Source organism: Sturnira hondurensis, unplaced genomic scaffold (assembly GCF_014824575.4).
Source record: "Sturnira hondurensis isolate 20B ecotype Veracruz unplaced genomic scaffold, ASM1482457v3 Scaffold0007865, whole genome shotgun sequence".
Lineage (NCBI taxonomy): Eukaryota > Metazoa > Chordata > Mammalia > Chiroptera > Phyllostomidae > Sturnira > Sturnira hondurensis.
Genome location: NW_028080496.1, coordinates 4123778 through 4264352, shown reverse-complemented (window position 1 = coordinate 4264352; position 140575 = coordinate 4123778). Strand labels below are relative to the sequence as shown.

Sequence of the window (140575 nt, the reverse complement as noted above, 5' to 3'; positions counted from 1 at the left end):
ACTGATTCCAGTCCGGTCTCCTGGCCTCAGCGCCATTGGCCACAGGAAGTTCCAGGGCAATCCGAGGGCCCTCCCATCCTGAAGCTGTTTCCTGTGCATTTTCCAGATGTTCCTGCAACCCGAGCCCGGGGCCCGTTCTTCAGGGAGCCGGTCCCCGGGAGCTGCCTGCGGCTGCCTGCAGACTGCTCAGCCTGCAGCCTCTGGCTTCCCTGGAGTTCTGAAATGGGACTCATGGCCTCGTTCCTGCTGGCTGCCGGTCTCGGTCCTCTGTGCAATTCCCAGGCCCCCAGGGGGAAAACCAGACGCTTTTAATTGACTTCCCCAATCTGATGGTAGAGTATTGGGTATCAATAGACCGCAGGCGAGCTATTTTCATCCATGATTTCAGACGCCGCCACGTTCCTGCCACGGCGGCTCGGCGCATGAGCTCACCGCTGTCTGCCTGCACAGCAGTATTTGCCGAGGCCAGGCGGTCGGATTCAAGACCTCCCAGGGAAAGTGCTAGGAAACGGGGGCGTGAGCCGTCCCAGCACAGTGCCCAAACCAGAGCCTGCCAGAGACCGGCCCGCAGTCGGCCGATCTTATCCTGGCCCGGGAACTCCGGGCAGATGACTTGACCAATCCATGCCTTGGTGTCCTCGCCCGTCGAGGGGAGGGTGAAGTAGATGGAGACACTGGTCCTGGAATTCTGCAGTGAGGCCTGGGTGCCTTGCTCAGCCTTTCTTAAGTGAGAGTCTCGAGCCTGGCTCATGTTGTGTGTGGTCACCAAGGTAAGAATCACCAACTCAACTGGTCCAGCATCCCCACCTCAGTGTCCTTCCTGACCTTGGCCAACCCTCCTGGGTGCACAGGATTGGAGAGCTCATCCCCAAAGTCTTTTTTTAAAAAAATAATTTATTTACTTATTTTTAGAGGGGAAGGGAGGGAAAGAGGAAGAGAAAAATCAATGTATGGTTGCCTCGCAGGCGCCCCCTACTGGGGACCTGGCTGGCAACCCAGGCATGTGCCCCGACTGGGAATTGAACCCTCAACCCTTTGGTTCTCAGGCCTGCACTCAATCCATTGAACCACACAAGCCAGGGCTCATTCCCACAGTCTTCAGGGCACCTCGCAGGCACATGTCTGCATTGTGGGTCCAGTGTGAGCAAGCAGCAGTTGAGGAGGTAGGTGCAGATGTGTCTAGGAGGCTGTGGACCCCCTGACAGATCGCTGCCCTACGCCTTTCCCTTAGTTCCGTCCTGTCTGACCTACGTGCTGCCCCTCCCCCATCAGTCTGTGCGCTCACAGGCAGGGAAGGGACCCTGTCCCCTTGGTGCCTACAGGACCTCATTTGAACTCAAGAAATGGTTTGAACGGAACAAATGAATGAATAAGTGAATGAACAGATGGATGGGTGAGTGGATGAATGGAAGGGAGGGTGAATGAAAGAAAGGAAACCCACAGGAGGCAAGCTTGCTTGATTCCCAGTGTGTACGTGTGTGGCGTTGCTAGGTGGGGGAGAGGACAAGATGAGTCACGGCCAACTAGGAGGGGGCTTGAGGGCTCTGCCTGGAAACCTCCCCCCCGCGAGAACGGGGAGAAGCTTCCCTCCGCGGGAAAAACCACCGAATCGTGCTGGCTGCAAGGGAAAAAACCCACAGTTCACTTAGTCCGCCCCCTCCGATGGGGAAGCGAAGGCCCAGACAGGTTCAGGTCCTGCCTCTGCACTGAGATCATCCCAGAAACTGCTGGTTTTCGTGAAAAAGGAGCCTTCGGGGGAGGGGAGAGCGACACGAGGCAGAGTTGGTATTAAACAGAGAAACGTTAATCACAGAGAAAGGCTTTGCCTGCCCAGGGGCTTGCCAACCTCAAGGGTGCCAGCTCGGCGGGGCCGGGCTGGGCCGGGCCGGGCCGTCAGGCGTCATTACATAACGAAGCTGGAGGCTCCAAGAAACACCTAAGCTGGCCCAGGGTTCATCCTGGAACGTGGTTTCCAGCTATTTCCTATAGAGGGAGGTTTTGCTGAGCACACGGTTTTCTGCATTTTTCCATCCATTTGCTACGAAAGTCGAGCAGGAGACAAAATAGAAAACCCTTCCCTGAGGTTGCCAGACAGAAATCTCCCAATGTCCAAGCAGGAGGATGTTAAGCCTCACTCCACGGTCTCCAAGGGTCTGGTGCTGCTGAGGCATCAGGAGCCGCTCCGGAGGAGAAATCTGCTCCGTCAGGGGGCTCCTCCTGGGCCTGGCAGGGCGAGGGTGCTGAGTCCTGGGGCTGCAGCTACTGCGCTCAGGCACCTGGCTCTAGGCCGGGGGAGGGGGGAGCACAGGGGACCAGCCAGGAGCCTCCGGAGCTCTGCAGGACAAAGCACTCCTCAGATAATTTAAGTTGGCTTTGGGGAGGTTGATGCAAGGTCCCACTAAAATTTTAGTGGCACCCAAGAAAATCATCACTAAAATTACCATCTATGGCTTAAGGGCATGTCTCCAGAAAGCGTCACACTGGGAAGGTCAGGTGTATTTGATGCACCTCCATGGGGTGAGCACCAGCTTGGAGACTCCCTCCCTGGGGTGAAGGATGGGTCAAGAAAAGTCTGTCCTCGCCCTGGCTGGTGCGGCGCGATTGTTTGGACCATTATCCTGTACACGGAAGGTTGGAGGGTTTGATTCCCAGTCCAGGGCACGTGCCTAGGTTGCAGGATCCAATCCCCCAATTCAGACATGTGTGGGAGGCAGCCGATGGACATTACTCTCTCATCTTCCTCTCTCTCTCTCTCAAAGCAATAAAAAAAAAAAATGTTCTCAGGTGAGGATAAGAACAAAAGAGCATTTTGAGACCTGGCTCACCGTCTGAGCAAATGAGTACTTCAACAAATTACCGAATGTACCCCTACAAGCCCTTTGCCTCTTCATCTAGTGATTCATTCATTCACTCATCATTCATTCATTCTGTATTTATTGAGTGCCTACTGTGTGCAGACACTATGCTAGGTGCCTGGGACACGGTAGTGCACAAAGCAAAGCCCTTGGTGGTGCTTGCACTCATTAAGGACGGAGGAGGGACAAAGGAGAAAGACAGGCTGCCCAGGGCAGGGGCGAGGGGCAAGTTGCAGTACTAAATGTTCTGCATTTAAAACATCTGGCATGAGAGTTAAGCACATGGATTCCTGAGCCAGATCTGCATTCAAATCTTAGCATGTACTAGCTGGGTGACTTTGGGCAAGTTAATTAGCCTCTCTGGGTCTCAATTTCCTCACCTGTAAAATAGGGATGCTCATCACAGTAGCCACCTCACGTGGGGATCATTGCAAGTACTAGAGTGAGTTCATACATGTAAAGTGCTTGGAACAGGGCTGGGACACAGTAGAAGCAGTATTTGTTAAAAGACGTTATTTATTTATATTTTTAGAGAGCGAGGAAGGGAGGGAGAGAGAGAGGGAGAGAAACATCTATTAGGGGGAGAAACATTGATCAGTTGCCTCTCTCATGTGCCGAGAGGGGTCCTGGCCCACAACCGAGGCATGTGCCCTGACCGGGAATCGAACTGGTGACCTTTTGGTTTGCAGGATGACGCCCAACCCACTGAGCCACACCAGTCTGGGAGAAATGTGACTAAGAACTGAAAAGAAGCAGTGGGAAGCGCCGACTAAATGTCAGTGTTGTAGTAAGCCCAGAATCCCGCAATTCATTATTTTTCCGGGCCCCTCGGGGTGCGGGTGCGGGGCAAAGCAGGCAAGGTGCCCCTCAGCCCCTTCAGCTCAAGATCCAGCTGGATTCCCCTGTCATGTCTCCGCAGCCCAGAGTGGGGACAAGCCCACCAGCTCTGGACCAGGCTGATCTGGGTCGGAATCCTGTTTCCACCATCCACTCACTAGCTGTGTGACCTTGGGCAAGTCACACGACTCCTGCAAGAGTGTGTCACTTCCTCGCCTCCAGTGTGGGGATGACAGTGATCCACTGACCCAGGCACTGTTCTTTCTCACCACTTTGCCAGCACCACCTTATTTCACCCTTGTCACAACCCTGAGTTAGCTCATCCATCATCTCCTTGCACAAATGAGGAAATGGAGGCTCAGACAGAGGAGAAGCCTGCCCCGTGCAGCCACAGTTCCAGCCCCTCTCTGCCTGATCCCGGGGCTCAGCCTGCCCCTGGACAGGCGCATAACACGCACAGGCAAGATCCAGAGTCTGACGCGGGGCACCCGCCTTGGCTGGGTGGAAGGGGGTCGTTCAGGCCCGGGGCTTGTTCTGCTCTTGTTTGTACTCTCAGAAATTCTGTCTGCCCAGACGGCGGCAGGTTTCGGGGGCTCCAAGGGTGCAGGTGGCCTCTGCGTCACATCCCACACCTCCTCCACCCACCCCCACAACACAGTCTCTTTGCTACTTTGTGACATCAAAACAATTCAACATCCACAGCTGACCTAAGCCCAGCCCTCTAAAAGGGCCCTGGCTACACCAGAAAGAAAAATAAAATAAAATAAAACACTTAATAAACTCGGTTGTTTGTTTGTTTTAAGGAAAACACCCAGAGAGACGAAAACAGATGGGGGTGGGTGGGGGAGGTTATTTGGGGTCAACAGGGGAGTCACTCTCCAGAGAGAGTAACCTATCTGTGCTTATTCCCGCGTGCGGGTCTTTAAATAGAGCCCCGGGTGCGTGGCTGTGACCGTAGGACCAGGTGTCCCCTCTGCAGGCTGTTTCTGGGACGCGGCAGTTCCGGCCTTCAATGGGCTGCTTTGTTGCGCGTCTGCCTGCGCAGCCCCAGCCGGACGAGGAGCCGCTCAAGGCTCGTGCTGCCTCGGCCACCTTCCTTAAACAAACCCCAGAAGCCACAGCAGCCTGGGAGTCAGGCTTGTGCAAGAGCGGATGGGGCCCAGGCGGTGGCACGGGGGACCTCCCAGGGCTCCCCATGAGAAACGCCCTCCTGGGCCCGCTGGGAAGAATTCCACACCCAGCGATAAAGCTTCTGCCCCTTGGTCTCTCCGTTCCCTGCCCTCGAGGGGCTAGCCTTGCTCCCTGACCCCTCCTGCAGCGCAGAGTACAGGGGCCCTATGCAGAAAGTGGTGATGGCAGGCACTACTCTTTGTTCCGTCTGTCTGTCTGTCTGTCAGTCACCTACTCAGCTCCCGCTCTCTGGGTGTCAGGCCCTGGTCCCAGAGTCATGACCACAATGGCTAAATTGACAGGGCGTCCCCTGCATCCTTGGTCCCATACTAAGCACCCCCCGCACGCCTTCCTTCGTTAGCGCTCACAGCCGCTCCGAATGCCCTTAGTCCCACTTCCTTCTGCCCACCTCACAGGGAAGAGACTCCCGAGACCCAGACTCCCGGGAGGCCAAGTTCCCGCCGTCAGGCAGGAGCAGCCAGGGACTCTCACCCAGGGGAGTTTGAAGATCTGGAAACATGTGGTCTTTCCCCGAATCCTCCCACCTCCGTGAGGCATCCAGCACCTCCCCTGCCCTCCAGGTGCTCAGCCCAGAGGGGAAGAGAAGCGAGAAAACAGGCCCTCGGAGCAGAGCTGTCGGGGAAGGGGCCCCTCGTGGAGCCCAAATAGAGCAAGTGGGTCGCAGAGCGCTTAGCGGAGATGGTCTTTGAGTTCAGCCTTTTTTAGAAGTCCAAGTCAGCTCTGGCCGGGTAGCTCGGTTGGTTGGAGCAGCATCCCAAATACGCTTAGGTTGGGGGTTTGATCCCAGGTCAGGGCACATACGAGAATCAACCAATGAATGCATACATAAGCAGGACAACAAATCTCTCTAAAAATAATCAATAAAGAAAAAGTAAAAATATATAAAAAGCAAAAGCCAGAAGGAGTCAGATCTGCTCCCCGACTAAACGTTGGCATGAGAGGAGGTATGTGAGCGTGTGTATGTGAGTGAGTGAGTGTGTGTGTGTGTGTGTGTGTAGAGTCTGACTGTTGACCCAGGGAACCCTGAGACAGAACCTCACACTGGACACTGTGGGCCTTCAGCAGATACTGGGGCCTGGCCATTGGAATCTTCGGCCACTGGCCCTGATAATGTAACAGTCACACTTACTAAGAATCTATGTTAGTGCCACGTGATACCTGGACGTCAGTACAGCCCTGAGGGGCCTCGCCAGGATGCGACCTAGACAGGGTCAGTTTTTCAAATGGGGAAACTGAGGCCCGGGAACAGACGCAAGACGCCTGCCGACGGGCCCGTGCCTGACACAGCTGCAGGGCGGAAAGACGCTCGGGGTAGGGCCAGCCCTTGAAGCGATCTACGGCAGCCATGCAGCCAGGCCGAACCCCGCCCCCACCACCCCCCGCACACCAGACGTCCCTCCACAGGAGTTGCCAGGCCCTTTGTAATGGAAGACAACTCATGATCTGCTGAAACACGCCTGCCCTCCGAGAGCTTCACAGTGACTAACACGGTCTTCCTTAGTTCGAGAGCAACTGTCTCCAGGTTCTTGGATCCACAGCTCTCGTTCCCTCATTCTCTTCTGGAGGCTGGCCCTCCAGAAATTCGGAAAACACAGTGGGGTCTTGGCCAGGAGGCCTCAGACACTGCTACCCCACTGTCCCACCACACTCCCGACCTGCCCCCGGCATGTCCCTGGCACCAGACCAGTGCGTGTCTGACTCCATCACTGGGGGGGTGGGGGGGCAGCTCCCATGGCCCCAGAGCCTCTGCCTGGTGACCTAGCCCCAGGGGCATTTGCTCATTTGGGTATGTAGACTTGCCCCTGCCCAGTGTGGTCCTCCCCCGCCCCCCGCCCGCCAACTTTGTGGTGACGTCTGCTCCCCCTCTTGCGCTGTGCTGGCGAGAGAGAGGGTTAGGCGTGAGGCAGGAGCAAAATGCCCTACTGTTCACGCCGGCCGCCCGCCCAGGACTCTCTCCCAGGACCTGCGGCCCCTGACTCACCGGGCCCGCCCTGGGTAAACGTCCCGTGCAGGGTGACGAGGAGCTGTCCCCCCGGAGCGTACATTTCCATGAGGCCCAGGTTCAGTTCCCAGAACCGCCACGGGGGAGGCCCCACCGTGTTCCCTGTCGCCCCTTGCTCAGGCCGTTGTTGACATCGGAGTGAGCAAAGCAGGGGCCTGGGACAAGCGAGGCTGGGAAACAGAGCAGAAGGGCAGTGTCCCCTCGCGGGTTGTCGCCTGGGAAAGAGCCCAGCATTGTCCACGTACTGCTCCCCAGCTGACCACGTGGGACCTCAGGTTTCCCCCTAAGCTTGAGTTGTTGAATTAAATCCTCCCCCTCTCTCCCCGAACACCACACTGGCCTGGCCCCCAGGAATCGTCTCTTGCTGGGCTCAGGAGGCAGCAGGTAGATAACACCCGGCCCCCGGCCCTGGCACCTTCTCTCCCTCCCCGCCAGCCCCGTGGTCAGACCGCAATGGTGAAGGGAGGCCTCTGCCTCTGGAATCTTCCAGCCCTCCTGTCCCCTTGGCTGGGTGTATTTGTCTTGGCTGCCTTCACCTGGGCTTTTAAAAACCGAGTTTCTCCCCAGCAGCTGGCCTCCTGCTTGGCCCACAGAGCGAGGCTTGTTTTCGGGGAGCCGCAGAGCCCCGGGCAGCCCACCCGGGCCCGAGCCCAGGCCCCTCGGGGGCCACAGAGAGCCAGGAGGGGGCCCTGGGTGGCCGAGGCGGGCAGGGCCAGGGAGGGGCGGGCCAGGGCCCCGCTGCCACCTAGCACCTTTACGATGAGACTCACTGAGGGAAAACAGGGATCCCACACCAGGTGGGGAGAGGGAGAAGGAGGACGCAGGTCGGTCTGCCGGGTGACCCAGGAAGGGCTGTCCTGTGCCCCATACCTCATCTGCACTGTGGGTGTCATAATGTTTTGCTTGCTCCAAGGTAAGGAACTGGACTTCTGGAGGTACTTTCCAGTTCTGAAAAGTTATGACTTCATGGTTTTTTTTTAAATGCCAATAAAAGGTTATTTGTGTGCAAATAGAACATTGTGACACAGAGTGCCTGGGGTCGGGGTAGGGAGCTATTTTCTGCCTGGCGACTTGCAGATCAATGGTAAGGATGAAAGGGTTCTGAATTCCAGCCAGCGTCCTTTGGGGGGCTGGTTTCTGAATGGAGGGGCCTTCATGGTTCCGCTTCCGCTGCCCCTTCTGAGAACACAGGGCAGACAGTCCCTGTGAAGACTCCACTGGGGTCTGGCATTCTGCCCCTCTCCCTGCTCTGCTAAGGCCCCCTGCCCCGAGCTGCCCAAGGCCGGTGAGCCGTGGGGCCGGCCTGGCGCCCAGCGCAGCCCTCCCCTGCTCCGAGGGGAATCTAGAACACCCACTGGAGACCTGCGCCTTCACAAGTGCCTAAGCCTGACGTTCAGGAAGCCTGGTACCGGCTGAAAGGTCCTGGCCACTCCGTCTCCCATGCCACGGAGAGAGGGAGGGTAGCCCCTCACCTTCACCTTGGGGTGCTCTCCTGCTCAGACTCCCATCTGGGCCTGCCGGTGCCCCTGCTCCGCCTGAGGTCCCAGCTGAGTCACCATTTCGCACCTCCCACTGCACCTGTGCGGGTCCCTGGTCCTTGCTGTGGCCTCTGGCTAAAAGTGCTGACACCCAAGGTGTCACAGTCTCAAGGGCTGCGGGCCCTGACTTGGCCCCGAGAACCCTGGCTCCTCGTCACTCCTGGCTCCACACCCTACAGCCTCTTCGTTCCATAAGGTGCTCCTCCTCTCGGTCAATTCTAACAGACCTCTGTTCCTCGCCACCCGATCCACGGTCAGTTCTCATTATTCACGTTATAGTTACACTCTATAACGTCGTTGCCAAGGCTGAGTTAGCGGATGCTGAACCACTGCTGCTAGGGGAGACGCAGGGTCAGGTTCCTGCTAGCCTCTGGCCACCGCAGTTTCATCAACCAATCAGTGCACGACCTGCTTTACGTACACGTGCTTCTGTTTAAAGGGGTTTGATGGCTATTGCTGATTCATTCATGCTGCTCAGGGAAGCTTATCTAAGGCAGCGTGGGGGCTGGCCACACAGAGAAAGCACAAATATGTAAAAGAAAATGGCACTTAAAAAGCCCACAAAATGACACTATTTACATAGTACCAGGGCCGAAACAAGGAGGCAGAGTGTCACCTTGTTCCACCTCAGTGGGGACACATGCGTTTGACGATCCAAAGTTGTCACTGCCACGCACGCGCCTATGAGGGACCTCGCCACAGCGCGGACTTTAGATGATAAACGTTTTGAGCAAGGAGGCAAATTCACAATAATGTGACTCACAGATAAGGAGGATGGACTGCAGACCCCTCCCCCTCCCTCCCTTCTTTTCTTCACCAAGTCCTTCTCGGCCACGTCCCACCTCCAGTCCATCCACACCTCGCAGGGCCCTTCCTCACCTGTGCGCCCAGCGTACTGAGCAACAAGTCCCTACCGGGCACTATGCTGAGGGCTGACGGGCTCCAACAAGTGGACGGGATCCTGTCCTCAAGGAGCTTATTGCCCGGGTCACGGTCTCTGTCACCATGACCTGGCTCTGCTGCTGTGGCGTGAAAGCTGCCACAGACCATCAGTAGGTGGAGGAACCGTCACTTACGGGGTAAGTGGTGGACAGTCTGTCTCCTGTGTCCCGACCTCGGCTCTTCCCTCCCTAACTGCCATCCACTTGTGCCCGGCTCTGCTGAAAATCCTCCCCCCCTGGGAGCAGGGGTCCTGACTGCGCTACCATCGGCCGGTTCAGGGGTCTAGCCCAGCAGGGGGTCCATCCATCGGCCAAATAGACAAGTAACTTCACAAACCAAAGTTCCACACATATGACTGCACAGAACCCAACTTTTGACCCCAACACACTTTTAAAAATATTTCAAGCCAACGCCACGACTATATTTAAAAACTGACACCTCGGGGAGCCTGTTGAGAAGCAGTCCCTAAACTCACAAGCACTGACGCAAGGGTGAGGTTTCTGCTGGTTCCCTGCCCCCACATGTCCCTCAGGGAAGAGTCCCGAAGGGCACTGTGGGCACATAGTGGAGACCATGAAAGGGGCTCTTCTTCCTTATTACTTTCTCCTTCGCAATCCTCCTCAGTCCTCCCTTTACTCTCCCTCTTTTTCTTCCCCTCCTCCTCCCCAGGGAGAGCCAGGGAGCCAGGAGGCAGCTGCCGGGTGCTGCGGGTCGAGGGTTTCTGGGAACCAAAAGGCAGAAGAGCCTGAGGCGAGGTTGTCCAGCCCAGCTCCGCCTCACCCGTGGCGCACGTCCCTGAGGGCATCGCCTTCCCATGCACCTCGCCGAGAACCTCCTGGGGTCCTCTCTCCTGGGGTCTCAGCGCAGCGGTAGGCGGCTGGATCCAGATCCGGGCAAGGGCAAGGACTCCCAACCCTTAGCGACAGGAAGCTATCACTCCCCTGGAATCGGCCCCGATCCTGGAGTCCCGTGGCTCTGACCCCAGGAGTGTACGTGTGCACTCACACACGCATGTAAGATCAGAGCTGCATTGTGAGGCGGAAAAAGAATCTCACGCTGTTTGAGGGTTTCTTCTCAGCAGGTCGCCTTTATCCGTAAGGTCTCCACCCAGCAGGGAAAGAGTGAGAAAATTTGGGACGTGAATTCTGGGGCTGGGAGGGGGCCAGGGAGAGGACCTATGGGTTAGCGTGAAGGCGAGTCACCTCTCACACACGCTCATGAACCTTCAACAGGTCCATACAACTTGCAGCCTCACACCACCCTACAAGGCTGGGCTCTGTGACGGGAACCCAAAGGGAATAGGTCCAACACCAAAGAGGGGACAGAACCCCTGAACAGTAGAGAAGATGGGAGGGGGACACAATGGGAGGAGCTCTGGGTGAGGGCCCTCCGCATCTGCACCTCTGGAGGAAGCTCCCGTGGGAAGGCAGCCTCAGCGGCCGGAGCAGTTGGGGTGGCCCCATGAGCATGCTGAGGGCTCCAGACCCTGCTGAGCCAGATGGCCAGGAGTGCTGGGTACAGACACGGCTGGGTGTGACCTGGACTTGTCCAGGCTCCAAACTCTTCACTGTTCCGTGGGCTCACGCTGGCACCCCCCACCCAACCCGGCTAGCCGGGAGGATTAATTAGCCGAAGCTTCACACAGTGCGGCACGTAGGAAGACTGCGAAACCTCAGCATCCCCAATGACAGTGATGATGAGGGTGATGGTGCAGTTCTTTGGGCCCTTGGGAATAACGGTGTGCATTACTAAGCTTTCACTTCTTCAGACCTTTCCTGGTCAGTTCTTCGTCTCATCTACAAAATGGGATGGTTCCGCCAAACGAACCCCAAGGTTGCCACTAGAGCTCAGATTTAGGACGGACTCCAGGAGTTTCCGAATTCTGGGATTCTACAGACTGCCTTGCCTGATCCGGTCTGGCAAGGTTCGGAGGCCCTGAGGCTGCGCGGTGGAGGAAGGGGAACGTCTCGGCTAAGAGGGAACCAGGTAACCTTACTCTGGACTTTTTAACAGCCTCTTACTTGGTGTCTCATCTCCTCTCTCGACCTTCACAGTCGAGCATAAAAACAGTGCCCACCAACCAGCCTGCCCAGTCGGCGCCCTCCAGGAGGTGGGCGACCCACTGGTCTGACTCTCACCAGTACGCGCCAGCTCTGCCTCGTACAAATGGAACCAAACGGTACGTATCCCATTGCCTCTATCGATCGTCCCACAAAATGATTTTGAGATGCATTCGTTCTTCTCATTGCTGAGTAGCCGTCCATTGTCTAGACGTACCACAACCTGTTCATCCATCCACGGATATTTGGGTGGTTTTCACTGGGGGTGATCGCGCATATAGTTGCTATGATTTACAACAAAAGCCCAACCGATCACCAATGGGAGGCAATGGTCTTGCAGTCAGTGCTACTAACACAATCATCCCACAATTGTGGGATCTGGAAAAAAAAATAGCCTTTACCCCTAATTTACACTTCACACAAATATTGATGCCAGGCGGCTCATAGGCCTGAGGTAGGAAGGTGAAATAATCCACAAGAACACATAGGAGACTATTTTCACCACCTTGAGAAGGGCAAGAATATCTCCAACAGGTCACAAAGGGCATTAGCCATGAAAGAAGAAAAGTGGACTTCCCTAAATTAACAATGTGTTCATCAAAAGACATCATTAAGACAATGAATAGAGAAGCCAAAGATGGGGGGGGGAGATGTTTGCAATATTTACTTCTGACAGAGTAGTCTTCTTCAGAATGCTTATTTTTAAAACTCTACAAGTCAATTACAAGAAGAGAAAAGCTCAGTTCAAAAACAGGCAAAATATTTGAATGTTTGAAGGGAGACAGAGAAACATCGATGTGAGAGAGAAACCAACCAGTTGCCTCCCGCAGATGCCCAGACTGGGGATCACGCCCAGACTGGGGTCATGCCTGGAGCAGCCAATGAATCTGTAACCAAGGTATGTGCTCTGACCAGGAATCGAACCTGCAACCCCCCTGGCTATGGGTTGGCGCTCCAACCGACTGAGCCACGGGGGCCAGGGCTCCAAGGAGACTCTTGAACACTGGGATCGAGTTTCACTGGTCCCAACCCACCCACCCTGGAGCTGGTTTTCATCCCGGAGAGCTGGCCCTCCAGCCCCGCGGCTGCCCACCCGTCCTGCCCAGCACGACCCCTCCCACGGACACAGCCAGGGCCGGACGGGGCCAGGTGGGCAGCTCCAGAGTTTCCCGGACCGGAAGCACCGCGTCCACCCACGTCGGTTGTGCACGCCCACAGGACACCTTTTCCGGACGCAGAATCAGCCTCATTTGAACACAGAACGGAAGAGGCGTTTGACGAGGAGACACGCATGCGCACCTGGGGCAGGTACGCCAGCTTTAGAGCCCACAGGGAAAGGCCACACTCGGCTCCTGGCCCTCAGGGGGGACCTGGATCTCGTGCAGGACACTGGGCTAAACCTCCCGTCTTAGCACACACGCTTGAGTAAACTCTACCTTCTGGCGATAGGGGGAGAAACGAATAAATCGGTCGTTTTGAGTAAGAGGAGCTATTGAAAAATAGCGAGGAAAAAAAATAGAAATAAATAGAATTTTTTTCCTGTTTTAAAAGTAAATAGTGCACAGGAAGCCACAAGTCTATTTAAAAAGCCCTTATGGAAAGTCCCGGAAAGATGTGAGCGAGGACTCCAAAGAGGTGGCTGCTAAAAATCGAACCCGTGTGGCCGGGCTGGTGGAAGTGCAGGTCGTGGTAGCTGGAAAAGGTGTCTTTTCAAAAAACGGGAACTGGGTCTGAGCAAAGCGCAGGAACCCGGAAGGCCCCGCCGCCAAGACGGGGGCTGGTGCTCCCCAGCCCGCCCAGGCCCACCTGCACCACCCACTCCCCGATCAGCCCGAGCTCCCTGCCTTTCCTTCTCTGTGCGCTCTGAAACGTGAGTGCCTCTGTTCTGTTGGAAGCACTGAATTCTCGCATCCACCAGCCTCTCTTCAGTGGGCTGGCTTGATGAGGTTTCTACGGCGCAACATGATTCAAGGAACTTAGATGAGCTCTTTCAAGTCGGAGATGAAGTCCTGGAGATCTCAGTTTTGGGCAGGGGATGATCCAGCCAGATGGGCAAACCTGGATGGACAGTTACAGGGGAGGGGGGTTAAACACGCCGACTGAGCAAGCATAGGGGGCTTTGGGAGCCTGAGGAGGGAGGGGGCATCAGGGAGGGCTTCTAGAGACCCAGTGCCTGAGCTGGGTTTTGAACCAGAAGAAGAGGAGAAGGGCATTTTAGGAGGGGAAGCCCTGAAGGCAAAGGCAGAGAGGTAAGTTCAGCAGAAGGTAAGTTCAGAGGTAAGTTCAGCAGACCGCGGGAGGCCTGGGGCACACAGGAAGGTGTCAGAGGAGACGGGGAACCCTGTCCACCTCCCCTTCCGTTCCCCAGGGATAGAGGTGTCACTACACCAGGGCACGGAGGGACTTACACTGAAACCAGGTTTAAATGTGTGTCTTGTTTATTCTCAAGAGAACTGGGAAGCGGAGAGAAGGTGGAGAAGGTTCAGCCCTGCAGAAGCAGGGAAGCAGGGAGAACGCCCAACACGCTCAGAAAGGGATGCCTGGGGAGAAATAACGGACAGCGGTTCTCTACCCAGGGAACATCTGGAACTAATCCGCCCTAGAGATGGTGGGCAAGGAAACACAAGCCCGTTCCAGGAGGGTTTTGACCATTTCAGGGATAGGGGAGTCGTGGAGCTTCTTAAGGGAAGCTGGGGATGTCTGGGACTTCTGCCTGACCACTTGAGGTTGGAGGGCTGGGGCGCCAGCATGCTTTCCCAGCAGGCCTTGCAGACACAGCAGACCAAGGGTCGGGCCGGACTGACCACGCATCCCACCCGCCTGGCGCTGCTCCTGCTCCCTGTGTCCCTGGCCTCCAGCCCGGGTGACCCTGGTTCTGACGATGATGCAGACACAGGACTCGTAGCAGGCGCTGGGGAGCCTGTGGCCCCACCCACGACGGGCCGTGAATGCCCCCTGTCCGAGGGCTTGGAGCCACACCTGAGGTGGCTTTCTTCAGACAGGTCTCCTGATCTCAACAGGAAGAGCATCATTTTGACAGGGATACCACAGAGGAGCGTGGGCCAGAAGTGAAGTCTCTCTGTGTGGTGTCAGGGACAGGGATATCGATAGTGTTGAGAAAAATCTGATGATACTAAGGAGGAGGAGCTGACGAGAGAGGACACAGAGATGAAAGTGATATCGGTACAGGAGCTGACAGCTGAGATTAAGCCACGGAGGCAATGGTGACGGGGGTGGAGGTGGCGGCCGCGGTAGTGAAGGGCATGGAGTGGTAGGGGGGGAGGCAATGAAGGAGATAAAGGCAGTGGAGGTGAAATCGCAGGTGACGGCACCTGTGCTGGAGGAAGCAAGAGCAAAAGGCAGGGAGCACCCCCGTCTTGGCGGCAGCGCCCTCTGGGTTCCTGCGCTTTGCTCAGACCCAGTTCCCGTTTTTGAAAAGACACTTTTTCCAGCTACCACGACCTGCACTTCCACCAGCCCAGCCACACGGGTTCGATTTTTAGCAGCCACCTCTTTGGAGTCCTCGCTCACATCTTTCCGGGACTTTCCATAAGGTGGGGGAGGGGATGCTGGACGAGACCGTGGAAGGCGTGGACTAGATACGGCAGAGGTCATGTAGGAAGGTGAAACCGGCGAAGGTAAAGGTGAAGATGATGGAGCGGGTGGTGTTGGTAAAGACAAAGGAAGAGTTGATGGTGGAGGGGATAAAGGAGATGAAGGCACTGCAGGGGGGGATGGGGGCGAATGGTTGCCCATTAATAAAGAAGGAAGTTCATTGCCAGCTAGCCCAGGCAGAGAGCGATGCCGGAATGTGGAGGGCTTGCACCAGAGTTGACAGACTGGTAGAAAGTAGACAGAGGGGATACAGCGGGACATTCCAAGCCGCAGAAATGTTCGTGAGAATTTCAGGGGTAGAAGAAGTAGGTTGTATCTGACATCGAATTGGTGATTTGCAAGGAATCATGGGAGTACTTCTACCATGAAGACTGGCAAATGTTACAAGTTGGCTCTTCCATTCCTGAAACCCAGCTGTTAAACATTTGACTACATACCACCGATTGCTACCCAGGACCGCCCCCCACCCCACCATGAGAAGCAGCGATGATACTCCCCAGGCTAGGTCTGGGGCACGAAGCACGTCCCTGCATTATAGCGTCATAGATGGTATCTTTTGGTCATTTTGACCACCCGATGGGGCACATTTGTTGCAAGGAAGTCTCTTCAATCTGGCCCTCGTGTTCTCTCGCCATGACTTCCACTCATTGAGCACCCCCTTGCTTTTGGACGCAAAAGATGCTCTTTGTACTTTGCCCACCCCAGCGCTGGCCTTAGTGATTAGCGACCAAGGTCTGGGCACCGGGTGTGTGCATCGCCTCTGGGGTGTCACTGCTTGGAATGCTTGTCAGAGGACAGACAGGAAACAAGTTTTTTAAGCCATGCATCTGTATTACAACTTTTAATGCAAATTTAATACTGCAAGTTTTATTCCTTTTTTTAAAATCCTCACCTGAGGATATGCTTGTTGTTTTTTTTTTCCTGAGGATATGTTTTTACTGATTTTAGAGAAAGAGGAAGGAGTTGGGGGAGGGAGGGAGAGAGAGAGAGGGAGAGAGGAGAGAGAAACATCAACTGGTTGCCTCCTGCATGTGCCCAGACTGGGGAGCAAAACTGCAACCCAGGTACGTGCCCTGACCAGGAATCGAACTCACAACCCTTCAGGTACAGGGTCACCTCCAACCCACGGAGCCACGCTGGCCAGGGCACTTTTTTTGTTGTTGTTTTAAATAAACTCTCTGCTCATGTCTTTTACCCATTTTCCTATTAGGGTTTTTGCTGTTTTTCTTCTTGGTTTCAAAGAGCTCTTTATATGTCAACCCTTCTTCACCTGTGAGACTGACCACAAAAATGTCCCCCCAGTGTGTCATCTGCCCTCCGACTTTGTTTACGCGGGTGTTCTGATTGGCTTTATTCTTTGGGGAAGGGAAAGCGGCCAGAGGCAAAAAGCCGTCAGCACTTCCTCATCCGTGTCCTCAAGATCTCAGGCCACTTCTGTCCCTCCCCAGGCCAAGAAAACAGCCCGAATTCGATGTGTAAACGTCCAGGAGCTCATGAGAGTCATGGGGTCAGGTCCCCCAAAGGCCGGGTCTGTACGGAGGCTATGACATGCCTCCTGAGCTCAGCAGGACGTGGCATTTGGGCTCCAGGCCGGCCAGCAGAGCCGTTCCAGGCCCCACCCAGAATGAGGCACTAGGGAGGCCGGTCCCGAGAGGGGAGGGGCAGGACCTGAGTCAGTCTTCCTGAGTGGACCCTTGCTGACTCACCCGGGCTGCAGGGCACCCCTGAACCTGAGAGAACAGAAAAACACCAGAGAACCCAGTTCTAGGACTCGGGCGCAGGCAGCTCTCCCAGCCGCCTCTCTTCGTGTGCGAAATACGAAAACTCACGCTGTAACTGATGACCGGGTTCATGTGTACTGGCACTTACACAGTTCACCGGTTGAACTCTATGAAATTTCCATTTTTGTGGACCAAAAAGGGCTGAGTATTGGCGACTTCATATGGTTCGATCCCAACTGGGCCGGAAATGTTCAAAGGGCTTTTCTGTGTCATCTCGTTCGATTCTCACAACTTTACAATACTCATCTGAGGAAACAGGCTCAGAGAGGGAAGACTCACTGTCAGCACCTACCTCCTGTCTTCCAATCTGAGGCATGTCCAGTGGGCCAGAGCTACTCACTGTCAGAAATTAATGAGAGCCAGGGAATGCACACCCGCCAGGAGCAACCTTCACCCAACAGGGGCCTGGTGTTGGGGGATTCGTCGTCCAGCCTGCTGTCCTGGGTAGTAGAGACACTGGTGAGCTGAGGCATGTCCCCTATGGTTTCTCAGAGGGGCCCCAGCAGGATGGAGCCTCAGTTGCCCAACCTGTAACCTGCCCAGTGATGTACCCATTGTGGACTTTCCTCTCTTCCCCACGGCCTTGCTAGGATGACCTATCAAATAAACTATCTGCATGCAAGGACTTTTCTCGTCTTTTGCTGCTTTGAGGGCCACTGAGAAGACACTTGGTTTCTAGTTCTGCCCCTACTTGTTAATTGCATGGCGCTCCCTCTGGGCCTCAGTTTCCCTGCTGGATAAGGGGGCTTCCCCCTGTGCACAGCACACAGAGAAGAGCTGTGAGACAATGGCTTCACCGAAGCCAAGCCTGTGAGCACGTCCCGCGCAGCCCAGGAGTCAGCATCAGGAGGCGGGGCGGTTGCTCCCAGTTACGCTGGCGCGGAGCCAGCAAAGTGATGCTGTGAGACCCGGAGAGCAAACATGGGCCAGTGTAAGAGCAGAAATTAAAACGACAGGCATTTCCCCTTCTCCTTCAGCCCCTCCTGCAGGACGGCATGTGGCAGTCCTTCTGGGTCTTGTGCCAGCCTCGGGGAGGGCCTGCGTGTCTTCTCCATTCTGTCACGGGACGGCGATGCTCTTGGTCCCCCCGGCCCCGGCTTGTGCGTGGTGTTCTCCCGAGGGGTCCCTGAACCAGAGAAAGGAGGACCGATATTGAGGCGCTCCTCCGCGAAATGCTTTATGAAGTGGTCCTTCTTAGCGCTCGGAAAAACACCGCCACACCGGGATCCATAGCTCTGCTTTAGAGGTGAGGACACCGGTGCCAAGTGACTAGTGTCTAAAGTCACTCAGCACGAAGCAGGACAGCCGGGTTGCAAACCTGAGTCCGCCTGCCACGCCCCCCGCCCCACCCAACGCATGTATTCCCCCAACATGTCATAGGCTCACTCTCAGGAAGTCCCCCTCTGTGTCCAAGGACACTGCCAGGGCTCCCGAATCCTCTCTAGGGACGGTCCCCAGAGCCAAGCAAACCGGACTCACTAAAATTTGGTTGAAATTTATCAGGTAGCTGTTTGCCTTCTTCCTGGAGGCAGCGCGGTGCAGAGGTTCGACAGGCAGGCCCGAGAACCACACCAACGAGATCTGTCGCTGCTTCTCTGCTGTGTGGTCTTGGAGAAGTCGCTCCACCTCTCTGGGCCTCAGCCTCCTCATAGGGAGACCGTGGGCAAGGGGGCCCTATTGTATCTCCCTGGAAACGCTGTGACAATAAGGCAGGAGCATGACTCCGTGTGAAGTGGGCAGCCCTGAGTCTAGTACCGAAGGAGCACTCCGTCCGCACCGACCATGGCCATCCTTTCCAGGAAGGCCCTGGCTGAGTCCCATCCCTTCCGTGTGTGGTTGGGGCCCCTGGCCCTCTGCTCCCTCAGCTTCCCCAGGCTGCCTATCATGTCACTTAACCCCTGGGGAGTGTCACCGCCTGCCACCTTACACCAGGCACCAGCTGTGCTCTCTGGCGGCTGGATCGTTCCCAGACCAGGTGGGCCGGCGGGGTGGGGGTTTCTTAGAAGGACGACCCGCTGGTCACCACCTGGCCAACCTGCTGATCACCCCTAGCAAGCTGTAAACACTTTTGGTGTATCCTCCTCTCCAAACTACAAGAACAGTCAGTGCCTGGCTCGTCGTCAGTGGTAGATGAATGAGCTCCAAATGACTATTAGTTATTTATAACTTTAAAACATCCACCATCCCCACTGGGAATATTCAAGATAGCTTGGAGAAGGAGCTGGTCATGGTTCCTCAAACAGTGGCAGCCTCATGGGCTCTGCGAGTGTCCAGTCCCCCCCAGGGAGCAAACTCATTTGCATGGATAAATTCTGATGTGTGGTTTTTCAAGTCAGTGCTTCCTTGTGTCCCTCACAGTGCCGTGCACACAGTAGGAGCTCAATACATAGGTGTTTATTTACTCAAGTGCTCCAGAGCCCCTGAGTTCGCAAACAGAAACCAGAGTCGGGGCCTCCTCCCTCGCAGGCCAGGCCTTGGTCCATCTGGGCAGACAGATGACCATTCACTGGCCTGCTTCCTCTGGGAATACTGTCCCGGCCCCAAGGAAGGCTGCTGAAAGGGACCATTCTCTCATCTCAGGAGGGCCTCAGACACTTCATAGTGAGGATTTTTTTTCTCAACTGCCTCACTTGACCTTTGGGCCTAACGGGTAGTGGGCAAAGCCCAGGAAAGGCCTGCAACCAGAGGCCTTACACCAGCCCAAGACTCACTCCGCTCTTCTGGACGTCCCATGCGGCGCTCTCCGGGGCCTTGGGAGAGCCCGGAAGGACCGCGTTTCCTTCCTTCCCGCTGGACTGGGTGCTTGTCTCCACCAAAAGCTGAGAGGGCCTTTCCTGTGGCCACAGCCCCTGGGCCACAGCCCCTGGGCCACCGCCCTTTCCCCGTCTCCCTCCACCATGGCAGGGGCTCAAGGCATTTGGTTTTCTTAAATTGTTACAAAAGGGCTGACTGGCCAGTGTGAGGGTTCCAGAGAGCCCGGGCAGTCACGGCTCATCTCCCGCCCACAGCACTGTGGCTCCGTCTCTGAAGACTGGTGTGCTCGGGGAGAGAAGGTGCCGCTGGTCCCTGCCCCAGACTCTGGAGGTCAGCTGGGAGAAGGCAGGATGTAGTGGAGCCAGGCGGGAGCGTCTGGTGTAGGAGCATGTGTTTGGGGGGAAAGAAAAAGATCTAACAGGACTCACTTGGGGGTTCCCTGAGAGATCGAGTCAGCCAGTCTCATCTTGTGCTTTCAGTATCTCACCCCAAACTTCTAGCATCTTCATAAGGTCCTTTACTAAAGACCACTCAGGCAGGACACAGCACCATGGTCCCGCCAAATGTCACAGACAAGACTTTAGGTTCTGAGGGTTGAGAGGCCTGTGTTCAAATTCCCATTTCCCAGGTGGCCTGGGGCAAGTCAGGTGCCGTTCTGAGTCAGTTCCCTCATCTGCTAAGAGGCAGGTACTCACACGTCCTATGCTGCAGCGCAGATGAGGACAGCTCGGGACTTTGCACAAACTGAGCGCTTAGCGAGTGTCGGCTACCATGACTGCCAAGTGCAAAGACCAGGACACGCAGGCCGAGACAAGTTGTCCCATTTGGCTGGAGCTAGGGGGCAGCTGTGAAAGAACACGGGAGACGGGACTGAAGACAGATGGGAAGTCGTGCTACCGCTGCGATGTGGGGGAAGTTTATACTTGGTTCAGGGTCCTGGGGAGCCATCGGAATTGCGCGCAGGGGAGAGAAGTAAACAGAGCTCCTAGCGGGGGACAAGGTGGGAACGGAGAGTTTATAGACAGAGGAGGGTTCAGCCTGTGGTCGTGCCAGCCAATGCCCTCGTGTTCAGACCATGCCAGCCCCACACCCCCTAAACCCCCACCCCGGCCTCCTCTGAGAGCAGGGTCGGCCTTGCCAACGAGGAGCACGCTTTCTACTTACTGCATGTGGATGTGAACTCTCGCCTGAATTTGCTGAGTGAAAATAACAGGACTCTGAGAAACAGCAGGTCTCCACTTAATTCATCCTCAGCGAATAACGGCACGGGTCTGGCACTCTCTCCGGCACCGGTTATGTTGCAGGTGTAGGTAGGGAACGCTCAGTCCCACAGGGAGTCACCTGCCGAACCTGGCGGCACTGACGGAGGAGACACTGGAGTAGGGCCGTGGGCACCCCGAGGGCAGAGCCTGGATCTGAGTTGTTCTCTGATGAACTCCCAGCCCTTGGAACGGTGCCCGCCACACAGCAGGTGCTCAATAAATGGATGCTAAGCTCGGAAAATGGGCCGTTCTTTGGGGCGTATGGTGGTCGGTGGGTAATGAGTGTGCATTTATTCGAGGGCAAGGCAGGTGGCAGGGGTGTGTTGGCAGATCCACCCCGGAGGTGAGTATGGCCGAAGCATGCTCACAGCGGGACTGGTACCCACGGCCACCTTTGCCCCCGCCCACCCCATCACCCTCATCTGTGCCCACTGAGGAGGTAATGAGTGACAAGGGCACTTTCATGCCTCCATCTGCCTCCATAGGTGGCAGGTGCCCATGGCCCACAACTTGAGAAACCCGGGGACTAGGAGCCAAACAATCAGCGCCTGGGCCTGGCCTTCCATGGCAGCGCAGGGCGAACATCCCCCACCCTGCTCAGACTAGGAGTCCGAGACGGCCTGCACGTCCATTCCCAGCGTGGTCCCAGGACTCCGCTCCTCGGACCCCGGGAGGTCCGGGCCCAGGGCACGCATCCTGAGGCCCCCAAACAAGGGCGGGCTTTGTGCAGCAACCTAGAGGCAGCGCGCCGAGCCCCGGCGCCCCTCCCGGCAGGTCCCTGCCTCGGCCCACGGATTCCTGCGGCCGCAGGGTCCTGGCAGTGCGGACGGACTTGCAGCCTCAGCCTCTGCCCCTCGACCTGCCCTCCCTCTCCCAGAGAAAAGCTCGGGAGGAGAGAGAAGCGCCCAGACCTCTGCGGGACGCTAATCATCCATCGAGTCAACAGATCCCAGCGATTTGAGCGCAAGTTTGCTTTCTAGGGCAGCGCGCAAAGGCAAGCGGAGCCCCTGGGCTCCTCCGCAGGGAAGGGGCCGAACGCACTTCCACTACGGGCGGCGGGGGGGGGGGGGNGGGGGGGGGGGGGGGGGGGGCGCTGGGGCTTCCTCCCTCCGGGCACCTGTGCCCGGCCTCTCCAACGCCCCCCGGAGTCAGGGGGTGTGCACGCCTGAGAGCTCAAACAGAAACCAGCGCTCCAAATACACACCCGTGCTTTCCCTCCAAATACACACAGCACAATGTTTTCTTGGTGGCCAAATGAAATCCTAAGAGCCAGCATGCCCTAAATGCTTACGCTGTGGAGGGAAATTTCGAAAAGCTAGATGGAGACAACGGAAAAAGCAGAACGGGGTGGGGGACGGGGTTTAAAACGCACAGGAAAAGCCAGATAAATAGCAAGCACACAGTAAAACGGTAAAAAATAATACCTTCATTAGTAATCGCTACAAATGGTACACGTGGAAACTCGACATTTAAGGTTGCCAGATTTGGTTTAAAAAATATGGGCACAAATCAAAAAGTGGTAGAGTTACAAGGAGAAATTTATAAATCCACTGACACGTGCATAATATTTACAAGAGAAACAGTCGACACATGAAAGATGGGTTGAAAATAAGACTGAAAAAGACGTCCAAAGAATTACTCCCCTCCCTGCCCTCCAAAAGCTGGGATGGCTCTAGTAAAGAGAAAGGCATTATTGAGAATATCAATAATTACATAATTATTATAAAAGGAGTCATTCACCAGGAAGCTATAGCAATTACAATACCATAGGTTTAGTATCCGAATTTAGAAAACAAAACGTGATACAGTTACAAGGAGAAATGTGTAAATCCTTGGTCGCCATGGAAGATTTTTATTACACTTCTCTCAATAACTGCTAGAGTGAGCAGACAAAAAAACTAGGAGGGGCAGAATGTTTGAATAACACAGCTAAGTTTAATTGACGGACATACGTAGAACCAAGTACCCAGCAGTCAGAAATACTTTTCAAGAACACATAGCACATTTGCAAAAATGTATTATTTACTAAGCACAAAGAAAATCATAATGTGAAAGAGAACCCATATTACACAACACCATATGCTCTGAATGCAGTGCAGCTAAGATCAAAATCTTAAATATAATCCTGTAAATTTAAAACAAACTTCTAGATAACTCCCAGGGTACAGAAAAAATCAAAATTGGACATTAGAATTTACTTAGAACTGAATGACATCAAAATCTATGGGGTATCTTTCTCCCTCCCTCCTGACCCATCCGAACTATCTATCCATTGGGTGGACAGAGCCAGGTAACGGATGGGTGCCCGTTGAGAGGGGTCACCTGGAGCAGGAGTTGCAGCCCAAGAGGAGTGAGGGGCATGTCCATGAAGGGGGTCGGCTTGGTGTGGGGGGTCAGAGCTGGAGCCGGGAGGGAAGGGCATGTGTGCAAGGAGGCCCCCAGGGATGGGGTGTTGATGCCCACGCCTGGTGAGGACGGCCTGCACCAGGCTGGGGGGTGGACGTCTGATGAGAGGCGTCAGAGTCCAGCTGAGAGAGAAGGGCACCCACACAGACCTCACGTGAATGCCCCCAATTCCAAGCCGACACCAAGTGTTCACTCTGGTTATCGCCCTCGCCACAGGGGTAACCCCCTTCTCCAACAGACAGCAATCTGGCTCCGGCCTCCTTCATGGAGCAACCCACTCAACCCACCCCCTGGAAACCCAACCCCCACCACTACTGCTGCCTCTCCCCCACAGCAGGCAGACGCCCTTCCCACCCGCGTTGGCCTCTGACACTTTTCTGTACTTCGCTTAAAACTTTTTTTGGTACTTTATTTGAAAAAAAAACACCACAATTTTTTGGTACTTCACGTGAAACTTTTCTATAAATTGCAGATCATGTAAAAAATTTCATTAAAAAACCTTACATAACTCTAGCACGTGCCCCGTATGTGGTGTGTCATCCTGTACACCAAAAGGTTGTGGGTTCAATTCCCCGTCAGGGCCCATAACTAGGTTTTGGGTTCAATTCCCGGCCAGGGAGCCTATAAGAGGCAACCAGTCAATCAGTTTCTCACATCGATGTTTCTCTCTCTCCCTCCCTCTCTCTAAAATCAATAACAAATATATCCTCCAGTGAGGATTAACAGAATAACAATAAAAAACAAAAACCTTACAGAATGCAGCCACAGAGCAATGAAGGGCCATTTTACAGCTTTAAATGTTTATATTAGAAAAGAAGACGGCAAATGAATCAGTGAAGTACCCAAGGCATTTGAGAAAGACCAACAGAGGAAACCTGAGAAGGAAGGAAATAATAAAGATAAGTGATGGCAAAGTCACAAGGTCATGCCTGCGCTGCTGCGGTTGTGCAGAGAGTGTGACCAGATGCAGCCAGTTTGGAAAACGACTTTCCTAACCCCTCGAAGTCGAAGATGTGTACAGCATGACTCAACAATTCAGTCCCCAGAGCTGCTTCAAATGCCCCCGAGACACAGCGGCCCAAGAATGCTCTTTGCAGCGCTGTTCATAGGAGACAAAAAACGGAAAACAAATGAAACGTCCATTTATAGAACGGACAAATGAACCATGACCTAGTCACACAATGCAATGCTGTGGGGCAGTAAAAATGAATGGACCACAGCCGCACTCATCACCGCCGGTGAATTTCAAAACCAGAGTGATAAGCGACAATACCTAGCGACAGAATTCACACGCTGTAACTATGTCAACAGTAAAACACAGGGATAACATATCTATGCCCTTGGGGCTGGGAAGAATGTCTTAAATATGACGACACGCAAACCATAGTGGGAATGATGGGTAAAACTGATATTGAAATTAAAACTTCCTGCATGACAAGACCCCATAAACAAGAGAAAGACAAGCTACGAGCTGGGGGGAAGATATTTGCAACAGATTTAACTGACTATGGACTGGTCCCTAGAACCTATAAGAGAACCATCCAATGTCAGCAAGCGTCAAGCTCAAGAGTAAAAAGTAGGCAAAGCTTACGAAGATCCAATTTGAAGAAAAGGAAGGTGGAATGACCAACAACCTGGAGCAGATGCTCCAGGGCTCTGGAGAGAGCAGGGCACTGATTAAAACTCCGGAGTGGACCTCTTAGCTCCTGCCTCAGGTGCTGGACACCATGCTGGCCCTCCTGAGGCTGCCCCTGCCCCGTGGGCTGCTGACCACACCCCAGCACCCTCTACGGCCCCTCCAGGGTGCCAGAGCTCACCGGTCCCCGCCCAACGATGCGCTCCATTAGTGCTGGAGTTAGGTCCCCAGGACTTGGGCACAGCCCCTGCTTCCCCAAGCCACATAGACACTTCCAGGGGCGCTGGGCTCAGACAGGTTCAAGTCACAGCTAACTACGGTGACCGAGAAACTTCGAGTCCCCTTCAACACACAACCTGTCACTGAGTCAGTCTCACCTGGACGGCTCATCCCTTCTCTGTGGTGGAGTCTCTTCCAGGTTCTCAAATATTCATCTGCCTCCCAGCGAAGTGTCTGCCGGCTTCTCCACTCCATTCCTGCGTGTCTGAGCCCCCAAGCGCAGATGCGGTTTGGGATCATTCCCAACGCTTACCCAGACGCTGTCACTATCGACAGATGCCGAACCTAATTCATGGCTCAATTGTGTTTTTCTGAGGCAGGTAAATTTTTTTTCAAGGTAGAGAGTGAAAAGGAAGGGCTTTGGAATGACCGAGGTGTGACGGCATCTCTGGCATGTCACCCCACGGAGGGGACTAACTCTTTACTGCGGTGCACCTGGTGCGTGCCTGACATGCCTGCACCCCCAAGGTCTAATCTCACAGCCCCACCCTCTAAAGAGACAATCAAAATGCAACGTGCAGATCAGCGTAATGGAGAAGCAGGTACAGGCTGCAGCTTAGCGGGGGTCTCTCCGGAGTGCCCCAGCGGTGGGCCTGCCGGTGAGACGCACAGAAACAAGGAGCCTCTAGTGAGAGATTCGGGCATAGAACCCCAAGAAAAACACGCTTCCATCTCCACTGTCTATAAACAACGCCAGGCCACGGGACTGGTGGCTGTCAGCTTCCGAGACACAGGTACACGACCGCTTCGCACCCTTGGCGAGAAGGTCCCCTGCAAGGTCCCTGACCTGGTGACAGAGAACACTGCCTAATCTCTCCAGAGGACAGAAAGGTCAAGCCTGACAACCCCAGGCGGGGTACCCCAGCACCCAGCAGGAGACTGGCCAGCCGCTGCTCTGTCAGTACCTGCTGAACCAAGACGCGGGTTCTTCATTTACTGAAATATTTATTAAAAGCTTCATTGGAATGTGGTGTCTGACTTACTCGCTTTATTTTCTGACTTGGAATGACATTTCTGTATTTTTACACGAGGGTTACATTTAGAATCTCACCACCCTCAGAAAATAGCTTTTTGTGAATCTAAAAATGCTCCAGCTTGTTGTTTCAATGAGACTGGAAGCAACATTTCTCTAAATGGTTTCTTTAAAAGCAGCCATAAATCAGCCCTACTTCACATTGGCTACAGAAATACCGACGCCACGCACAAATGAAAAGTTATTTGCAGATCGGAGCGTGCTAAATTTGTCCTCAAAATCTACTCATGTCACCAAATATGGGTTTTTCTATAAGCACCGAAAAATAAAGTTATTTTTAAATGTAATGCAACCCAAATGTCAACGATCCCCTCGTCCTTCCTTCATTCTTTCCTTTTCTATCTCCTCATCTGCGGTGGCTGAGAGTAAAATTTCTTCACATGGTTACATGAACATGGCATAAAAATCAGAAAAGACAAGGAAAAATTACTCAACACATGTAAGGATTTTTGTGGTGTCTTTCTTTTCTCTCTTTCCCTTCCTTCATTCCATTCCGTTCTTCCTTCTCTCTCTGTCTCTTCCCATTTCACTGTTATTCGTTCCCAAATATACATGCTTATTTCTTACATGAGTGTTGACATACATCTTTGTGCCCCGTTTTTATCTTCTGGAAAGTGCCCCACTCCCTGTCTCTCAATGTCAAGTGCATTTCTTTCCCTCTGGCCTCTGTAGCACACCCCTGTCTCTCTGTAACACTCCTGAGAGCACAGGGCTCAGGAGCAAAGAACATTATAAGTCTATGGATCTAGGCATTATTGTGAGGAAGTTACTGTTATTTTTTCCACTTGATACAAGTGAGAAAATTCAAATTCAGAGAGCTTGAACAACCTGCCCCGGGCCACCCAGCTGACCAGCAGCCCAGGTAGGACTTAAGTGAGGTTGCAAATGATTTTTGCGTTTTTACTTTGTCCTTGGCTATATTTTCCAAGACTTCCGTAATGAGTACGCCTTGATTTTACAATCAGGGAAGAAAGCACTCTAAAGCTGTTGTGGGGTTTCTTGGTTTTGTTTTTTTGTTTGTTTGGTTGTTTTTTCAGGCATTCCAGGCCCTATAGCTACAATGAAGGTGAAGGTTCATGCCCTTTTTAGGAACTCGTTGGGACACAGAGATTAGCCCTAAAGAAATGCTTGGACCCACTCCCAGGGTCTAATTTCAAAGCCCCATACTCTAAACAGGCAATCAAAATCCAATTCGCAGATGAGTCTGACAGAGAGACGCAGCGTAGGGGGCGTCTCTCCCAAGCGCCGCAGCGGTGGGCCTGCAGCCGAGGCGCAGAGAAGCAAGGAGCCAGTGGCCGGCTTCCTACAGGACTGAATCGGAGCCTCATCGGGTGGTCTCGGGTGAACAGACAGGACACCCCGGCATGCGAGGTGGAGGGCAGCTGGGCAGAGGCCCCAGGACCTGGTCTTTGCCATCAACTGCTCCTCCTACAGGGGCAGGAATTCAGGTGTCCCAGGTACACGTGCTCAAGGCTTTGATAGCGTCAACACCTCCACAGGAGGGGTCAGCCTGGCCTCCTTCTTATTTCTGTCCACTTAAACCCTAAGCGCATCGGCGTACATGATCACATCCCGGTCCGCACTACACTCGCAGTCAGCAGGTCAGCCTGCATCACGCACTTTCAGAGGGAAAACACTGAATGCTTACAAAAGTGAAGCGAGTTGCCCCAGGGCCCACCGTCCCTGCTTCAGGCTAAGACTGGTCCTGGGTTCTGCTGCAGGGTATGTGGACCTGGGGGTTTCTCCACAGTCAGTCTGTCAGCGGAGCACGTGCCGAGGGATTCCGGGGAAACAGCCTCCTTCCCCGGAGGGGCATCCTGGAGAACCAGGTGCCTGCAGGAAGTCGAGCGTGCCTGGGAAGCGGCTCACCGGGTTCTGGAGCCAGCGCCGCCTGCCCCAGTGCCGTCCTGGGCAATCCCTCCCCCGGCCCACCTCAGGCCCTGTCATCTCTAACACAGGAAGGACGGGCTGGCTGACCTCCAACACGCAGGCTGGCTCTAGGACATTGATTCTCCATTCATCTTCATTCGATTTAGTATTCTGTGGCTTATGCTTTTGAGAAGCAAATCAATTTGGTTTCTTATTGTGAATACTTCATCTTCCTTCATATAAACACTGGTGAATATAAAGCTGTATGTCCCTGGAGGGACTTTATGTTCCATGCCAAACCGCAGCGCTTATTACATGACTAAAAAAAGTGGTCACTTTCATCTCCCGAGGATGGCTATTAGAGATAAATGCAGAGGGCAGGGGGGGCGGGGGCGAGGCACTAAGCCAGGCAGTATCAGGACATCACCCCGAACCACCAGGCTTCCAAGTCTCCAACTGAGCCCAAGAACCTGATACCCCATAATAATCATGTTTATTGAGCACTTACTATGTGCCTGTGGCTGTTCTCCCAGCTTTCCATACATTTGTTTATTTAACTCCTTATAACAACTCTATCAAGTTGTTATCGTCTGCATTTCCCACGTGAGGACAGTGAGCACAGAAAGGGTAGGGAACTTGTGTCAGGTCACACAGCACGTAAGAGGCGGAGCCAGGATTCAGGTGCAAGCATCCCGCCTGCAGACGAATCTACCACAACACATATTGGCGTGACTTATAACCAGTAGGATCAGGAAATATTACTGCGGGATGAGCCTATTGCCACTGTGCTTAGGTGATATTTGAAGTGTTAACTGTGGTCTTTTTTTAAAAAAAATCTTGTACTTTCTTTGTACCCATGACCCTTTCTCTGTCCCCGTACACAGAGTGCGTGGCACCTTTTGCTTCAGAGAGGGGTAATAAGGCCGACTGACAGAGAAATGAGAAAACAAGTCTTTTCCTGGCACCGCGGGTCAGAGAATGAGGCTGCAGCTTCGAAAACTGGATAGGCTATAATGACAATAAAAAAAAATTCCACAGGGATGTTTTTTCTCAAAACACTAGACTTTGCTCACCGTCAGTCTCAAAGCCCATGTGAGCTCTTCTCCGGTGCTGACCGGGCCCAGCTCAGGAGGGACGGCGTGTTTTACAACTGTTTACAGGAAGAGGGGGACACTCAAAGCAGCCAAAGAAAGACCTACTGTTGGGAGACCAGATGGACAGAGGGGCCCGACGGGGGCAGGTCAGCCTGTCTGGTCAGCTGTGGGCCAGGGCAGCAAGGTCACAGAGGGGAGCTTGTTCTTCGTGCAAACAATATCGGGCATTTGCAGCGGAAGAAGGACTTTTGTAACGGAGACTACTCAGATGCCAACCCTGCAATCAGGAGGTAGCTGGAACAGGGGACCCGGGGTGCAGCCCCGACACGTCCTTTGGAGTGGACTTTCCGATCACAACAGGTTTCGGACCAAGGCTTAAACTCTCCCCCAACGCGGCTCTTCACACAGTCACAGATGCCAGCTGCCAGGACGCACAGGAGAAAATGACCGTTGCTGGGCCTCGCTGCCCCAGGACGAAAGCACGGAGCCCTGTGAAGGGACGTGGTTTTATGATCCCATCATTCTTGCCACATAGCACAATTCTACCATGTGGCATTTTTAGAAAAAGCCTTAATTTATGTCAATATTTTAAATAGGCCAGGACTCCAAGAAGCAAAGACACCCCAGGAGCAATGAGCACACCCCGGTGCTTGTTTTTTGGTCTTTTCACTAAAACAAACCAAGGGGCCTTAACGCAGACACAGGTTCCAGGCCTGGGGCAAGGGTGGTGTAAGATGAGCCTGGAATATCTTGTTATGCCAGAAGGTAAGTGGGTCCAAAAGTGACAGACAGATGTCATATGGATAGGGGACCAGCTTGAGGGGACAGCCTCTGACGACACTTAACACAATTTGAGCACCAAAATAATTAAGCACAGTCACAATGTATAACCCCTTAGGAAAAAGAGGAAGTCATAAGTCCATGCTGGTGGTAAACCAGTGTGGGGGCAACTTTGCCCACAAAGTCCCCCGTCTGCCACGGATGAAAGTGAAACTACCAAAACATGATCTGCTTAGGGAGGAGAGGTGGCCGATCCCCCAAAGGGCAGGGCCAAGAGCCCCTTCCTCAAGAGGCTTTGATTGGGTCTGTTTGCACAAGAATACAGGTAAGGATCCAACAATAGATAGCATTCAAAGAACCATGAGGGCCTATTCTCAGTCAGGGTCAGATAGCCTAAGAGCCATAAAACTCTGAGGAACAAACTTCTTGCTTGGACCCTTATCATTTAAATGAGAGCATTCTAAACAAAGCAGGTTTCACAGGAGTTTACATATTCTTTCTTAGGCCTGATCACCCCATCACCCCAGAGAATCTGCCCTTTCCAGCACAGGGCTGCACCGCCTTCCCCATCGTAGGTTTTCAGGCTTAAGTGGATTAGAGCCAGGAAGCGCTTCTCCCAGAGGACATGGGGACTCAGGCTATGCCGGAATAGCTGGGGGGTGAGGGTCCATCACGCCCTCTTTGTTGCAGCCCCCCAAGTCCTTCCACGATGGCTTCCCAAGTAATCGTGTCTGGCTTAGGTTGCCCCCCCCAACCCCCGCCGAGAGGTCGTACCATCGTAGACTAACTGACCAAACTTTGGGGGCAGGGGATGACACAGAGACAAGTTTTGTCTCCTTAGTGGCTCGCATTCCGGAGGTCCACTCAGCCCTATCCATGAGGGGCAGTTACAATTCCTGAAACCAGGCAGAGTGGTTCCCAACAAACCAAGTACATAACCAGGGGACGGGAAGGACCCTGGGTTAAAATAGAACACTAAGCCCTGGCTGGTATAGTTCAGTGGACTGAGTACAGGCCTGCAAATCAAAGGGTCGCTGGTTCGATTCCCAGTCAGGTCACATGCCTGGGTTGTGGGCCAGGTCCCCAGTAGGGGGCACACAAGAGGCAACCACACATTAATGTTTCTCTCCCATCCTTTCTCCTTCCCTTCCCCTCTCTCTAAAAATAAACAAATGAAATCTTTTTTAAAAAAAATCTTCTGATTTATGCCCTGGCTGGTATAGCTCAGTGGATTGAGCACGGGCCTGCGAACCACACAATCGCGGTTCGATTCCCAGTCAGGGCACATGCCTGGGTTGCGGGCCAGTTCCCAGCTGGGGACTCACGAGAGGCAACCACACATTAATGTTTCTCTCCCATCCTTTCTCCTTCCCTTCCCCTCTCTCTAAAAATAAACAAATGAAATCTTTTTTTAAAAAAATCTTCTGATTTATGCCCTGGCTGGTATAGCTCAGTGGATTGAGCACGGGCCTGCGAACCACACAATCGCGGTTCGATTCCCCGTCAGGGCACATGCCTGGGTTGCGGGCCAGTTCCCAGCTGGGGACTCACGAGAGGCAACCATACATTGATGTTTCTCTCCTTCTCTCCTTCCTTTCCTCTCTAAAGATAAATAAATAAAATCTTTTTTAAAATCTTCTGATTTAAAAAAACAAAATAAGAATCGACTATTAAATGTGTTGGGAGGGCCAGAGCTGGCAAATCCTTTTTCTGCAGGTATCATGGTAACGACTGGATCAGGCAAGAAGCACTGGTGGATGCTAAATCTAGGGAGGGAACTCTGATAAGCAACAACACAGTTGCTTGTTCTTAAAACGTCCCCCCATAGATGATCAGTTACCAGGGAGAAAATAGTAATTGCACAATGAAAAAATCAGAGAGTGCCTAGACTAGGGGATTAAAATGAACATCACCAGTGAGAGACAGGTGAGCACCACGTGCCTCCAGATGTGACACGGTGACAAGGACACCGTGTCACTGGTGCATTGCTCCGGCCAAGAACACCGGCCACCGTGCAATCACCAGGAAACGTCGGGCAAACACAAAATAAGGTGCATTCTGTTAAGGGGGAGGGGAGGGCAAGCTGTGTCCTGCATAAAAAATGTCAGTGCGAGATGAGGAGAGCTGTGGAATGTTCCAGATTAAAGAAGGCTAAGGAGACACGGCATTTAAACCTTGACCCAAAGCTGGATCCTCTACAGGAAGATGGGAAAATGCCATGGAGGGCATTATTGGGTCAACTCACCACGTGGAATACAAATAGAAGACTTTATCAAAGTTTTGTATGGATGTTAAATTTACTGAAGTTTATTCTGGCCCCTTTCGTGAATGCACACTGGCCTGTGACTCAGAGGCCACACGGACACGTGGACAGGTATCTCCCTGGCTGGCACACGGGCGGTGGACAGCGGTAAGGACGCTGTCAGCAAGAAGACCGGGTGCAGCCCGGGGGAGGCGCCTGCGGCGGGCCTGTTCCCGCTCACTTGTGAAACGCGTCCCAGCCAGAGGGGTCTTTGCAAAGTGAAAATCATCATCAAGTCCCACCCCTCCCTAAAACCCTCCTTCTGGGTTACAATGAAACCCAAAAGCTTCAACCAAGAGATCTATTCAAGCGAAAGTCTTCAACCAAGAAGACCTCGAATGGCTTATTCTGAGAGCTTCATCTCACTGTCTCTCCATCACAGCTCTCCACACCCCACCCTCAGACCGGGTTCAAATGCCTGGAGTTTGCCTTGCTCCTTTGCTACCTCAGCATCTCTTCAGCGATGGTTCCTTGCATCTGAAAGGTTCTCCTCCTCACCCCACCCCCGCTCCACCTAGCTAACCTCCATTCACCCTTCATCTCAAAGCTGACTTCCTGTGCGCTCCAAGGCCCATGGACAGGCCACAGGGAGGTCTCTGGTCCAGCTCACAGCCCGGGCCCGTGCGTGAAGACGGCTTCCAGCCTCAGAGTGCCCCCCTAGCCTCCGAGCGTTTTCAGAGGAGGCCTCAAACAGCTTGTAGTGGAGACAACCATCCCCTGTGTCCGGTTCGAATTTCTGACCCACAGGATCTGTGAGTGTACTCATTTTATGCCACTAAGTTTTGGGATCGTTTATTATGCAGCAACAGCAACTGGAACACACAAAAGGTTAATAGGCTTTATGCAAAAAGGGGAGTTATTCCTGTAATTAAATGTTTTGGAAAGCACTCCGTCGCATGAATTCCAAGTCAAACAGGGTTTTATTTTACCACAGTCTTTTCATATACAATGTGCACTGTGAATCTCCAAGAGGGAGATGCAATATTTAGTGCTCCTGGAACTTTTTTTCTTTCCCGTGGGCGGTCATTCTGCAGGGGCTGATGTTAGAGCCTGGGGCTCGTGGAGAAGCCCGCTGAGGCCCAGAAAGGCTCAGAGACCCGTCCAGAGGCACCCAGAGTCAGGACCAGAGCCCAGGTCACCCGATGCCTGGCTCAGGGCTGCTCGCACAGGCCGCCTCAGGGCAGTGGCTCCCTCCCTCCGCACCCCTGCCCCATCCCTTCAGCCTCCCCTGTAGCCTGCACCCCTCACCCTTGCCTCTTTCTTCACCCGTGACCTGCTCCCCCCAACTCTTCTTCCTCTTTTCCTCCACCGATGGGGAAGGAGAGGCAGGCGTGGGTAACAGCCCCCACCTCGCCCCCCACTCCCCTCCCCCAGTGCATACACCGCACCCCCCCCCCACAGGGCCCACCTCCACAGCCAACCTCAGCCCCTCACAGCTGGGCCTGCCTCCGTGAAAGCTGCTTCTCTACCCTGAACACTGCCTGTTGTCCCATCCAGGGAGCGGCTCGGCTCCTCCTCCTTCTTCCAGCCCCGGCTGGAAGAGGAACACAGCCCTCCCTTGTCCCTCCTCTCGATATTTCCAGTAAAAGCACCTCGAACACAATCTCGCTGCCACAGCCCTAATTATGTGTGAAATCATTTTTTTTTTAGCTCAAAACCAAAGCAAACAAGCGCACACAGAGAAGCCCATTCTCCCCGGCCCGGGAGGTTGGGTTACCTCAGGCCCGCACAGAGACCCCGCTGTGTTTCGCGAGCTGCCCGCCTGGCCAAGGTGCCTCCCGGGCCTGACCAGGGAAGCGGCCCACCCCCTCGGGGAGAGAGTGGGTTTCAGTCTGTTCTGCGCGCTCCACGCAGGCTCACAGGGGCCTCACGTAGGCTGCGAGTGTTGGGAGGCCACAGGAAAACGCCTCTCTGAAAAAACGTGGGGTACTCAGCAGTCNATCTCGCTGCCACAGCCCTAATTATGTGTGAAATCATTTTTTTTTTAGCTCAAAACCAAAGCAAACAAGCGCACACAGAGAAGCCCATTCTCCCCGGCCCGGGAGGTTGGGTTACCTCAGGCCCGCACAGAGACCCCGCTGTGTTTCGCGAGCTGCCCGCCTGGCCAAGGTGCCTCCCGGGCCTGACCAGGGAAGTGGCCCACCCCCTCGGGAAGAGAGTGGGTTTCAGTCTGTTCTGCGCGCTCTGCTCCACGCAGGCTCACAGGGGCCTCACGTAGGCTGCGAGTGTTGGGAGGCCACAGGAAAACGCCTCTCTGAAAAAACGTGGGGTACTCGGCAGTCTTTTCTCCTGGGGGAAACTGTCATCATTTTATTTTATTCTATTTTTGGATTTCAGGTACCCAAGAGGAGAGGCGATCATCCGTATCACTATCCACACACAGCTACTTTTTCCTCCTTTTCTTCCTCTCCTTCTCCGACTCCCATTCCCTCCCCTGGCGACCACCCTCAAGCTTGCTTAACACACGTCCTTCTATAAATCCGTGCCTTAGAAAAGACACTGCTGTGGGGAGTATATGTGATGCTCATCTATTTAAGTGGCACTGTTAAAGATTCAACCCACTTCTAACTTTTTCATCTGGGTCCTGGGTTTGGGAAATGTGTCCGTGTCGCCAGATGGCCCTGCACAGTAGTCCCACACACGTCCCCACGACATGGGTCCCTTCGCCCGGTGATGGGCACCTGGTCGGCCCCTCCTCCTTGCCTCCCACAAATCATGCAATGATGGACACCCACATACATGTCCCTTTGTGGGTCTTTGCAGGGAATGCTTGGGCGCCTGTGTCCGAGGTTTGGACTGCTGGTTTACAAGACACTCACTTGCTTTCACTGCGCGCTGCCCGTTGGTGTCTAGAATGCCCGGAACCGATTTACACTTTCGCCAATAGGACACGGGGTCCCGTTTCCTCACCATCTCACCAGCACTTGGCATTACCTGACTTTCTAAGGATCGCCAGTATTTGAGGATGAAAGGGTCCTGCTTTTTAAGATTACTTTTCTTACGTCCGCGGAGGTAACATACCGCTCCAAAAAGCCCCCAGCCATTCGTGTTTTCTACCTACTGTAAGCTGCCCACCGAACAGACTTGTATGTTGCCATTTCTCTAAGGTGCACACACACACACACACACACACCTCTGCAGGCATTGCGACTGCAATCGCACGGGACGTAGATTAATTCAAGGGCAGTTTACGTCACCGCAATGTTAAATCCCAAATCACGGCCAGCCGGTGTGTAACAGAAATATGATGGGTCTCAGAGGAGCAATTTTAAATTTTGACAAGCAACATTTAAAAAAAGGGTGAGATTACATCTAGTAGTACATTTTACTTAACCCAACATATCCAAAGTATCATCGTTTCCACGTGTGATCAATATAAGAAACATGAACGAAACCCTTTACACTCTTCCAGTATATGTGGTTGGACTTCCAAACCCCGGGTGTGTTTTACACCCAAACCGCCACACTTCCATCTGCGGCAGCAGTAGCTGTGACCGGCAGTGACCATGCACTGAAGAGTCTCCTTCTCCATTTGCTCATATATGTACAGAAGTTAACGGTCTCATGTGTCTTCCTCAGCGTAAATGTTTCTGCAGTGTGACGGTGCCCAGGGAGAGGACTCGGGGGGCAGGGGCGGGAAGTGAGGCGCTCAGGGGCAAACTTAGGTCTGCGTCCACTTTCCGGGCGGCAGAGTGAGTGCCTCCTTAAATCCCGGGCCCCACACACCACTCTCACCCTTGCCCAGCCGCGATGCAGCCACGAAAGTTGTGGTGCCGTTTTTAAGACCAGCGTTTAAAGGAAGAGGAAGCAACTGTTTTACATGTCGGCATTGGGGGGGCTCTTAAAAAGCCAGAAACTGTTTGTTACAGCTTTTCAAACCAGAAGCGGAAAAGCCACAGAAGCATCCGGCAAAGTCGTCATCAAGTTGCATTCATTGAAAGACTAATAATGCCTGGTACAGTTGACACTGCTCCATGGACGCTCAGGAAAAGAAATGACAGCACCGCCACTTCCCATGACACAGCCACTTGTCAAAATAAAGACTTAGCTGTGGCCCTGGCCGAACAGCTCAGTTGGTTAGAGCATCATTCGATACACCAAGGTGGCAGGTTCGATCCCCGGTCAGGCACATACAAGAATCAACCAACTAATGCATAGATAAGTGGAACAACAAGTCTGTCTGTCTCTCTCTCTCTCTCTCCCCACTCCCATCACCTGCCTATTTCTCTAAAAAAAATCAATTAAAAAATTTAAGAGACTTAGCTACAACCATGAAACCCGAGTTGATCTCTCATTGGCAGCCTACAAATGGAGCGATGCACAGACGTGGCTGGATCGCTGTGTTGCTTGGATTTGTCCAGAATCACACTAATTAATCACTGAAGAAGATGTTTGATATGGACTCCGCCTGACAACCGACACCCGTGGCGTTGACACATTATCAGTGTTGGAGAACTTTCCTGAATCCCTAGTTTGGGGGCTGTCCGCAGTCAATGGTTTGTGAGAAAAGAGTAAGCCCCCAAAGGAGACCAAGGACAAGTGGGCAGAGGGGTGGAAGCAAACCAGGGGAGAGCCAAGGGCAGCTCCGCCTCATGCTACCGGGAGGTCAGGGGGAGTGAAACACTCATCAGATTTGGTACCACGGGAGTCACAGCGAACATCCACCAGAGCTGCCTCAACAGAATGATGGAGGCCAAAGCCAGTGGTTGAACACACTTCAGAGAGAGAAGGGATCACCAGGGTGAGGTCGGGAGAAGAAGTGAGGGGAAGGCATGGGTGCCCCAGGTGAGAAGATGGGAAGGGAGGCACTTCCATGACAACGGGAAGGTCCAGAAGAGAACGAGCAATGAGGCCGATGGCTTTGGAAGTTGCACGGTTTCAATCTACGTCTCCAGGGTTCTCTACGAAATGCAGGAGGCCCTGCAGGAGTTTGGTGGGCTGGCAAAAGCGTTCCCAGAAGGTCAGGCTGCGAAAGGAAGGGCACAGAGGGCTGAATGCTGGGAACAGGCGGAGACAGGCTAAGACAGGCAGGAGGAGAGGACGCTGGGCCCAGAAAGCAGGGTGTGCCTGACTCGGGGACTGGTGGGGATGGCAAGGTGAGAATGAGGACGTGAGCGGGTGAGGTGGGCACAGGAGAAGCTATAGTGCGGTGCCACCAGGTGAACCAGCCCTCCTGAGTCTCAGTCCCCCTCACCACCCTGCCCCGCCCAACCGATCCTCTGCCCTCTGCGCCCTGTTCCCAGCCACAAGAAGCATATTTTGCTCCCGCAAGGTGATCTTTGAAGCCATCGGACACCGGGAGAGTATTAGTCAAGCCTGGAGTGGAAATTTCAACAAAGAGGGGTGATGCCCCCATCGCTTTAACCAAAAACTCAACAGAGAGGCGAGTGCTGCCCAGGGGTTGGTTTCAGACCCTCGCGCTCGGCCTCACCTCCCCTCCCTGGCGTGGGTCCCTCTAGAGCAGCCGTTTTCACACACGGTGGCATGTTCGGATCCCCTGGGGAACTGGGAAAAGTGCTGCTGCCCAGGTCCTACCTCCAGGGTTGTTGGCTGAACTGGTGTGGATACAGGCTGGGCGTCAGGTGCTTTCCGAGTTCTCCAGGTGATACCAGGGGGCGGCCAGGGATGAGAACCACTGCTCTTTCTTTTTTTAGGTCTTTCTTTCTTTCTTTCCTTCTTTCTTAGAGAGAGGGGAAGAGAGAGAGAAAGAGAGGAAGAGGAACATCAATGTGTGCTTGCCTCCAACGTGGCTCCCACTGGGGACCTGGCCCACTTTGTGCCAGGCATGTGCCCTAACTGGGAATCGAACCGGCGACCCTTTGGTTCGCAGCCCACGCTCAGTCCACAGAGCTATCCTAGCCAGACCGAGAACCACTCTTTACAGCAGTATTGGAGCTACGGCAGCTGCCTTTCATTCAGACCACATCCAGTTCCAGGGGCAGCAGTCCTGTGCCCTTCTAGAGAATGACAAACAGAGTCCCTTCTCCTAACAGATCTGCAAGGCTCTAGCCCAGGCCAGAAGGAAAACCCGCACAAAGCCGAGCTGGGTTAACGTCTTTGGGGCCTGGGGGCCCTGCCTCGTTAGCCGGGTCTGTACAGTTTGAACGATCTTCCCAGAGGCACGGATCGGGTGGAGGAGGGCAGGGAAGCAAGGCCAACGGCTTCAGGTGTGGTGTGAAACTGGGCGTGAGGGACAGTCGATCCTACAGCAAACAAACAGGGCAGGGCAGGTGGAGACCGACTTAGGCGGACGGCTCAGCAGGCACAGAGCTCCAACAGCAACCAGCACTGTGGCCTCCCTCCCTCCCAGAGACCAAAACTTTCCACTAGGGACAGAGTATTTGGAGACAGCATGACGTGGCCGTCCCAAGACAAAGCCAGAAAGTCCACGTCGGTAGGGAACGTGACATGAAGTCATAAGCTCAAGAAAGAGCCTCACACCCAGACTGTGATGACCAACACGGGGTCACTGTCGGACAGAGAGGCCCGCTGGGTCACCAACCTGCAGCACCCACAGTGGCACCCAGGACCCCCAGACTCACCCGCTTTTCCCACAAGGTTCTGCTGACCCCCATTAGCACCTCACACTGGGGACTGCGCTGGCCTGTTTGGGGATCTCTGCCTCCGCCAAACCCTGTTCACTATGGTACCTCATCGCCTACTAGAAGATGCTGTTATGTGTCTAATGATTTCATAAATGAAAAGGAGGGGATGTGTCTACTGTTCTTAAGTAAAGAACCACCAGCTCTTAGTCGGGGGAAGATTGTTGAGGGGGGCACCTCACTCCAGACCAGTTACGTCCGGCCCTTTGGGGGCCGGGCATCGGTACTCAGTGATTATTACTCATATAACCCTGATTCAGAGCTACTGCCCTACAATCTAAGGCCCCCTACTTCAGCGGGCGTAAGAACCCCCAGAGGCGCTGGGCAACGATGCAGACCCGAGACACAAATCCTTTGGAGAAGAAATCTAAAAAGTCATACCATCCAGCAGCATCAAAAAACACCGTCCATCGACACATGAGTGGACAAACAACCTACATGTGGATTTTCAACCCAGGTAATTCAGTAGTGGAAAACAAATCTTGTCAACAGACAGTGCTGAAAACCCGAATATCGGTAAGAAAAAATATATATTCACCTTCACCCTTATCTCAGACAACTCACACAAAATAACTCAAGATACACCAAGACCTAAAACTAAAAGTTAAAACTAAAACATCTAGGAGGAAATCTTTGTGACATTGATAGGCAAAGACTTCTCTGGACACACCAAAAAAAAAAAAATCCTTAGAAGGGGAAAAAAATGAAAATCTGGACTTTCTTAAAATTAAAGACATCTGCTTTTTGACGTCCATTGTTCAAGAAAACAAAAGAAAACCACAGACTGAGAGAAAGCATCTGCAATATTTTTATCCTCAACAAAGGATTTGTATGCGGAATATATAAAGAACTCTGAAGCTTAATAAGAAGTTAGGTAACAACCACCACACACACAACAGGCAAAAGGTTTGAACAAGCGTCTCAGAGAGAAAATACACAAAAGGCCAATCCGTCCACCCAGAAACGTTCAACATTATAGTCGCTACAAACATGCAAATGGAAACCACAGGGAAGTGCCTCTACACACTAATTTAACTAACTGAAATTTAAAAGGCTGGCAATGCACGTATACCAAAACTCCAATGACACAGGGATTAGCACGGCCCCCGTGCACGCTGGCATGCCAATTAATGTGGAGTTCCCGCCTTTCTCCTGAGAAGCCTTGGGCTGCTGGGAACTGCGAGGTAAGATGTGAAGAATGATGTTTGGTTTTCAACCCTCCAAAGTGAAAAAAAAAAAGGAAAAACAGAAGATTTCAATGAAGTCTGTAACGTCACACGCGACTATGTACACTTCACACTAAATACCGTTTCGTTCATATTTAGAAAGTTCTAGAAATACAGGTCTCATTGTGGTTTCTCCCACGAATATTAGGGCACCGTCTTTGCGCACCACGTGTCGTGGACTGTTGTGCTTTTCCTGCTTTTCTTTACAAGTAAATGTTTTCCGGTTAAAGTTGAATGTATATAATTTATATGATTTCAGTTAAAGTTGCATTGTATTTGCATTTATTCTATATACATATAGTACCTATGTATATATAATAAATAAAAGATAGGCCCTGGCTGGTGTGGCTTAATGGACTGAGCACGGGCCTATGAACCACAGGATCACCGATTCGATTCCCAGTCACAGCACATGCCTGGGTTGTGGGCCAGGTCCCCAGTAGGGGGCGCGTGAGAGGCAACCACACATTGATGCTTCTCTCCCCATCTCTCCTTCCCTTCTCCTCTCTAAAAATAAATAAAATCTAAATAAATAAATATACAAATGAACAAATAAATAAAGGACAGATAAAGTCGAGCACTGGTGACAATGTGATGCATCTGGATCTCTCTGGGATGGTCAGGAAAGGCTTCTCTGATACTGAAGGTGCAATCTGAAGATGAGGTGGAACTAAAATGTAAAGAGTAAGCAGAAAGGAGACCCTTGGGGAGAGGAGGCGGTGAGGTGAGAGTCAGGTATTCCGAGGGAAACCAGAAGCCACTAGACCCTCTTTCACTGAGCGGGAAACTGAGGTCCAAGGTCGCGGCGCCGGCGAACGGTGCAGCTGGAACCCAAAAAAGGCTCGCAGGCGCATGCGCAGCGGACTGGCCCGCTCAGGCCACACTGGTCAATGGCCCCCACTCCATACAGCAGGCACATGCCTCCGAAAGCCTTTCACCTGCCCGTGGGGTGATGGCGCCAGGCTTGAGTTAAACTCACGCCACACCCAGGGCTCCGCCACGTGCAGCCAGGCAACCCTCCGACCGTTTCACGCCAGTGGCTTCTGCAGATGCGCCGCTTTCCCGTGCTCCTTCCCCACCGCTCTTTCCATCCCCCACAACCTCCAGAGTTGGCGCCCACGCCCATGCCAACAACCACAGGTAAACGTGTTTCTCCCCGGGACACGGAGTTAAACATACAACCGCAGAGATGTGTCTTGGGCCCAGAATGGAAGGGGCCGAGGTGCCAGGGATGACAAATCCCCTGAGAATCCAGCTTGAAGCTCCCCGGAGAGACACCCCTCCTCAAAATAGGCAGAGAGGGTCAGGAACACCCACGCCAAACAGCTCATCCACAAACCCCCACTGTGTCCCTGGCTTTCCCCACCTCAGCCCTTTCTATTTTTATCAGGAGAGTGAGAGGGGGTTGCCAGGCGGGGCCACGCAGCTGTTTATGTCTGAAATTTGTAAAGATGCACAGTGTACTTGGGAGAAGGCGTTTGCAGCGAAAGGAATTTCAGAGGTGAGTTTCAAACCCCGCAGGGTGAATAGGTGCCTTGTGCTCTGGCTTTTGACTCTGGAAAAGCCGCATTTCCAACCAAGGCCTGCAGAGGGGCCAGGGAGGGGGAGAAAATGCGCGGGTGTGAGAGCGGGACGGGCGGCGGGACCCAGCTCACCTGGGCGCGGGGAAGAACGGGTTCTCAGACTAGGGGGGTGTCTGGGGAGAAAGCCCTTTTGCCCCCCAGTGTAATTTCTATTTATTCATCCCCCAATTAATTCCTAGATTTCTCTTGCCCCCTTGGTCTTGCCTGCTGAATTCTAGCCCTTGTCGACTATGCGTCTGTCTTCTAGCTCCTCTTGATCAGTAAGTTTGACGGAGTATTAATTTTCTCACGTAGACCCTGGCCGGGTAGCACAGTTGGTTAGCGCATCGTCCCAATACACCAAGGTAGTAAGTTCAATCCCCAGTCACAGCACATACAAGAGTCAACCGACACATGCCTTGGTGGATCAACAAATCCATGTTTCTCTTTCTCTTCTCTCCTCTCTCCCTTCCTCTCTCTAAACATCAGTCAATAAAAAGTTTTTTAATGTTTTTTTCTCACATAGGCATTGCTTATGAAGCCTTTAAGTCCCTCTAATGTGTCCATCTTCTGTTTCCTAATTAAATCGGAAATACTCCTTCGATGGCGACTCTTTCATCAACACACAGCTTAGAACTGGCCGAGGATTTCGCTCGGCCCGCAGGGCAGGGAGACTCAATTGTCCCGTTCTTTCCACTGTGGAGAACGGAAGGCCAGAAAGAGCAACGAGAAAGTGACATACCCAGCCCAAAGGTGAATGAACTTTCATCACGTCTCTCTCCTCCTCTCCTTCATCCTTCACAGGTTAAACGGGCTCTGACGCAGCTCGGCAGAGAATGTCTAGCCCAAGCGATCCACAGTCTTATGAAGCCAGGAGTCCTCAAGAAGGTCCTCCACGGGGCTGGACTTCCGACTTGGTCCGGGAGCTGAGGTGGAGCAGATGGCAGAGTCCAGCGGGCTGGCCTGGGTATGTGAGGTCCTAGCTGCTTGTTTCATCTCCTTGGGCCCAGAGGCACTTGCTGAGAAGCACTGGCCCCATTTGTGCCCACGGCTGCAAAAGGGCAAGCGGTAGAAAACCATCAGTATTTCTTACGACAAAGTCCTAACACCCACAAGATGCTGTTGCCATGCAGTCAAACTCTGGCTCCGTCTGGAGGAAAGTTCACCACTAGACACGGGTCTGTATTTCTCCTTCTGTAGAAGCCCCCCGTGGGCACCCTCTCCCTTGGGTGTGTCAGGGCCTCTTGGCTTTCCCTGCCTGCATCTCTGGGTCTCTTTCTGTTGCGCTCAGTATCTATGTATCCAGCAGCCTGGCTTCCCCCGCCTCTCCTGCCCATCTGTTTTCTCCTTTAATTGGTTATAGGATGCAATTAAAGTGCACGTTAGCATTTCTTGAAGAGAATTTAACATCCTGTGTTCTTATTGGAAAACCAGACGTGTGGCGCCCCAGGCCCACATTTTTCTCCGCCTCCTGGCCTTCTCCTGCTGGGCGTCCCTCCACCTCAGAAAACCCGACCTGTCTACCACAGAACCCACTGTCTTTTTTGGATGTCAGCTGCCTGTCCTGACGTCCCTACGGCTGTCACAGGGTCTCCCCATCTCCAGTCATCCAGGTCCAGAAGTTCGAGACGATCACGACATTCAGTTGGAGCTGGCGAGGGGCTGTCCCTTTGCGTGGGGCATACGCTCTCCAGTCTGCCTCCAGTTTGAGTGAAAGAAGCCAGCCACAAGAGCAACAGATAAAACCCATCTGCTGATGAGGCCAGGACAGTGGTCTCCCTGGGTGGGGTATATGACTAGAAGGGGCACCAGAGAAGCTGAAAACATTCTACATCTTGATTTGAGTGTGATCACATGCTCTTTATATATGTAAGAATTTCACTGAGTTGTATACCTACGATGCTCTTCATTCTAAGTAAATTATACATCAAAAGAAAGAAACGGAGGGAGAACAGTGTTGCTGCAATGCCTAGCTTAGTACCTGGCACACAGTAGGTGCACAATAAATGGTTGCTAATACTTTTTTTAAGTATGAGAGCTCCAAAGCCAGGTGGCCTGGGTTAGGTACCTGGTTCTACTATTTAGCAAGCATGTGGACTTGAGCATCTAGTTTCTCCACCAATGAAACAGAGCTACTGCGACCTCACAGGGGCATTGTGAGGTTTAATGAAGTGCTTAGCACAGGACCTGGCACATAGTAGGTGCCTAGGAAATGTCAGTGTGAAATACAATTCTGATGCCTGCTACAGCAGGGATGAGCCGTGAAGACACTGCGCTAAGCGAATAAGCCAGTCGGTAAAGAGCTAATACTGTGTGATTCCAGTTGTACGAGGTACCTAGAATAAATGCAGGGGCACAGGGGTGTGGGGGGTGAGTGCTTGCTGCGGACAGAGTTTCGGTTTGGGAAGATGAAGAAGTTCTAGAGACGGTGTGGGAACGGGGGCACCGCAAGGTGGATGGACCTAATACCACTGAACTGCATACTTAAAATGAGAACTGCACACTCAAATGTTTGTCATCACAATAAGAAGCGAAAAAACAAACAAACAAACAAATAGGACCGTGATGATGAGGCTGTGCTGATATTCCATTTCTTTTGAACTTGAGATCTGAGACTAAGCAGGGTACCCTCCAGCATTTTGATGATGCCTATTTTTAGTGACAATTTCTAGATTCAAATGCTAACAAGTAAATGTCCTAAGCACAAAAAGATAACCCTGTTAAATGCTGCTGCTGCTTCCCCTTTTATATTCTGGGTTTTCTCCCCTTAGAAGAATACACAATAAGAAACCGAATTGATCATGAGCAACAAGTACAAGGTCAAGACAATGACTCCCCAGCACTGCACTGTCACTGACAGCCAAGTTCACCGGGGAAGAGTCCTGCCCGTGCCTTAGCAGATCATTTTCAAACAACCAAGTTGCTGTCTGTCCGTCTTGTGCTTCATCTCTAGCAAGGGTTTGCGGGAGAGCGTATTCGTTCATTCTGTAAGTACGTTCTCGGTATCTGAACTACGTTCTGTAAAAACTGGGGAAGGAAGTTTTTCAGAACGATCCAAAGCTTATCACTCAAAGAAAACAGAAACTTCAAGTGCAACGTGATGGGGACAGGGCCATCGGTCCTGAAAGACTCCGCTGGCTGAATAAAGGAGGGAACAGAGAAGGGCCAGCCTGGGCCGGGGTGTGGAGAGCAGCCACTTACGAGGGGGAGCGGGTTCCCAGGAGCCTCAGGGACTAGGGCTGCCTGAAAAGTACCCCCTACTCCTCCTCTCATTCCAAACCTGCTCGTAAAATGTGGTAGATGATGACGCTGATGCTGATGCTGGTGATGATGGCAACGCTGGCGGTGGTGATGCTGGCGGTGGTGAGGATGATGACGACGATACAACTCAGCCCGGTAACCATCATCCCCACTGTGTTCTCAGTGACAGAAACCCCAAATGACTCACAAGTACACCGCTCCCCATCATTTTTCCTTTTATAAATGGCAAGGTTGTATGGAAAATAGAATCCGCTATGAATTCGGGGGTCAGCGGGGGAGCCAAAAGGAATCTTTAAGGCACGAGGGTTTCCTGACACGTGACCTTCTCTGTCTGAAGTGACAGGGCACCTTCCTCTCCGGGTACGTCATCATTCCACCCCGACCTAGCAGAACTGTAAGTGTTTCATTAACTTCTCCCACGTTCTTTATTATTAGAACATTTCCCTCTGAGTTTGTCACTTGCACGGCCTCAAGGCAATAAAACGGCACTTTTCAAATGTTCCACTGGTGCTCAGAAGACTCCACTCCCCAGCCCAGGTTTGCAATAAGGAGGCTTTTCTTTCTTCTATTTCAATGGCCCTTCGCTTCCAGAAAGGCCCACAACGTTCTCTGCACACGCCACATAGAGTATTTATCATTGTCGCACTCCTGTGAGGTATTTTTAGTTTCTTTTACAAAACCCCGGAAAGCAGCAAGCAGAAGAAAACGTACTCACCCCCAGACGCGAAACAGCAGTGGAAAGGGGTGGGAAGAAAATGAATCGTCTAGAGCCAGGTCATTTGCTAGGTGCTGATATCCCATCTCTTGTTCTGATTCTCACAGCAATTCCATAGGGAGTCCCATTTCACAGGTGAGAAAACCAAGACCCACTTGCCCGGGGTCCCCCAAACAGAAGTGGGGTTCACATCCCATGCTACTGAACTCCCCGGGAAGGTCCCCATGCTCAACTCTGTGTCATTGCTTGAGGTGGACAGGAATTGCCGCCTCTTGTTCATCCCCCCATGAAGATATTTTTTCATTGCTTTTAGAGAGAGAGAAAGGAAGAGAGAGAATCACTGATGTGAGAGAGAAGCATCGATCCATTGCCTCCTGTACACACTTGGACCAGGGATCGTATGCATGTGGACTGGTGATCGAACCTGCATCCTAGGCCTGTGCCCTGACCGGGAATCAAGCCCGCAACCTTTCGGTTACGGGACAACGTTCTGACCAGCTGAACCACATGGGCCAGGATGAGAGGAAGCCCATTCGTGGTGGCCAGCGTGAAAACAGCCTGATGGCTTAAACTGTGCCTAAGTTCTGACATCAAACAAAAGTGTGATGTATGTAGCTCTGAAACCCAGCAATCGTTAGCCACACCAGGAGGAATAAAATGCCCCAAACAGTGAGAGGGACGGGCCTGCAGGCATTCCGTTGTGAGGAGAGACCCGGAGGGGAACAGGAGGACCTTCTTGGGCTGCACGAATGCTGTCCTGTAGAAGTTGGGACGGAAGTGCTGTCCCAGAGAGGGGGCTGGACTCCTCGCTCCTACAGGCCTATTGGAGGAATTCTGCAAAGACCTGCTATGGACTGAGCAAGGCACTTACATGGTGTCCCACCTAAGGGACAGAGACAAGCACTCTGTGGTGACACAGTTAGAAGGCCTGGGAGACTGGCCATCCTCTAAGAGACCATTTAGTGCCGTGCAGAAATCAGCCCCCAAGATGCTCCCCAGCGACCTCGTTCCCCTGGCAGACACATCCTCGCATGTCGCCTCCTGCACCAATTCAGGGCTGGCCCTGTGTGACCAATAGTATATGATGAAAGTGACAGTGTGTGACTTGCAAAGCCAGGACACAAAAGCACTACAGCTTCCACTTGGCCTCCTGTACCACTCACTGTGGTGGAGGCCAGCCACCGTGCCATGAGGCAGCGCCACGGGCAGCCCCGTGTGGAGGACGGAGGCCGCAGGCCCAAGCCAACTTGCCAGCCATGTGTTGCCTTAGGCCCTGGATCCTCCGTCCGCCTCCAAGCCTTCAGCTGACTGTAGCTGTAGCTGACAGCTGATTGCGACCCCGTGAGCTAACCCACGCCAGAACTGGCTGGCTGAGCTTCTCCCAAATTCCTGACCCAGAGACACCATGAGATACACTGAACACCTGTTTTCAGCCACTAAGTTTCGGGGGGATGTGTTACTCGGGCATAATGACTGAAATGTGGAGCTATGGCATGCTAGGAAGGCTGTCTCTAGCATCCTGCTCCAGAACTCAGCTCTAGGCTTGAGAGAAGACACAGAAGCAACACACTAGTCGGCCCTGTAGAGGGTCTGCTGCTACGAGGAATAGCAAACGCATATAACGATAGAGTCAGGATCCAAGATGGTCAGGAGGGGTGAACTGAATCTATTAAGGTAATTTTTAAGAGAGGCAAAGACAAAGTCCCACGCTTGGATTAGAAAAAGCCATTGTACCAGGACGAGCCAGGGGACAGCAGGCCAAGTGAGGAGAGGGGCCTGTTTGGTTCACACCTGAATCCGCAGTCATGGGCACCAGTAGGAGCCTCTACAAAGGCAGAGAGCTGCGTAAGCAGCAACACATGAGAAGGGAACGTGACCTCAGAAAGGTGTCAAATCCAGGGACAAGTCCAGGCAGAGTCTGATACTGCAGTCGGGGGAATGTCGTGGAGAGAATGACACGCTGTGGAAAGAGTTATTATCCTCAGTATTCTCCAAGAGCCCTTCCCAGCTCTGAGGTTCTCTTTTCCATGATTTGGTGATTGAATGGGGCCAGCCCAGTGCTGCTCAGACCTCAGCAGGCATATGCACCCTCTTGGCGGATCTGATGGGAATGCAGCTTCTGAGTCAATAGGTCTCGGCCGCGCCTGAGATTCTGCATTTTTAACAAGCTCCCAGCTGACACTGCTCATCTGCAGACCACCCTTGGAGCCGCAAGAGGTTAGAACTTGCCTGAAAAAGTCATTAGGCAACTGTAAAATCTTCCAGTAGAGGAGGGATGACCAGCCTCAGAAACACTACAGAAGGAACGGGACCCCCCGCCGCATCAAACAGGGGAGCGTCCACGTGCCGCCGAAGGACTCCGCTTCTCTGAACTCAGTCTTTCAAGTGCCCGAACCCTTTCTCATCACCTTGGGTTCACTGCAGCCTTTGAAGGCAGGCAGCGGGGAGTCACACCAGCCTGCACTCATTTACTCCCTGGGACGCCTCTGCTTCTCGTGTGTGCAATGGGAATAAACCCCCCTGCCCGGCTGTTGCCGCCAGCAGTGGGCAGCACATCATAGGTGCCCATTATATATCTCTTAGCCTCATCACAAAACCAGATGGATGACCGATAAACATTTGTTCCCTTCATTACAAAGATTGATGACCTAATTAATATCTGTCCTTGAATTAAACGTCCCTTGAGAGTCCCACATGTCCTGAGATGTATGTTGGACAGGATCCCATTGGACAGAAGGCACGGTTTGTTCTCATCTAGAGAACACAAGCAACTCTACTAGAATGACAATTTACACCCCTGCCTGTTGGGATTTTAAGTTGTTGTTTTTTATTTTCTAGGATGGTCATTTCCCCTGGGCCAGGCATTGGGGTCAGTCACTAGTAAGATTTCATTTTCTGAGGAAGAAGACGCAGCTTCCCCCAGGGGTTCCAGTCACCGTCAGGAGGCACTACCCAAGCTGCTCTACAACCTAAACGCCTGACCGGGAGAAACAGCAGACTCTAGCAGAAAACAGGGGAAGCTAAGACGGCCACAGAATGGAACACCTGAGCCACAGTTCCTGGGACTGGCCGTGGCAGGAGTGAGGGCAGCATGCCCTCCCCAGGTGTCACTGCCTTGTGCAGAGATGGTGGGGTGGGGCAGGCACTGGGAGGGGAGGGGTGGTTCCAGACAGTGTATGGAGCCAGGGCCAGCCCTGCCCCGGAGCAGAGGGGGCCAGTAAAAAAACCCATACAATTCCAGAATAATCACCCTGGGGAAACTGAGGCACTGCAGTTCCTNAGAAACACTACAGAAGGAACGGGACCCCCCGCCGCATCAAACAGGGGAGCGTCCACGTGCCGCCGAAGGACTCCGCTTCTCTGAACTCAGTCTTTCAAGTGCCCGAACCCTTTCTCATCACCTTGGGTTCACTGCAGCCTTTGAAGGCAGGCAGCGGGGAGTCACACCAGCCTGCACTCATTTACTCCCTGGGACGCCTCTGCTTCTCGTGTGTGCAATGGGAATAAACCCCCCTGCCCGGCTGTTGCCGCCAGCAGTGGGCAGCACATCATAGGTGCCCATTATATATCTCTTAGCCTCATCACAAAACCAGATGGATGACCGATAAACATTTGTTCCCTTCATTACAAAGATTGATGACCTAATTAATATCTGTCCTTGAATTAAACGTCCCTTGAGAGTCCCACATGTCCTGAGATGTATGTTGGACAGGATCCCATTGGACAGAAGGCACGGTTTGTTCTCATCTAGAGAACACAAGCAAATCTACTAGAATGACAATTTACACCCCTGCCTGTTGGGATTTTAAGTCGTTGTGTTTTTTTTTCTAGGATGGTCATTTCCCCTGGGCCAGGCATTGGGGTCAGTCACTAGTAAGATTTCATTGTCTGAGGAAGAAGACGCAGCTTCCCCCAGGGGTTCCAATCACGGTCAGGAGGCACTACCCAAGCTGCTCTACAACCTAAAGGCCTGACGGGGAGAAACAGCAGACTCTAGCAGAAAACAGGGGAAGCTAAGACGGCCACACAATGGGACACCTGAGCCACGGTTCCTGGGACTGGCCGTGGCAGGAGTGAGGGCAGCATGCCCTCCCCAGGTGTCACTGCCTTGTGCAGGTGGGGTGGGGCAGGCACTGGGAGGGGAGGGGTGGTTCCAGACAGTGTATGGAGCCAGGGCCAGCCCTGCCCCGGAGCAGAGGGGGCCAGTAAAAAAACCCATACAATTCCAGAATAATCACCCTGGGGAAACTGAGGCACTGCAGTTCCTTTTAATCAAGGGAGAACTTAGTCTCTCATCTCTGCAATGTGCAGCCCACAAACATCCCACTTCTTGCTCTTCACTCAGTCCTTGCCCAGTGAGGGGGTCCATCAGTGTCTGCCACACTGAAGAAAAGGCCTTGAAATCCCAGCCCCAGGCACCACCCACTTCCTCCATGAGGCCCCGGAAGACCACCAGCCAGCCTGGTCCCCCAAAAGTGCTGCGGCTGAACCAGCAGTCTGTGTAGCGGAGAAGAGCGTGACCTTGAGTTTGAATCCGGACCCGCCTTGGGCCGGGAACAACATCCTTCTCTGAGGCCCAGTTTTCACATCTTGGGAGGGGGCGATTGGGACAGTCACTTCACTGGGAAAATTCAGTGAGATATTAACATATGTTAAGCAACCAGCTCACAGAAGGTACTCAAAAGCTGTTAGTTCTTTTATTCTTTTGCTCGGAAACAAAATTGGGGGTGGGGGAGGCGGTGGTCTCTGAATCTCCAGGAAGACTCTTCTTCCTTTGAGATGCCCTTGGTCTCTCCCCAGTGTTGCAGCCCTGAGGCTGGTTCCCAGCCCCAAAGTATCTCCCGCTGCCGCCTAACCCCCCTCTCTCCCCGCTCCCCTCTGCCAGCCGGCGCACCCCATCTCCGAAACTTCCAGCCACCTCCTCAGGAGGGTCCCTGCAAATCCGAGCCTGCGAGCAAGGGGCCGCATCTGGCCGGCCTCAGCCGCAGGCCCCGCGCGGGACTCGCCGGACACCCGGGAGCGCCCCGTCCGGTCGCGGCCACCCGGCCGGCTGGAGGCAGCTGAGCGGATGCAGCCCTCCGGCGCCCCTCCGACTGCAGAGCTGCCGACCGCATTGCAGACACCGGCCCTCCGCGCTTCCCGCGCCGCCTGCGTCCCGCGGGCCGGGAGCTGCGGGTCTGCGCCGCGGCCGGAGCGCTCCTCCCGCGCCCTGCGCGCCCAGAGGCTTCCCCGGCGACGCGCCCGCCGGCCCCGAGCCGGGGTCCAGCGCGCGCCAGACGCCTCCGCCAGCCCCTCCCCGGTCGGGTCCCCCGGGGGTGGGGTTTCCCTCGGCGCGCGCCCCCTCCCCGCCCGCCCCGTGTATATGTGTCACCGCGCGCCATGCCCGCCCGCCCGCCCACCTACCTACCTCCCCGCCGCTCCTGAGGGGCTCGCAGAGCTGAGGACGCGCCGCGCCGCTCAAGGTCTCTCTCTCTCTGCACCTCGCCGGCCGGCTTCTGACGCGGGTGCCAGGGGACTCCAGGCACCTTTCAGTGTCCCTTCTTCCCTCGGCCAGCCGGGACTCCGCCAGCCAGCCTCGGCCGCTGCGGCCACCGCCCGAGGGGACCCGCGGACAGGACGCGGGCAGCAGCATCGGTGCGCGGCGCCCGCGCAAAGAGCGTCTCCCCGCGGCGCCGCGAGAACCGGCCTCCGGGGCCCCGGAGCCCCCGCCGCCCGGCCGGGTGTACCGACTGAAGTTCTTGGAGGAGGGAGTGCAACTCTTCAAGGTAACTGTCTCCTTCCCTCCGAGAGAGAGGCTTGCCCAGGGCGCCCTCTGGGAGGGTGACGGCGCTGCCTCAGTGTCCCTTCGGGGAGGGGCCGCGACCGCGCCGCTGTGGAGTCGGGCAAACTTTCTGGCTGTTGCAGACTCGCAGCGAACGGGGCGAAGGAGGAGCGGGCGAGGGGGGCAGCTCTGCTCCCCTGGCCCCTCGGCGTGAAGGGATGGAGAACGGGGAGCCTTGACGCCACCTCGGGCGCGTGGAGTCCCGGGGTCGCTGAGAGGCGCCCCAGTGCGGGAACTGGCGGTTCAACTCTCGCGGTGCTGCGTGCGAGCGGGAGGCGCTGTTTCGTCTGCAGCGCTGGGTGCGCTCTGTCCGTGGGGAGGGGGCTCCTCGGCCGCCCGGCTGGGAAATGCACGAAGTGACCTGGGCGGTGTGACAGGTACACAGCAGGTGCCTGAGAGAGGCAGCGAGGACCCTTCAGGACCCACTTCCTTGGCCGCTTGGCCTAGTCCAGGAGCCACGGGGCACCTGGAAAGCCGGGAGGAATTAATTGGCAGAGCTGCCCGCCAAGGGGCCATGAACTGTGCTCTGAACTTGCCACCAAGAAGGTGCATTTCTCAAGGAAGAAAAGCAGGGGAGATGAGGACCCAAGACCCAGGGCAGTGTTTCCATCCCTGGGTTCCTCTGCTGATGAACTCTTCCTCTTCCTCTTCCTCTTCCTCTTCCTCTTCCTCTTCCTCTTCCTGCTCTGGGGCAGGAACCCTGGCGCTGAGTGGGTGGCTGTCAGTGTGACAAGGCACCCACATTCCAGGCCAGAGCAAACTGTGGCGGTGGGGTTGTCTCCTGTTGGGAGATCGGATCTAACCCACCCTTTTCCATCATCCTCTTCCTTGCAGTCATGAGTGGGATTCTGGGGGGATTCTTCTAGGGTTTCATCCCTAACCGGCCCAGGTCCCTGCATTTGGGTTGAGGCGTCAATTCCAGTTCAATGGGGATGGCTGCCAGGAGGAAAAGAAGGAACATGCAAAGCTGGATTGGTTTACTGTGGGGTTTCTGATCCTAGACGCTGCAGTGGGTGGGTGTCCGACAGTGTCAGGGACCCTGGGCCTTGGACTCATCTCGTGATGAGGGAAAGTGAGCCCAGAAATGTGCGATGATGACTTCCTAGCAGTCGCCCTGCAACTTAGGGGCAACCCTGACGTAAGAGTGCAAAAGACGGGCCTTGAATCCTCATCTTTCTTCCTTGCTCTCTGAGTTGCCAAGAAGTAGTCAGATGGCCGGGACCCCTGGGCAAGGGGCTTAGGGGGCGCTGTGAACAGGGGTGTCAGAGTGTTGGCCTGTGCATCACAGAGTGGAGGAAGACTCTGCCCAGGAATGGAAGGGCAGTGGGGGAGGAAACGCAAAGGCTTGATGGCAGTGGTGGAGTGAGATGGGGGGAGAATGTTTCTAACCTGAAAGAAAAAAAATGACAAATAAAAAAAAACCCACCCAGCTCTCAAGCTTAAAAGTTTTGAATGAAGGAATTATCAGAAGGAAGAAATGCTCTCTCAGAGAAATGTGGGGAATTGCTCCAGTTCCAGGGTGTCGTGTTTGAAGCAGATGCATTCATGTGCAGTTTCCAGAGCAGCACTGATAGGCTCATTCAGTGTCCAGCACCTACTGGGCGCCACCTAGGGGCCAGGCTCTGCTCCGGGCTGCACCACCCCCACCCCCACCCCACCCCACCCCACCCCGGTGCAGGTCCTCGGTAACCGGTAGCTGTGACATCACCTAAGCAAAGCACCCAGCATAGTGCCTGCCGCCACCAGGCGAGTGCTCAATAATTGCTCAATATTACTCTTATTAGGTAAACGATTTTCTTTTCCTAGAACATTCCGTGAAAAAGCCTACTACTTACCTTGGGATTCTTTAGTATTTGAAAGCACTCTGGCCAGTGCAGGAGTAAAGAATCGGGGCTTTTGGGGTTGGGGGGAGGATGGAAATAGTATTACTTATCTGGCCGCCATCTCTGTGTGCTTGAGTGGGGACATCCTGCACTGTCTGGGAGCCGCCCCTGACCCACATTTTGGCCCTGCTCACTATCTCTCTCACACACACACATGCCTGCCTGCCGACATGGGCAGTCTTCATCCTCACATGCCCAGAATGGCCTGTCCAACTCCCCAGCTGGAGAGAGAGCTCACCTCGCCAGACGGTGGGGGAGAGCCCTGAGAATGAACATCCCTATGAGAGCTTGGTGGTGTTCCTTAGCTACCCCATGACTCAGTTTTCCCTTCTCTAAAAAGGGGAGGAAACCCAAGGACTGAACGACATAACCTGGGTATCTCACCCAGCACTCAGCAGAAACCACAAACCTTCTTTCCTCTCTTCTAACGGTCCTTAGGCCCCTTGGGGTGAGAAATCGCAAATTCAGGATAGTACCAACTTTGAACATTCCCTTCATAAACGGCTGTGTGTCCCAACCTTTGGGATGGATTTATTTTTCCCACGATGCCTTCGAGAACTTGGTCCCTTCCCAGGCCCTTCTTTTTGGACGCTTGGAGGACCTCAGCTGAGCCAGGGGAGGCCCGCAGGTCCCTGTGTGGGAGTGTCACTTGAAGTCTGTCTCTGCTCCCACAGGAACTGCTAACTCCAGATTTGTCCCTTGTGGGTTGGGAAGCCAATTCAGTGAGGTTTTACAACACGAGAGAGTGGAATCTCACAGTGCCACCCATGTAGCAAGGATAAGTCTTGTTTCTGGAAATCTTTATGTCTGTTACATATTTTGCAATCTTATGTGAGTGTATGTGTGTTTCTAATACATGCGTCGATACACAAACAGATACAAATTCGCTATTTGCGCAATGTATTTCTTACTGCAGGTTGTGGTCCTGGGAGTTGAAAAGACATTGATCCCAGTGTCATTTCTATCTCTGAGAAATTCCTGCCTCATTGCTCCAGGTGGCAGGCGCTGTCCTAACACCGGACTGGACCCTTACCTGTCTTGGGAGTGAGGGCAGTGAGGGGTGCAAATTGCAAGTCAGAGAGAAGGGGAAGTTGGAGGGAGAGGACCCAGAACAAGAGAAAGGCAAAGGCGTGGAGGTCAGGCCTGCTTGCAAGTGGAGCAGAGGAGGGGACAGAGCTAACGGGCTGCCCTGGGGAAGGGGACCGTCTTGGAGACAGGGGCATCGCAGACTGTCCTTGCCCACGCTCTGGGCCCTATGGAAGCTTCCCTGCCACCCTCCTGCCGTAAGGAAGCCCCGCTGGATAGGGCTATCTCTGTGGCATCTCCCCCTGGGGGAGGCTGCTCTCCGTCCCCGAGAAACAACAGGACACCTCCATCTCTGTGAGCAGGGCCGGGCCCCTGGGCACAGTTGAAGATGAGCTGCCCTGGCCGAGGAGGGGCCGTTGGAGGGGTAGGCAAGGGGAGAACCAGAGCGAGGGGGAACGTGTAGGGAACGGTAAAACGCTTCCTTTCTTCAAAAGTTGAATTCAGGGCAGGAACGGAAACGGTGGAGTTTGCTTTTAAAAACTCAGAGCCTCCTTGTAAGCAGCTGAATGTGTGTGTGTGTGTGTGTGTGTGTGTGTGTGTGTGTGTAGGGAGGGCGGGCCCTGCGGGCTGGCCCAGGCCTGTGAGAGGTGACTTTTCTCCCTCTCAATGGCCTTACAGTGTGTCCTAAAGAAGCTTTTTGTTAAGCTCATGAATAGGTGAATTTGGGGTGTGTGATGCTGGGCATCACGATTTGGATATTTGGTTACCTTTGAGGTTACGTGTTTTTTTTTTCCTTTTAAGACACACACCCAAAAAAGAGAAGCCACTTCTCCTGCACAGGGTTGCTTTTCGGGGTGGAGGGGGCGGCCCTCGACTGTCTCTTGGCGATTGACTTGGCTGGAAGGGCGAGAACAAGGTGAAGCTCAGGCCTGGGCCGATCGGCAGTGTCTGGCCCAGGAGGCAGCCCCTTCTCGGACCCCGGACTCCGGGCCTCAGAGGGGCAGCACAGCCATCCACAGACCCCAGATGTCCAGCGCCTTCAGGGCCTGTGATGACCCTCATCTAAGAGAGACCGAGAGAGGAGAGGGTGTGAGACTCAGGCCAGCCCAGAGCAGGGAGGCGAGGGTCTGGATGGGAACCGAGGCCTCCAGGCCCTGGTCCTGGAACATACCAGGTCCTTGGAAAACACGCATCCAGGCACGGCACTAGGTGTGGGTAGCAGCAACGAATAAAACGGTTCACTCTCCCTGCTCTCCAGCAGCTCCCCGTCTGCCGGGGAAGACAGGCTACAGTCCACTTGACCCTGACCCGTCAGTTCTATGAACCCCCGATTCTCCACTATGGAGCTGTCCCCCCGCCCCCACCCAGGGAACATTTGGCCACATCTAGAGACATTTTTCTTGTCACCATGGGAGAGGGATGATACTACTGGCACCAGTGGGTAGAAACCAGGGGTGCTGCTGAATAATTATGATACACCGGACAGCACCTTCCCCGCAACAGTAGATACTTATAGGCCCAAAATGTCAATAGTGCCAAGGTTGAGAAACTTTGCTCCATTTAGTCATTGGGCCAGGCCGCATAGTCAAGAGTGGCCAACACAAAAAAAAAGAAAGAAAGAAAGAAAAAGGCAGAGATGACAGTGGTAAAGTAGGAAGAACTTGGATTGGCAGCCCAGCTCTAGGTTGAAATCCCGGCGACAAGCCCTCTTTGAACCTCAGTTTCTGCATCTGTGAAATGGGGCTTGGGGGTGATCGAGAGCACTTCGAGAAAGAGCACATAGACCTGGCTCCCAGGACCTGGCACGAAGTAAGCCTGTGTTAAAATAGCAGCTGTTATTTATTTGTTTTTTGAGGCTTTTAAAGGTCCCGCCATGGAAAATTACGGCATCGGCAGGTATGGACACAGGCTCTCGAGGCCAAAGAAAGTTACCGTTTGGGGCATGGTTGCCGCAGTAATGCCATGTGTTTGTGGGGGTGCAGGTCGGCACCTCCCCCACACATGGCTCCCAGCAAGGGGTGAGGAGAGGGGGAAGGGTCTGTTCAGTGGGTGTGCACTGGGGGGGAGCCCGGAATTGCAGCCACCTGAACTGGCCACCGACTGCTGTGTGACGTGGGAGATTGCTTCATCTGAGCTGTGGGTTCCTTACCTATAAGGTGGAGGTGCAAGGGTCTGCCCTCACAGATTAGGATCCAGTAGGAAATTACTGTCCAGGACGGTGCCTTTGGGAGACCCTGCGAAGGGACGGTGCCTTTGGGAGACCCTTCGAAGCCTAAGCAGGAACCTGGTATCTAGTATCTAGTGTGAGCTGAATGAATGAACGAACGAATGGACAATCACACTTCCTTCCAGTTCTTTATTTTATTTTATTTATTTAGAGAGAGGGGAAGGGAGGGAGAAAGAGAGGGAGAGAAACATCATTGTGTAGTTGCCTCTCGCGCACCTGCTACTGGGAACCTGACCTGTAACCCAGGCATGTGCCCCCACTGGGAATCGAACCAGCGACCCTTTGGTTCTCAGCCTGCGCTCAATCCACTGAGTTACACCAGCCAGGGCCTACACCAATCCCTTTCAGGGCTTGATAAGGAGACTACCAACAATACCCAGGTGGGCAGATCACTTTGCCACTCCTCCATGGCAAGCAAGCCAGGAGCCAGGACCTCTGATCCCAGTGTGTGCCCAGGTCAGGTTACAGAGCCAGGCAACAGCGCCCTCTAGAGGTCATTGTGGACACAGCAATTAAGTTGTGCCGACCCCAAGGTGGGATCCCCTTGGGGAGTAAGAGGTACAGGTAGGAGGACATCAGAAACCAGGAAGGCCAAACTGCTGAAAAGCAGACCACATCAGGATCAGGAACTGAGGGACTTATCTCAGTGGAGGCACGTCATTGAATACTTCCATTTTCCTATCTGTGACATGGGCCCATTGCTCCACCACACAGCTGAAGAGCGCAATAAATGAAGGGCCTGACTGAAAGCCACTAGCTGAAGGGGTGGTTTTGGGAAATAGTTACATTTGCCTGAACCTCCTTAGAATCTTGAAGCACAAGAACAGAATGGGGACTAAGGGCACCGAGATCACCTGCCCCCTCACCGAGGCATGAGGAGAGGGGCGGGCTCTCGGACTGGGGTGAGTCTCCTCCCTCCAGGTCACAGGTCACTCTTGGACCAGTGAAAGGACACACCAGATCACAGGCACACTGCCATCCCATGTGTGTCCACACAACCCAACCGTGGATGGGTTTTTCCTTAGGCCGCCCATTGTCTACCCTTATGCCACCTTCCAGCTCTGTCCCTCCACAGTCCTTGCTGGTTTCGGGGCTGTTTTTGGGGAGAAAGCCCTTTGTCAGAGAAATGTCCAAGGCAAGAGGAAGGCCAGCATCCCATCTCCCTCAGAAAACCCAGGTTTCCTTGTCCCAGCCTCCACCCTGCATCATATACAGGGGTGTGTTCGCCAGCACACCTGGACCTTGGCCTGACCTCCCCGCACACTGTGCTCCCCACCCAGGTGCTCCCTTCCCCCACCACCGGATCCCGTCCCTTTGACCTCATATCCAGGTGGCTTAGGGCAACACCTGAATTATAGGCTGACTCAGGAATTTACAGGGTTTGTCAGCTTTCCAAGGCTGAAAAAGGGGCCCGAAGCCCATCAAAGATGGTCTTTAACCCCTAGAACCAGAAGCATTTGAGGGGCTTTTGAAAAATGGGGACCTCTGAGCCCTAATATGTTTGACTGGGGGCAGGGGTAGGAATCTGTGTTTCTCAACATCAATTCAGGTGTTTTGAATGCAGTTTAGTTTCTCAGCTCCTCGTCTACAGCCCAAAACTATTCCTTTGGGTACAATCTGTTCTGAGCCCCTTCCTCCAACCATGACTCTGGAGGGTCACTCGCCAGCTATTCCCGGCAGGTAAAACTATAGCCACGACCACCAGTCTGTCCTTTCAGGGAGTGAGAAGGTCAAGGCTTGCTTTTCCATCTCCTCTGCCCTGCCTGAGACAGGGGCTCTGTCTCCTTAGTACAGTTGTCTTTGACCCTGGATTAAAGTGCGTTTGTCCCGAGAGGCAGATGAAGCCAGGCCAGGCTTCCCCAAAGGAGATGGCCACAAAAGCTTCCTTGCAGAGATAGTTCATAGACATTGCATGTCAAAGGGGTCTCATCCCCAAGGGTTACAGAACATAAAAAGAGTCTCTGCCCTGGCTGGTGTAGCTCAGTGGACTGAGCGCAGTCTATGAACTAAAGGGTTGCCGGTTCGATTCCCACTCAGGGCACATGCCTGGGTTGCAGGCCAGTTCCCCCAGTAGGCGGCATGCAAGAGGCAACCACACATTGATGTTTCTCTCCCTCTCTTTGTCCTTCCCTTCTCACTCTCTAAAAGTAAATTTAAAAAAGAAGAAGAGTCTCTTTCCTGCAGGATGTCTCACTTTGCCGATGGATGTTTCAATCTCCATCAAGATTCTCCCTCCCATTGAACTTGACCAGGGAACTCTCCTTTCTTAGACCAGAGGAAGGGACTTTCCAAGTCTACAGAGATGCTGATCTAGGCCATCAGCCAGGTCTGATCCTGCCTGATCAGAGGCAGGAATGAGCGGGAATGAGGCTCTGCACCAGGGCCCATGAGGAAAGGGGGACCCCACCAGGCAGGGCTTCAAACTCCAAATCTCAAACACAGTCACTGTCCCGGTGAGCCCTCTCCCCTCCAGTGCAAGGCTGGGCCCAAGCTCTCCTTTGCCACCTCCCACCTTCCCTTTAAAGGTTGGCCTTCTGGCTGCTCACTTTAGTTTCATTGTTTCCTGGATTTTTTTATAGATTTTTTTTATTTATTTATCTTATTTATTTATCTTTAGAGGGGAAGGAGAGAAGGAGAGAAACATCAATGTATGGTGCCTTTTGTGCGTCCCCTGCTGGGAGTTGGCCTGCAGGGAACTGGACTACAACCCAGGCATGTGCCCTGACTGGGAATCGAACCGCGATCCTCTGGTTCGCAGGCCCGTGCTCAATCCACTGAGCTACACCAGCCAGGGCCGGATTTTTTTTTTTTAATGGAGAGGTGGAGCACTCGGTGTGGTTGACTTAGTTGGGGGTGAGGGGTGGAGGAGTCTCCTCAGCTGACATGAAAAGTGGGACCTAGAGAATAGGTCCTGCCACGGGGTGTGGCACTGAATGGTGTCACAGCTAGAGCTAAGACCCGGCTTCCTAACGGCCAGTGCTCCGTGTGCTGAGCCCATCTCCACCCCCCTGCCCCACCCCCAGCTCTGCCTCCTGCGCAGCTACGCCTCCCCCTGGCCTCGGCTTAGGGATCCTCCGCTGGCAGAATGGCCACCCCCGGGGCCAGCTCCTGCTCTGTGCCAGCAATGGGAGACACAGATGACCCTGCCAAGGAGAGGAATGGCCACTCTCCAGTGCCAACTGCACCCTCTCTTCCCTGCTTCCTTTTTTTTTTTTTTTTGGCACAAAGGCAAGATCGTTTCAGAAGTCACATCCTTTGGATGTGCCTGTGTTGGACTTGACTTTGCCAACGGATTTAATCTTCAAATTGTTCTCCCATGGGAATTTGGTAGAACCAGAATCACACCCAAACACGGGGCACCCTTGGTCCATAATAAATAAAAATAAGTAAATAAATAGGGGGGGAGAATTTTGGCAATGAGATAAATTGGGAGCACCAACACACCCCGCATAGTGCAGGACAGCAAACCCAGCTTCCTTCGTGGTCCTCGGGGTTCCCGTGAGCATCGTGGAGGGGAGCTGCCGCTCTGAGGAATAAGTTCATCCTTTTAGGTTCTACCACTTCTAGGTTCAGGAACCTCGAGTTCTGTCGCTTGAGTTCTAGCAGGTTCTGCCCGTTCCCTGCTGGCAGTCTGGCGTTCTTGGCTGTCAGGCTCACCACTCAAATCTCTGCTGCCTTCCTCACTTCGCCTCGTCCCCGTGTGTCTGTGGCTTCACGTGGCCATCTCCGCATGGCCGTCTTCCCCTCTTCTAAGGATGCCGGTCCCCTTGGACTAAGGGCTCATCCTAATGACCTCATCTTAACTTGATTGCATCTGCAAAGACCCTATTTCCCGATAAGGTCACAGGCGCGCAGGTACTGGGGGTTCGCGCTTCAACACACCGTTTCCTGGAGGAGAGTATCATTGAGGAAACCCTGACTGGGAGGAGCCTGGGTCCCCAGGAGGTGACGTTCTGAGGGTGGCTCTTGGGACATCCCATCGGGAGGCCACGAGGCGCTGTAACCCCCTGAGAGCCTTGCAGGGGGCTGTCAGAGTGCCAGGAGGGCTGGCCAAAGGCAGGGCACCCAGGGACCAACATCACGTTCTGTGTCTGCAGCCCCCCCCCCCCGCCCACCACCACTCCAAGGCCTCTAGAGCAAACCAAGAGTCAGAGGGGATCTGTGAGGTGCTCAGAGTCCCGGCTTCTCAGGGTTTCAACCCTACTGTGTGGCCCCAGGGGGCCTCAGTGCTTCAAGTCAAACTTGGAAGCTGAACCGCATCCCTGTGAAGATTCCTTCTGTAGTGAGTCCCCACCCCATGCTGTATGGCTGGGGCCGCAGATCGTCCTGACAGGCACTGCCCTTCGCACCTGCCCCCCATTCCTGGCAGATACAAACCTCTAAGGAGCGCTGCCTTTAGTCACACCGACCTGGGTTTGAATTCTGGCTCTGCTGCCCCCCGACCCCCGGGCTGTGGGGTTCAAGGTTATTTACCACCTTGAACCTCTCTCCTCTGTTCTAAAACAAGACTAATAACGGTGCCCCCACCCACCCCAGCAGGACGGCTGGCACTGAATGAGATGATTCATGGGTGCCCCATGCTGGCTTGGGATCCGTCCCCAGTACGCAGCAACTTTTAGAGGAAGCAGTGTGATGGGTGCTCGTGGGTGAGGGAGTCCCTGGGCTGAATGGGCGAGTGGACACAATCTCCTTGGGGAGGCAGGCAAACGCTTCCGGCAGCTGGGGGTCCTGCTGTGACAGAAATGGGGGACTTCCCGGAGGAGGGGTCAGCCAGCAGTGACAGTGGAGATGCAGCTTCCTCCCCCACACACACACATACACTGCAGGTCACGCCCTGCAGCCTGGAGAGCCTCCCCAGCCTTGAGAGGATGAAGCCAGACTCCTCAGCCTGATGTACTACTCAGTCTTGAAGGCTCTTCAGAACCGGGCCCAGCCTGGTGTCTGCCTTGATTTCACGCCACACCAGCAGCTCTGCTCCCTCCTCCACGCCTTCGTCCATGCCATCCCTTCCTCCTAGAATGCCCGTTGTGGCCCTGTCTGTCACGGCTCAGATCAAAGGCCACCTCCTCTCCAAAGCTCTCCCGGGTCCCCCAAACAGGAGCGATTTCTGCGTGCTCTCGGCTTTGGGAACCTTCTCACTGACAGAGGCTCCCCCTCTTCCACTGTTGGGTTGCTTCACACATCCCACCTTCCGTCCCACCGTGAGCCTGGTGAGGGTGGGGGCGTGGATTCACACGGGGGCCATCCCAGGATCCTGCTCTGCACCTACTGTGAGTTCTCCACGCGGTCGGAGTTGGACAGAGGAAAGGAGGAAGGAGGGGAAGCCAAGAAGTGCTTGACACTTCTCCGGAAGAGAAGCAATTAATTATTCCTTCCCCGTGAGGGCCAACCAAGAATGCTCTGCTCTTCAGGGAAGGCACACGCCCCCAAAAGGGACAGCGGTGTCACTGAGGGACGCCCCTGGGATGAAGAGGCGCTGCCCACTGTGCACTCAGCCAACAAGGACCATCTTGGGAAGGACAAGCTGACATCTTGACAGGGCAGGGAAGGTGCCATTTCCGGAGGTCTCCGGGACCACCCTCCGGGGACTCAGCAGGGCTCTTACAATTGCCATTGCGCTTCATGACAGACAGCACAGGGATGGAGCTCAGAATCTGCAAAGGAGCAAGGCGCGGAGGGCAGGGTCCAGGAGACGCCAGGCCCAGCGCCTCCGACTTGGCTTTCCCGGGGAGCGCTGTGGACGGCGCTGGCTTGGCACACCCCGAGTACCGCCCACCAGGGAAGCACGCCTGCGCCTTGCAGTGCAGGGTTCACAGGTGGTTGGTGACACAGACATGGCTCTGACCTTGGTTTCCAATGCCTCCAGAGGTCAAGTCCATACCACAACATGGCTCAAGATCCGCACCATAAAATCACATTCCTGGTATAGACTATGCCGCGTGGCCCAAGCCCCGCCCCCCAACAGTAAACAAGGCCTTAGAATTGTCCTTTTGGAAGCTGGATCCAGCTCCCATTGGCTCTCCAGAGAAGCGTGACCCAGAAGGAGTGACGTGCATGTTTTCTGTGACACCTTCCCCGGACCCAAAATCAGGGCATGCAAACCGGGGTCAGGAGAATGAGGTTTGACTCCAAAGAAGCCATTTCCTTTTTTACTTGGTCCAGGACTGAACTCCAAGAACCTGAGCATCTGCCCCAGAAGTTTGAGAGACTGGGCCAGTCGCCCCCTGTTTCTTTTTAGTTGTGCCCCAGGCACCTGGCCCTCCACTTTGCCCAGGGGTTCGGCTGTGACCCTCAAACACCTGGTAGCCCTCTCTAGCATGCGGTCATTTCCACCAGGACCCTCAGCTTCCAGAAACCTTTACCAAAGATTATTTCTGGAGCCTGGGCTCTAGTCCCGCCCAGGGAGGCCACCGAGGAGTCACTCTGGGCCCACAGCCCCTTCCCAGATCCCTGCAGGAAGCAGCTCTCTGCCCCACCAGGTGGGCGGTCAGCGCCGAGCAGAAGAAACTCAGCTCTTGGCCCCAGATCCCACCCCAGGAAAGGTGCCGTGCCCCATGGAAAGTTTGGGCTGAAAGACACTCCCTTCCAAACTCCCAGGTCCGCTATTTACACAACGTCTGAAATTAATTCGAGAAATTCTCCAAGTGCCCGGGCTGGAACGGGAGGCAGAGAACAGGAAGGGGCAGGTCCCAAGAACAGGGGTTTTTCCACACAGAGAACAGGGCAAAGCCAAGGTCCCCGGTGAGGGACTCCGGCGCCACTCACGGTGCCACGTACCTTTCCACTCTGAACTGGTTTTGCAGTGGATTTGCCGTTGAGAGCGGGCAGAGGTGGGATCTGTGGGGAAAGCCGGGTGGTGTGGACCGCTCCTGGTCGGTGAGACCACACTCTAAGGTTTTGCCATAAGATGCTCATTGTTGCCTGAGTAGAGGGGGCTGGCTGTCCTCACTCAGTGACAACAGAGACCCTCTGAGAGTGACAAACCTTGTGTCACCAGAGAGGCCGGGGGTGGCTCTGGGATCTTACCTTACGGTCCACGATTCCATATGAACCTACATCCTGTGTACACCCAGGTTTGGGGACAAGTGCAGGGGTGAGCATGGGGGGCTGGGGGCGCCGTTGTTGGCCATCGTAGATGGTAAATGACTATCCACAGAGGGCAGCGTTTATATGAGATCTGGGAGCAGTTAATAAAGTAAGGATAAGGAAATCAATTCTATGAAAAAAGGCAGAGAAAGGAGACCAGGAAGAGGAGGAAGGGACAGGGAAGAAAACACAAAAAAGAGGATGAGCATCCACAGAAATGCCCACTAGTTTCCTGCAGCAAAGCCTGTGTTTTTGGCTCCATTTCACAGATGGGAAAACTGAGGGCTCACATGAGTCTCCCTATGACTTAGGACAGAGAGAGAACTGAAATCAGCTCCCTGGCTCCCTCTCCCTACACCATCCCAGCATGTCTGCTTAGAATATGTGGCAAATTAGCAGGTGCAGTGGGGGTCACACTGGCCAGCTGTGTCCTTGGTGTGGGACCCCCGCACCTTCCCACGTGCTGGGTTTAAAAATCCCATCTCAGGTGCCTATGCCACTGCTTTCCTGCACAGGTGCAGGGCGGGTCTGGTCTGTGAGAGACGAGACGGCGTTGGGAGCTTGGCCTACAAAGAAGTGATGTGCTGGAGGCTGATGGCTGGGGGAATGGGTGACCTTGGTCCTTTCCCCCCCTCCCCCACGATTGAAGTCACTTGGTTCCTGGCAAATCTTACTGGTCAGCCAGGTACCAAATTCCAAAGTCCACCCATTCATCCAATGCATAGATGGCAAACACCATTTTTTACTTGTTCCTGGCTCTGTGCGAGTTAACACGGAAGGCTGTTTTTTGTTTTGTTTTGTTTTGTTTACCTTAGGGCTCGACTTTCAGCCTTGGGAATGTTACACACAGCCTGTGTGATGAAGCTAACACACATCACACCATAGAAGCAGCCACAGGGGAGGCGAGCCAATAGGCAGGGCCCACTGAGGCTTCCTGGAGGACCCAGGAGCCTGCAGGGCCAGGGCAGGGGCAACACTTACATCCGCTTATCCAGCAACCATTGGCTGCATCCACCGACGTGGCAGGACAGGCTGGGCCTCGGAGTGTGACGTAGAGGTGACCTCGACCCACCCTGCCTTGCTCTGAGGCTGGCAAACCGGGTCAATGCCCCAGTGCCCCCTGGGACTCCTGTAGGGCAGCCCACCCACTAGAAAGTAAGGCTTCGTGAGGCAGGAAAAGAGAGGCACCCATCATCCTTCCCCCGGGTTTTTTCTTTATTTAGTATAAGCCCCTTCCAGTAGTGTGCTGGTGAGCCCTCTCTCCAAAAGGGGGGAAAACAAAGGCCCCGTCTTCAGTGCTGGCTGACGTCCAGGGTGTATCTATACTCCCACCAACTTCAAGCCGCCAACCAGACGTCGCTGAATGCGCCGTTGAGAAGGGATCTTTCAAACGGGCTCCGGGGAGCTGATGCAGCACGCCAGCTCCAGCATGCCTTCGGCTCTGGGGACCTGGGAAGGAGAGACCTTAGTCATCACACCGCTGGGCTGCCCATGGACTGTGTCCTTCCCGAAGTCACCTGCTGCACGGACGCACTGCAGGGATCAAAGCAGCCTTGCACATCACGAGCGAGCGATATGCATCTACCTCTAGCTGAGAGGTACTGAGTGCAAGACAAGAAGGGGCTACCACAGGCCCTGGCCAGGGAGCCAGGTGGCTCAGTTGGTTAGAGCATCATCCTGATAAACCAAGGTTGCAGGTTCGATCCCCCAACAGGGCACCTACAAAAATCAACCAATGAATGCATGAATAAGGGGAATGACAAAATTGGTATTTCTCTCTCTCAAAAGAAAAGGTGGGGGCTACCTCAGAGGGCTGTGCACCTCCTAAATACTCAACAAATGTGAGCCTCCGGCTCACCCCTCCTTCCTCAGAGGCCTGGAATGGAAGGAAACGACTTCTCAGGTGCTTAGACTTCCCACCTGTCCGTCCACTCTTGCAGCAGATCCTTCCTGGTGGCCTGTCTCCACAGGGAGGGTCGCTGCCCTGCAGAGTTCCCAGACTCTGGGTGATGATCGCCAGGCCCATAGAACCGGTTCTGGTCCCAGCTCCGTCCGCGACTCACGGTGTGGCCTTGAGCAAATCACATAGACTTCTCTGGGCTTCAGTTTCGCCCCCTGTAGCAGGAAGGAGTTGGGTCTGATGCTCACTCAAGTCTCTCCGAGCTCTGACCTCCTGTGGCTCCTGGAGAGCTCTGGACGCCCCCGGAGGGAGAACTGAAAAAATTGGGAGCGTCTTCATGGCAGAGCAGACGGGGCCCCTAAAGATCCGCCACGAGCCCCGTGAAAGAGCAGCGTCCATGTGCGGCATAGTCCCTGAGGGCCGAAGTCCTGGGTGGAAATTATAATGGGGGCAGGGCGTTTTGATTCCATCTTGGAAGGCCGTGGGGACAGCGAGAGCTGCACAGGGCCCCCCCTTGGGGAAGAAGGAACCCGTTCTCCCCGAGTGGAGGCTGAAGACCTCAGGGCAGAATCCCTGGCGGGGAGGTCGTGGCGGGAAAACCCCCGGAGTCATCAGCTCTGAAGGAACTATGACAATGACAAAAAGTCATTGAGGCCACTGTGTGACATGGAAAAAGCAAACAGGACACCAAGAGATGACGACTCAGCAATACCCGTGTGAGCACCGTGAGAAAAAGGCCAGAAGGCAAACCACCAAAATGCAAATCACAATCACACTGGGATTGAGGGCGACGGTGACCGGTTTTCCCTACGTCCCTGATGTTCGGTGGCAGTGGCAGCATGGTGACGTGGTGTTTAGAAGAAAGGCTGTTTTATTCTTCATGGAAAGTCATCGAGTCCGGCCCCTCTTCCCAGGACAAGGAGCCTCCGGGCAACCGCTGCTCTCTCTCCGGGTCCCCGTCTTCCGATCGGGGAGGAGACAGGGGAGGACAGATAGATGCCCGAGGAGTACCAGGCGCTGAGCTGGGGACCGAGCCAGAGGCACCGTCCCCATCCACAACAAGGGCTCTGACTGGTGCCCTGTCTCCCCCAGGCTTCGAACCAGCCCCGGGGCCGGGTCCCGTAGTATTAGATCAGTAAGTGGCTGAGCGAGGACCAGGACCCGGGTCTGGGGGTGGTTGAGGTGCTTGAGGAGGAGGAGTCCAAAGCAAGTGGGTGAGCTGCACATTCAGTCCCGTAATTTGATGGAGCGAAGGCCATTGCTTGGGCCAGGCTGGCGGGTGTGGGACAGAGTCTAGCTGACGAGAAGGGGGAGGAGTTCCGTCTGACTCCCTGTCTCACACGCACACACACACACACCCATGCAGGCACACACCAGCCTTCCCCCAGCAGCATTCGCTTCCTGCCCCGCAAGTCCTTCTTTCGCCTCATTTCAGGCGCCCCCTTCCCCTTCCCCCTGCCCCAGGTACACAGCCCCCTCGCCACCACCTGACTGTGCTCCCGCGGAGAAAGGTCTCCCTGTTGACGGGGCTGGCAAAGCCCGTGTCCTCGCATAAAAGCCTCACTGAGTCCTGGAGACACTTGGAAGCCAGACAGAATGGAATTTCTCCCTGTTTTCTTTACAGCTAAGAAAACACTCACAAACACAAGAGCATATTTATGGCGATATTTCTACCCCAAAGTTTGTCTTTACCAAAAAAAAGAAGAAGAAGAAATAAAATGAGTTTTTCTGCCCCCTCCCCTCCCCACCCCAAATCCCTTTTCGGTGCTGGTGGGGGAGAGCAGGGAGGAAAAACAGAGCAGGCCCAAGCCCCACCGAGCACCACAGCATCCTGGACAATGTCGCGCTTGTTCGGAGAGCAAGGGAAGAAACACAACTCCGAAAACACACACAACACGTCCCAGGGAAGGGTGTTCCCAGGGGAGAAGGACAGGCGGGCCTTGTGTCTGAACACGGAATCCTGAGGCTCCAAGGCGAGAGAAGCCCACAAGTCTAGCCCCGTCCGCAGAGTGGAGGGGACACTTTGCCCTCTGAGCCTTCCGGAGACGACTCCCCAGCTGTGGATGGGCGTGCTGGACCCGAAAGACCCGGAGCCCCAGATTATTTCTGAAGGTGGCATCTAAGGAGGAAAGTCCCCGTGGAGAAGCAGGGGGCTGCTTCTTAGGTCTTTGGGGTTCTCCAGACTTCCTGCATGTGGGGGAGACACACCATGTTCATCTCTCTGCACATGCAGCCCCTTCACCACTAGGGAGGCCTCTGTGTGTGTGTGTGTGTGTGTGTGTGTNAAGAAGAAGAAATAAAATGAGTTTTTCTGCCCCCTCCCCTCCCCACCCCAAATCCCTTTTCGGTGCTGGTGGGGGAGAGCGGGGAGGAAAAACAGAGCAGGCCCAAGCCCCACCGAGCACCACAGCATCCTGGACAATGTCGCGCTTATTCGGAGAGCAAGGGAAGAAACACAACTCCGAAAACACACACAACACGTCCCAGGGAAGGGTGTTCCCAGGGGAGAAGGACAGGCGGGCCTTGTGTCTGGACACGGAATCCTGAGGCTCCAGGGCGAGAGAAGCCCACAAGTCTAGCCCCGTCCGCAGAGTGGAGGGGACACTTTGCCCTCTGAGCCTTCCGGAGATGACTCCCCAGCTGTGGATGGGCGTGCTGGACCCGAAAGACCCGGAGCCCCAGATTATTTCTGAAGGTGTCATCTAAGGAGGAAAGTCCCTGTGGAGAAGCAGGGGGCTGCTTCTTAGGTCTTTGGGGTTCTCCAGACTTCCTGCATGTGGGGGAGACACACCATGTTCATCTCTCTGCACATGCAGCCCCTTCACCACTAGGGAGGCCTCTGTGTGTGTGTGTGTGTGTGTGTGTGTGTGTGTGTGTGTAATGAAGGACTGTGGTGGAAAGATCACTCAAAACGACAGGCAAGAGTCACCTGAGAGGGTCCCCCGGAGTCCTGGGTGCTGCCCACCCCTCCCCTATGCATCCCTAGGATGGGAACCCCAGCCTGGTAGGGGTGCATCAGCCCCAGAGGAGGGTGACTGAGCCCACAGCGACACCTGCTGGACCATCCGACTCTGGCAGAGCCGAGGTCAGGGATGCAGAGAGCGGGGCACAGCCTCAGCTGGGGGCCACTCCATTCTTGTCTCTAGCTCCAGATCTCCCATGACACACACACGTCTTAAACCAAGACCACCATCCAAGGACTGCAGAGGAGGGTGGGGGCGGTGGCAATGCCAGACCACCCAGGAGCACGGCCAGTAAAGGTCGTTGGGCACATGTCACAGACACGCAAGGCCCAGGGGGAGACCCAGGGGCCTGCTCCATCTCGGCTGCCTGCTAGAACCTTCGGGGAAGCTTTCCAAACGCCTGAGGGCCAGACGGAAGCCCAGGCATTGTCTACGCACGGACAACCGCGGTTGAGAGCTGGCGTTCTGTTTGACCCCCTGTGACTCAGTGGGGCTTTCTTGGGGTGCGCCTACAGCTGTCTGCTTGGGGGTCAGGGTCCCAATCATGCTGTAGACGCCCTTTACGTTGGGACCGTCACAGATGTGTAGGCCTCACGTGACAGTTTTCTGGCCGGTGACCGTGGGAACCAGGGGCAGCCTCCATAGAGCGCCATGTGATTCCGAGTTCTTGGGCCTGACGCTTCTCACCAGGTGCCGTGCGTCCCGTGAGCCCCCTCGACCCCACTGCACAGGAACCCCCAAGTAACACGGCTGCCTCCCCTCCTGCAGGTGAACTATGACCACTTTACTCCTGGCGTGTGTGACTCTGAGGCTCATCGCCGCGGCCGTCTCAGTAGAAGTTTCAGGTAAGGACGTGCCCGCGCCGGTCTCGCTCACACGGCAGGTGCTGGGGACTGGATCCTGCACTCTGGGGGTGCTGACCCTGGCGCTGCTGGGCCCGGGGATGGGGTCGTCCCTCCCCCCTGCCTTTCCCCGGCCCCTCCCCTTTTCTGTCGAAGGCGAGTATGACCACAGTGGCTGAGCACCATGCATCCTCAGGACAGACAGCGGGGTGTGTGGGGAGAGCTCCTGGCAGGAGCGCACCTTCCCAGCATCCTCTCCGTGGGTCTCACCTACAGCTGCTGCCGAACACTGAGCCTGGGCGGGGGGGAGGGCGGGTAGCCCTTAGACAAGCCCACAGAGCAGAAGCTGCCAGGGAAGGATCGGCTGGAGCATCAGAGAAAATTGTCCGAGAAACAGTCGGCAAGAAGCCCCAGCTAATCACACAGGTCTTTGTCTTTCTTGGCAAACCGTCCGCGGGACATCCCCGCCTGGCCTCCTGAGTGTGGCAGGTACCAGGCAGATGGCTGATCACCAAGCCCTGAGCCGAATGAACAAACCCTTCGCCCCAATATGAGATAGATCTCCCTTAGACCCAGGCAGAGAGGCCCCTGCCCGCGGCCATCCAGATGGACGCCCCCACTTCATACCGTCCTCTGGGTACCAGGACGCCCAGAACGCTCTTCCCAAGTGGACCCAAGCCACTTCCAGGCCCACCGGGGTCTCTCCTCTGGGTCCACCCTCTACGGGGGGATCATGCCCCTGGTGCGAGCCACCCGTAGGCCCGAGGGAGAGGTCAAGGGGTGGTTGTTGGTGTGGGGAGCGGACAGAGCTGGGATGTGAGGCTGGGGTGAAGCCGGTCCCCTCGCAGTGCAGAACAGCGGTGGGAAAGGAAGGGGCCCTGCTCCCCTCCCCCACCTGCACGCCACATCCCGACACCGGACTCTGAGGAATCATTTGCATCTGGCTTTTCGTTGGGAAAGGTATCCATGTCAAACAGGAAGATAGAACATGTTTTATTTAACAGTCTATTTGCCTGATCTATAACTGGTAAATATTTAGGCACAGGGTATCTGAGGGTGTCCCTTTGTCCTCTCGTTCGGGGACCCACACATGCCCACCCCCGGCTGTAACCTGTGGTGGTCCAGCCACTCGGGCAAGCCGGTCCCCGACGCTGTAAAGACGGCAGAGCTGGGCGTTGCCATCACCGTCAGCAGCTCTTGCCAGGGACCACCACGTGCAAACCCACACTGTGTCGTGGGTGTCGAGCACGCACAGGGGGGTTTTGTGGAAGCGCCTGGTAGGGCTGCCCAGGACATCACAAGGTCAGGGCTGGACCCCAGGCATTCCTGGCTCCCCCCTCCCTGCCCTGGTACGTACCCACCACCCACAAATATGCAAAACATTGCGATGTTCAACCTTCGACCTCTCCCGAGCAAAGCATCTCCTAAGCAGATGACTCACCATGAAAGGAGCCATTTTTTTTCAAAAGCCGTTTCCTTCCCATTCCAGGAAGACCTTTACATTTAAGAGCATTGGGTATGCCCTTGCTGGCATAGTTCAGTGGATTGAGCACGGGCCTACAAACCAAAGGATCTCGGTTCGAGTCCCGGTCAGGGCACGTGCCTGGGTTGCAGGCCAGTTCCCAGCAGGGGATGCACAAGAGGCAACCATACATTGATATTTCTCTCCCTCTCTCCTTGCCTTCCCCTCTAAAGATAAATAAATAAAGTCTTAAAAAAATAAGAGCACTGGGTAAACCGTGTGTCTCCCCTGAGAATGCTCTCTGTGATGTTTTATAGAGTCTGATCATATCGCGCCCCCACCCCGTCTGACCCTGCAGACTTAAATGTCTGGCTGTCCCTGGTGCTTCTCCAACTAGGCCCCCCAATCCCCCAGCTGTGGAGGAGAATGACTTGTCCTCCGGCAAAGCCAGGACCAAGCTCCAGCCGACCTCATTCCATGGTGCCCATCTCTGAATTTTGACTCTTGGCTTTAAAAGTTTTGTGGATTTTTTCCTTCTCCATAATAATCTTTCTACCCCCATATAGTTATTCCCCAAGTCTGTGAGTCCAGCCGCCAACTCCAGGAAGAAGGGTCCTGTTTATCCGATGGCTCGGCAGCCCCCAGGGCACCTTAGTTTCAGAAGCAGAGAGGTGGTCTCGACTCTGATGTTTATCTTGCCCTCCTCAGTGACCCTCCTCTGGCTCCATAGTAGACACGGGGGGTCTTGAGGAACACTGCTCAAGGACCGGGTGTCATGAGGATTCCTGGGAATTCCAAATGGCGCAGGAGTGTCCCCGACACAGACGCACAGGCTCGCTGGGTTGTGCCGGGAAGGCTGGGTGGCTGTTTCCATGCACTAACAAGTCTGTCTCCCCCCACAGACCCTGACAACTCGCTGAGCGTCAGCATCCCCGAACCGTCCCCGCTGCGGGTCCTCCTGGGGACCTCCCTCACCATCCCCTGCTATTTCATTGACCCCATGCACCCTGTGACCACCGCCCCCTCCACCGCCCCCCTCACCCCGAGAATCAAGTGGAGCCGCATTTCCAAGGAGAAGGAGGTGGTTCTGCTGGTGGCCACGGAAGGCCAGGTGCGGGTCAACAACGCCTACCAGGACAAGGTCTCGCTGCCCAACTACCCGGCCATCCCCAGCGACGCCACCTTGGAGATCCAGAACCTGCGCTCCAATGACTCAGGGGTCTACCGCTGTGAGGTCATGCACGGCATCGAGGACAGCGAGGCCACCTTGGAGGTCGTGGTGAAAGGTGAGACTGCCCCTCACCCCCGCCACCAGAGATCATGGTTCACCTGCAGGAAGAACCAAATAGCATCTTCCCCATGGGGACCCAGATGGGCTGGCTTTCCAGTCCCACAGCCTCCCTCTGCCTGTGTGCACCTCAGTCGACTTACTCGACTTCAGTTGTGACAGAGAGCTGGAAGCATCATTCTTTGTGGACTTTGAGGGGATTAAATACTTCCTGGCCATGGTCACATGGAGATGACCATTGGTGCTTGGCCTCAATCCTGAAGTTGTCTGACCCCGTGGGCATTCGTCCCTGTGGTACAGACAAGCAGGCTGAGGCTGAGTGACTTGCCTGAGGTGTCCCTGTCCCTGCCATGAGCAGGGAGAATGTCCCCCCAGCTCCTCCACCAGCTGTCTTCCCCCCCCCGCCCCCAGCTCCCACCCCATTCTCAGTTCCGGAAGACACCCTGGTACCCTCTCTCTCTCTGGAGTGACAAGAACAAGTTACAAGGAGGCAGCTTGTAGTTCAATTTAAAGGACTTCCTAATATCAGAATTATCATAGGTATTTTAAAAAGATGCCTTGGGAGGTAGTGAGGCCCCTGGTACTGGAGGTATTGCAGCAAAAGCAGGAAGGCCGCGTGCAGGAAGGGGGAAGCAGGAAGGGGATTCCCACGTCAGCTAGCGGCCCGCACCAGACGGCTGGAAGGTCCCTTTGGCTACTGCTGTCATTCTGTGAGGACCGCAGGGACAGGAGGCTGGCCTGACCCGCCGCTGGGCCGCGCCTGGCTTGCAGGCGTTGTGTTCCACTACAGAGCCATCTCCACGCGCTACACCCTGGACTTCGACAGGGCGCAGCGGGCCTGCCTGCAGAACAGCGCCATCATCGCTACGCCCGAGCAGCTGCAGGCCGCCTACGAGGACGGCTTCCACCAGTGTGACGCTGGCTGGCTGGCCGACCAGACTGTCAGGTGAGCCCCCAGGCTGCCCGCGGAGCCGGGTGGCCCATGGGCTGGAGCGATGACCAGCACTGAGATGGTGTCAGCGTGACCCTGTGGCTGGCCTAGGGATGCCTTGGCCGACTCTGCATCAGGCACCCGGGGTCCCGCAGAGAAGGGGGTGGCTGCCAGCAGCTTTGCCCGGTAGGAGCATTCTCCATACAGATCACACACAGACACACATCATCATTCTTATACAACCTAAAATATTTGCTCTCTGGCCTTTTACAGAGAAAAGGTTTGCAGGCCCCTGAAAGACCATGTCAGGTACCAAGAAATATCCCATAAAGGGGGCTGCCTCTAACCACCAACAGCCATGCAAACACATATGTCAATAAAGCTACAGGAAAACCTGCTGAAACAGTCCCCACACCCAGGGCAGGCACCCACAAACGCATCAGTGAGTCACCGCTTCCCCCCACAAGGGGGAAGGATGCAAGGCCCCAGGCCCCCTCTGTCCCCTAGTGAAACTCCCCACTGTGGGTCCCTGGCAGGTACCCCATCCACGTCCCTCGGGAAGGCTGCTATGGGGACAAGGATGAGTTTCCGGGCGTGAGAACCTACGGCATCCGTGACACCAACGAGACCTACGACGTGTACTGCTTTGCGGAGGAGATGGAGGGTGAGACCACCCTGCCGCCTTCCCAGGAGTCCTCCTGCTGTCCCCCATTGCCCTAGTGACATGCGGGATCTGGGACAGGGCGCCAAGCCAAGCTGCCCCCTGGACCATGCCCGGAGGGGTGGAGGAGAGGGGAGGGAGAGGAAGGAGGGGGCCTCCAGGCCTCGGTGGCCTCAGGTTCCTGCAAACTGGTGCCACCCCGGAGTGCTTGTCACGGACCCCTCACCTGGGACGGCCCCTCCCAGCCAGGATCCCCCGCTGCTCTGCCCAGTCACCCATGCCCCACATCAGAACGCGCTCAAGACCTGGAGGCCCCACGTGGACCTCCCTGGGGACATGGGCGGGGACAGCGGGAAGTCCTCACCCTGCCTGCTGTGTCCGTCCTAGGCGAGGTCTTCTATTCGACGTCTCCGGAGAAGTTCACCTTCCAGGAGGCCGCCAATGAGTGCCGGCGGCTGGGCGCCCGACTGGCCACCACGGGCCAGCTCTACCTGGCCTGGCAGGGCGGCATGGACGTGTGCAGCGCCGGCTGGCTGGCCGACCGCAGCGTGCGCTACCCCATCTCCAAGGCCCGGCCCAACTGCGGGGGCAACCTCCTGGGCGTGAGGACCGTCTACCTGCATGCCAACCAGACAGGCTACCCCGACCCCTCGTCCCGCTACGACGCCATCTGCTATACAGGTGCTTCAGGGGTTGGAGGCGGGGAGGAAGAGATCTGGGAATGGGGGACTGGTTTGGGGTTTGTTTTTTTTACCGTTTCAAAGGGTCGCTGGATACCCAAACCCCATGTGTTAGCAACCCCCATTCCCACTGATTCCTGAGGGCTAAGGCAGAGTGGCTGGGCAATGCAGGGTACCCGGCCCTGTCTCGTCAGCCCCAGATGGGTTACAGGTGTGAGCGTCAGTGTCTGTGTTTCCTCAGGCTGGACTCTCAGCTCTGCCGCCTGCCACTGCGCAACCCGGGAAAGCCAGGGCCCTGAGCCTCAGTTTCCTCATCTGTCTCATAGGGAGGCGGTGGCATCACATGGGAGATGGGGAGGCCTGACAGCAGACCATGTCCCCAGAGGGGGCCCTGTTATCTGCCCTCAGGGTGGGACTCACTGAAAAGAATGAGGGAAAGTTTCTGCCAGGGCTTTATTTGGAAAATGTAGGCGAAACATTTATTTATCTTGTATTTGACACAATCTAGGTAATAACCACAATTGAATGCTAATTCTTGGAGGGACAAACAATTGAATGATGAGGAGTTGCATCAACTTTATGTTAAAATTGGCAGCCGCAGAGTGACGTAGCTCACTTCCTGTTAACTCTCACAGCCAGAGCTTACGTGAAATAATGAGGATTTCTGCCCTGGCTGGTGTGGCTCAGTGGACTGAGCACTGGCCTGCGAGCCAAAGGGTCACTGGTTCAATTCCCAGTCAGGGCACGTGCCTGGGTTGCAGGCCAGGTCCTCAGTAGGGGGCGCTCGAGAGGCAACCGAACGCTGATGTTTCTCTCCCCCTCATTCTCCCTCCCTTCCTCTGTCTCAAAAAATAAATAAATAAACTCTTAAAAAAATAATAATAGTGAGGATTTCCCCCAGAACCTCTCTCGACCTTTCAATAGTCTAACCACCCTCTTTGAAGTCAGCACACCCTGGTAGGTTTTCCTCTTTATCGATGATTAACTGGCTCATTTCCGCCAGACCCTCAGATGCCCACGAGTCGTTCTCTCCTGTTGCATCCATTGCACGAGCTCCTTCATCCTCAGCGAGATTTTCCCATGTCCCTTTATGAGAGACTTACACTGGCCCACTGGCTGCTCAGCACAGTGCCCAGGAGATGCATAAGGAGGTGGCAGGCGTTGCTCAGGAAGAGATGGTCAGTGGAGCTGCACTGGCCTCACGCCGCGCAGTGAGACGATTGGCCGACGCCTTGCGCTATGACAGCTTCCCATTCTTATTCCATCTGGAGACTGTGGGGCCCCCTATAATGAACCGTCGCACCGATGAGGGGCCAGGCACGCAGTGGGTGCTCTCCTTCCCCGGCGGTGAAGGAGGCAGAGCCGGGGGTTACCTCCCTTCTGTCAACCCAGGCTGAGTTGCTAACTAAAGCGTGTCTTTGTCCCTGCCCAGGCGAAGACTTTGTGGACATCCCGGAAAACTTCTTCGGGGTGGGCGGGGAAGAGGACATCACCATCCAGACCGTGACCTGGCCTGACGTGGAGCTGCCCCTCCCCCGTAACATCACCGAGGGGGAAGCCCGGGGCAACGTGATCCTCACCGTGAGGCCCATCTTCGGCTCTCCCACTGCCCTGGAGCCCGAGGAGCCCTTCACGCTGGCCCCTGACAGAGAGGCCACCGTCTTCCCTGGGGCTGAGAACGGAACTGGAGAGGCCACCAGGCCCTGGGCCTTGCCCGAGGAGTCCACACCTGGCCTGGGCCCCTTCACCAGTGAGGACCTTGTCGTGCAGGTGACCGCAGCCCCTGGTGAGGCCGAGGTCCCCGGGCGGCCACGATTGCCAGGGGGTAAGTGCCCACTTCTCGGGGGGCTTCGGGGGCAGGTGGAAAGGACTTGGCCTGGGGATCTACACCTTCACCTCATCCTGGGACCGAGGCCAGGCCTCTCTCCTCTCAGAATCCGTTCTCCTTACTTGTGGGACAAAGGGGATTGGCCAGGCCAGGGACGCGCATGCTCTTTGGCCACAAAGCGTTCCCTTCCAGTGAAGTCATAGGTAGGAACCAGCATGTACATCAGGCGGGTAAAGGTGCTCATGGGGCCCAGGGAAATTTTGACACGTAATGAAAAGTATATAAAATTCCAATTTCAGTGTTCATATCGCCTGGGAGTGGGATCAGAAGTAGGAAAGGAAGGAGGGGGTGAAGGGAGGTCGTTCCTCAAGGAGCCGGGCCCCTTGCATGCCCACAGAGGCGTGGGGACCGGGCACTGTGGCATTGGTCCGAGCCCTGAGCCTGCTCTGTCTCCTTCTTTCCCTCTGCCCCGCCCCCGCCCCCAGGGGTCGTGTTCCACTACCGCCCCGGCTCTACCCGCTACTCCCTGACCTTCGAGGAGGCCCGGCAGGCCTGCCTGCGCACCGGGGCGGTCATCGCCTCGCCCGAGCAGCTCCAGGCCGCCTACGAAGCCGGCTACGAGCAGTGTGACGCCGGCTGGCTGCAGGACCAGACCGTCAGGTGAAGGGCCCGCCGCCCCCAGCCCAAACCCAACCTGGAGGTCAGGCGAGGGGAGCCCCAGGTTAATTAATTAATCAGTGGTTCCACCGCTGCTCCTTTCATTTCCCTCCCCACCCCCGAGAACCGAGGCAAATTCAGAGAGGGCGAGGAAGGGCCCCAGGTGACATTAAGTCCTAGGTCATTTCCCTCCAGAGACAGAGAGGGAGACCCCATCCTCAGGCCCTCTAGTCCCTTCCAGCCTGACTCAGTGCTTTTGCATGCAGTGGGCTCTCCTCTGAAGCCAGGGGCGCCCAGTATGAGGGGCTTCTAACTGGTTTGCATCCCCTGGACAACCGCAGACCCTCCCTGCCTGGTTCCCCAACTGGCCTGGCGGCCTCACCCTGCACCTCGAAGACCTGAACAGGCCCTCACCTGCCCCTCCTGCCCTCCTTGCAGATACCCCATCGTGAGCCCCAGGACCCCATGTGTGGGGGACAAGGACAGCAGCCCCGGGGTCAGGACGTATGGAGTGCGTCCCCCGTCAGAAACCTATGATGTCTACTGCTACGTGGACAAGCTCGAAGGTACAAGTCCCATCCTCGCACTTCGGGCCTCGGACAGGCAGGGGGCTGTCGGGGAAACACAGGGAGGAGAGAGAGCCCCGCCATCCTCCCACTCCCAACTTTGTCTGTGGACAAATAAATCCCTCATTTTAAATGCCGACCGTCTGCCTCGTGGAGAGTCCCGACGCCCACGTCAGATCCGTGGCTCTGAGGAGTCCGGCGAGAAAAACCAACAGGCAGAGAAACCTCTTCCCCAAACGTTGCCCGAGCGTGTTGAACCACAGTCCTCAGCGTTAGCTTCCTGACATTTATTTTAACTTCCATCGCAATCGCCGACTCGCTCTTCCACTGAACCCAGCTGGGGAAATGCTGGTATTCCGGAAAGATGTCAGCGTTGCCCGTCACTTACTGCAGGACCCGAGGAAGAGATTTAGCTGTTCTAGGCCTGAGTTTTCTCGTCTACGCAATGGGCCTGATTTACCCTCTGGTCAGGGGCTTTTTTGTGTATTAAATGGAATATGTATGAAAAGTGCCTGGCACAAGTAGGTTTTTAGTTAATGTGAACCTCCTTCCCCCGAGTCAGACAGACCCCCCAGGGACCGTTCAGGGTGCCAGGACCCAACCCACAGCCGTGGTTACTGGCCCGGGAGGAAGTCACAGGCGGCGGGGTGGGCCCGGTCCCTCAGCATTCACGGTGCTCTCGGATAAGGGCTGTGGTACAGGAACCACAGGGGCTGTAAGGGCACCCCAGGGGTTCCTAGCTCATCAGGGGAGGGGGTGCCTGGGTGCAACTCTGGAATTTAGAAAGGGGAGAGGAGGGAATGTAAGTGACCATCCCTTCTCAGTTTGGCTGCAGCTTTGCTGGTTTTAGCACTGAACGGCCCAACTCCTGGGACATCCCACTTGGTCACCTCACTTCTCAGTGGCCCGGGAGATCCAAGGGGGAGTGGTCAAATGGGCATATTCGGGCTGAGCAGGGTCTTTAACCGGTGCTGGGGCAGGGGGTGTGGGCAGAGGCCACCCTGCCCATGGGCCTGAAGGGTCACTTACGCCTGCTGCCGGCCTCTGTCCTCCAGGGGAGGTGTTCTTCGTCACCCGCCCGGAGCAGTTTACCTTCCAGGAAGCCCTGGAGTTCTGCGAAAGCCACAACGCCACGCTGGCTTCCACCGGCCAGCTCTACGCCGCCTGGAGCCTTGGCCTGGACAAGTGCTACGCCGGCTGGCTGGCCGACGGCAGCCTCCGCTACCCAATAGTCACCCCTCGGCCGGCCTGTGGTGGCGACAAGCCAGGCGTGAGGACCATCTACCTCTACCCCAACCAGACAGGCCTCCTGGACTCACTGTCCCGGCACCACGCCTTCTGCTTCCGAGGTATGTGGCCTCACCTCTCCTCCAGGCCCCGCTTCCGCCCTTGGGGGTGACTCCCCGGTGCTGACCCCTCCTGGCTCCTGTCCACTCTCCCTGTCCATCAGAACAAGGAAGAGGTCAGTCCCTCTGGGGCAGGGCCAGCTCTGGAGCTAGCACGACCCTAGGCTTTCACTCCAAGGCAACTTGCATCCTTCTGAGGTTACCCAGAGACACGTCGAGAGAAGTGAGTTGGACCTTAGGCTCTCGAATCAGGCAGACTTGAATTTTAATTGTGACTCTTGCTGAGGAGCTGTGTGACCCTGAGCAAGTCACTTAACCTCTCACTCTCCTCTGCTTCATCTGCAAAATCGTGATATAATTGTTGCATTCAAAGATCAGCCACTTACTTACAAGCCACCAACTCCGGGCAAGCCACCTAATTCTGTGCCTTAGTTTCCTCGTCTGTTAATGAGATAATAGTACCTGCCTCATAAGGCTGCTATGGAATAAAATGCTTTTGTGTGCAGAACACCTTTAAACCCTGCTTGGTGATAGAATAAATTCTATAGAAAAGAGGCCCCAGGCCACCCAGAAATAGAGTGCCGATAGTGTGTGAATATTGATAGTGTGGTTGACGCCAATAGCTCTTATGAATTTGGGGAGGTCGAAAGTGACCTCACTGGACTGCAGGGTGGAGGCCCAGCGAGGCTCTTGCACAGGTGTGGCTCCCCTCAGAGTCCCCCAGTTGCCCTCGAGAAGGGCCAGCTGGGATGGGTCCCTGGTAAGAAGGAAGGCTCACCAACCCATGTTCCCTGTAGGAGTCTCAGCTGCGCCCTCTCCAGGAGAAGAGGGGCGTAGCACACCCACACCACCCTCGAATGTGGAGGATTGGATCACGGCCCACGTGGGGCCGGGCGTGGCTGCTGTCCCCTTCGGGGAGGAGACGACGGCAATCCCAGGTCTGACCACTGAGCCAGAAAACCAGACGCGATGGACACCAGCCTACACCCCCGAGGGCACTTTCCCGCTGCCAGGTCTGTGTGGCCTTTCCTGCCTCGTGGGACTGGGGCTAGATGAACGGTTCTCACATGCCGGCGAGCGTCAACATCGCCCCAGAGTCTGATTTGGGGGGCGGAGCTTGGAGTGGGGGTCTGAGGATGCGCCCTTCTATCAAGCCATTGGGTGATGCTAGGGCTGCTGGTCCAGGGACCAAGCTGTGAGAACCGTGGGTTTGGGTTAGGGTGACCTTGTTGCCCTCAGTGATAAACAGGGCGCCCCCACATCCAGTGGGGTGTGTGGATGGCACCCCTTCCAGTCTCCAAGCACAGCCTGAGGGTGCTGGGGATTTTGCTGGTAGCTGCCCTTCCCCTTCCCTCCCTCCCTTTCTCCTTCTGTTCCAGAGATACTGTGCAAGGTCCCATAAGAAAATGCCTGCACACATCTCCGAGCTCTTGAAAGAATTTTTACCGGGAAGGGAATGGAATGCAGCTTCTTTGCAGGAGCTTGATGTGGGGTTGAATTACTGAATCCACACCTCGTCTCTCACCCTCCTTTCCTCCAGGGGTCCCTCCTACCGGGCCTCCCACTGGTGCAGCCACAGAGGAGAGCACAGGAGGCCCGTCTGCCACGGAAGTGCCCTTGGTCTCGGAGGAGCCACCCCCCTCAGAGGAGCCATCCCCCTCGGAGATGCCATTCACATCTGAGGAGCCGTCCACACCTTCACCCCCAGGGCCCAGCGGGATGGAGCTGCCAGGCTCAGGGGAGGCGTCTGGGGTACCCGAGGTCAGCGGAGACGTCACAGGCAGTGGAGAAGCTTCAGGACACCTGGACTCTAGTGGGCAGCCCTCAGGGGCCAGTGCAAGTGGACTGCCCTCGGAGGACCTTGACTCCAGTGGCGCCCCCTCAACGGTGAGCTCAGGCCTGCCCGTGGGAAGTGGACTGGCCTCAGGGGAGGAAGATGGAATTCCGTGGTCCAACACTTCTCAGGTTGGTGGGCTGCCCTCTGGCGGTGAGGGTCTAGAAGGCTCTGCTTCTGGAGTAGAGGACCTCGGTGGACTTCCTTCTGGAGAAGGTCCAGAATTCTCTGCTTCTGGAGTAGAGGACCTTGGTGGACTTCCTTCTGGAAGGGAGGGTCTAGAAACTTCTGCCTCTGGAGTAGAGGACCTCAGTGGACTTCCTTCTGGAAGAGAAGGTCCAGAAACCTCTGCTTCTGGAGTAGAGGACCTCAGTGGACTTCCATCTGGAGGAGAAGGTCTAGAAACTTCCGCTTCTGGAGTAGAGGACCTCAGTGGACTTCCTTCTGGAAGAGAAGGTCTAGAAACCTCTGCTTCTGGAGTAGGGGACCTCAGTGGACTTCCTTCAGGAAGAGAAGGTATAGAAACCTCTGCTTCTGGAGTAGGGGACCTCAGTGGACTTCCTTCTGGAGAAGGTCCAGAAGTCTCTGCTTCTGGAGTAGGGGACATCAGTGGACTTCCATCTGGAAGAGAAGGTCTAGAAACCTCTGGTTCTGGAACTGAGGACCTCAGTGGGTGGCCTTCCGGAAAAGAAGACTTGATTGGATCAGCTTCTGGAGCCTTGGATTTGGGCAGAATACCCTCTGGAACTCCAGGAAGTGGGCAAGCTCCAGAAGCAAGCAGCCTGCCCTCTGGATTTAGTGGTGAATATTCCGGAGTGGACTTTGGAAGCGGCCCATCCTCTGGCCTGCCTGACTTCAGTGGGCTTCCATCTGGGTTCCCAACTGTCTCCCTCGTGGACACCACATTGGTGGAAGTGGTCACAGCCACCGCTGCCAGCGAACTGGAAGGGAGGGGAACCATTGGCGTTAGTGGCGCTGGAGAAATATCTGGGCTGCCCTTCAGCGAGCTAGACATTAGTGGGGGAGCTAGTGGACTCCCTTCAGGAGCCGAACTCAGTGGCCAGGCGTCTGGATCTCCCGAAATCATCGGCGGGGAAACGTCTGGACTCTTTGATGTCAGTGGACAGCCATCAGGATTTCCTGACATCAGTGGGGGAACATCCGGGCTTTCTGAGGTCAGTGGGCAGCCGTCAGGGTTTCCGGGGGAAACGTCGGGAGTGACCGAGCTCAGTGGGCTGTCTTCCGGGCTACCAGACGCCAGTGGAGACGCTTCGGGAGATCTTTTCAGCAGTGCTCGGCCATTTGGCATGACCGACCTCAGTGGAGAAACGTCCGGGGCCCCTGACCTCAGCGGGCAGCCCTCGGGGCTGCCAGGCTTCAGCGGGACCACATCCGGGATTCCTGACCTGGCTTCCGGTGCCACGAGTGGCAGTGGGGAATCTTCCGGCATTACATTTGTGGACACCACTTTGGTTGAAGTGACCCCAACGACCTTTACAGAAGAAGAAGGGTTAGGGTCCATGGAACTCAGCGGCCTCCCTTCTGGGGAGACGGATCTCTCGGGCGCGTCTGGGATTGGGGATGTCAGCGGACAGTCTTCCGGAGCCATCGACTCCAGTGGGTTTACATTCCAGCCTCCAGAATTCAGTGGCCTACCAAGCGGAGTAGCCGAGGTCAGCGGAGAAGCTTCTGGAGCTGAGTCGGGGAGCAGCCCGCCCTCAGGAGCCTATGACGGCAGTGGACTGGCGTCGGGTTTCCCTACCGTCTCTCTTATAGACAGAACTTTGGTGGAATCTGTAACCCAGCCTCCCACGGCCCAAGAGGCAGGAGAAGGGCCTTCGGGGGTCTTGGACTTCAGTGGGCTGCAGTCCGGGCTGGCGGAGCTCAGCGGAGAGCCTTCGAGTGCCCCGTATTTTAGTGGGGACTTTTCCGGCACCACTGATGGGAGTGCGGAGTCTTCGGCAGCCACGAGCACCAGCGGGGAGGCCTCAGGATTTCCGGAAGTTACTTTAATCACTTCTGAATTTGTGGAGGGTGTTACTGAACCAACTGTTTCCCAGGAACTCGGCCAGAGACCCCCTTTGGCACACACCCCCCAGATTTTTGAGTCCAGTGGAGAAGCCTCAGCATCCGGAGATGTCAGCGGAGCTACACCGAGGTTCCCCGGGTCTGGAGTAGGGGCGTCGTCAGTCCCAGAATCCAGCCTCGAAACATCTGCCTATCCTGAGCCAGGGGTGGGGGCGTCAGCTGCTCCCGAGGCCAGTGGGGAAGCTTCGGGGTCCCCTGGTCTGAGTGAAACCACCTCTGCCTCCCACGAAGCTGATCTGGGCAGAGCCTCAGGCCTGGATGCCAGCGGCAGCACCTCGGCCTTCCACGAAGGACCCACGGAGGGCTTGACCCCGTCAGGAGCGAGTGGAGAGTCGCTCCGTGGGACCAGCACCTATGACGTGGTCACAGAGACATCGGGCTGGGCTTCGGCCATTGCCACAGCTTCTGGAGACAGGACCGAACTCAGCGGAGACCCCTCCGGTCACCCCGCAGGGCTGGACGTTGTCCTCAGCACCAGTGCCCCGGAGTTTGAACGGACCCCACAGACCCAGCGCCCTGCAGAGGCGCGTCTAGAACCCGAGTCTTCCAGCCCCCTGCACTCAGGAGAAGAGATGCAAACAGCGGAAACAGCCACCTTCCTAACAGACACTTCCATCCCAGCTTCTCCAGAAGGGACAGGAGAATCGGGGGCAACCACTACAGGTATTGTCGGCATTTCCCCATCCCCCCACCCCCTGGTAAACGTGTTTGTGTAGTTCAGATGGTAGCACAGTAGTAGGAGGTGGTGTGGATTCGAGGTTCTGAGCGCCGCTCCCCATGGGTTAGCTGTGCCGCCTCAGGCAAGTTTCTTAACCTCTCTGATCCTCAACCATAAAATGGAAATAGTCCCAGGGGAGATGAAACAGCATGTAAACAGATATAAAACAAGCACTTAGCATCTCAGTGTGCACGCAGTATGCACTCATAAAGATCGGGGAGTGTTGCCATTACAGTGACGTTAACGACACGAGAACATGTATGTGAGGGCTGAGTTATGGGTAATGTGGTACAGGGGAAGGGGAGGATGGCGCGTTACATGGTGCCAGATATGACACCCCTGCGTCCTTCCCACAGAGCGAGCGTGAGACGAGACAGTGAAGCTACTGGTGATATTTATGCCCAACTATTTACTTTGTGCCGGATTCAAACAAGCCCAGCTTAAGGAGTGATAAAGTGTCATTTTGGCTGAGTCCTGACTTTAGTCCCTGCATCCCTGCCCGCACCCCAGTACCAGGGACTCCTCTGCCCTGTCTCACCTCCACCATCCCAACACCAGGAGCTGACCCTTTTCCCTTGGTCAGCTCCCTTGCACGCCCCTGGGCACTGAGAGATCTTTCCCAGTCAGAGAGCCCAGTCCCCAGAGGCTGAGGCCAGGTGCCCAGGAGGGCCCTCAGAAACACGCTGACCCACACGCAGCTTCCTGAGCTTGGGGGACCTTGTGCCCCAACCTTGAGGTCTCAGAGGCTACGCCCTGTGCCAGGTGGCTAGCTTCTCGATGCTCAGCCTCTCCCTGGGGGTTGCAGCCCCCGCCAGGTCCTGCGCTGAGGATACCTGTGGCGCTGGGACCTGCCAGGAGACGGCGGGACACGCCACGTGCCTCTGCCCCCCTGGCCATATTGGGGAGCACTGCGACATAGGTAAGGCCCTCATCCGGGAGGGAGGGGACTCCTTCACCCCCAGAAGGAGCTGCAGGCAGAAAGAGGCGACCGAGGTCCCCTGAGGCTTGAGCTTCTCAGACTGGGAAGGAGAGAAAGGTGCACAGTGACGTGTCGGGGCAAGAAGACGCAAGAAAAACAGGGCACGCACGTCTTTCCAGGGCATCTGTTCCACCTGGTGGTTTAAAAGAAAAAAAAATCCAGCTAAGTAGTGAAACTGAGAAGTAGTTGATGCTTAGTCCAGCCAAGGGTTGTTTGAGGAGCAGGCAGCAAAATGTGCTTGAATTTTGAAGATAAAACTTGAGACTTCAAAGAAATGTTGAATGAAGGAGCCTGTCGTGCCCAGCCGTCTCTGGTGGGATGCTCAGAGGGGCCGTGGAGCACTGTGGAGGGCAGACCCCTCCAGAACATCCCTTACCTGCTTGGGGCTGGGTACAGTCTGGGTCCCCTTCTTGCCCAGTAGGAAACAGCACAGACTGTACTTGTTGTCATCGAGCTGTCGGCATTCACAGCTGCAGATCAGGGGTGACCCAGCGACACCCTGCCCCTGAGCACACACCACTCTAGGGCCTCGGCTGGTCCTTAGCCGTGAGCCAGGCAGCTTGTGGGACAGGCGAGGCTCTGGGGGGATCCTCTGATTGGAGGTGGCCCCCCGACCCCAGATGACTAGAATCACCTGCCGTTGCCACAGAGCTTCTGGGGGGATGATGTGTGTGTGAGATGTAGCTCAGGGGAGCTTCTGAGGGAGGGACACTGGTTCCCACGCTTACCTCTCTTCCGCCCTGTGGTCTGTCTGTTGTTGCCCAAATGCTTCTCGTCCTCCACCTGCCACTGCCTTGTGGGTGGTCCCCCGCTCTGCGTTCGCTCACGGTAGGGCCCAGACAACGCCTCCCGTGGTTCCAGAAGACGAGCCATGTCCTAACTGCCCTTCGCAGAAAGAGGTGGCGATGGGTGGCCAGAGTGGTCAGTGAGGACGTCCCGCACGGGACCCTCGGCCCTCTTCCTACTGCTGGAGCCGCTCTTGGCCCCCCCTGCCCTGTCCCCGGGGGGCTCCCCCAGGCTGTCTGGTCTTCAGGATTGTGGCCCTTCCTTCCCTCCTTATCCATGACTCCGGGGCCCCATGCAAAACCACCACCTTCTCAGATTTGGGGCCTTGGCCAAACGCAGAAGGGAAAACACTGCTGTCCCCTGGGACTTTGGACCACCTGAGGGTGGGTGATGTGAAAAAAGCTGCTGGGACACCCAGAAGCCACCTGGCCTGGCCTCCCTCCGGGCCTCTGCCTTTCCTGCCCTCTCCTCTGTGGCTTTCCAGAAGCCCCCCCACAGACCACCCCTGTCCCTTGCTCTATACAACTGCTTTAGCGCCTACATTTGCCTAATCCCCCCTTGCCCGGTGCTTCCCATCTTCCTTAATGACGCTAATGGACCAAAGAGCACAGGAACTTTCCCGAAGCAGGAGGGCTGCCCCCAGCTTCCGCCCGGCCCACCGGCCTGACCCATTGCTGCTACTGCTGCTGCTGGGAATCCAAGTGCATGCTGGGATTTCAGTCAGCTCCTCATGCATTTGGGGTTTGCTTGGGACCGTCCCAAACTCGGAACTGTTGGCTTCCAGTCCATGGTGCGCGCTCCCCGAGATGACATTAAGAACTGCGTGGGAAGAGAGAGATGCCCGGGGCCTTGAGATTTTTCGGGCTGCCTGTTGCACAGACCCAGCTCTGGTCCAGAAGCTGTCTACTAGGCCCCAGTGAACAGGATCCAGAAGAAAGCGCCTTCTAATCAGAGGACTGGCTTTAAGGCGTCATCTGTCCTTGTGAGAGGCGAGCCCTAAGACCCGGTAGAGGACACCCCTAGTCACGTCGCCTCCTGAAGGTTGTATGGATACAGAGACACATCCCCAAGCTGAGCCCGGGGACCTGGTGGAGCCCATTCGTGGCAGACTTTCATGGATCTCCTGGGAGGAGGAGCTTCACAGCCCCTTTCATCACATTCCCAGGGGACTCAGCCCAGGAGAAAAACCAGCAGGAGGCTTCGGGGTACAAGATACCAAGTTCTCCGGCTTCTCAGAAAGATGCGGAGGGACCAGATCAGGAGACTCAGTGCTGACCTTGGCCAGTGGAGGGAAACTTCAGGCGAAGGCCCGCGACTCCCCAGTTCCAGTCCGGCAAAGAGGTTGGATCAGAAAGAACCTGCTAGAGCAGAAGGACAGAGGGGACGAGCGTGCCTGGGAAGAAGAGGCCGGTGGGCACCTGCCTGTGTCAATGGTCGGCCACGCACTAAATACCTGGCCGGCTGCAGGCGCCGCTCGCCCTCCCACCACCAAGCTCGGAGCCTCTCCAGAGCGCTGCCTCCCCGGGGTTGCCCACCTTCCAGGCCCTACGCTCCAAGGAGACTGCCTGCGGAAATGCTGGGCCGGGTTTCTGTCGCTCCCTCCAGGAGAACAATGCTGGCTTCATCTTCACAAGATGCTCTAGGATCTTACTCACTAAAGGCTGGAACGGGGTCTGCAACCCCCAGAGTCTCCGTGAATTCCCACGCGCCTACGCCCTTCGGCCACCTTCTCTTGGTTCTGCCCTCTGGCGACCGCTGACTCCTTCCGGCGCTGCGCAGGCTTGCCCTGCTCCCTCGGCTCACAACCACAGAGGAAGCAAGGGGGGGGGGAAAAGCTTTCTAACCAAGCTCCAAGCACCTGACTTCCAGTGGCCTTGCTCACCGCCGTGGTGAGCCAGCTCAAACCCCACGGCTTTCGGAAACACTCACAGGAGAAGGCGCCTTGGAGGAGCTCCGTGCCTGCTCTCCCCAGTGAGAGGCATCTGGCTTCAGAAGCACCGAATCTCTTCACCCACGGGGCAGCCAGGCTCCAACGCTCAGTGTGCCCCTCAAGAACCAGCATTCCAAGGCAGCAGCAGCAGCAGCAGCAGTGGCGGCAACGGTGCTTAGGAAATCCAGCCACCCCTCCCAGGGCTCTGGAGAGCCGCACCCGTCAAGAGGCTGCGGTGCTTGGGAGGCCGGCGGTGCCGGCGGGCGTCCTAATGGTGGCCCTTGGTTTCTTGCAGACATTGACGAGTGCCTCTCAAGCCCTTGTCTGAATGGAGCCACCTGCGTGGATGCCATCGACTCTTTCACATGCTTATGCCTTCCCAGCTACCGAGGGGACCTGTGTGAGATTGGTACGGCCGTCTCGGCTTCAGCTAATGTTACTAACTGCTGCACACACCCCCACCAGCCCCCTCCTCCCTCACCCTTCCCTTCTAACCACAGGCTCCAGGCCCTGGTCGGGGCCAATTCAGGAGCCACCAGGGGAAGCCCGCCTCCCCACTCCTCCTCACTCTTTCTCTGGCCGTTCCCCGTGAAAACCCACCTCTGGGGTCTGGGCCGATCTGGCCGCAGGAGAGACGCTTGGGGGGGACCTTGAACTCACTCACCTGCTGCAGGCCTCCCAGGCCAGCTGACGCATCAGACTGAGAGGACAGAGCGCAGTCTGTGCCTCTGTCTCGAAGGAAGCTGTGGGGAGGAGGAGTAATTGGCGCTCACTCCGGGTGATAGCCACGGAGCTCCCTCACATGGTCAAGGGCACGTGTCTGCTGCTTCATTGCCTATGGGACCGTGGTGGTCCCTCTGTGGCTTCGGGAGCCATGGTGTCACACTGGCCAAGCTGCCTTCCTCTTCTTCTCTGGCACGAGCTATGGTTTGTCTGCCTGAGAGCCCCCACCCGCCTCACCGGCACGCTCAGTTATGCATGAGCAGGGACCGCTGCATGTCACCTCCTCATCACCACCATGACAGCTGCCAGTCAATGCCACTCTGGCCCACGCTTCTTTCTCCCTCCCCTGTGCAAGGCAAAGGGCTGGCCAGAGAGAACAGAGCCTCGTGGCACAGGGCAGGGGCTGATGTGGTCTCCTGGGACTCGCCAGGCCCTCTGCTTCTGCATCTGGGCTGGGCTCTGCCCAGGCTGCACCCCCAACCCCCTCTCCAGGAGTCCCCAGACCTGGATCCCACCTCGGAGTGGGGGAGGCGAGACATAGGATTGCTCCTAGCAGCTAGGGGCCTGCACAGAACTGGAAGTGTCAGGGGCTTCAAACTGTTTTTAAGGAATTCTCAGGCTGGACATCCCAGAAACTTCCAGGCAGCAGCCAAAGCCCTGGGGGCCTAGGCTGTGTGGGAAGCAGGTCTGGACCGCATGTGCCCAGGAGGCGCTGTGGAGGTCACAGACTGGTGGAGGGGCTTGAGGCACCTGCAAGAAAAGGCCTGAGTCCTCCTCCTCCCTGCAGCGCCCCCCCAATCCTCCACTCTCACCCCAAGACCCCCAAGAAAGTGATGCATGGGGTCTTGGCTGGGGTGGGATAAGAGAGTTATAAGGACTTTCTCCTCAGGGTGCCAACATAGTTGTCATCGGGGTGAAGGGTCTGGAAGGTCCCCTACAGACAAGGGCTCTCGCGTGCCAGGCTGGGAGAGGAGGTGCCCTGTGGGAGGGCACGCAGGGTGCTCACAGGGCTCTGCCTCGGATGGGGCAGGAAGACGGTGCCAGAGCCGCCCAGCTAAGCAGGGCTACATCTCTCCTCCCTTTCCGGTTCTGAGCCTCCACCCCAACCCCACGGGTCCTCATGCCTCGGCTCCTGTCCACCGGCCTCTCCCAGCCCTCCTGGAATGCCTCCACTGTCTCCCCCAGGGCCTCCTTCCCGCGTGGCCCTCCCTCCCCCACCGCACAGCAGCCACAGCCTCCAGCTCTGCCTGCCCAGCTCAGCCCACAGACACTGCTGGGGCCCAAGGACAGCGCCCACAGCCAGCCCTGGGGGACAGAGGGAGCCGCCCATCTCTGAGGTCTCCCTGCCTTCTCTCCCAGGAGGCCTTGGCCCCTGCGGCCCCCCCCTTAGACCTCCTGCCGCTCTGGCCCTGTCACGGCAGCCTGCTGGCCTCCCACTCTGTCTGCTCTTCCCGAGTGTGTCTCCTCCACACCTGCCTGGCCTGCACCCCTGCCCCTCCTTGCTGGGACAGCAGACTCTCCAGGAGGCGGCCATGCAGCCCGAGGGGACCATGGCCCTAGGCTCAGCCCCAGGGCCCAGGGGAAGAGAGGGTCTTGGAATGCCCTCTGCCCAGGGCTGTGCTGGCAGATGTGTGACACAGGCTCAGAGGGGAGCCCTGGCCCATAGCGTCCACCAGGTCTGAGGCCTCATACTGTCCCCAGGCCACCTGCGGGCCTCCACCATGCTGTCACCGCAGGCAGAGTTGGAAGGACTCCCGCATAATGGCTCTCCCAAGCCTGACTCAGCGGCTTCAGCACGCCCGGGCCACTGCCTGTCCCTCAGGCTGCCCTGGACCTCCAAACCAGCCCGTCCTCCAGAACTCAGAACCCATTGCCAACGTAGCTTTGGGAGGAGACAGCTGCCTCCCCCTCCTCTTCTGCCTCCTAGAATAAAATACCCGGCAAGGACCCCCGGGGTTGGTGCCTTCCCCTCCAAGGGGCGGGCTCAGCATGCTCAGCCAGAGCCGGCCCTGATGGACGATGGAGAGAGCTCTGCGTCTTCTCTGGACCCGAAGCAGACTCCTTTCTGGTCCTCTGTGCCCACGGCAGGTGCCATTTCCTGCCTCCAGCTCCGCCTGCTGCTGCTGCTGCTGCTTCTGCCGCCTTCACATACCTCCCCCAAATCCCCTCTCTCCCAGAGACCCTCAGGGCCTTTAAACCACGTTTTGCCTTAAAGCTCCACACCTCCCACCTTCCCACCTCTTTTTACTTGGCCAGCTGAACTCTGTCAGCCCTGCAGAGCAGGCATGGGAAAGAGAAAAGCTTTGAGGGCACAGGTTGGGCAGGGTGACATCCCTGAAAGACAGGGTCCCTGGCATTTCCCACTGGGTGGGAATATGCCCTGAGGCTCCCTGGCCTCCAGCTCCAGCCTCCAGCCGGCTGGGCCTCCCCTCTCCTTTGAGGACGGGCATTGAAGGCAGGGAGAGTGCAGGAATCGGCACGGTGAGCGTGGCAGCTGCCACCTTCGGCCCTCCGCCCGGCCCCGCCCCTCACGCGCCCGACCTGTGTTGCAGACCAGGAGCTGTGCGAGGAGGGCTGGACCAAGTTCCAGGGCCACTGCTACCGCCACTTCCCCGACCGCGAGAGCTGGGTGGATGCCGAGGGCCGCTGTCGGGAGCAGCAGTCTCACCTGAGCAGCATCGTCACGCCTGAGGAGCAGGAGTTCGTCAACAGTGAGTCTGGCGGGGTCTCCGGGGCCTGAGAAGAGAGGGGTCGCTTGTCCGGAGGGACCCAGTGGGAGGGTCTGCGGCCTGAGCTCCCTGAGAGAACAGGACAGAGGAGAGAAGTCTGGGATTGAGGGCTCGCATGGCGCCCAGGACAGCCCACTGTCACAGCCCCAGAGTAACTGCTGCCTGTCACTCGCCGGTGCCAGCTTGGTGAGGGGTTCCAAAGGTGCTAAGACCCCTGTCAGGGCCTCAGAAGGCAGTGGCCTGCTCCTCAGAGCCCGCCCCCTCCACCCCCTCTGCCTCCATGAGCCCAAGTTTCTCAGACATCCTCTGGGGGCTCCAGGCCACGCCCAACGCCCGTGTCCTTTCCGCAGACAACGCCCAAAACTACCAGTGGATTGGCCTGAACGACAGGACCATCGAAGGGGACTTCCGCTGGTCAGATGGACACTCCTTGGTGAGTCCTGCCAGGGGCTCCAGGCACAGTTGGGGACCCCAATAAGGGGGGCAGATAAAGACACCCCCAGAGACAGGCACATTCAAACCACAGGCAAACACTCCCTGAGCGAGCAGCTGCGGGACCGGCTCTCGGCGCAGGGAGGGGTCTCGTGCATCTCTGTGCCGCTGGCCGCTGGCCACTGGCCCAGGGCGGGGTGAGCCGAGGGAAGGAGTGAGAGCAAGCCATCACCAGAGACATGTGGAAGCTTTAGAGGGGCTCCTTAGAAACAGAGGGCTCGAGTCTGCTCAAGAACGCAGACAGACAGACAGACGGACATACACAGAGTGAACGCCCTCTCTCTGTGAAGGACCATCAGGGAGGCTTTCTGGGAGGGGTGACGGTGGCCAGGGACACGGGTGAGGGACCCGTTACACTACGGGAAAGGGGGCCTCTGTCTGTCCCTGGGCTGGGCCAGAGGGAGGAGCCTGGGGAGGCAGAGGAGACTTGGCAGCCAGGTCTCGGCCACCCTGGTGCTCCCCAAGAGAGGCAGCCTGCCGGTCCCCTGCTGGCCTCTGTGGGATGACACCAGCTCATGAACAGGAACTGTGACACCTTGTCCTTGTGAGGGGCTGAGGAGGACCACAGCTAGGAGGATCCTGACCAGACTCCCAGCAGCCTTTGCACCGCTGCCACAAGAGAAAGGAGATGGGGGCGGGGCTTGGAAGGGAGGGAAGCTGGGGGTCAGGCCAAGCTATGAGACTCCTGCCCCCGCTCACTGCTTCCCCACGCTACCCACAGCAATTTGAGAACTGGCGTCCCAACCAGCCCGACAACTTCTTCGCCAGCGGGGAGGACTGTGTGGTCATGATCTGGCACGAGAAGGGCGAGTGGAACGACGTGCCCTGCAACTACCACCTGCCCTTCACGTGTAAAAAGGGCACAGGTGAGGCGGCCTGGGAGGGGTCGGGGGGTGGAGTCAGCACGCTAGGTTCCTGCTGCGTGAGGGGACAAGGGCCGGTCACCTCGCCTCCTGGCTGCTGATGTCACCCCACTACCGCCCAGCAGAGGGAGCCATCCTGGGGGGCGTCTCCCAGAGCCAGCCTCCCCGGCAAGGGCAAGTCCACTCCTGGGGACCATTCCCGTCCCACTGCCCCCCCCCCCCAACCAGGATGTTTCCATAAACCAGAGGCAGACGGTGTGCCTGGCTCTCGCCCTCTTTCTCTGCCTCCCTCCCTTTCTTTTCCTCATCCCCCTAAGACCCTCCTTCCGCTCCCTTCCTGCTGCTCTAAGTCAGCCTGCAGCCCAGATGGCTTCCAGATGCTGCGCGCAGCATGAAAACACCCCTCAATCCGCAGCTGGGGCTCACAGCTGGGTGTCCGGGCTCCAGGCTGTCTCATTGCAGCCAGAGGGGGCTACGCTGGCTCGTCCTCACAGGCAGGGTCATCACAAGAGACCCCCCCTGAGGTCCCTCTCTGAAGGTTGTTCACCCCTCAGTGGCCTGCGGAGACCCCCCGGTCGTGGAGCACGCCAGGACGTTCGGGCAGAAGAAGGACCGCTATGAGATCAACTCACTGGTGCGGTACCAGTGCACGGAGGGCTTTGTCCAGCGCCACGTGCCCACGGTCCGGTGCCTGCCCAGCGGGCACTGGGAGGAGCCTCGGATCACCTGCACGGACCGTGAGCACCCTCCCTCCCCGCTTTCGCAGGGCACAGCATTACAGCCCACCCACCTGTCCCCTCAGAGCACCTGGGGTTCCTAAACCCACACCAGCAGCACCATCTGCCGACAAGGCCACCTGTCACTGCCCCGCCCACCCCCCCATCCCCGGGAAGGAGAAAGCAGGCAGCCCACTTTCCTTTTCAACACCCACCCGAAGCCCCTTAGCTCGAGTCGATTCAAGAGCAATCAAAACCAGGAGGCAGAGGGAAAAAAACCCTCAGGCTGCCTTCGCCAGCCCAGGTTTCTGCAGGGAGGGCAGCCCGCACAGAAGGGGCCAGACGGGGAGAGGCTAGGCCGGCCCCGCTCCCTTCGCAGGGCTCACGGGCGCCATTCCATCTCCCTTCTCCCAGCCGCCTCCTACAAGCGCAGGCTACAGAAACGGAGCTCCCGGCCGCCCCGGAGGAGCCGCCCCAGCNGGGAAGGAGAAAGCAGGCAGCCCACTTTCCTTTTCAACACCCACCCGAAGCCCCTTAGCCCGAGTCGATTCAAGAGCAATCAAAACCAGGAGGCAGAGGGAAAAAAACCCTCAGGCTGCCTTCGCCAGCCCAGGTTTCTGCAGGGAGGACAGCCCGCACAGAAGGGGCCAGACGGGGAGAGGCTAGGCCGGCCCCCGCTCCCTTCGCAGGGCTCACGGGCGCCATTCCATCTCCCTTCTCCCAGCCGCCTCCTACAAGCGCAGGCTACAGAAACGGAGCTCCCGGCCGCCCCGGAGGAGCCGCCCCAGCGGGGCCCACTGAGAGGAGCACCCAGGACGCGCCCAGGATGCTGAGCCCAGTGGCCTTTCCAGCCCGACGCCCCACTCGGATGGTGTCCCCTTCCTGCCGCTTTCTGTCATATAAGGGATCCCATTAAAGAAGGAAGAAATTCAACCCCCCCATTGTGTATGCACCCACCGACTCACCCCCCGCCACCCCCACCCCCGAATTGCCAAAAAAATGCATCTGACTTTCTCCCCAAATGCCAAAGCCGAGCCAACGTATTGTACCTGAGGACCGAGTCTAGAGACGTTTCTTCATCCTCCCGATGTGCCTTTCCGGGGACCAGTGCAGGGACAGGGGGAGCAGGGAGGGGTTAAGTTAAATAAAGAAGATTATTTTTTGTTTGCTGACTTTATCCAAGAGCAGTGCAATCGTTGGTTCTTCGACCTCCAGGGAGAGCTAGGGAGGAGGGAGGAGGGGGCAGGAGCAGCTGGAAGGGGCAGAGGCCCAGGGCCTGAAGAACTGGGGACCACGGCTGAATGTAGGGGAGGAGGAGGGCCGCAGCCCCTGTGTGGGAGGCGCTAGCCGGAGAGAGGCCGCTCCTGCAGCCCAGGCTAGGTGGGCCGGAGGGCGGGCAGGAGAGCACCATTGAGGACTCTTCCACCCTCCCGGGGTCGGGCTCCCTCCAAGGGTCCCTCTTCCAGGTCCTCTCACCCGGGCTGCCACCCTGGCAGGTGTCATCGCTCTCGGCAGGGCTGGGTGGGGGGACACTCCCTTCCCTGTGGGAGGGCCCCCCCCCGCCCCCTCCCCTCCCCCAACCCCCCGGGACCGTGCAGGCACCAGGGTTCCGTACACCTATTTATATTTTTGAAAATTGAAGATGATGATGATTATAATAATAAAGACATTGGAAGAGATCTATTTCTTTTCCCTTCTTTTTTTTCTTAATTTTTGTTTTTTATTTTATTTAAGGAGAGGGTCAATGAAAGGGGTCCTTAGGAATGGTAGCCACGAAGACGGGTTTTGATCAAATAACCCCAAGCTGGTGTGAATCCCAGCCATTCAGAGAGCCCGGGGCAGCCACCCCTGGTGTGCCTAATTTTACAAGGGTACAGGTGGATTTGATGGAGTGTGTGTGTGTGTGTGTGTGTGTGAAACAGTCGCCAGGTCACTGTGTGTCAGTCACACTTTGCCCCCGTGGAGGTAATCCCCACAGAGGCGGGAGGAGGAGGGCTCACAGCACCGGGTACTGTCCAGTCCAGCCCACAGACCAAACTGGGAAAACAGAACAAAACACAGACTCTTTGAACCGAGAGCAGGGGGGAGGATGAGAGGGGCGTCTGCCCCCCTTCCCTGGGATCTCACAGGAACCTGCAGCCCCCCACCTCCTCAGACAGGCAGGGGACTGCAAGGCCCCTGATGTCCTCTCCCCCCGGGGGCTGAGGCCGAGTGAGCGCTGCAGCCACCATGCCCTGGCCCCGTGTCACTGCCCCCTCTGGACACCAGCCTCCCTGGGGGCAGGGAGAGGGGCTGGACTAGTGATGGCTGAGTCTTCCCGAGCCCACGAAGCCCACATGTGCCACAGGACAGGGGTAGGATGGTCCCTGGTTGGGGGAGCCTTGGGGCGTCCCCCTGAGCAAAGGGAGGATTTGGGATGTGTTGGACTTACAACAAATAGTAACTATTTGTTTAAACTTGAAGTTGATTTGGAAAAAAAATAAAATAAAATAAACTTTCAGCTGAGAAGTATAAAGACAATGGGAAAATTTCCCCCACCAATAGGGAAAATGAGCCACTCGATCAATACAGCCTGTGAGGCGCAGGCCCCAGCAAGCATAACAGTAGACACCGTACCTGCGGCTCTGAGGGTCTGGAAAGCCAAAGCTTTGGACGCCAGGCTCCAGCGGACCGCAGTGGGCGTGTGGGTGGACCATGGGGTAGCGGACACTGCTGTCGGCCAGCCAGCCCACGTCGCAGCAGTCCAAGCCACGGAGCTTCCAGGCGGCAAAGAGCTGGCCCACCTTGGCCATCCAGGTGCCGTCCTCCCAGCAGGCCTCCTGCGCCTCCAGGAGGGTCAGCCTCTCGGGATGCTCCAGGTAGTGCGCCTGCCCTGAGGGAAAGCAGGTGCACTGCTCTGTGATTTTTCTCTATGATGCCCAGGGCCCACCTGCCCAGACCCCAGCCACGCACAGGCAGAGATCGCTGAATGAGCAAAGGGATGATTGGCATGAACAGCAGCATCCAAGCCCTCAAATGCAGCCACACGCGCTTCCACGTCTGCAGCGCTGCAGACAGAGGGGCCCCAGGGCAGGCAGAGGGGCCCCGAAGCTCCCCACACCTACCCACTGGGTGTGCTCAGCCACCCACTCACCCTTGAGGGCAGCGCGAAGCAGAACACGTAGTAGCGGTTCAGGCGGCAGTGGCGCCGCCCGCAGCTGCGCACGCGGGGTGCCAGGCCCAGGCCGCCACAGGGCCGGCCACCCGGCCAGCTAGATAGGGTACTGCACGGGCGTCCTGCAGCCAGCGCGCGTGTGTCAGTCCAGACCCTTCTCCCAGGCCCGGAACAGCTGCTGGAAGGAGACCACTGCGGCCTCGCAGACCTGCTGGACCTCGTGGAAGTGGAGCTGGTAGCGCCCCTGGCGGGGATGGTAGGGAAATACCACACCCGGGGAGGGAGGAAAGGGGGCTTGGAGAGGGGGCCGAGCCCCAGCTGGCTAGAGGCCCCACCACGAAATACATTATATTCCTTGCCGATCTGATGAAAAATAGGTATAACCTTGACTGGTTTACAAAAAAAATAATAATAGTATTACCTACCCTTTTTGCTCCAAAGTGGTTTTTCTTATGTCTTTTTTAAAAGTTTATTATATTTTTTGCATTACCACAAAGTGACTTTTTAAAAAAATCAGGTGCCCATCCTTGTATACAAGGATTTCTGATGCCAAGAATTGGCCAATCAGATGCAACTGCATTATGCGACATGACCAATAAGATGCAACTATTATATGACCTACAGGTTTATGGTTAAAGACAAGGCATTCACACCAGAGGGCTATTGCTGTATTGGCTGTTGCCATTTTTTTTAATTTGAGAATCTAAGGAAAAGAGATCAGCTCCCCTGACTAAATTGTCAGCTACTGCATGTTTGAAAATTTCTTGCGGCACACCAGTTGAAAATCGCTGTGTGAAGGTAATGAATTAATCAGCCAACTAATGTCCCTAACTACAGAATGTGAATAAAACCTCGTTCACCGGCCGCTGCCAGAATACCAGCACTAGGGACTCAATGTGGCCCCCAAATTCCTGTGTTCAAGTCCTGATCCCCAAGGCAATCGTTGGGGGCTTTGGGGGGTGCTTAGGTCATGAAGGTGGAGCCCTTGCACCGAGATTCACGTTCTTATCAAAGACCTCAGAGAGCCCCCGGGCCCCCTCTACCACGTGAAGACACAGCCAGAAGTCTGCGACCTGGAGGGCCCCACCCAACCGGGCTGGACCCTGACCTCTCATTTCCAGGCCACAGAGCTGTGAGAAATAGGATTGTGGGACCATCAAAAAGGAGGGCCCAGCCTCAGCAGCAAGCCCCAGTCCCCACCACTCCCCATCACCTCACACCAGGCTGCCTCCTCCATCCACATGACCTGCCAACCCTGCTCTGTCTCTAATCAGCTGTACGGCCAGCTCGCACCTGCCTCTCAGAATGGGGTCAAATGCCTGCTCTGCTATTTATGAGCCAGGCATCCTTGGGTAAGTTACCTGACCTCTCTGTGTCTCAGTTTCCTCATCTGTAAAATGGAGGTGATGATAATAACAGTAGCTTCCTCACGGGGCTGTTTTGAGGAGTAAACGTGTGTCTGCCCAAAGCACAAAGGTCTGACTGCTTTCTCAGGGCCCCTCCCCTCGGCCCCTAGGTCCCAGCATCACACAGCATCACGCAGCCCCACGTGGGGTCTCACCCCACAGCTCCAGCTCCACCAGGACACTCTCATCCTCCAGCCCGTCGATGACCTCACAAGGGTAGCGCCTGTCGCCCTCCAGCTGCAGGTTCCCGATCTCCAGCGATACTTTGCGCTCCTCAATCTGCCACAGGCACACCAGGCCACGGGAGTCCCTGAAGGAGCGGCACCTCAGCCCAATGGCCACCAGCACGTCCTGCTCCGGGGCCCCGTTCTCTGACAGCTTCCACCATTCAATGTGCACGGGCCTCGGGGAGACCAGGGCTGGCTCATAGTGCTACTAGCAGGGCAGGGTCACATTGGCCCCTGGGTGGGAAAACAGGGTGTCCTCGGGGGTCTCCACTACCAGCTTCGCTCCATTGAAGAGGCCTGGGCAGGGGGAGGTGGGTGCAGATGGAGACACTCAGATGAGCTGCTGCTCATCGGTGCCCCTGCAAGGGCCACCCCACCCTCACCCCAGCTCCCACCATGCCAGGGTGTGACAGGTGGCAAGAATGGCCACAGCGCCCCACCCCTTCCCGTATCCCCACGCTTTGCACGGTGACCTTGCAGGCGCATGCATGATGCAGCCCAAATCGCCACCCCGTGAAATCAGAGCCAAGTAAGTACGTGCCTGTCGCCTTCAGGCACCAAGTTTGTGGTAATTCAGTAATTTCCTTCAACCTCATTCAAGTGGTGCTTAGACAACAAAATAAATTCCGGAGGAAAGGCGAGCGAGACCTAAAGTTATAGCTCCCCAGAATATCCAGGTCCTAACAACCCCTGAATGTTGCCTGAACTGGCAACATGAACTTTGCAGATGTGATTAAATTAAGGATCTTGGGAAAAGGAGTGTGTTGAGACTGGATTTTCCAGATGGGTCCTAACTGCAATCACAAGTACCTTTTAAAAAAATGATTTTAGAGAGATAGAGAGAGAAACATCAATTGGCTGTTCCACTTACTGATGCATTCATTGCTTGATTCTTATGTGTGCCCTGACTGGGGATCGAACCTGCAACCTTGGGGTATTGGAACGATGCTCTAACCAACTGAGCTGCCCAGCCTAGAGTACACAAGCGACTTTTTACAGGGAGGCAGAGGGAGATGTGAGTACAGAGCCAAGGATGCTGGCTGTGGAAGGGGCAAGGGTGGATTTTCCCCAAGAGCCTTCAAGGGACCCACACGTCAGCAGCAGGCTGGGCTAGGTGGCGTTCGCCTTCTCAGCCCTTCCGCACAATTCTCGGTACAGCTTCTTAAGATCTGTGTGCCCAGGGCACCTGGCCCAACCATTTGAGTCTTGGTTTGCTCATCAATGAGGTAAAATAATGCACAGCATGTGCTTCTGGGGCTGTGAGGAGAGCCAGCTTCCATCTGGCCTGGCTGCTGCCTGCGCTACACTGGTAAACATTTTTATTCTCACCCTTGCCTGTGTCACAGTTTGTGTGAAGCTTATGGGACACCGTGTGTGTAAGGAACCTTGAAGCATGCCTGGCACATAGTAGTTGCACAAAAACTGCTAACTAAAAAAAAAACACCTGCCCAGACCTGGCCGGTGCGGCTCAGTGGATTGAGTGAGGGCCTGCAAACCAAAGGGTCGCCGGTTCAATTCCCAGTCAGGGCACACGCCTGGGTTGTGGGTCAGGTCCCCAGTAGGGGACACTGGTATTTTTCTCCTTCTCTCCCTCCCTTTCCCTCTCTCTAAAAATAAATAAAATCTTTTAAAAATATTTTTAAAAATCACCTGCCCAGCCCAGGCTGGCATAGCTCAGTGGATTGAGCGTGGGCTGTGAACCAAAGTGTCACTGGTTCGATTCCCAGTCAGGACACATGGCTGGGTTGCAGGCCAAGTCCCCACTTGGGGGCACACGAGAGGCAACCACACATTGATGTTTCTCTCCTTCCCTTCCTCTCTCTCTAAATATAAATAAAAAATTTTAAAAATCACCTGCCCAAAGCTATGTAGCTAGGAAGAGGCAAAAATAAGATTCAAACTCACATCTGTCTAACCTCAAAGCCCCTTGGCACTGGGGAGAGACAAGGTGAAGTCACCTTTTAAAGCTGCGTCTTGACCAATTGGCAAGATTTGGGGGAAGTAGTAAAAGCAGAAGTGATGGCCCCTAAGTGCACTGGGGTCCTTCTCTGAGGGGCCAGCAAGCACAGAGTCACTGCACCACCTCTTCCGCTCACCTTAGAAGGGAGGCAGGTCTGCTGCAGGGGCTGAGATCGGGAAAATGCGGCTGGCTCCAAGCCCAGTCCCTTCATCCCGGCCGGAAACCTACATTTACTGTGGGAGAGAGGGTGGGTCTTGCTCACCCTTCAGAGCAAAGAGCCAGACCCAGAAGGCCACCCACCTTCGCCATAGCCTGGGTTCGGGCCTTGGGGACAGTTGGAGTAGTAGAAGCCGTTGTAGAAGGGCAGCTGGAGAGGCAAGGGAGCAAGAGCAGCAGGCCCACAGCATTGCACACGGCAGCAGCACAGTGTGTCCTGGGCAAGGCTGTTGTAGCCCAGCAAACAGGAAAGAAGAGAAAAACAAGCCAATTAGCCCTGGCTGGTGTGGCTCAGTGGATTGAGCACCAGCCTGTGAACCAAAAGGTTGCTAGTTTGTATTCCCAGTCAGGGCACATACCTGGGTTGCGGGCCAAGTCCCCAGTGACAGATACACGAGAAACAACCACACCTTGATGTCTTTCTCCCTCTCTTTCTTTCTCCCTCACTTCCCCTCTAAAAACAATAAATAAAATCTTTTTTCTTTTTCTGTTTTTTAAATTTATTTAACTATTTTTCAAAGTACAGTTTTCTGTCTATTACTCCCATCCCAACCCACCCCCCGTGCTCCCTCCCCATTTCCACCCTTCTCAGTTGTTGTCCATGAATCCTTTATATGTGTTCCTCTAAATCCCTCCCCCTTTTCCCCTGAAATTCCCTCCCCTCTCCCCTCTGGTCGCTGTCCCCCTGTTCTCTATTTCAGTGTCTTTGGTTATATTTTGCTTGCTCGCTTGTTTTGTTGTTTAGCTTCCTGTTAAAGGTGAGATCATATGGTATTTGTCCTTCAACACCTGGCTTATTTAATAAATAAAATCTTTTTAAAAAATCTGACCCTAGGGTGAAGCCATCTTCTTCTTAACACAGGGGAAAGTCTTCACAACTTCATCTGACTCCTAGTTTTTTTTATAATCCTTGCCTGAGGATATGTTTCTTGATTTTAGAGAAAGGAAAGGATGGAGGGAGAGAGACAAACATTGATGTGAGAGAAACATCGATCGGTCACCTCCCATATGCCCTGACTGGGGATCGAACCTGTGTACGTTATGACTCTCTGACCAATGGAGCCACCTAGCCAGGGCCTGACTCCTACTTTTACCAGAAAACCTTATGCTGTTGAGTTCTGTGAAGAAGCTAAATGAGGCACGCAGGCCTCCTGCCCTCAGCACATACATCATGTCCATGAACCAGAATGGCGAGAGTCTGGAGGTACTGAGAGTTGGGAGAATTTGGGAGGGGGAGATGCGGTACTGTCCGATCTCTTTCATTCCTGGGTGGTGGCTAGCAAGACTCTGCATAGGGAGGGACATCTGTCACCACAGAAAAGAAAGGCATCTCCAGGACGCTCACGTCACCATTTCCCTTAAGGAATTCATACATCGCTAAGGCCTGATGACCTTAAATTGCAAGGGGTCTTGTCGCAGTCACCCCATTACATGTGGTGCTGGGAAAAGTGGCCACTGGACCGGTGTCACTCTGTGTTATCCTGACACTGGCCCCTGTCATTCTCACCAACACCAAGCGAGGTGATTCACGGCTCAGAAACACGCCCTGGCATCCTCCAGCAGTTCCCTCAGTCCAGGAGAATTTTACTCTCCCCGCTTAAGCCACAGGTGAACAGAGGCACAGAAATGTCAAGCCACCATGCCAAGGCCACACAGCCAGGAGGCAGGAGAGGCAGGACTCTGCCGGGCACGTTGCAGCCAATGCCCCACAGCGATCTGTCACATTTACAGAATCGATGCACCTTCATGGACATCACTGCCCAGGACAGACAAGAAGACTGAGGTTCCGAAATCCTAGGTTGCTTGGCCATCTGGATTCGGTTTTGGCTCCACCCACTTACTAAGAGTCTGCCCGTGGGACAAGTCACTGAGCCTCACTTTCCTCCTCTGACAAATGGGAGTCATGGCAATAACGACCAGGAAATAAGCGTGTGAAGGTTAAGAGAGGACAGATATGCAGAGCACTTAGACTACCACCGGGTAGGGCGGGGTGGGGGGCAGCCCACGACAATAATAGTTGTATTACTATGGGGAAGGGGTTACAAAGTGAACCGTCTCGCTTTCTCTTCTCTGGTTGTCTGGGAGAGAAAGCAATTTTCTTCTTTACAGGTAAGGAAACGGAGGCCAACCCTTTACCTTTGGCAAATAGATGGAAGTGAGAGAAAACTGAGGTTTCTTGATGGACCAGCCTTTGCTTTTCCCAGCGCTACTCACCTGGGGATCCCTCCACACACTCAAATAAGCTGCGCCCCAACTTGGAAGACGCAATCCCACCAGCCTTCAAGTTCCCCGGACACCAGCAGAGGGCAGCATTGCCCTTCGGGTGTCCACCAGCTGGAGTGGTGGGGTTGGATTTGACTTCGGAGCCCCAGTTTAGACAATGCTTCCGAGCACCTTTGAAACCTGAGGCCCCCAGGAAGTGTAAACCGGAAAGCGGAGGCCGGAGGTGACTCCTACCAACCTTCTCAGCTCGCTGGGCCGTGCAGGGCCCCGAGAGGGGCCATGGGGCCTCTCCATCACTGGCCCTTGCAGCAGAGAGCAGGCGCACTCCCGGGGGTCAGCACTGGCCACCGCCGTCTGGGCCAGGTCACAGGCTGGAGACAGAGCTGAGGGAGTCCAACGCCCTGCTGTTTCCTTCCTGGCTGCTCTCGAGCCCCAAATTTCTCCCAGAACGACCCATTTTCCACCCATGCCTCTGCCCCTTCCAGCCCCTTCGGGTCTCGCTGTTCCCAAGGCAGAAACCCCAGAGGACAGGCCTGAAACGATGGGCACCCATTGCATTTGCGCTGGAAGCGCAGGTCCGCCCGCCCGCGGGGTGTCCCCTGTGTGGACGGGACTGAGCGTCCGACAGATGCTCCGGGGCAGAGCCGGCTCAGGGCGCGCTGTGCCTGAGGCTGCAGGACCCGGACGGGACAAGACCGGATGAAAGGAGACAGGTGGCCCCCAGCAAGGAGGGGGCTGGACCCGGGTGGTGGTCCCGGAGGCCCCAGGACCCGCCCTGGCTGTGCCTCCTCGCCGGGCACATGCGGGTTCCGCGCAGTCAGCCCGCGCCGGGCACGGCTCTCACTTCACTCGAGCCGGGGGCGCCCCCGCGGGTTTCTGCAGCCAAGGACCGCTCAGCCCGCTCGCCCGGCCCCTGCCCCAGGAGGCGTGCGGCCCGCGGGAGCCCCGAAGGCGGGAGGGAGGAACGCATTGTCCCCCCACGGCTCCTCGATGCCCCAAGGGCTCAGGGGGCTTGAGCTTGGGGACGCGGGCTAGCCGTATTAGAAGAAACAGGCGGATTGGGGTCCGCGAATGGCCAGAATGGAAACGGCTGCGGACGAACCCCAGCGCTCCCGCCGGGTCTGCCCCTTAAAGGAACACACGCCCCTTTCCCTACAAGGGATGGGTCCAATGGGAGGACGTGCCACAGCCTCGGGCACGCTCCCTGCTCCAGACCGGCTGGGGACCACGCCCACACTGTGGGGCTGCTGGCCGAGGTGCGAAGGGAGTGTCCAGGAGCTGAGGCCGTCACATCTTGGGGAAGGAGGTGGGGGGGGAATGGAGAATTTGAGAGGGGATTTCCATTAGGATGCTCTGGTTTGCCCCAAACAGTGGGACCTAGTGGGGAGCCCCTCTCCAGCCGTCTGCAGGTGAAAGAGGAGCCAACGTACTGTATGACTGCCTTTTCCCGCTTGAGATTGGCCATCATAAAAATGCCGGCCAGACCCTTCGGTGTCAGACACAAAGATGCTCCCTGTCGTGGGTAGGTGGAGCTTGACTCAGTGGCCCTGGGGTCAGGGGAGGCACAGGCATCTGGGCAGTCACCTCCCAGGACGACTGTCTAAACAGGGTGCTTCTTTCCTGTCCAGACCAACAGGGGTCCTGGGCGGGGCAGTTTCCTCAGCGGGAAAGCTGAAAGCAAGCCATGGGGTCACTGAGCCCAGAGGACCCTCCGAAACACAGCCACTGGGCTCCACGCACATGCGTGCATTCCGTGTGCATTGCGCATGCGCGGCCGGGAGCCAATCAGAGCAGAGCTGCCTGGACTGCGGGCTAGCCTGCACCCAGGGAGAAGCCAGGCTTGATGGGCAGAAGGGAGCCCAGGAAGAGATGACCGACCAGTGTGCACGATGGATTAGAGAGGGGGTAAGTAGAAGTACCAACTAGGACACTCTTGTAAGCATCTCTGACAAGACGACTCAAGCGTCAGAGGCCTCCAATGGGCCTGGCTTTTCCTAGCTGCTGTGCCCTCCATTCCCGAGCCATGGAGTGGGACCTATTATTTCTGAGGCCCCGAGGATTTCAGTAGATGGTCAAAGGTCACTCGGAGCCAGGATGTCCAGGTTCGGGCGTGAGGCCCCCAATCATTCCACTATATTTAAACCAGGACTGGAGAGGAGATGAGGCTTCTGAGACGGGCAGGTCAACAGGCTGACAGCCACAGGTGTAGGGAGAGGGGCGGAGAGCAGGGAAGGCCAGCTTTGTCACAGCAGTTTAATGTGCCAGCTGGGGGCAGGGCTGGCCAGTAGGTGCATTCTCAGAGCTGGCCTTGGCGACTGCAGACAGGACTTTTAAAAAGGGAATTCGTGGAGGTGATTTGTTAGTGCAGGAGGCTGCCTAGGGAGAGGAAGGAGCCAAGGACAGGAGGGGTGAGGAGGGAGGGGAACCCTATCCAAGGTCCCCATCCAAGGCAGCGAACTGAAAGGTGGCGTAGGCTATTCCAGAGTCCCTGCAGGTCTCTGTGAGTGCTGCCCACCAGCCCTGGCCAGTCGCCCAGTGAGATGGGCCGCAGAAGACCTCCAATGCATGGATAGGGGCACGCTGACAGATGGGAGTGAAGCCTGTTCCCCTTCGCAGGTGAGACTCCAGGGTTCTCTCCAGGATGCAGCCAGAACCATCCGGGGCATAGCAGCAGGGGGAAAGATGCTCCTGCCACTGTGTGCTGGTCCCCAGGGGAGGCAGAGCAGGGCTGGGGGTAGCGATGGCCCCTGGAGGGAATCCTGCAGCCAGTGGCCATCCAGACTGACTCTGAACACAGCCCATGCAGCGGCACAGACAGCTCTGAAACCAGAAAGGGGCAGGTCCAGGGACCCCAGGGCATCTGCAGACCTCACCTGGGCTTCCTATCCCATCCCTGTCCAGCCAAGGAGCCCTGGCAAGGGTGGTTCTCTGGAAGGAATCTCCTCCAGACACACTGCCCTGGCTCCAACACCACCGCACCTCCCTTTGGCAGTTGAGTGGCCAGACCTGCCATCAGGAGGTGCTGGCTGATGTACATCCGGGCGCAGCTCCCAAAGTTTGCCCCCAAAACCTGCCTGTGTCCCAAGGCCTCGAACGCCAAGGGTGTTTGCCCCTTTTCCAGCTCATCAGTGTCCCCACTATAGACACCCGTTCCCCAGGTCACCAGGCACTGGCCTGCATACCTCCCTGCCCCATAGCCACATCCTGGTGGCCGCAGCCTGGGGGAGAGCTAGAAGGGACCCCTGGGGCATTTCTCCCAGTCACCGAGCAAATATGTGGATGGCCTCCCAGAACAAGCTCGCTCAGCCAAGAGGCCCTGTGCCCACTCAGCAGAGTGCTGCCCGCCCCCACCCCCATGGGGCCCCCCAGTAGCCTCCTCCTTCCTCCAGCTGTTAAGCTGTCTGTAGTCCCGCAGCTGAGGAGAACTCAGGGCTGTGGGAGGACTGAAGATGGAGGGCGGGGGCCAGCACAAAACAAAGCCCATTTCAATGCAGCGACGATGGACCACACAGCAAGTGCTCCAGGGAGTGACATAAATATATTTTGGAAGCTGCCAGTGTGCTCAGGACACCAGTGACCACCCACGCCTCTCCACAGACCCACTCCACCCTCTTCTGTCTTTCCGGGCTGCAGCCCGAGGGTCAGAGGGGCCTGTACGGAGATGAGGTGGGAGTGTTTGGGAGCAAGACCAAGCACAGAGAGTGGCAGCGTCACACCTCAGGGCTTGGTCAGAGGGCTGTTATCTCCAGCCTGGTGCCCTAGGGCCTTCCCACAGAGCCAGGGGAGCCTGGGGTGGGGGTGGGCAGACTATGGAAGACACAGAGGTGCAGGCAGCCCACACCCTCGACCTTGCTCTTCCCTGTCAGTCCCAGACCTGCTACTCCGCTCCCTCGGTGCCTCAGAGTGAAGCAGCGTGTGAGCTGGGCACTGAGGGCGGGTGGGAGGTGAGGCGTGAGGACAGAGGGAGGGACAGGTGACTGGGGCCTCCACTAGGCACTACAATCAGGAGCAGGGGTGAGTGGAGAAGGAGGCAGCAGGCCCACAGAAGGTCATGGGGGGCAAGAAGGGGCAGCTGCCCCAGCCGCCTGAGCAGACCCACTAACAGCCCAGCAGCTCCACTCGCAGGGTGATGCGGTTGTGCCAGGACACTGGCAGGATGCGCACAAAGCGAGCCAGGAAGGGCGTCTCAAACACGTTCTTCTTGTGGGAGTTGTTGTCGAGGTTGCCTGGGAAGACCTGGGGGCAGAGAGGGCATCAGGAGGACCCCCCAGCCGGCCCACCCACCCAGATCCCAGGCCCGACGTGCAGGGCACCCCCACCGTGTGGTGCACAGTGGGCAGCAGACACTTGCCTTGCTGTCTTCAGCCCCCTCATCCCTATACTCGGTCCAGGTCAGGCCATCATCACTGTGGGCCACCTTGTAGGATGCCACATACTGGATGTGGCCAAAGTCTCGGGCCCCCTGTGTGATGATGCCGGTCACTTGTTTCTCGGATCCCAAGTCGATCTACAGGAAAATAAATGCAAAACCCTGCATTTTCTTTGCCTGGACCCTTCCCAGTGCAGTGGAAAAAGGCAGACACCTGGAGACGAGACCATAGTTTGGGAAAAGCTACTTCACTTGGCAGAGGCTCAGTTTCCTCATCTATAAAATGGGCATAAATACCACCGACTCTGTGGGACCAGACACAGTGAGGCAATTCACAGCCTGGGCCCTCTCCCTGCCCCCTAGGTCCCCTGAAGGGCCATCTATGGCCTGACTTTGGTCCCTAGGAGTCCAAAAGGCAAGCAGCTCCTCACGGAAGCCAGCTCCACAGGCTAATATCATGTTCCTTGGGGTCCCAGAGACAGACACTCTGGCCCAGGTCCCTGACCACCCTGGGCAGCTGGCCACCTGCCCCTGCATGGCAATCCTCAAGGCCCAGGAGGCAAACTCAACTCACTGCCAAGCAGCAGGTGAGCCCCAAGCCAATCCTCACCCTGCCAGGACTCAGCTTCCTCACCTGTAACACAAGCGGAGGCTCTGGGGTTCTGAGATTTGCTTGTGTTTCCCAATTCCAGCCGAAGGCTGACCCCTGGGGCATTCTCAGACACCGAGTGGGTGAGCACGTGCTCTGTCCTCAGGCAAGGAAGACCCAAGGTGCCTGTCCCAGGTGTCCCTCCTCCACCTGGCCCTGCTGTCCGTGGGCCCAGCCTTGTCACCCTGTGCCAGCCAGTGGAGGTGGCTCTCCCCCTACACATACTCACTCACACACACTCACCCTTCCTCCATCTGGGGGGGGGGGGCCTGGGCCAAAGCAGCACTCAGCATCCCCCTCCCCCTCATAATTACAGAATCCAGAGGAAGGTGGGGCACTTGGCAGGAAGAAAGGGAAAAAACAAGGCTTTTCAGAAATTCCCTCCTGGGCTGAGGTCAAAGGTCAGGCAGCCCCACCCATTCCCAACCAAGGGGCCTGGCCCACCTGCAGCCACTCGGAGGCAGAGTTTCTCTCAGCAGTCCAGGCGTTGAACTTGCCCTGCTTGTCCAGCCGTGCATAGAACGGATACCAGCTGAAGGAGCTTAGGCCCCAGGTCTTGTAGGTGCTGGAGGCCGTGATCTGCCCGTCGGAGATGGTGTGATCCTTCAGGCCCAGGGGTTCGGAGCATCCTGCCAACAGAGGGCCTGTCACTCAGATCTGGGGTCCACAGCCTCCCAGCATCGAGAGCACAAGGCGACGCAGGAGAAAGAGTTGTATGGATCCGACCAGCCCCTGGTATCCTCTCAGACGACAGCCAGAAGCCCTTGCATTTTAGAGCCAAACCATCCTATTTCCTCACTGCCTGCCCCACCCATTGCTCCCCTCAGCCAGTTGCTCTCAGCTCCCAACCCCACCACCTGACATGTCTCCTTGGCAGCAGGGCAGGCCCTGATCCACCACTTCCTACCCCTCTTCAAGGCCTGACTTGTGAGACACCTCCAAGAAGCCTGCCCTGGCTACCTCCCTTGGGCAGGACTTGTCCCTCCTCTGGACAGATGGCATGTCCTTGATCGCTCCTACAGTACTGGTGACTCCTGGGGTTATCGTCCAGCACGTGAAGAACAACCTTCTCATTGACTCAGTGCTTACTCCAGTCATTCATCTACCACCCAGGAACCTCAATGAAGAGACTGGCACCCCCATTTCACAGATGTGAAAACTGAGGCTGAGAGACAAACACTGTGCCAGGTCACACACACACACCCCTCCCCTGACATCATGCCACACTGTGACATCACCTTCACTATCCACACACTCACCTGGGGCTGTGAAGGCCTGCCTAGGGGAGGCCCATTGGGGAGCAGGACTCCAACAGGTGGAAGTCAGAGACGGAAGGACTCCCCCTATTCGCTTTACTCTGGTCTTCACCATGCTGCTGTCTGTCTGTGGCTTTTCTTTTCTTTCTTTCCTTCCTTTTTTTTCTTTTTAATATATTTTATTGATTATGCCATTACAGTTGTCCCATTCCCCCCCTTCATTCCCTTCCACCCTGCACACCCCTCCCCCACCATTCCCCCCCTTTAGTTTATGTGTCACAAGTTCTTTAGATTCTATATTTCCCATGCTATTCTTGCCCTCCCCCCTGTCTATTTTCTATCTACTGTCAATGCTACTTATTCTCTGTACCTTCTCCCCCCCTTCTTCTCCTCCCACTCCCCTGTTGCTAACCCTCCATGTTATCTCCATTTCTATGGTTCTGCTCCTAATCTAGCTGTCCTCTTAGTTTGCTTTTGTTTTAGGTGTGGTTGTTAACAACTGAGTTTGCTGTCCTTTCACTGTTCTTATTTTTTATCTTCTTTTTCTTAGATAAGTCCCTTTAACATTTCATATAATAGGGGCTTGGTGATGAACTCCTTGAACTTGACTTTATCTGAGAAGCACTTTATCTGCCCTTCCATTCTAAATGAAAGCTTTCCTGGATAGAGCAATCTTGGATGTAGGTCTTTGGATTTCATGACTTGGAATACTTCTTTCCAGCCCCTTCTTGCCTGTAAGGTCTCCTTTGAGAAATCCGCTGACAGTCTGATGGGCACTCCTTTGTAGGTGACTGTCCCCTTATCTCTTGCTGCTTCTAGGATTCTCTCCTTCATTTTAGTCTTGGCTAATGTAATGATGATGTGCCTTGGTGTGTTCCTTCTTGAGTCCAACTTCTTTGGGACTCTCTGAGCTTCCTGGATTTCCTGGTGGGGGAAGTTCTCCTTTATTATTTGTTCAAATAAGTTTTCCACTCGTGGCTGTTCCTCTTCCCCTTCTGGTACCCCTATAATTCGGATGTTGGAGCGCTTAAATATGTCCTGGAGGTTCCTAAGCCTCTCCTCAATTTTTTGAATTCTTGTTTCTTCATTCTTTTCTGTTTGGTCATTTTTTTCTTTCTTCTGGTCCACTTCCATTGATTTGAGTCCCAGTTTCCTTTCCATCACTATTGGTTTCCTGTGCAATTCCCTTCATTTCAATTAGTTTAGCCTTCATTTGTTCCTCTAATTTGTGACTAAAATCAACCAGTTCTGTGAGCATCCTGATCACCAGTGTTTTGAACTGTGAATCTGATAGGTTGGCTATCTCTTGGTTGCTTAGAAGTATTGACTCTGGGGCTTTGAGCTGTTCTTAAGCCATGTTTTGGTCTGTTCGTGCCTGTTACGTACGAGGGGAGGAGCCCTAGGTGTTCACCAGGGCGGGGCAACCCAGTTGCTGGGTTGTGACACTGTATGTGGGGGCGGGCTCAGAGAGGGGCAATGGCGCTTATTCCGTGCTCTTTTGGATATTGTTCCCCTCTGCTGCTTCCCAAAAGCAAACCGGGCCCCCCTGGTGCCAGCTCCCGGGTGTGTGGGCCTGTGCACCCTCCAGGACCCTGTGGGTCTAACAAACTCTCTGTGAGCCTGGGAGCCTCTCCCGGCACCTCAACCCCCAAAGTTTTTCCAGTTGGTGCTTTTAGGGTTTAATTCCCATCACTGGAGCCCTAACCCATGCTGTCTGTCTCACTACTCCCTCCTTCGCCTGGTTTATCTGAGTGTGAATGTGTGACCGCAGTCAGCCGGCCACCTTGCACCCGCACTGGGTCCGCCCATTGCCACCCCATACCTGGGATCTGCCATTGGCGGCTTGCACACCTGGGTCGGTCCGGTCTGGCCACTTTTTCCTGCCGGGACCCCGCTCCGCCAACCGCTGACTCCACCCCTTACCAGTCTTGATGAATGGTTCGTTGTTGTCAGACTTCCGTACAGTTCAATTTATGTGTTTTGGTTGCATTTTTGTTACTAAAACTTTGTTGTCTTTAAACTTGGTTGTGCAAGGAGGCACCGTGTTTCCACCCATTCCTCCATCTTGGCCAGAAGTCCCTTCTTTTTTCTTTTTTTTAACTTATTCCCTTCACCTTTTTCACCCAGAAAGCAATTCCTTAACTTTCCACTTATATGATTAGGCTCAAAAGGCAGTGGCCCTTGGAGCTTATAGTGTAAAAAATGAAAAAGACTCAACCCAGCCAGGCACACAGAACTCAGCTCTGAGTGCTACTGAGTGGCATGGGAAGTGGGAGACCGGAAAGAAGGGCCTCAGAGGGCAAAGGGGGCACAAAGGGTGGGTCTTGGTAAGATGAGAAAGGCAGAGTGCGATCCTGGCTCTGCAGTCTGCCCTCCAGTTCCGCCAATGGCCAGCAGGTGGCACTGTGGCTGCAAAAAGAGGGAGCTGCTTCCTAGATCTCAGCCTGCACCCTGACTTCTCCCCAACCCCAGTAAGTTTTTCCTGGCTCAGAGGAAAACTGTCCCTTTCTGGTCCCCCATTCCTCTTTCTGGGGCTGTCTCCAGACACAGAAGCAGGAAGCGCTAGCTCCAGCCCTATGACCCTAGAAGCTCCATAGTTCTCTTACATGCAGGCAACAGGAGGTGGAGAGAGAAGCAAAGAACCAGATGGGTGGGTGTTTGAAGCCCTGGGATCTATACCAAGTTTTAATACCTACAAGCTGTGTGCCCTTGATACATAATTTATCTGGGCCCCACCTCCCTCATTCATTCACCACGTATTTACCCAGGCTCTGGGAATAAAAGTCAGACCAGCTCCCTGCTCTCCTGGAGCTGACATCTGCCAGACAGAATGAATCCTACATGGTCCAGGAGCTTGAGGAGCCCATGAGAATAAGTGAAAAAACACTCTGACAACGGAAGTGGTGTCTCTTTTGCTCTCTATGCACCAGAATGCCGTGGGTCAGCAGAGAGAGCGCCTGGGCAGGGCTGGGGGTCCCTCTGGGGTCCCTGTGCGGGGAGCCCTGGGCCCTGGGCCCGGCTGGACCACAGCCCCCTTCACTCACCATTCAACTCACAGCCAAGGAGCTCAAAGCGCAGGGTGCAGCTCCGGTGGCAGGTCAAGGGCACCAGCCTCACGTACTGCACCTCCAGGGGGATGTCGAACATGTTGGTCTTCAGGCCGTTGTTGTCCACGTTACCTGCAAATATCTAGGAGGAAGAGGCGGGTTGGGGAAATGGTCAGTGTGGGCAGGCCCCCTTCTCCTCCTCTGGCCTGAGGGGTGGGGGAGGGGGCTGAGCAGAATCATCAGGGGGCTCGGCCCTCCCCCTGCCCCCACCCGCCACCCACAGTCCTCAACAACCCAGGCTCCCCTGGCCACACCTTCCTGGGTCATAACCCCCTGCCCTGCACACGGGGCCACTTGCAGATCACAGGGTGCCTCTGTGCAAATTAGGAAAAGGCACTCTTTTCTTGAGGCACTTGTTTGTGACAATTTTCCCACAACAGATGACGCCTACACTGGGAATGGTGCTTGCCTGCTCGCCACGTCCTGGCACTGGGTGCGAGCTGTGCTGCCCCGCGCGGGAGCCCTACAGGCTCAGCCCCCACCCCAGCCCCACCACCCCCTCTGGCCACCCTCAACGGGCCTCTGAAGCTTTCTGAGTCTCACGATCCACATCTATAAAGTGGGGTCATTACTTGTAACCACAACGCATGGAAAAACCTGGGCTTCCCAGTTCTGGGGACCAGGCTGAACCTGAAGACCTGGCTCACGGCCAACCACCCAGGGTACCCTCGCCCCACTGGGGGCCCTCCAACAATGCTGGAGCCCCGGGCGTGCTGACCACAGCCCCTCCTTAGAGCCCACATGGCCTCACCTTGTCTCCAACGCCCTTGTCTGCCTTGACGAACTCGAACTTTCTCCCGCTGAGGCTGTATGCCACCTTGAAAGTCTTCACGTACTCAGCACTGCCCGCGCGGCTGGCGCCCTGCGTCACCACGCCCGTCACCCGTATCTTCCGCATCAGGTTCACCTGGACCCAGGATGGGCAGGCAGGACACTTAAAGCTCCCACCCAGAGGAGGAGTAAAGCAGGCAGGACAAGGGACGGAAGCTTTCTCAACCCGCGCCTGCAGAGCTGTGGACCCAGGGCTTGGGGAAGCACACGAGGACCAACAAGGCCGCCGCTCCCCACCCTGAGGCCTCACCCAGAACAGACAGGCCCTGCACAGCCTGGATCTGCTCCCCCTCACCCTGCCCACCCATTCCAAGTGCCCCCAGGCTACCCTCCACTAACACACTTCATCTGAGAGAAACTGCTGCCTTGCCACAGGGCGGGGGCCCTCATTATGACCCCTTCCATGGTGGCCCCCAAATGCAGGCACACTCATGGCCCCTCCTCCCCTCCCACCAGGCCACCCACGCTGGGGCCGTCCCTTGCTCACCTGGATCCAGGGCTTCTTATCGTAGTTGCCGGCCGTCCAGGCATTGACGATGCCCGACCTGTGCAGGCGGGCAAGCTCCGGCGCCCAGCGCTGCAAACCCATGAAGCCGAAGAGCATGGACGAGGCAGAGATCTGCCAGTCGGCGATGGCCCCGGTCTCCATGCCCAGAGGCCTGCTGCAGACTGTGGGGAGGGAGATGGCAGTCGGCTGGCCACCCAAGCAGGTGGCACCCAGAGGACAAGAGATGAAGACGGTGGGGCCTCCACCCAGGGCCTCGAGCAGAGAGCACAAAGGGACACGATGGCCCCAGAGGAGACACTAGGGGGAGGTGGTGAGGGAGAGGGTGGCAGGCAGAGTCACGGGGGCAGGACCCAGGCCCGTCCGTGTGATGTGGCCGTGACGGCAGCCTCCCACCTGGAGGGCCGCCTCACCCAGCCCCGCCCTGGCTGCCCAGGATGGTTCTGGGCGAAGGGGCACCTCGGTAAGGCCATACCTGGCCTTACTGCCAGATAGGCAAATCTGTGTGGAGCTTCCCAGAATCCCATATGGCAGGAGTTTTCTGGGTGGGGCACGAAGGCCATTCTGTTTTCTCTCAGACCCTCTACCCTATCCACCTGCTGGTCCTGACCCAGCCCCTGAGAAGCTGCCCCTGACCAAGTCCCTGGCTGCCTTCACCATCACCGCAGTGATGTGGTTGGAGGTAGGGGGGTGGGGTGGGGGCCATTCTCCCGGCTCCCAGGCAGAGAACCCAGGGGCAGATCGCCCTGCTGCCCCTGCCGGGGCTCATGCAGGGACAGTGAGGTGTGAAGTGGAGCTGGTTGCCAGAGCCCAGAGAGCCGGCCAGTGGCTGAGTGGAGATCTGAACCGGGTCCAGCCTGTCCTCACGCCCCACGCATCCACACCCGAGGGCCCAAGCATGCATTCTCTAGGCCCGTGGGACCCTTGTGGGCTCCCAGGAAATGCAGCACATACCACGATGGGGCTGCAAAGGTCTCTCTGAAAGGCTGTTCTGCCACTGTGGTTACCTTCTGCCTCCACCACAGGTGCCACCAACCAGGAGGCTAGGTGGGTACTTCCACCTTGGGCACACCCATGGTTACCCAGGCTCCCAGCACAGTAATTAGAGGGCCCACTTAGCTGTCGGCCTCGGTGAGTCCCCTGCCATACCCCCCCACACATCCCTCCACCCAGGGTGTCCACATACTGGCCTCAGCCCAGGGCTCAAGGCACATGCCCATGGGGGGAAGGGCTTCACTTCACCTGCCCTCCCGCAGGGCCCCAGCTCCCAGCCAGCTGGCCCAGGTCTCCCTCCTCCTCCTGGAGATCTGCAGTGTCCCCGAATCTGCCTGAGGAGAACCGCATGTCCCCTCTGCCCGAGACACTCAGTGAGAGGCCCAAAGGCCTGCAGAAGTCAGAACCAGCCCTGGGCCTGGCTGTGGGCTTTTCGGGAGAGCCCTGGTCTGGTGGGGGGGATTCTAGCTCAGCCAGGAGAGAGGACACTGAGAGCCATGACTGCAGTTAGCATCAGCTGGGCACCGTCCCAGGGCCATTATGAGGCTGTGGCTGGGAGGCTGGGGGGGGGCGGGGGGCAGGTGACTGAGCAGGCCAGGCCAGTCAGCCCCTCTGCACAAGCCCGGCCCCCGACAGCTCACTGGGAGGGGATGGCCTGTCAGCCCAGGCCTCTCTCCCTGCTCGCCAACCTCTGCCAGGGCTGCAGGTCATAAACAGGCCAGGAGCCGTCGCACCCTAGGCTGCAAGCCTCATATACTGACCTCCTGGGCCCCAAAAGGTTAACAACATGTTTGTTTGACCCTCTTGGTAGAAAAATCCCAAGACTTGACCCTCATGCTATTTGTCTGGTTCACGGGGACTGCAGGGGCCACCATCACACCCTCAGGGACACCAAGCCCGGCCTGTAGCCCCAGGAGAGAGGGCCAGGCAAAAAGAAGCCAAGGGGCAACCCTGAAACCCCAGCCACTCCATGGCCTCCCTGAGGCTCTGTCCCGCCTCCATCTCTCCACAGGCCCTGACACAGGGAATAATAACGCAGGGAACAAGGTCAGACATGGCCCGGCTGCCAGGACTGTGGCTCGGGGCTGTGCACCCGCCCCCCCGAGCATGCACCCCAGATGCTCACAGGTCTCGCAGTGGATGCCTGTGTAGCCTCGGGAGCACTTGCAGATGTACTCTGTGAAGACATCCCCGCGCTGTGACTCGTTGGTCACCTGGCATTCGGCATCGTTGTGGCAGGGGTTTGGGAAACAGGGACCTGGGGAGGGGGAGGGGGCAAGTGAGATGTGCAGGCAGTCAGGAAGGAGCTGGGGACAGAGGCAGACAGCAGCATGGACCTAGCGCAAAAGGACCCCCTGCCCAAACTCAGCCCACTGCCCATCTCCCTCCACCATCCCCCTCCCTCCCTGACTCTGTCCGATGGAGCCTGGGCCAGCCTGGTGCCAAGGCTGGTCGTGTGTAGGTGGATCAGCCCAAGCATAGAGGCACCCAGCTTTTCAAGTGGTTTGGGAGCTTTCAGGCCAATGCTGGCCAATGACAGACAGGTGCTGGGGACACTGTCCCCTTCAGGACAGACCAGTAGCTCCACCCAGCAGCCTGGGCTGTGACCAGACTAGAGGCGGGTGGCAGGCGCGGCCCAGGGTGGGTACCTGTGTCGGTCTCATTGCAGATGAGGCCAGTGAAGCCCTCGGGGCAAAGGCAGTAGAAGGGGAGGTCATCCTGGCCCAACAAGCAGGTCCCACCGTTCAGGCACTCAGTGGATTCACAGAAGTCACCTGCAGTGGCAGCGGTGGCTCAGGAACAATTCGTTCATGCAATAAATATGGGGGGGGTGACAATGACCAAATACGGACAAGCCGGACCCCCAAGACAGAGAAATCAGGCATAGTCCAGGCCTCAAGAAGCCACAGAAAGAGGTGGACAAGTCAATGGGAACAACAGGCGCTGTGAGCTCTGACACAAGCCCGAGTGAGGGGCTGCTGGAAGTGTGGTTTCTGCCGAGGAAACTGCGGTTTTGCTGAGGGGACAGGCGTGCTGGTCTAAGAGACAGAGTGGGAGCGTGCCAAGCTGGGGAAAGAGGAAAGAACATTCTAAAGAAAAGCAAAAAAAAAAAAAAAAGAAGAAACCCTGGCTGGTGTAGCTCAGTGGATTGAGCACGGGCCTACGAACCAGAGGATCGCGGTTCGATTCCCAGTCAGGGCACATGCCTGGGTTGCAGGCGGGTTCCCTGCAGGCCAACTCCCAGCAGGGGACGCACAAAAGGCAACCATACACTGATGTTTCCCTCCCTCTCCTTCCCCTCTAAAGATAAATAAATAAATAAAATCAAAAAAAGAAAAGCAGAAGCACAGAGGGCATGGTATGCTGGGAGAACAGTAAGACGTAGCTGAACAGGGTGGCTGGGGCCAGACTTGGGGACAGTAAGAATGACAGGTTTAGACTTTTCTACCTGCCGACCAGGGGCTCACAACCTTCTCTCATCCTCCCCCCAGCCCCAGCCCCAGCCCCACGGACCAGTGTGGAAAAACTAATCAGACATTCTCATGCCTGAGTCCTGAGGGAATGTGGGACCTAGTTCCATACCAGAGAAGGAAACTGTCATCTGTGGAGATGGAACCCGCTCGCCTGGGCTGGGGAGGTGTTTTGTGGTGACACAAAGACCCCTCTGGCTGCTGGGGGGGAAATGTGACAGGACGGGGAAGGCGGGAGGCCCGGACAGCTTCAGGAAGGCCGTCCCAGGTCTCGGGTGAGAGAGGAAGCCAGGAGGAGAGAGGAGGATGGGCGGATTGGAGGAACGCTGGGCAAGGACCTCGGAGGTGGAAGGAGGGCTGGAGGACATCACAGCTTCTGGCTGGGGGCCTCCTGGGGGACCGATGCCCAGAGCCCCTTGGCTCTGGTGACCGGGGTGAACCAGGCACAGGGGGGTCTTCTGACTTCAGCACCCCTCAGGGCTGCCCCAGACCCCACAACCATCTGGGGCGAGACATGAGAAATAACTTTCCTTCCCCGCAGTTTCGCCATGCCGGGCTGGAGGCCCGCCCCCTCCCGCCTCGAGACCCCAACGCCCCAGAGAGCTGGGTCTGGGCTCCGGGGAAGGGAGTACCGTTACTGAGCAATGGAGCCCTCAGAACTCCGCCTCAGCACAGGCCCTGGGAGCTTAGGCGGCTCCCAAAGAGCTATTAGTCACTGGCTTTAAATAGCAGATTAATCCCCTCCCCTGACCTGGCNGACTTCAGCACCCCTCAGGGCTGCCCCAGACCCCACAACCATCTGGGGCGAGACATGAGAAATAACTTTCCTTCCCCGCAGTTTCGCCATGCCGGGCTGGAGGCCCGCCCCCTCCCGCCTCGAGACCCCAACGCCCCAGAGAGCTGGGTATGGGCTCCGGGGAAGGGAGTACCGTTACTGAGCAATGGAGCCCTCAGAACTCCGCCTCAGCACAGGCCCTGGGAGCTTAGGCAGCTCCCAAAGAGCTATTAGTCACTGGCTTTAAATAGCAGATTAATCCCCTCCCCTGACCTGGCTGACGGTGGCTCAGGCCACAGAGTTTGGGGACTGACCAGCGTCCCAGGCTCCTATCCCAACAAGGTCTGAAGGCAGCTCCTCCTCCTCCCCAAAGCGCCCCATCCCAAGCTGGTCCAGGGCAGAGTGGTCCAGTGGGGGAAAGGGAAAGGAGCCCCCTACCTGGCCGGCCTAAGGCTGACTCACCTGTGCACAGCAGCAGCCTGGGTGCTCCCCCTTCCCAGGAAAAGCCTGCTCACTCCCTTACTAAACCACATTTGGGATCTCAGGGTCCTACCCTCTTGGCAGATTTCACCAGGGACATTTTATCCAGGCTCGGGCTGCAGGGACTGAGAGGAATGGAAAGGGACAAGACCCAGCCGCCTCCCAGGGTTTCCAGGACAGCCACCAGCTCCCCAAGTGCGGGGGAGTTTGGAGTGCCCTTAGGGGCTTCCGCTCCAGGCCGGGGTCACGCTGTCTCAGGCGGCAGGGCCAGGCCTCCGCTGGGCTCCACCCCCTCCCTTGCTTCAGTCAATCCTGTTTCCATGAGAAAATGATGGAGGGGTGCCTGGGGAGTCTTTACCACCCTACCGCTCCTTTTCCCAGCCCTGGAGGGGCACTGCATGGCCCCACGGTGAAAGGGATGAGACATCCCCCAGACCCCGCCTGCTGCTGGAGGCCCAGCGGCGGTGGGAGGCCTCCTGGGCCGGGGAGGAGGCTCGGGGAAGACACTGCACAGCAGGCCAAGGCCGCGGAAGGAGTCAGGAGCCGAAGCTGGCCGCAGGGGGAGGCAACCCGCTTCCAAGCCTTTCCCCAGGCTCAGTACACCCCTCCAGGGCCCCACCTAGTGCCTTCCACCCCACCCGCTGCCCAGCCCTCCCTCTTCTTGGCCACTGGACACAGCGCGGGCGGAACCAGACCTGCGACCAGGGCTGGGGAGGGACGTGCTGGAGAAAGTTGGCTGAAGACCTATCAGTCAAGAGCCGTAGAAACTTACAGTGGGGAAGGCGCACGTGAGTCGGTCACAGTCCAGTGGCCTCATTTTACAGGTGGGAAAAGAGAGGTCCTACACAGAGGACTCCTTTGTGATGTGTAAGCCACCTCCTTGGGGATGCCTGGGCTGTCACCCAGTGTCGCGACCCCCACACACACACACACACACACAACGCTCTAGCCTCTCTTGCCGCTCTAGCCTCTCTTGCCGGCCAAACTTTCCACCTCCGGGGGCGGCAGAGACAGCGGGAGAGACCGCAGGAGAGAAGGAGCACAGCCCGCCCGCCGGGCCGGGGCGCAGCCCGGGTAGTCGCCCCTCTGCCCTGCGGACCCGTCGGGCAGTGACTTTCCGCCCAAGTTTGTCAACAGTGGAGGTGGAGGCAGGGCGCTGCACCGAACTTCCCAGCGGAGAGGAGGGGCGAGAGCGCGGAGGGCGGCGCGATCACTCACCAGAGCCAGCGAAGAGGCCGGAGGCGCAGAGCAGCGTGCCGCAGAGCGCCGCCAGCAGGCGGGGGCCCGGCATGCTGGGGGTCAGGCTGCTGGAAGAGGCGCGGGTCTGGGATCAGCGGTGCAGACAGCGGGGCTCTCACTCCTGCTCCTGGACAAGAATAAATCGGGCAGCGTTGCACCTCCCACTGGCTCGCGTGCTCCGCCCAGGCTGCCTGTGGGAGGCGGACTCGGGGCGGGGCCGCACGCCCGGAGTGAACGGGGACTCAGGGGTCCGCACCTCCCACCTCCCGCTGGGCCATGCCCCGCATTGCGAATGGGGCTGAGAACCAAGCCCCCAGTCCTAAGTAGGCTAGTCAGGGAAGGGCTCAGATGGAGTTGTTTGGGTTTTAGTTGTTATTTTTTCTTTATTTTAGACTTAAATAGCTAAACCTTATCATAACAATGAAATTCACAAGTACAATGAGCAAGAAATACCACCAGGGTTCACTTATCAGACTTCCAAGCCGCGAAGTCAGAGCGCGTCACCAGAGCTAGGCTGCTGGCGAACAGGCCCCAGCACGCTCTGTGGGAGGGAGTGTGAATTAGCTCCACTTCTCCCAGGAGCTGCTTGGTCATACCTGTCAAAGTGACAAGGCCTGAGACCATGAGACCTGACGATTCCACTCACAGGAATTCACTCCACAGAAACCCACGTGTGAAAAATGACACATGTGCAGAGAGGGCACAGCACATCATGGCTGTGACAGGGAAGTGAAAAGTGAAGACATATGTCAGAGGGGGGACCCGACAAGGCCTGCAGGTAGAAGAATCCGGGGCAACACCCAAGTCCAGGCCTGAGCAACTTAGCGGATGGTGGTGACTGACTGAGATAAACGGCCTCTTACGACATCTGTCCCACCCAGCGGGTGAGCTCCTGATCTCCAGAACCGGGCACCAGGCCCGGCACAAAGGAAGCTCATACCCCTAAAGCATGTGTGGAATGAATGACACGACTGTCCCCCCTGGGCAGGAACGAGGGTGCGGAGGGGATGGCAGAGCAAGCAACTGCACACAGGAGAAGGAGGCGGCCCTGTGACTGCGGCTACATAGGTAATGGGGGGGAAGCCATGGGTGGGGGTGGCCAGGAAGGGCCCCCTGAGACTGGAGGGCTTTCAGAAAAGGCCCGGGGTCAGGAGGACTCTGTACAAGAGGACCAGGGAGGAAAGGTGACCTCGAAGCTCAGTACTACCTCAAAGATGCTGGCTCACGATCACTGCTCAAGGCCATCCACAGAAAGAGGAGGGGAGAGGCCGCCTGGGCCAGCGTTTCCTCCTCCTCCGCCTCCGCCTCCTAGCATCCGTGAGCACAGGCATCCCATGAGCTCCCAGAACGGCACAGCGGCCCCACACCCACACCCTCCCCTCGCACACCCTCTCTCGCAAAGCCACCTCCATCAGCAGCACACAGTGTGTGATCTGGGAGCAGAAGTCCCTGCCCTGGAACCCAACAGCCTGCTTTTGTTTACAAGCCAAAGGCCAGGGGCCAGGGGCTAGTGCTGGGGAATAAATACGCTTTTAAGTTTCAAAAGGCAGAAGTGTTTTCTCGCGGAAACCAAAAAGGTGGGCCAGATTCTGAGGTTCCTTTATGTGGTTTGGGGCTTCAATTAACTACTGTCCTGCCTGATTTCTCTGGCAGCTCCCCCCACCCTGACTAATTTTCCCTTCTCTGATGCCCGCAGCCAGACACTCAGAGCCAGCCAACGGTCTCCTATTCATGGCAGAGCGGTCTCCTGACACACCTTCTCCCCAGTTTGCCTCTCCTGCACGCTAGGTGCCGCACTGGGAGGTGTGGAGCTGGTGCCCGGACTCAAGACCCAGCTTCGCATCTTACCTGCCTGGACAGCCTCTGCCAAGCTGCTAGTCAGGCACCTTTACTTTCTCCACACAGAGCCTGTCTCCTTTCTCCCTTCCCAAGAGGCTAATGACATCGAGCTGCTTCACTGGCCCCAAACGGCTCTAGAAGCCTGCATCTGCTGTGGAAAAAAACACACGCCAACACCTGCGCTGGGTGTTTGGTTTGCAGAATAGAAAGGAAGTGAAAGAAGTGCCTTAGAAAGATCTATTTTTACAGGGCTCGGCTCAAAGCCTTTCTAATTGGGCCAGCTGGACATCTGGACAACCCATCTCAAGCCTGAGTCCAGAGCAAGGGTGTTTCCAGAAGAACATCAAGCCCTTTTTTGGAAATTGAATACAGGAAGGCCTGGGGCAAGAGCCCCAGGCTGCCCAGGGTTGAGAGGGGCCAGCAGTATACAGGTCCAGGAGCCGGTCTCTGGCTAACCCCACCGTCCCCACCACCGCCAGCAGCAACCTCTCCAAATCCTACCCCCCCCTCCCATTACCCAAGCTGGAAGTGAGGCAGGTGAGGAAGAAGCTAAGAAAATTCCTTGGCAAGTCAAAAGGGGGAAACTGAGGCAGACAGAGGCAGAAACTGGACTCGCAGTTTGCAGCCAGAAGACCCTAACCAAAGACAGGAGCAAAGGGTTTACCCATTTCCAGACCGTGCCAGGGCCGGCTGGCCTCGGTCCCGGTCCCTCGTTGGTGACGTTCTTTAAAGGCGGAATTGACCAGAGCATGACCCGAACCCCTAAATGCTCATTTTGATGAATCAGCACATTGAAGCCGATGACTAGTCCACCAAAATCCTCCCCCCCAAGTCTGCCCCTGAAATTCCTGCCTTTAGAAATCGGGGGGAAAACCCACAAGATATGGGAAGCTGGTCCCAACTGTCCTAGGAGCATGCCTGCGCCCCTCCCTTTCTTGGGCATATATGTGGGCTCCCCTTCTCCTAAACTTTGAGGGTCCCCACAAGACTTGCAACCAGGGAGCAGACGGCCGTCCCGGACTAACCCCCCTGGAACAGTTTCCAGGGCTACGTTTCCTCTGGCTTCTCGGTGAGTCCACGCGGCCCCACGTGGCTCACCTCTGTCCTGCAGCGTCTCTCCAGAACCAAAGGAGAAATGGCTCTCCCCTGCTGTGTCTCCTACCCCAAGCCCTTCCTTTGTCTCACTGCCCCCAGCTTTAATAGACATACTCTCGAAATCACATGGGCTCGGACTGTGAAATCTTTTCTGCATGAAGTCAAGAACCCACACACCAAAGGCTGGCCCAAGGTGGAGCCGCTCTGGCCCGGTCACTTTCTGGTGACACAAGAAACCCTCTTCGAGGCCCTGGTGGCCTTTCCCAGACAAAGATCCCCAACCAGTTTAGGAGCTGGGATTGTACCTCTCTTAGTCACTGGCCCCCATTCAAGCCAGCATTTTCCCATTTCTTTTTTTTTTTTTTTTAAGATTTTTACTTATTTATTTGAGAGAGAAAGGAAGGGAAGAAGAGTGGGGGAGAAGCATCAGTGAGAGAAGCCTCTCACAGGATACCTGGCCCGCAACCCAGGAATGTGCCCCGACTGGGAATCGAACCGGCAACCCTTTGGTTAGCAGGCCCATGCTCAATCCACTGAGCTATACCAGCCAGGGCTTATTTTCCCATTTCTTTCAAGAAAAAGTTGCCCTCTCAATGAAGTGAGTTGGAGGCTTAAAATTTCCAACTTCTTGCTCCAAACCTACTTCTCTGTCGCTCTGGCCTTGAAGCCTCTTAAAATGCAACTCCCGAGTCTTAGTGCATGTCACGCGAACTTTTGCAAGTTTGCTGGTGAACAGGTTGGTTGGCCTAGCCTTCCCCAGATTCCAAAGGTGCCCCTGAGCCCACAGGGAGCCCAGCCTAGCTGTGTGGGGCCACCTCCTCAGCAGAGAGGGGACACTGGCCTGCACCTCTTGCCTCAATCCGTGTCTCACGCTATGTCACCCACAACCTCCCTACTGCATTCATTCATTCATTCATTCATTCAAAAACAGTCACTGAGCGCCCTACTGGTGTCGCTCAGTGGATTGAGCGCGGGCCTGCGAACCACACGATTGTGGTTCGATTCCCAGTCAGGGCACATGCCTGGGTTGCGGGCCAGTTCCCGGCAGGGGACACACCAGAGGCAACCATACACTGATATTTCTCACTCTCTCTCCTTCCTTTCCCCTCTAAAGATAAATAAAATTAATAAAAAAAACAGTCACTGAGCAAGTGCCAAGCTGTGTTGTGAGGACCCACTCAAAACCCCAGAGTTGGAATAAAGAATATTTTAAGCTGAAGACATTGGAGGTTCAACGGCTACAAAATGAACCCTTCTCTGTCTGAGTAAAAAGTAAAACTTCTGAGTGGAGGGGGTTGGGTGGAGGCAGGCAAAGAGGGGAGAGAGTGGGGACATCTGTAATAGTGTCAACAATAAAGTAAAGGAAAATAAAAGAGAAACTTCTGAGAAATGAGGACCACCATCACCTCTGTCTTTGGGGTGGGTCTGCTCCCAGGAAAGAGACCAGGAGTAAACCTACTACAAATCCCTTCTCTGGAGGAATTTCACGGCCCAAAGGCCACAGAAAGACCACTGGTATCTTTAGAGACACAAACATTATCACGTTCTCATGTCCCCTTTTGTCCTCCGAAGAAACACATTTGTTCTTCAGAAAGAGGCTTTTTTATTCCCGTTCCCTTTCCCCCACAAAGTTAGACACATAAGCCCCTCACCCGGACCCCTACTTTGAGCTACTCCTCATTGAGCAACTATGTGTGCCCGTAAAGTCTTTTCTCTTGTTAATCTGCTTTTTGTAAATTTAATTCTCAGGCCCTCATAGAGATACAGAATCTAAGAGCAGAAAAATGTTTTTCCACCCCCAACAGTGGTTTACACTCATTCTTCTTTTACCTCCAGTTCTCAGCAGGGCCTGGAGGCCCTAATCACCTCACCTAGCACCCCGAGCCTGGGCCCTTGGGGGTATCTCGGTTCCTCCAATCCCACTCACCGTCCTTCCTCTCCGAGTGCCCACTGACCTTGGCTGAGGACTTCCTTGGCTCATGGGCTTTGGGCCACAATCCACTCCTTCCCCAGCACACCCCACAGGTCAAAGGTATTTGTCTTTTTAGAATTTAGATTCTAGTGCCTATTTGTCCTTCTAGAATCTAGAATGCTAGTCCATGCCCTGGGGGCTTCTGCCAGGCAGAGTGGCCTTTGGCACACTGAGTCCAGACCCCTCCAGGCTCTCTCACCAGCCAGGGGACTTCCAGAGAAGCCTCTTCCTTTCCCTGATAATGGGGCTCAGCATTGCCAAATGAGACACCCGCACTCGGAGGTTTCTGAAGGGCAGACATTTCACTCTTGGAAAGTGTTGCCTATAACCAGTCAGAACACAGGGCGAGGCTGCCTCTCAGATACTGAGTCAGCACTTCACACACCCCCAACCCCCCACCCCGCACCAAGAGCCTGCGGAAACGGGAAAGGGTCCCCATGACCCCAGCCAACAGGTCCCATGACCCATGACCCCCAACAGGCTGCTCTCTTGCCACACGGGAAAGAAGCAGCTGAAGCTTTGAAATTACTTGTAAAGGTACAATCCCATCCTTAGCCCCCCCCCCCACTGCCACACCAGCCACTCTTGGGGTTGGGGAGCATTCTTCTGGCGGTGATCTCTGTGTTTGGGAATGTAAAGTTGGGATGTGTGAATGTGTGAGACATCCATTCAGTTGGAAATAAAACTCTTCCGGGAGCAAGCTGACCCATACAGACAGATGGGTGTGAAAACCCTCAGCTCCCGGGGGGGGGGGGGGGGGGGGGGGCGNGGGGGGGGGGGGGGGGGGGGGGGGGGGGGGGCGGCGCGTGTTCGGGCTGTGAAAATGGGGACCCTCCCTTGGGGGCAGGTGCAGGGAGAAAGCAGAACCTCTGTGTTGGCAGCTGCGGCTCTGCCCAGCTTCCTCTATCCTTGAAGAACAAAGGGCGGGAGGGAACTGATAACATAAGAAATGTCCAAACCTGTAGGAGTTTTATGAGCGTAATTGACAACTGTCAGGAAGCAAAACCTCAAGGGACTGAGGAAATGCCCCAGGGAATGGCAGTTTTGTGTCTTACTTTATATATTACAATCAAAGGAGGAAGACTAAGGGGGTTACGTGAAATCCACTGGAGAGAGATTAGGGACCAGGACAAAACAGGGTGGGAATGGATAAAAAATACAAACAGAATAGACCCCTACTTCTGCATTTGTGGGTAAAGGATAGTTAACAATTAACAAAAGATTGGATAAAAAGTAAAAAAACAAAACACAGAATAGACACCTACTTCCTTTGCATTTGTGGGGAAAGCACAGTTAACAATTAACATGATAAGGATGACAATGAGACAATGAGGGTCTTTGTGGTCATGGCTCTGGGACAGAGACTGTGCCCTGACGGGTGGGGGAAACTACCCCACATTCAAAGGCACCTTATCGTAGGTGCAAAAAGACAGGCTGAGTTAACGTACAGATTGACCTTTGTCAGGAGAGGACTGCCCACCGAGGCTCGCTTTCAGTTAGGAAGTTTTCATTTCAGACCATCCTCTCTGGTTGCTTTTGATCTCTGAGTTGGGAAGTCCACCCCGCAGCCTCCCCTGCGCTTGTCGGGTTTCATTCTGTGGCCCCTCTTCCGTCCGCAGAACTCGGAGGTTTCGAATGCCTACTAGCCACAAGGAAACATTAGGGTATGCAAAGGCCGTGGAGTTTTGAGGCCTCCACTCGGGCACTGACCCCAGTTCTCCCAAATGAGGACCCACATCATGTGTGGGGCCCAGTGCAAATGGAAAATTTGAGACCCTGTGCTCAAAATTTAGCATGATTTCCTGACGGTGGCAGGGAGCTGTAAACCAGCACGGGTCCTTCTAGGCGAGGGACCCTATGTGACTGCGCAGGCCTCGCTAACCTCGAAGCTCCTTTCCGTCCCTCTGATTGTCATGCGTCTCAAAAGGCTGATGTCAAAGGAACTATTTGTGACCTGCACAGGGCCAGGTGCCTAGAAGGGGCTAAAACTTGCTTTGTTCCCATATCCTTTCTTTATCCACAAGATTGTTACAAATGTTACCAAAAGCTTCACATCCACAAACTCTTGATTAACTGGAGACCTGCCTCTCTTTCAAAGAGGATTGGTCTTCCAGCCACTTCACTCAGCACCCTGTTGCTTCAAGTCACAGAGACCTTGGGCCCTGACTCCCAGAATCCGCACCCCTACCCCAGGGATCAGCCCATTCACTCCTCTCATTTTCTTCCACAGATGAAATCTTAGCCAAGCTTTTCCTTCCAGTTATAATTCTCAAGAAGGTATTACAGATACTGCCCCCTCCCTGGAAAAAAAAATCTCATTAGTCGGCCACGAATTTCAGAGGGGCAAAACATTACTTCCCCTGTGAGGACAAGCTTGGATGGAGACCCACACAGCCCTCTTCCGCTCCAGGGTCCCTTCCTATCCCGCTTTCGTCCTCTCCACCCTCCCTTTAAATCTGGCTCAACTGCCCTCTGTGGACACAAGGAAGGTCCAAACCTGCAGGGAATTTTTATGAGCTTATTTGAGCCAAACTGACGACACTTGCCAGGAAGCAAAACCTCAATGACCCGAGGAGATATTCCAGAGGATGGCGGTTTTGCAGCTCATTTATACAGGCTCAGCACAGATAACACCCCCTTTTTTATTACAAACTGCTTTATTCCAAAACCATAAGCATGCAATTCTCTAACAATATCACACTCAAGAACACCATAGGACGTTTTAGGTGAATGTTCAAATGAAACCTGTTCCTTATGACACCCACATTATCACCCTACCAACCACACTCTCGCAGGCCTCACTTCTGCCGGACCCTGTAGGATCAAAGGAGGGGCCATCAGGAGGATCACCTGAAAGCTACTAGTGGTGGATTAAGGGTGTGGGAAAAAGTGAAGCAGAGACATCGCTGAGACTGGATAAAACGTAATACAAACAGGCACATACCTCTTTTACCTTGGTGGGGAGAAGAGCTAATTCACATGTATTGCACAAGAGATGGTATTCAGGGAACAAGATAATGGTGAGGGTGTGACAGGATGGTAAGAAGCTAGGAAAAGTCCTTGGCAAGGAGAGTGGGGAAATTGAGACAGGCAGCTGAGCACAATGGCCAAGCAATTCACAGCCAGCTACACATGATCATCAGGGTGGAAGGCCCCCAGTGCCTGGCAGGGGCCAAAACTGGAAAAACAAGGAGCTCACCCCCCAGGGTAACCTCTTCTCCCCTGGCCTTACTCCCTGGAGACATGTCTAGGATACAACAACCAGGCCTCAGTTGTGTCTCAGCTCTGGGCCCAGAAAAGCATGAAAACCAGGTGGGTGATGCCAGAACCAACTGCAATAACTAATGACCCCCAGCCTGTGAACCAAAGGGTCACCGGTTTGATTCCCAGTCAGGGCACACGCCTTGTGTGCGGGCCAGGTCCCCAGTAGGGGACACACAAGAGGCAACCACACGCTGACATTTCTCTCCCTCTCTTTCTCCTCCCTTCCCCTCTCTAAAAATAGTAAATAAAATCTTTTAAAAAGAAAGACAGGACCAGCAGCTGGGACAGCATACTTCACACTCACGTGCCTTCCTGCAGAAGCCCCAATACTTTTCAACTCAGGGATCGCAGCAGAACTCTGAAAACCCATTTTCTCCTTGATGGAGGAAGTGGAAGCCCCTTTATGGCCTAATCTCCCCATGAATGTGGGGAGAGGGGGTCGCCCAGGGCCATCCCCCGTGGAGTGATAGTCCCCTATCTGCTTCCCCAGAAACCTCCCCATTACTGTCCTGAGTGACCCCCTCTGCCACCACCTCCCCCGAGAATTGGCAGCCTCTCTCTTGCTCATTCCAAGCACCCTGACCGCTGTCTCTGCTGTGGCTGCTATTGAAATCTCCCTCCTGCAGTGCCTCCATGAGGCTGCCACCAGCTGCCCACTTGGAATGGGTTCTGACATGCGTCACGCTGCTCAATCACCAAAGTGCAGGCCTCGCATCCAGAACACTGGGTACCTCTCCTTGCCGTCCCCCACAGGTCGGCCCCATCGCTGAAGATCCCTGGGCCATGTTTCTCCAATGCCGGGTTTAGGGGCCTACTTCTCCCCGGGAGGAGTGTGGACCCCAGCATCACAAAGCCCTGGCCTCTTCCCCCTCTGCATGTATTTCTGCTCTTTCAGCAAAATTTCTCCCATTGGATATCTTGGCTGATGGGCACCCTCACCTTCAAATCTCGTTATTGTGCTGCATATCCGAAGACAGATTCATTAGACGAGAACCTCGAAAAGGAATTTCTCTGCTGAGATGAAACTCCCTCATGGTCAACTGAGGGCCCAAATTTTATAAATCACGAGAGTCTAGACAGGGGCTTCTCACATTTTCCGTGTACCTGGAAACATCTCTAAATTCTCGGCTTCCCACGGTTTGTCCACAACTTCAGCCCATTTGAGCCAACTCGTACCCGAAGTTCCTGGTTTTGTCTTTTGACCAATGGACTTCGACCTGCAATGTCCAATCAGAGGTGCACTACTATAGCCGCGTCTGTATCTAAACAGACCAATCAAATCGCGTAATGTTAACCAACCAAGCCGGCGCGAGACCTGGCCTACGTAAACCATAAACCGGAACCTGGGTCTGGGCGGGAAATTTCTCTACAAATAGCAACCTTCCCTTCATCTCAGCAAACTCACTTCTGGTTTCTATGCTAGGTCCTGTCTTCTCGTTTTCCCAACCGACTCCAGGACTAAGGTCTCTGTTTTTTAATAATTCTTTTCGGGAATTTTGGGAAGCCACCGTTGGGGGGGAGGGTGGCTCTCCTGGGAAGACCTCTCCGAGCTCTCAGTTGCAGGCAGCTCCTGGGCGCCCTGCTGGGAGAAGGCACCGGGAAGCACGCCCACTGGAAGCGGCCTGCAACCTGCCCTCGGACTTTTGAGCTCCTGCGGATTTTGAAAAGAGATCCAGCGCAAGAGCAGGCGACAGGTAGGCCGCTAGTGGCGCCCTCTGTAGGGAAAAGCAAAACCATAATGTTGAACTACCACGGGCGCTCACACCTTCACCCCTTTCTGAAAAGAATTTAAATTTGGGGTCTTGCCCTTTGTAAGACTTAACACCAGAGCTTTCTTTTCTTTTCTTTTCATTTTTAAAACATTTTATTCATTTATCTTTAGAGGGGAAGGGAAGGAGAGAGGGAGAGAAACATCAATGTATGGTTGCCTGTCGTGTGTCCCCCACTGGGAAATGGCCTGCAACCCAGGCATGTGCCCTGACTGGGAATCGAACCGCGATCGTGTGGTTCGCAGGCCCGCGCTCAATCCACTGAGCTACACCAGCCAGGGCAATTTTTCTTTTTCTTTTTTTAATTTGTTAATAGAACAAGGCAAACTTCTGGTTACGGAACAAGTGCTTTTCTCATTCCGTGAATGACCCCCGCCCCCCCACCCCACCCCCCCCACCCCACCCCCCCGGCCCCGCTCTGTATCCCTAAGGCGCCTCACCTCACGCTTAGCTCAGAAGGTTGGAGAAGCCTCTTTTTCCCTTCTGTCTCTAAACCTCTTGTGTAGGTGGGCCTCGCATGCATCTGCGTGGAGTCCAATTTGGTCATTTCGTCTTGCTAACCTGTTTCTGTGTCATTTCGTCTATGACACTCTCCAAGGGAACCTTGGAAGCTCGAGGAAAGCTTCTTACGGCCCACCGTTGCAGGAACATTTCCCCCTTAGCCCGGGTTGGACGGCTCTCCCTGACCTGCCCCCCCCCCCCCGCCCGCCATGCCAGCCCCAGGAAGTGCGTTGGCATGGGGCCTGGGCACCAAGAGCGCCTTCCCAGTGTGGTAGTTAGATCCAGGCATGGGAACAGATGCACATCCTCAGGGAGGCCAGGGCCCCAGGCCTTGGCAGGGACCACAGCAGCTGCCCATCGCCGGCAAGGCTGTCAAAAGGAAGTAAGGCGTGGGAGCAGGCCCGTTGGAGGGGCCACCCCAGGACCCGCTGGGCTGCCATCAGGTCTTGGCAGGAAGAGGAAACCTCTTTGCTTTTGCAGAGAGTGAAGAGAAAGGCAGCGTGGCTGGGCAGGCCAACTTGTGCCAGTCTTTGGGGGTGGGTGGAGAACAAAACCCTTCTTTTCCCTCCAGGCCCTCGAACTCTCTGCCAGGTCCAGCCATTGGCTGGTCCCTTTCCCAGCTCTCTTGGCACCGGGAGGTGTGGCGATCAGAGCTGCCCAGGGCCCATTGAGGAGAGGCCCTGAATAGGCACATCCAGGAGGCCCCCGCCAGCCGAGGCTTCCTCCTGGAGCCCGAGCCTCATGGGCTGTGCATTCTGAGAGACCTGCATTCGCCACGCAGGCTTTGTAACCCCTGGGAACTGGAGGGTCCTCCTGTGTAAAATAGTGACAATAGGACGTATTGTTAGGTAAAAGGGGGAAGGTGTGGAACGCCTGGATAGTGCGCTGCCATTTGCAGTGGGTGGAGGGGAGACATAATATTTACACGTGTCTGCTGGTGCGTGCCTAAAGAGTTCCTGGAACCGTATAAACAAAAAATGGGGGAGCTGTTTGGGGGGCCTCCAGGAAGGGAAATTGAATGGCCGAGGAGCAGGGGAGGGCAGAAACTTTTTAGAGTGTACCTTTTAGAGTTTTAAAATGTTGACATTTTAAAGGTTACCAGGTATTAAAAAATAGAATGTGAATTAGGGGAACAAAGCACCAGGATTACAGTGAGTACCTCACGGGATTGCTGTGAGAATGAAGTCACCACCCTATATCTTTAGGATACAATTTATCCTATTTTAAGTCTTGGTTCTGTATACCAGATTACTTGGCAAAGTTGCCATAGAGTCTGGCTGAGAGCCTAGGATGTGGCTGGGGTTCCAGATGCCGTAAGGCAAGAGGTTCGGGTTCAAGTTTCCTTTCTAGAGCATCGGGCACCGAAGGGGTCTGAGGGTGCACCTCCTAGGTTCTCTTTACTCCAAGCTCAAACTGTCCTGGCAAACCAGTTCTTCTCATTCGCGGTCTTCTCCGCATTCCCACTTGCTGCTATCCTTCCAGACAGAGCTCCCGTTCCCCCCAAAAGGTCTCAGAATCCCCGTCTCGCAAAATGCTTGAAAGCACACAAACAAGGGTCTATGGTTGAAAAAGTTCGGGGAATTCTGCTAACCCACATGTAACTTCCTCGTCTCCCTTGCTCATCAAGGAAATAGGCAACCTGCTGAGCCAGGGCAGCAAGCTGGCCAAGAGCACAGTTCAGATTGTTTTTGTTTTTGTTTTTTAAGCAATTTTCTAATCCACACACATATAGTAAGTAGTAAAATCAAACCTTCGACTACATCACTCACCTTTAGCAATCCTCAACATGTAAGAACATGGGAGAGGAAGGGTTTGGGAAGTGAGCGGATGTCGGTTAAATCCCACCACCAGTTAGTGCCAGAATGGAAACAGATTGTTCGATCTCACCGAGTCTGTGTTCTCACACATTAAGTGGGAATGTTGCCTCAAACCTGCAGGGATTGCTCCAGAGTAACAGACGTAAGGTAGTTCTGAGGCGCTGGCTGAATGTCCCCCCACCCCCAGTGAGTGCTCAGTCTGTAGTAACAGTCCTTGCTGGAAGCGGGGTGGTGTCGGTTAATGTGTGGGTTCTGGAGCCAGATTTCCTGGGTTCAAATCCTACCTCTCACTGCGTCCTCTGTGTGTGACCTTGGACAAGGTTCTGGCTCTCTCCATTCCCCAGTGTTTTCATAGCAGCACCTACCTCATAGGTGTTTTATTGGGAGACTTTTCCCTTCATCCCGTCTTGGTTGTTCAGCTGGTCTAATGATGTAATGGACTCAAGACAGAGTAACGGGAGAAAAACCTTTAATTTAGCACATAAGGGAGTCAGTCCCAAAGAGATGAGGGATCCTGTCTTTGTGATCAAAGCTGGTAGCTTTTATACCTTTTAGACAATAAAAGTACATTTGTGAAGACTTGACAAAACAAGGCATTTAGGTTTGTTTATCGTCTTCTCAGCCTGAATCCTCTGTCCCTGGTGATAAGGATGGCTTCTGCCCTCCCTGTGCAGGGAAGGCGCCTTCCCCCGAGAGATTTATTTCCTGCTTTCATGGGGACAAGGAGGGAGTTCCTCTTCTCTGAAGCCCCAACGTACCTTACCTCACCCTTCGCTCAGAGTGTCCTCGCACAGGCTGTTTCTCAATAACTTAAATTTGAAATAATAAACCAAGGTGGCACATTTGGGACCGGTGTATGTTGCTCTTTTTCAGACATTAAGAGCAGTGGGGGCCCTGGCTGGTGTAGCTCAATGGATTGAGCGAGGGCCTGTGAACCAGACGATCACGGTTCGATTCCCAGTCAGGGCACATGCCTGGGTTGCACTCCAGTTCCGGGCAGGGGCCAGTTCCCGGCAGGGGATGCACGATAAGCAACCATACATTGATGTTTCTCTTCCTCCCTCCTTCCCTTCCCCTCGGAAGACAAATAAATAAAATATTTTTTTAAAAAAAAGAGCAGTGGGAACAGTGCTTGGCAGGTAGTGGAGGCTCAGTAAAGGTTGGTTTTATTACTGCTAATACACCCTACTGAATTGTGTTTCATTTGACATTTTGTAAGTCCCATTCACATCTGTAAGTCTCTTCCTTCTGGGGCCGAGTCGCACAGTACCCCTTTGGGGAAACGAAGCAATAAAGCCTGAGGGGTCCCACTTTCACCATCGATGCTGCTGCCCTATCCCAGCAGATGTGTCAGACCCACGGCCCCGAGAGTCATGTGCCCCAATACGCTGGCTCAGTGTATGGGTCCTAGATGGTTCACAGGACTCCAGAAAAGCTTTTCGGTTGATTTGATGCAACCCCGATAAGCTGGAGCCACAAACCAGGGGGGTGCTTCACGGTGTTCCTCCCCCACCAGAGCTGAACAAAGGGAATCCCAAATCTTGATGACCTTTGAACTGCTGTCTGGCCCTTCACCAGGCACCCTGCCACCTGGAAATCCCGAAGTGGGATTTATGGATGAGTCCAGTTCTTTATTCCAACGTCGTGGAGTGAACACACCCAGGTCCTACTAGGTGCCAGGCACTGGGATGACGTGATGCAGCACGCCTGGTTTTCCTTGGGGCACCGTGGGCTGGTCACCGCATCTGGGCTTTCTTCTCTTAAATCGTCAGCACCCAGAGGATTTCCAGAGTCCCTTTCAAATGTTTCCTTTTGTGTTTATACAATTCTATTTTTAATTGGAAGTTCTACTCTTCTAATAATCTGGTTCATTTGTCCAAACAAGGGGAGCAAGAGAGAAATCGGGCCCTCTGTCTTCCAAAGAAGAGCTCGTTCCCCCTCTCAGCCTGCACCCGCCCACCCAAACTCTCACATCCTGATGTTTACAGCAGCCGAAACCACAGCGCTTCCTTAACTTTCAGACAATGTGGCCAGGTCATCCCAGCTGACCCCTCGCTTTGTTTATTAGGAGAAAAAGCCCCAAAATACCAACTACTAGAGTCCCAGACAGGGTGAACCTATAACCCCAGGGGTGGCGGGGCGGGGAGGGAAGTGCCCTGAGGCTGTGCCAAGAGGAAATGCCAGTGGCCCTAAGGGCAACTGGCCTGCTTCCAACACCCTGACTACCTTATGATGAATTGGGAATAGAGCCCCTATTGCCCAAGTTCTGAGCTTTTCACAACAGAGTCCAGATGCTGAAGTTAAGGTATCTGTGAAACACTTGGTGTGGAAAGGCTGAGCAGGTAGAAGGAAGTTTGGGTCTGAAGCTCATGAGAATCGCAGAGAATGGCGTTGTGGTTTGGACAGGGAGAGGTGAGGCTGGAGGAGGGAATGTGGTCACCCAGAGAGGAAGCAGTGAGTGACGAGCAGTACTCTGGCCGGCTGCGGGGGAAACTCTCGCACTGCATAGATGAGCAGAGAAAGAAATTCCAAAAAAAAAGAAATAGGGACACAGGGAGCTATTCATCTGGAAATTCCAAAAATGGAGAAGAAGGGATGGAGACAGGATAGAACTAGTGGAAAATATCTGTACGTTGAAAACAGCCATGACTGTTCATATTGAAAGAACTCAAGTTTCAAGCAACATAAGGAACAAAATAAACCCCAACAAAACTAGACACAGTCCAATGATATTACAGCACTCTGAGGGTAGTTTACAAAAGTCCTAAAAGTTCCTGAAGAAGGAAAAACAAGTCAGCCCACTAAAAGATAAATATCCAGCTACCCTCAAACTTCTCATCAGCAATGTGGGACTCTACAAGATATTGAAATGATGCCTTTCAAATGCCCAATAAATACTGTTTCGATCCTATAATTGTGTGCGCAACCCAAAACTCTCTATTGGTTTTTCAATTCTAAATGACAGCTCTTTATCATTTTAATTCTGTAGGTAGAGTAATCTTGGTGGTAGATCCTTGCTTTTCATCACTTTGAATATTTCTTGCCATTCCCTTCTCGCCTGAAGTTTCTGTTGAGAAATTGGCTGACAGTTTTATGGGAGCTCCTTCGTAGGTAACTGTTTTTTGTCCTGCTGTGTTTGAGAGTCTCTCTTTGTCTTTAACCTTTGTCAACAGATACTGTTTATGACAGAGGATGATCTTTGTCTTGTCCTCAATAAAAACAGGGAAGCCAATAAAAAAAAACAAGGACAAACAACATTATGTCACGATGTCGTGACCCGGATATGAAGCAAGCTATTTACTTTTTATTTAAATGAAGGCATAATGTACACATGGAGAAATGTTCAGATCTTAGGACTGACAGTCCATCACTTTTGCCACTTATTTACACCACTATTAAGGTGAACATTTCCATAACCCCCCCAAATTCCCTCATATTCCTTCCCAGTCACTCCTCAACCCCCAAACAGCCTCTGATCTGAAACAAGCTCATTTTGAGAAAGAGATGGAATATAATAAATAAGAGTCCACTTGACCTTGATTCTTAGAACAAGGCACTATCAAAATGAAAAGAGGCAACCCAAAGAATGTAAGAAAACTTTTGCAATGTACATGTCTAATAAGGGTCTAATATCCACAATAAAAAGAACTCTTATAACTCAGCAACAGAAAGACAATTGAATTTAAAAATGGGCAAAGCTAGCCCTGGCTGGTGTAGCTCAGTGGATTGAGTGCAGGCCTGTGAACCAAAGGGTCGCCAGTTCAATTTCCAGTCAGGGCACATGCCTGGGTTGCAGGCCAGTTCCCTGTGAGGGGCATGTGAGAGGCAACCACATGTTGATGTTTGTCTTCTTCTCTTTCTCTCTCCCTTGCCCTCTCTCTAAAAATAAATTAATTTTAAAAACAAGCAAAGGATTTTGACAAATACTTCTTCAAAGAAGGACATGAAAAGGTGCAAATCAACCACAATGTGAGACTATCCACCAACTAGAATGACTATCACCAAAAATACAGACAATAAAAAGTATTAGCATGTAGAAAAGTCAGACCTGGCTGGTGTAGCTCAGTGGATTGAGCACGGGCCTTCAAAGCAGACATTCGCAGTTCGATTCCCAGTCAGGGCACATGCCTGGGTTGCAGGCCAGTTCCCTGCAGGGGCTGGTTCCCAGCAGGGGATGCACGAGAAGCAACCATACATTGATGTTTCTCTTCCTCTCTCCTTCCCTTGCCCTCTAAAGATAAATAAATTAAAAAAAGAAAAATCAGAACGGTCGTACATTGCTAATGAGCCGATGAGAATGTAAAATGACATCTGATTTGGTAAACGGTCTAAAGTTCCCCCAAAAGATTAAGCATAGGGTTACCATGTGACCCCCACAAAGCCACCCTTACTGTGTATATCCGAGAGAAGTGAAAACAGGTTCCCACAGAAACCTTCACATGAATGTTGGTAACATTATTCTTGACAGCCAAAAAGTAGAAACAATGTTAATGTTCATCAACCGTTGATAAATGGCTAAATGAAGTTCCCTCATAGACAATGTAACACTATTCATCAGTAATGTATCCTACCTATAACATGGAGGAGCCCGGAAAACCTTATATTAAAGAAGTCAGCCACATTATATGATTCCATTAATATGAAATGTTCAGAATAAGAAATCTACAGAGACAGGAGGTAGATTAGCAGTTTCCAGGAGCTGTGGGGAGGGAGGGGTGGAGAGTGACTGCTCACGGGTAGTCTTTCTGGGGTGCTGAAAAATTTCCCGAATTAGTGGCAATGATGCACAAGAGAGAGAGAAAGACAGGAAAATAGAAAGGAAAAGTGTGAGGGAGAAGGGAAGGAAATTCAGGACTCAGCTGGGCCCTTTGTTGTCCTCCACAGTCTTTCATTCCACAGAATACGTTTTGCATAGAATGTTTTCGCCTAACAAATGCTTCCTGACCCAGCAGAAGCTCTGTCTCTGCTTCTTTAACAAGAAGGCAATGGGTTCTGTTGACTCAGACGATGGGATGGGGTCGAGGACTTAAGGGGTGGGGGGAGTTTCCGTTGACTCTTCTAAGTTCAGGGGAGCACCCTCCATGTGTTGACTGCCCGGGCCACAATCTGCCTGTTGCCCACCCTGGGCCATGGTCTGTCGCCTCGAAGGGGCTGCTTTTTAAGGGGCAGGCAGTCCTTGTCTTGGCTCGCGTGCAGTGAGTCACCTCGCCAGTGACAACCTCAGGGCAGCGGTGCAAAAAAGACATTTCCAGTTCCTGGGCAGAAAGTCTCCATGGTTTCAGGGAGTGAGTTCTTTTGCCATTTTCCTAACGAGCGACTCATTCTCCCAGAGGCAACTCCGTGGGCACTTTCTGGGCACCCATTCACCTGGAAAAACTGAGGTCGCACCTATCCTAAAGCAGGTCTGCTGCTCCCTGCAGAGAAGACAAGCAACCCATTGTAAGGAGAAATGGCTGTCTTCTCTCCTTCATGGCTTTCTAATCCCCACATGGTCTGGGGCACCTGTCCTCCGTGCCAGAATGAACAGAAGAAACATAGATTTGTCTTAGTAGACAAAGCAAAGGGCGGGCCAACTGGTTAGGACAAAGAGGCCCAATTTAAACACTTAATGAAGCTAAAAGACATCCTTATATGGCTACCAAAGCTTAACCACAGAGGTGGATGGAACTTCCTGGCCTTTCCTGGTAGCAGGAGCCGTGAAGTACCCCAAGCATGATACTGGGTTTTGCAGCTGTGTTCCCACGGGATCACTGCTGGCCACAGGCCTGGTCTCTATCTGCAGATTGGCCCCAGCTTGGGCCTATGGATGCAGTGAGGAGAATGCGACATCCCAGTGTCACATTGAGATGTCCCGCTCCCCGGTGCCCTCTAGTGACTGAGGGAACTCACTGCCTTCCCACCTCCCCTCAGCCGCCCCAGCTCTGGTTTTCAGATCCAGAATGAAGGACCCTTGTTTTGAGTCAAAACACTTCCCTGTCAGGATCACACCCTCACATACCCAGTGCCACCTCGCCATCCACTCAGGACAGTAACGGTGCTTTTAATATACCTTGCTCAAGGGAATGTTTTTGGCAAATTGCAGTTACATAAGCAGATAAGGCATGTTCTCTGCTACAAGTACACTTGGTGCGTGTACTTGCATCGCATGTGCCCCTAGCCCCCTCGCTCTGTGTTCCGGAGCTTTCTGGCCTCCAGAGGGGGATCCAGTACCCAGGTGAGGCCACTCAGGCCCTTGTGTTAAAAACTGACTGGCCATGGCCACTGCTAATATCAGCGTTTAGATTCTCGCTGCCCAGTGCGCCCTTCACTGGGAATGTTCCAGACGCTGCTTCCTCTTTAGCAAGGGCTGCTTGGAATTCCTGGGGGAGGGGGGAGTGCTGTGGGGAGTCACGTGTGCTCTCAACTTCCAGGGCTGCTGGCAGAGGGGTCTCTTGTCATGTCACCTTGTCATCCCGTGGCTCAGTGTCTCAGCGGTGGCAGCATTGACAACGTGTTGAGAAATGGGACAGTGTGTGAGGCAGCGGCCCCTCTCATGGTGTGGTTGTTACGGCCCTCACAGCCCTGCATTTCATGAGTTCCCACTATGTGCAGAGCCCTTTCTGGGAACTTTTAAAAAGTAGAAAACAGTGTCTTTGTCTTCTAAAAATAGAGTCTAATGGGGGTGAGGGAGAGGTGTGATGACGTGAGTATGGAAGAGAAAACAAAAATTCTATTTAAGTCCATCAAAACCAGTTGCGCACTCGCGTAAGGAGTTGCATAAGGCATTTTAAGGTTGCCTTAAAAGAACTTAGTTAGTGCCCCGGTGCTCAGTGCATTGAGTGCTGGCCTCTGAATCAAAGGGCCACTGGTTCAATTCCCAGTCAGGACACAGGCCTGACTTCCCGGCCAGGTCCCCTGTAGGGGTATGCGAGAGGCAACCACATATTAATGTATCTCATGATCCCTCTCTTTCTCCTTCCCTTCCCCTTTCTCTAAGAATAAGTTAATAAAACCTTTCTAAAAAAGCTTAGTTAGAAACTTGTGAGGACAATATGAACGGGCCATGGGACAGTATTAAAATCGGTAAGGTCATGCCTATATAACCAGGACGTTCTACCGTAGATAGCAGTTGGTCAACTCAAATGCACATAAACAACAAAAAAGTATTTATTGGGTCATTGAAAGGGTAGAAAGGGTAGGAATGGGCCAGCTTCAGGGACAGCCGGATCCAGGACTCAAATACCAGGAAGAAATTCCCCTTCCCACCAACCCCTCAATCTCCTGGCTTTTCTCTGTGTGGCTTACACAGAAGGGCTTTTTGAACAAAGCAGGAAAAGGGCCCCAGGCAGATCTGTACCCATACCTTTGGCTCTCTACCAAAGAAGAAAAGAAATCTTTCTTTCTGGTCCCACTCAAAAAAAAGAAAAACAAAAAACAGAGGAGGACTTGATGTACTCACCCTTCTGGGCAGAGCGGGGTGGGGCACTTTTATTGGTAGCCCGTCTAGAGCCAAACAGCTGGAATAGGGAGAAATATCCTCCCAACAGAAAGGGGAATGGTGGCCTTGGTGACAAAGCAAAGTAAACGAGTAGAAACCATGTCATTGCTTTTTTTGCAGCGAGGGTCCACAGTTTTAACCAATGGTCGAAGGGACCCCGAACCTGAAACCTCGGCTCTAGAAGTGACCTTGGTGACCAGCAGGTTCCACTGTTCCATTTTATAAAGAGAAGAGGGGGTGCAGAGATTTGGGTGATTTGCCTAAAATCACACAATTGTGACAGGATTCCATACTGATCTGACGGAAGTCGAGGAAGGGGGTATGTAAGAAGGAAGGGTCAAGGGCAGGTGCGGCGGCTGGAGTCAGACACGTTTTAAAAATAATGACAGACACCATAAGAAGGGCACAGAATGAGGCGAGACTTACTAAAAATAAACCCTCTAAAGTCAACGAGGGCCGCTTTGGGTAAGCTCCAAGTCTCCATTAGTGTTTAACAGATTTTATTTATTTATTTTTAGGCAGTGGGGATGGGAGGGAAAAAGACAGGGAGAGAAACATCGATGTGTGGTTGCCTCTTGCGTGTCCCCCACTTGGAGACCTGGCCCGGGCACGTGCCCTGGCTGGGCATTGAACCGGCGACCCTTTGGTTTGCAGGCCGGCACACAGTTCACTGAGCCACACCAGCCAGGGCTAATCTGAGGGATTTTTAAGAATGAGTAGGCAAATGTTCTCATCTTCCAAGAGGAATAAGCTCATCCTGGGAATGACAGGCCGGTGACCTGGACAAGGCTCCAGCGTGGGTTTGAGAACAGGCCATTCCAGACAGGCTTCATTTCTGTTTTTGAAAAGGTTCTCACCCTGGCAGTTTCCTCAGGGGAATACGCTAGATTCTGTGACTTCTGACTTTTTAAATCTGAAAGGAATCTTTAGGGATCAAAAAAACCCAGGGGTGGCACACTAGTAGACCCCAGAAAATCCAACCCTCAGACACTTTAAATAAATGAGGACACTTCCCCTTGAATCTGAGCTCCTGGCTTTGTGATGACACTGGTCTCCGTTCCTGCCTTCAGTGGATAAAGCATGCACAGGCACACACCCATTCACCCCAGACCCCATCATTCCCTATTGCCTCGCCATTAGCCAGCTTCATTGGTGAGTGTCATCTGTCTCTTCCAGTGGGCCGGTGAGTGTAGGACCCTGACCTAATCTACCCTTCATTGCTTTAGAGAGATACTCAGAGGGAAGTGGAAATGGGGTTGGAAGCACTTCTGATTCCTCGGAAGGTGGGAAGCAAGCATGGGCTACAAGCTCCCATCCACCAGATCAACTCTGGAGAAACCCTAGAAGCTTAGATCTGCGGAACATATCTAAAAACTGTGAGTGCTCCCAGGAAACCCCAGTCCGCTGTGAACTAGTGTGGGCCTGGTGTTGGTTCAGGAGGTGGGGGGCTGGGTGCCCACCTGGGTGGGGGCAGAGCGGGCTGAGGGGAGTGGGAGGATGGCCTGGCAGAGATCTTTATATCTGAGTCTTTCTCTTCTTCCCCTCATTGATCAGGACAGGCACTGATTGGAACACACTGCATGGCAGAAACCAGGAACCATACCCCAGGTTTCAGGTGTGGGTGGGGTGACATCAGGGCCGCGCAGTGGGACTGCTGGGCTGAGCAGCTTCCCTCAGATGGTCACTGGAGGAGAAAAAAATGTCTTGGAGCCCTGGCTGGTGTAGCCCAGTGGAATGAGCGTGGGCCTGCGAACCAGATGATCGTGGTTCGATTCCCAGTCAGGGCACGTGCCTGGGTTGCAGGCCAGTTCCCAGCAGGGGACTCATGAGAGGCAACCATACATTGATATTTCTCTCCTTCTCTCCTTCCCTTCCCCTCTAAAGATAAATAAATAAAATCTTCAAAAAAATGTCTTGGAGAAAGCCAAGGGCTCCTCCTCCTCTGAGACACTGGGCATGACAGGCAGGAGAGGTTGTGGATCCCAGGAAGGGTGCAGACCTGGCCTGGCTCCCTGACAGACCCCAAAAGACACACACTAGACCCTGGGGAAGGATGGCTGGAGAGTGGTCTGGGTAGGGGGCTAGTTTAGGTGAAATGTGCAGAGTTGCGGGGCCTAGGGTCTGGGGGCTGCGGTCATGGACCTCTCAGCAGTAACCAGGTAGACATTCGTCCCACAGGATGTCTTGGCCCAGCTAAGATCTGGGCATTGAAGAACAGCCATGGGGTGGGGACAGGGGCGTAAGCTTCCCATTGCCATGAAAACCACGGCTGTTTGCCCGAGTTTAGCAGAGTAGTTGATTTATGAAAAGCAAAGTTAAACCTCATGTGCACCTAGATTTGCAGACTGAGATT

The 140575-nt window shown here is 55.1% G+C and overlaps 3 protein-coding genes across 3 annotated transcripts; 1 reads left to right on the top strand and 2 right to left on the bottom strand.

The window, feature by feature from the left end:
- The first annotated feature begins 51017 nt into the window (after positions 1–51017).
- On the top strand, positions 51018–94210 carry ACAN (aggrecan). Its single transcript, XM_037053654.1, has 18 exons — positions 51018–51367; positions 69277–69353; positions 71715–72098; positions 72872–73046; positions 73568–73695; positions 74080–74373; positions 75805–76197; positions 76686–76860; positions 77296–77423; positions 78479–78772; positions 79567–79782; positions 80310–83354; positions 87400–87513; positions 90380–90538; positions 90907–90989; positions 91770–91914; positions 92466–92648; positions 93352–94210. Exons 2-18 carry the CDS (start codon positions 69284–69286, stop codon positions 93426–93428), a joined length of 6063 nt encoding a protein of 2020 aa, XP_036909549.1. The 5' UTR covers positions 51018–51367; positions 69277–69283; the 3' UTR covers positions 93429–94210.
- A 413-nt stretch (positions 94211–94623) lies between these two features.
- HAPLN3 (hyaluronan and proteoglycan link protein 3) lies at positions 94624–102783 on the bottom strand. The gene is given in 8 exon segments (XM_037053830.1): positions 94624–94664; positions 95197–95494; positions 95761–95871; positions 95873–96075; positions 97343–97711; positions 99675–99817; positions 102052–102167; positions 102658–102783. Coding segments are annotated over 8 exon segments (1407 nt in total).
- A 2549-nt stretch (positions 102784–105332) lies between these two features.
- MFGE8 (milk fat globule EGF and factor V/VIII domain containing) lies at positions 105333–120355 on the bottom strand. Its single transcript, XM_037053653.1, has 10 exons — positions 120337–120355; positions 118468–118615; positions 115173–115298; positions 114650–114781; positions 112513–112694; positions 111946–112101; positions 111132–111276; positions 107276–107460; positions 106165–106320; positions 105333–106049 (listed from the first exon to the last, which is right to left on the bottom strand). The coding sequence occupies exons 2-10, from the start codon at positions 118538–118540 to the stop codon at positions 105912–105914; spliced, it is 1293 nt and encodes a 430-aa protein (XP_036909548.1). The 5' UTR covers positions 118541–118615; positions 120337–120355; the 3' UTR covers positions 105333–105911.
- Positions 120356–140575: the final 20220 nt, after the last annotated feature.

Bases quoted from the DNA above. Each gene is read 5' to 3' on its own strand.
- ACAN (XM_037053654.1), top strand. From the start codon at position 69,284: ATGACCACTTTACTCCTGGCGTGTGTGACTCTGAGGCTCATCGCCGCG. The intron at 78,773-79,566 runs GTATGTGGCCTC...TGTTCCCTGTAG, and splicing joins CCACGCCTTCTGCTTCCGAG to GAGTCTCAGCTGCGCCCTCT. The intron at 90,990-91,769 runs GTGAGTCCTGCC...CGCTACCCACAG, and splicing joins GGTCAGATGGACACTCCTTG to CAATTTGAGAACTGGCGTCC.
- MFGE8 (XM_037053653.1), bottom strand. From the start codon at position 118,540: ATGCCGGGCCCCCGCCTGCTGGCGGCGCTCTGCGGCACGCTGCTCTGC. The intron at 112,102-112,512 runs GTGAGCAAGGGA...TCCTGGGTCCAG, and splicing joins ATAAGAAGCCCTGGATCCAG to GTGAACCTGATGCGGAAGAT. The intron at 106,050-106,164 runs GCAAGTGTCTGC...CTCTGCCCCCAG, and splicing joins AGGGGGCTGAAGACAGCAAG to GTCTTCCCAGGCAACCTCGA.